The 130,410-nt window shown below is 42.8% G+C and overlaps 5 protein-coding genes and 1 pseudogene across 5 annotated transcripts; 1 reads left to right on the forward strand and 5 right to left on the reverse strand.

Annotated features, from left to right (window-relative positions):
• Window positions 1-12,049: 12,049 nt before the first annotated feature.
• Window positions 12,050-12,991, forward strand: LOC123927472 (olfactory receptor 10Z1). Its single transcript, XM_045982068.1, has one exon. The coding sequence runs from the start codon at window positions 12,050-12,052 to the stop codon at window positions 12,989-12,991; it is 942 nt and encodes a 313-aa protein (XP_045838024.1).
• A 3,946-nt stretch (window positions 12,992-16,937) lies between these two features.
• On the reverse strand, window positions 16,938-88,990 carry SPTA1 (spectrin alpha, erythrocytic 1). The gene is made up of 51 exons (XM_045982893.1): window positions 88,754-88,990; window positions 87,643-87,768; window positions 85,843-85,983; window positions 84,969-85,115; window positions 82,894-83,027; window positions 82,229-82,373; window positions 79,812-79,966; window positions 78,531-78,666; window positions 78,324-78,425; window positions 77,997-78,134; window positions 77,263-77,373; window positions 75,717-75,794; window positions 75,417-75,572; window positions 73,156-73,360; window positions 69,881-70,062; window positions 68,060-68,303; window positions 66,484-66,606; window positions 62,534-62,751; window positions 61,513-61,605; window positions 59,723-59,860; window positions 58,631-58,782; window positions 57,857-58,043; window positions 56,496-56,597; window positions 55,450-55,541; window positions 54,555-54,699; window positions 53,588-53,769; window positions 50,767-50,866; window positions 50,456-50,653; window positions 49,551-49,694; window positions 48,693-48,796; window positions 48,045-48,207; window positions 47,657-47,788; window positions 47,014-47,151; window positions 46,736-46,840; window positions 45,259-45,467; window positions 43,653-43,773; window positions 42,994-43,115; window positions 42,042-42,174; window positions 37,957-38,055; window positions 30,592-30,754; window positions 29,958-30,034; window positions 26,239-26,448; window positions 23,997-24,293; window positions 22,804-22,916; window positions 21,668-21,685; window positions 21,133-21,184; window positions 19,869-20,056; window positions 18,920-18,973; window positions 18,389-18,535; window positions 17,605-17,749; window positions 16,938-17,087 (listed from the first exon to the last, which is right to left on the reverse strand). The coding sequence occupies exons 1-51, from the start codon at window positions 88,988-88,990 to the stop codon at window positions 16,938-16,940; spliced, it is 7,251 nt and encodes a 2,416-aa protein (XP_045838849.1).
• Window positions 88,991-100,040: 11,050 nt separating this feature from the next.
• On the reverse strand, window positions 100,041-101,006 carry LOC123928357 (olfactory receptor 6K2). Its single transcript, XM_045983476.1, has one exon. It carries the CDS (start codon window positions 101,004-101,006, stop codon window positions 100,041-100,043), a length of 966 nt encoding a protein of 321 aa, XP_045839432.1.
• A 9,739-nt stretch (window positions 101,007-110,745) lies between these two features.
• Window positions 110,746-111,717, reverse strand: LOC123928335 (olfactory receptor 6K3-like). Its single transcript, XM_045983455.1, has one exon. It carries the CDS (start codon window positions 111,691-111,693, stop codon window positions 110,746-110,748), a length of 948 nt encoding a protein of 315 aa, XP_045839411.1. The 5' UTR covers window positions 111,694-111,717.
• Window positions 111,718-117,250: 5,533 nt separating this feature from the next.
• LOC123928240 lies at window positions 117,251-119,264 on the reverse strand (annotated as a pseudogene).
• Window positions 119,265-121,749: 2,485 nt separating this feature from the next.
• On the reverse strand, window positions 121,750-123,649 carry LOC123928241 (olfactory receptor 6K3-like). The gene is made up of 2 exons (XM_045983320.1): window positions 122,732-123,649; window positions 121,750-121,815 (listed from the first exon to the last, which is right to left on the reverse strand). The coding sequence occupies exons 1-2, from the start codon at window positions 123,647-123,649 to the stop codon at window positions 121,750-121,752; spliced, it is 984 nt and encodes a 327-aa protein (XP_045839276.1).
• Between the last annotated feature and the right edge of the window lie 6,761 nt (window positions 123,650-130,410).

The raw sequence follows: 130,410 nt of genomic DNA on the forward strand, positions 1-130,410 counted from the left end.
TCAAAAAGAGGGTGGAATCTATGAACAGTTTCCCTTTTGCTTTGTTATTCAGCACTGCCGAGCATGTGGAGCATACAGACAGACTGACTTCCCACTCTTAATTAGATTTGGTTCCGGCAAAGATTGAGTCCTCGGTCAGCAGCATCGAGCCTGGTCCCTGACAGTCAAAATAGGCAGTAAGGAGAATGGTCTAAGTTATAATTATACGAATTTAACAAGTACAAATAAATATAAATAAAATAAATATATAATTATAAATTTTATTATTAAAGGCTACAGAAACAACCCACGGCCCGATGGACTCTCCTTATCCATCTCCTTGCTTCTTCTGTCCTCTTAGACCTGATGAGGCTTGACTTCTTTCTTAGCCACACGAGAATCATGGGTCTAATCTTTCCCACCACGCTTTCTCCCACTTTTTCTCACTGTATCCACACCTGCTATCTGTGGGTAATGATCTCCCCAAAAGGAGTGTAGAGCAATTTTTTTTGTCTTCCTGCCTTAGGCAATTATGTTAGAAGGGGACAGTGTCTAAGCGATCCGTGGGCTTCCTTTGCATGAGGTATGTTAGGCAAGACTTAGGCCTCCTTAGCATCCAAATTTAGAATCTCCACACCCACACTTGAAGCTCGTTCTTCTATTTCCCCCTGCAAACAGCTTTCTCAAGCACTTTGGACTGTCTCAGACAACTTTGTCCTCTCCCAGAAGTACTAGGTCCTCTTCACCCTTCTGCTCACGGCTGAGCCCTTGTGAACAATTCCTGCCTAAGGAGAGCACGGACGTCTCCCAGTTCTCTCGACTCTCCATAGGAGTCCTGAAGAACAGCAATCGGATTGTGGAATGAAAATATGAATAACTAAGTACCCCGGAGTGGGGCAAGGGGGAGAAGAGATGGGCAAAACAAGTTGTTTTTCATACATGGTGTCCTCAGTGCAGAGCTCATGGCTCTTTTCTTTTCTTTCTTTCTTTCTTTCTTTCTTTCTTTCTTGCCTTCTTTCTTTCTTTCTTTCTTTTTCTTTCATTCTAATATTGCTTTATTTACTTGAAGAGAGAGAGAACGGCAGGGCTGGGGGAGCAGCGCAGGGCGAGGCAGAGGGAGAGAGAGTGTTAAGCAGTCTCCGTGAGGAGTATGGAGCCTGATGTGGGGCTTGATCTCACAACCCTGAGATCGTGACCCTGAGATCATGACCTGAGCCCAAACCAAGAGGCAAACACTTAACCGACTATGCCACCCGGTTGTCCTTCAAGCTCTTTCTAACATACCGGTTGCAGAACAGCCTGATTCCCACGATATGCCACATCCCCTTCTAAACAGCCCAGAGGGCTTGGGTTCAAATCCATGATTAAATTTAGGAGCATTTTGAAAATGCAAGGAATCAGCAGTGCATGCCCCAAGACAGATGGTCTCTTACCTAGTTCTTAGCTAATGGTGTGCTCAGCGCCTACTTGGTGCAGCTCCGGTGTGGGAGGGTGACTTTCAGAACCTCCCCGACTCTGACGTATTCTGAATGCCTGTGCGTGTAGGGGTGAGGGAATCATATGCCCCACCCTCACCTGTTTCTGAAGTTATCCCTAAATCGACCTGTGTCAAATTTAGTTTGGAATATGGATCCACTGACAGAAGAAACGCACACCCTTTCTGAAGTGCCAGAGAAATGTGATCTGAAGAAAATGCAGGGACAAGTAATTGTGGGGAAATCAGAGTCAAATCACCCGCAAGAGTCTCCTACCTCGTGTGCTTTATCAGGGCCCCAAAGCCAGCTCCGTGTTGGGCTTATCCTCTTCCACGATGGTCTTCACGTAGCTGGAAACCTGCTTTGTTCTTTTCTCAGAAGGGACAGAGATCTGCTTACTGCAAAAGTCATTGGTTGAACAGTCTACATTTTTAACCTTGTCACTGCTAGTTTAGTGACCTTGGAAGTCCGTGAACCTTCTGGGTCTAAGTTTCCCTAGCTGGGGAGTGAGGAAAGGGCTCTGATTTTGTGCAAGCTTTGGTGTCCTGTGGGCCAGAGACTCCGAAATGAGTTGTGAGGCTGGGCGGCATGACCGCTGCTCTGTTTCTACCACTCGCCGATTCCCAGTGGTTAAGAACCTTCTCTTCCACCAGTTTAGGATGGTGCCTGATCACGAGGACCCCAGGCTCCTCTGCTCTGGAGGTTTGGCTCTGGTTAGGAAACCCTCCGGGATTCCTCTCTCCTTTCATCAGAGGGAGCAAGAGAACTTTCTCACTTTGTAATTTTCGACTTTGTAATTTTCTCTCATTAGTTACAGGGCTTTGTGGAACACGTGCTAGTAAAACTCTGCTGGGAATCTCTGGGGATTTAAAACTTGCAGAGTTCATATTCTGTCCTTGTTAATTTGCAAGTTTTGTTTTGGCAGAGAGGGGAGAGAGGCCCATCCCTGATGTCTCCCCGCCCCGACGCTCTCACCCTGTCATTACCAGCCCCCGTCCTGGGCATTTGGGAAGGGCTCCCAGTGTTTGAAGATGAGTCTGAGAAGGAATGGGCTCTTCTTACAAGGAATTTGTACCTTGATGGAGGAAAGAAGATGGAGACACACTGTGTGTGCCGAGGGCTGAAAGTGCTCAGACAAGACAGGACATACTGGAGCAGAGTGGTCCCAGAAGAACCGGTGGAGGTGTGCAGGGAAGACCATAAAATAAGAAGGCTGGGATTGCAGGTCCTGGAAGAATGTCATGTGTTGTTGCAGTCCAGCACTTACAACTATGTAACGACACAAAATTGATTAAATAAATATATTTCAAAAGAATCATCTGTATGTATATGTATGTGTGTATAAATATAATGGCAATGAGTTTTTTCTAAAAGCTTATTCATTTCAGGGGCGCCTGGGTGGCTCAGTGGGTTAAAGCCTCTGCCTTTGCCTCAGGTCATGATCCCAGGGTACTGGGATCCAGCCCTGCATCTGGCTCTCTGCTCAGCAGGGAGCGGGCTTCCCCCACCCCGACACCACCCCTCTGCCTGCCTCTCTGCCTACTTATTATCTGTCAAATAAATAAATAAATAAAATCTTTTTTTAAAAAAAAGCTTATTAATCTCAGAGAGAGATATTGAACACAAGTGGGGAGGGGGCATAGAGGGAGAGGGAGAAGCAGACTCCCTGCTGAGCAGAAATCCCGATGCGGGGCATGATTCCAGGACTCTGGGATTGTGACCTGAGTTGAAGGCTTCACCAGCTTCACCAGCTTCACCAGCTGAGCCACCCAGGCGCCCCAGCAATGAGGTCTTAAAAACATTTGAAGAATATACACAGATGGGAAGTAAGCACTTGAAATGGTACTCATCATGATCACTCATTAGGAAATACAAAATAAAAGCACAATATGATTCCACAACACAACTAGGAGAATGTCTTTTTAAAAAGATTGGAGAGGCGCCTGGGTGGCTCAGTGGATTAAGGCTCTGCCTTCAGCTCAGGTCATGATCTCAGGGTCCTGGGATCGAGCCCCACTTCGGGCCCTCTGCTCAGCGGGGAGCCTGCTTCCCCCCTCTCTCTGCCTGCCTCTCTGCCTACTTGTGATCTCTCTCTCTCTGTCAAATAAATAAATAAATGAATATCTTTATTTAGAAGAGGAGGAGGAGGAGGAAGATTAGCCACGCTGGTGTCGGTGAGGATTGGAAGAAGTGTAACATGTATGCTGTTGTTGCAAATGTAAAAGCTAGAAAATAGTTCGCAATTTGGAAAGTAGTTTACGGATTCCTTAAAAGTTTGATCTATTCGAGTTCGAGGCAAACGGTCTGTATTCATGTTTCTCAGCCCTCCCCTCTAAATACACCTACAAAACCTGGAAATAACAATCCTGAGCGTGACTCGGAAAGATGAGTCAGAGACCATGGACTGGCCCAGGCAAAGACAAAATGAAAACATAAATAAATACATAAATAAATAAATAATAAATGCAAGCTAAGGCTGTTCTCTCTGGCAAAGAACCACGAAAGGGGAAACCTAGCAGGGACTTAGTAGGGAGACCTAAAACCCGTGGCAGTGGGCGCCCTGCTCTGCCTGCACCCGCAGTGTCCGCCCCTCTCCCCTCCCCCACACCATCCGCCCACAGCAGCATGGCCAGCAGAGCCTGGGGGGTAACCTGCCGTCCTCCTCACACCAGGAAAGGCCATATCCTGAGCTACAAGACAAACCACAAGAATTTTTTTTAAGTGTGTCATTCCAGTTAGCTAGCATACGGTATTCTCTAGTTCCAGGTGTCGACTGTAGTAATCGGACACTTCCAGACACTGCCCCATGGTCATCACAAGGGCACGCCTCGATCCCCATCACCTCTTCAACTGCCGGAAGTTTCAAGGGACGAGAATCCTACAGAGGACACATGGTTCTCTCACCATAATGGAGTCAAGTTAGCAGTCAAGGACAGAAAGATGGTAGGAAAGTCTATAAACACCTGGAAATTAAACAATATTAACCAGTCCATCCGCGATTACAACATACCAGTGTGTGGGATGCAGCAGAAGCATCTGACCGGAGGAGAGGCTCTAATAGTGATTTAAATTCCTATCTCAAGAACCCAGAAAAGCATAACAAAATTCATCCCCAAGTTCATATATAGGCTTGATGCAGTCCTTTCCAAATCCCAGAAAGATATATTTTTATTTTATTTTATTTTATTTATTTTTTTGTAGAGAAGGACAAACATTTTAATTTATACAGAAAGTAACAAGTTCAGGAACACCTGTAACTCTCTTGAAAAAGAAGAATCAAGTGGAAATCACGCCATCCAGTGGTAACACCTACCATAGACCTGCGTTAATCAAGACCGCGTGATATGGGGCAGAAGCTATGGAGGAGCCTGTCTCTGCTTCCTGGTTTTCTGCCAGCCGTTCAACCTTTCCTCTCCTACCTTTTCCCCTTCTGCCACACAGCTGGGCCAGCTGATGAAAAAGCCTGCTGCTCTGTCCTGGGGCGCCCCCGGGAGGTGCAAACCAGGCCCTTCTGTGAGGGGTCCCACACCGTGCATTCACTCCCTAGCCCTTAGGGAGGTGACAGGCCAGTCTCCTGCCCTTGCAGTCCGCCTGGTCAGTGCCTTTAGGCTCAGAGCTGCCTCTGCCTTTCTTTACAGGGGGAGACGGATGGATATATACACCCACATCTGTAAAACCTCCCTCTCCATAAAAATCCCATATTGCATGTATTGGTGTTTTAATGCCGCTCCGATAGTTCATTTTTTAAAATGTATTCAATGGAATTTAGATGCAACAGTAATTTGCTATCTTAGATCTTCCATTTTTTTTTAGCACAGATAACATTTATTTCTTTTTTTTTAAATAAACATATAATGTATTTTTATCCTCAGGGGATCTTCCATTTTAAAATATATTTTGTATTTTTCTCTATGAACTTCTCTGATATATGTGTACCTAAATATTTGTTGGTTTATAAGTTTTTGATGGGTCACCTTACCATACTTCTCGGTAACAAAAATGTTTATAGTTTGATTTTTTTTAAATGTTTTTATCGTCCATTCTGAATGACTGCCTTGCTGGATAAAGTAGGCTTGGCTGCATGTTCTTCTCATTTAATGCCTGAATATATCTTGCGAGACAGTGGACTCTGAGAAACAAACCAAGGCTTTCAGAGGGGAGGGGTGTGGGGATTGGGTGAGCTCAGTGATGGGGATTCAGGAGGGCATGGACTGCTTGGAGCATTGGGTGTTATACACAATGAATCATGGAGCACTACATCAAAAACTAATGATGTGCTGGATGATGACTAAAGTAATATAATTTAAAAAATCTGATTAAATGTGAAAATTAGAATTTTAATGTAAAATTATCTCTGAGTAACAGTAGTGCTTTAAAAATTACCTTATATATCAATGAATAATATTTCTTTTTGCTAAAATGAGCTCAGGATCACTTTTATTCCAAAAAAAATGTTTTTTTTTTTTTGTTTTTTTTTGTTTTTTTTTTTCTCTCTCAATTTTATTTTTTTTTCCATTTTATTTATTTTTTCAGTGTAACTTTTTTTTTGTTTTGTTTTGTTTTTGTTTTTGTTTTTTACGAAGAACAGTGCTACTCAAGCTTTTAAAATTCCTTTTAAGTTCTAGTTCATTAGGAGCCAAATGATCTATCATCAAAAGGTATTTTTAATAACGTATTTGAGAATGAATAGATCAGTTCTTTTTTCTACTTTCTCAAAAACAATGATACAGAATCTATTCCGTGGAAAGGACTTGAAAAAATATTCTTTGTCTATCATGAGCATGCAATTTTTCAATTTCTGAAAAGTTTATCGTAATAGGGTTTTCTAGTTGTTACAAAACGATTGTCAACTATGATCATTTATCTATTACTTATGAACACGTTGCTTAAGTGTATATATTCAGAAGTTTGGGGGAAATAAAAACACTCTGGATTTCAGTCACCTGGTCAGTGGATTTTCATTAAAATCCTCTTAGCCTCTTACCTGCTTTGGCTGTCTATCTTTTTATCCCTCTATTTACCTAACTCTGAAAAGGCGGGAGTTAGAGATTTCATTCCTTGGATTTACTTATTTTATTTAAATTCAGTTAGTTAACATATCACGCACCCTTAGTTTTAGAGGTAGAGCTCAATGACTCATCAGCTACAAATAACACCCAGTATCAGGACACCACTGCCCTCCTTAATGCCCATCCCCCAGTCACCCCATCCCCCCATCTCCCTTCCAGTCAGGCTCAGTTTGCCTCCTACAGTTAGGAGTCTCTCATGGTTTGTCTCCTTCTCTGATTTCGTCACATTTTTTTCAATCATTTGATTTAGGAAACTTTGTGATACAAGCTAGCTGACTATAGGACTTTCACTTCCAGATGCCAGAGTAGAAAGAACTTCCGGTGCCTCCCGCCCCCTATAACTGAAAACGCTGGGCATCATGCATCAAGCACACAGAAGTATCTGAACGCTGGGAGGAATGAGAATAACTGCAACTTTGGGGCCCAAAGAGCAGTATGGTGACCAGTTCTCCGGGTTTTCTTGTTGCCTTACACTTCCCAGTCCTGGAGCTGCTGAAGTCGACAACCTGGAAACACCAATCAGACCCCCGTCCCCCCCTCCAAAAAAGAAACAAACAAGCAATAAACACCCCTACTGCTGATTTTGTTGACCTTTTCTACTGTTTTTCTAGTCTTTATTTGTTTCTGCTCTCATCTTTGTAATTTCCTTCTTCCTGCTGTCTTTGGGTTTTGCATGTTCTCCATCTTCTAGCTCTGTCCGGTGTGAAGCTAGGTCATCTGTTCGAGATTTTTCTTTTCCCTTAGTGTGGGTTATTTATCAACTTTCCTCTCGGAAGTGCTTTTGCTGCATCTCCCAAGTTTTGCCATGTCGTCTGTGGCAAGATATGTTTTTATTTCTCTTTTGAGTTCTTTTCTGACCACTTGGTTGTTCAGGAGTGTGTTTTAAATTTGTATTTCCATAATTAGTCAAGTCTGAGTTCGAGACCTGAAACATTTCCATCATTTCAAGAAGTTCTTTTGTGCCCTTATCCAATCAGGGCCGAGGGGACCACGAGCGAGGTGATTTCCTCAAACGTTATAAAACGTTCTTGTTCTTTAAATTCATAAATGGAAACAAATTCTAAGAACTGTGTTGCTTGTGGCTTCTTTTACTCAAGGGAATGCTTTTGAGAATTTCCATGGGGTTACATGTTTATTCCTTTTTATTTCTGGGTATTGTTTAGTATTCACATGTTCATGGTCATTTGGGCTGTTTCTAAGTTTTTCATAATTACAGATTAAACAGCTAAAACATTTATCCAATTCTCCATGTGGCCGTGGACCCACTCACTCTCTGTTTAGCTTTGTACAAATTGGCTTTTCTTTCAAAGTTGGTCTGCCATTTCGCTCTGCCATCTGCTCTTTGATAAGCAGAAGTTTAATTTTTAATGGTTTGATTGATCCATTTTTTATGCCCATGCATTTTTATCTCCTGCCTAAAAAATTCTTTGCCTTCCCCCAAGGTAACGAAGATATTTTCTGTGTATGCTTTTAGTTGTTTTGTCCTTTCAGACATTCAGGTCTACACCTCGTCTGGGATAATTTATGTACATGGAATGAAGGGAGGACTACATTTTTATTTTTGTTTTGCTCTTTTTCTTACCCTGAAATTCATTCCCGTACCATCAGCTGGAAAGACTTTCCTTTCCTCGTTGATTTGCAAGGCAACCTATGGAAACTGATGTACTGGATACAGATGCGACTGTTTCTGGACTTTATATTTTTCATTGACCTTTATGCCTACCTTTTTGCCAGTAGCAGTTGTTTTCATTATTGTTACCTTATAGTAATTTTGAGTTCAGGTGTTTAATTCACCCAAATCTCTCATATGATTGTTTAGATCTTTTCATTTCCGGATGACGTCTAGATTAGCTTCCCAATTTCTACACACATCCTGTTGGAGTTTTTTTTATAGAGGTACAATGAATCTATAGATAAGTTTGGGAAATCAAAGTTACAGTATTGAATCTTTTTATCCATGAAACTTAATGTATTAAATTTACTTAGATTTATTTTAATCTTATCTCTTAATGTTTAGAATTTTATAGTATAGGGTACTTCCTCATCTTTTTTTAAATTTAATTCTAAGTGTTGATTTTAAGTATCTGTGATTGATACTATTAAAATAAAAGGTAATTTCTTGTTTTTGCAACTAATATAAAGAAAAACAATTGATTTAAGAACTTGCTAAATGTACTTATGAGGTTTGTAGACCTTCTGTAGATTTAGTAAGATTTTCTCAGTACTCCGTCATGTCATTTGCAAATGAAGGGTTTCATCATCCTTTTCAAATCATTAGATCTTTTATATATTTTTCTCACATTATTACACTGGTTTGGACCTCCAGTACAATGTTGTATAGATGGCCAGAGTGCTTATTCTAAGGAAAAGAGTTCAATATTTCATGAAGAGATATGATAGTGGCTTTAATTTTAAATAGAAACAGAGTTTTTTTTTTTTAAATATCAATGGATATTGATTTTGACAAATACTTTTTACACAAATATTGAGATGAGTAGATTACATTTCTTCACATTTGAATAATTTGGTGAATTATGTTAACATTTTCAAATAGTAAATTAGTTCTGCATTCTTGGAATAAATCCCTTGTGTTATGAAATATTATTATTATTTTTTAACATATTGCTAGAGTATAGATTTTTCATGAAATAGGCTCAAGAACATTTTGGAGATGATAGAAGAAGGGACTGATGACTTGGGAAATAGATCAATAGAAATAAGTTGATCTGAAGAAGAAGAAAGTTAAAATGAATCGATTCTGTGAGATTTTCAAGACAATATCAAGGAGTCCAATGAATCTCAGAATATCCGAAGGATATGAAAAGATAAAGAAGAAAATATTTTAAGAAATAATAGCTGGAAATTTCCCAAACATGGTGGAAGACAATAACGTACAAAGTCAAGATGTTCAACAAATCACAAGTAAGACACATACAAAAGCCTGTGTAGGGGCGCCTGGGTGGCTCAGTGGTTTAAGCCTCTGCCTTCGGCTCAGGTCATGATCCCAGGGTCCTGGGATCGAGCCCCGCATCGGGCTCTCTGCTCAAGCAGGGAGCCTGTTTCTCCCTCTCTGTCTGCCTGTCTCTCTGCCTACTTGTGACCTCTCTCTCTCTGTCAAATAAATAAAATATTAAAAAAAAAAGCTTCAAAAAAAAAAGCCTGTGTAAACACATCATCCTCAAACTGATGCAAGCCATAGGTAACGAGAAAGCATCGAAGCAGGAGGAACCCGACGCGTTATGTGGAGTAAAATGGCGACGTCGCTAATGGCAGCACGGGGATCAGAAACCAGGGAGGACAGAGACTCAGTAAGTGGCGTGAGGGAGGATGAAGAGACGCACCTGTTGGCCAGGAATTATTTATTCAGCAAAACTAAATTCCACAAATAAAGGCAAAATGAAGAAATTTTCAGGTAAAGAAACATGAAGATAGTGGCCGGCAAGCATGTGCTTTAAGAAACACTAAGGGAAGGCTGGCTGAAAATGACACCCACGGGAACTTGGATGCAGGAGAGAATGAGCTGAACGTGGTGAACGCAGGGTTAAATAGAAAAGAGTATATACACGTATACAAGTATTCTCTAAATTTCTCTTTAAAAGGCATATATGCTTGTTTGAAAATCATAACAACGTTGTCAGTGAAGTTAACGCATCTCTGTCGTTGCAACTTTCCTGTGTTTTACTGGAAATAACTCAGTATTAAGTTGAAGTAGAGTGGGTGAGGTTAACAAAGCGCGCTATGATCCTAGACCCACAGGTAAAACAGTAGTGCAAGGGAAATCGTGCTGCTGTGAGACTAACTTCCACGTCTCCGCTCCTCTTCAGACTGACGTGGGTCCCCACGAAGGGCATGGTAGTTCAGAGAAGCGGTCCTGAGTCCACATCTTCTCTCCCTCTCCCTCTGCCCCCCATGCTTGCTCTCTCTCTCCCCAAAATAAATAATCTTAAAAAAAAAATAAATACAAAGATGCGTCTGAAAGAAGTGGAGTGGACAGACGAGGATGTGGGAAGAGGGTAAGGCTGAGGAACGAGGGTGCTTTCGGGTTTGAACGTGAGTGTGTGTGTGCCTTTGAAACAGGGCACACCCTGGAAAGGGTCATCTCTGCTAGAGACAAAAGCAGGGGAAGGCGAACCCTGTGTTCTTACTGTACATCTCACGGGGAGACTTTAAAAGAATGAATCTGAGTTCTGTGATCTGGAGTGGGTCACTTAAACTCATTCAGGCTCAGTTTCCTCTTCTATAAAACGCGATTGTTAACCCTTTTTTAAACCAGGTTATTTTAAGTTTTCAAAGAGATTTAACGTGTGAAAATAGCAAATATAATATTTAGTACGTAATGGGATTATTGTTTAAATCACCATCACAGCATCTCTGTGTTCCCATTTCTTCTTCTGCTTTCCCCAAAGGAGTCCTCACAGCTAATGGCAGTTGGAAGTGCGTCCTGAAACAGCACCCCGGGGACTGGGGCCCCTCGGAGACAGAAGCTGTTTCACGGAAGCAGAGATGACGCACCTCCTGGGGCCACAGGTGCAGAGGCTGTCTTGGTACCACCTGAGAGCATCACCTTTTGCTCAGAGAAGCATCTGAGACGGGTCTCAGGGCTCTTCCCCTGCAGGCAGGGTGGTGCCAAGGCATCTGGGGCATGGCTGCTGAGAAGCAGGGCTCTCCTCCCCATGAGCCTTGTTGGCTGAGTGGAGAGCCTCCCCTTGCCCTGTCTCCCAGCCTCAGCACTGCCTCACAGCGGATCTGCGCACTGAGCAGTCCACCACTTCCCCGAGTCTGATGCTTCCGTCCGTGCTTGGCCGGGACCCACACGGAAGGGGCTCTGGGGAGGGCAGTGAGATAAGGGACTGTGACAGTGTTCATGGGTATGTGTGTCCCATGGTGTCAGAGGGTTGTCATTGTTTGGGGGCAGTAATGTTGGATTAGGAGTCAGGCACTTTTTCTCTGTCCTGTCTCTGTCCCCTGACCTAGAAAATAATATCCGACAAGCTGCCCCACGTCCTGTTCTAACCGGGTGAATCAGTGCCCATGTCTGTATTCTTACGTGGGTGTCTGTAGGATGTCGGTATGAATGGGAGTCCGGAGCACCATCTGCTTATTGATGTGCTGTCTCGGAAGGCAGGTGTTCGTAACACGCCCGACGGACTAGTGGATGATGGACACGGTCATCGGGGCAAATACGGGTGCACAGAGTTTTGGACGTGTGAACTGGGCGTGGTCGGGGATGAGTGCTTTACGTGTGTCTCTCTGTGTAGTGTGTGTGTGGGCACGTGTGTGCACACCGTGTGTCCTCGCACATGGGCACGTACCTGCACGCGAGTGGGAGTGGGTTTGTACGTCTATGTGTCTGGTGCCATCGATCCCTTCCTGAGGTCTGGTTGCTGTCTCAGTGAGAGGTTTCTTTCTGAGTTACAACAGGCACAAAGAAAGGAGAACCCGCCTCATCCTGCCTTCTAAGGAAGCAAGGCACCTGCCGGCCGGCCAGGCGGAAGGCGTCAGCACGTCGATCAGGGTCCCCTCAGGATGGGCCAGGCTAATGCAACTGCCTGGAAGGGTTTTGTGTTCCTGGGCTTCTCCAGCTTCAGGGAGCAGCAGTTCCTGCTTTTTGCCCTCTTCCTACTTCTGTATCTCGCTACTCTGACCGCCAATGTCTTCATTATCGTGGTCATCAGGCTGGACAGCCACCTGCACACCCCCATGTACCTCTTCCTCTCCTTCCTGTCTTTCTCTGAGACCTGCTACACGTTGGGCATCATTCCTCGGATGCTGGCCGGTCTGGTCATGGGGGGCCGGACCATCTCCTATGCGGGCTGTGCCGCCCAGATGTTCTTCTCTGCTTCCTGGGCCTGCACCGACTGCTTCCTTCTGGCTGTCATGGGCTTCGACAGGTATGTGGCCATCTGTGTCCCACTGCACTATGCCAGCCGCATGAACCCTTCCTTCTGCTCCCAGCTGGTCGGCACCTCCTTCCTCGGCGGGTACCTCTTCGGGCTGGGAATGACTCTAGTCATTTTCCGCCTCCCGTTCTGCGGCTCCCACGAGATCCAGCATTTTTTCTGTGACACTCCTCCGGTGCTGAGCCTGGCCTGTGGGGACACGGGCCCGAGTGAACTGGGCATCCTTACCCTCAGCCTGCTGGTCCTCCTGGTATCTTTCTCCCTCATCACCGTCTCCTACGCCCACATTCTGACGGCAATCCTGAGGATCCCGTCTGGCGAGGGCCGGAAGAAAGCCTTCTCCACCTGCGCCTCGCACCTCACGGTGGTCGTTGTCCACTATGGCTGCGCCTCCTTCATGTACTTGAGGCCCAAAGCCAGTTACTCCCTGGAGCGGGACCAGCTCATCGCGGTCACCTACACCGTGGTGACACCCCTCCTCAACCCCATCGTTTACAGTCTGAGGAATCGGGCCGTGCAGACGGCCCTGAGGAGCGCCTTCCGAGGGAGACTTCTTCATAGAGGATGAAGCCTCCCCCAGCGGCACCGCCTCTTCTGCGCTGGCTGGACTGAGACCAGGAACCCAGGAAAACAGACCAGATGCTCAGGGTCTCAGATCAAAGCTGTCCTTCCCCCCACAACTCCCTGGGAGAGTCCCATCCTGCTGCTTGCACTTCCTCAGGGCTGCTGGGGAATATGGAGCAGGGTTCCTCTCTCAGTGCTCTGTGCTTAACTCGCACTGAGCTCCATGGTACTGGCACAGAAACAGACACATAGACCAGTGGAACAGAGTGGAAAGCCCAGATATAGACCCTCAGCTCTATGGTCAAATAATCTTCGACAAAGCAGGAAAAAATTTATGGTGGAAAAAGGCAGTCTCTTCAATAAATGGTGCTGGGAAAACTGGACAGCTATGTGTAGAAGAACGAAACTTGACCATTCTCTTACACCGTACACAAAGATAAACTCGAAATGAGCTCGGAATCTGAACTCCCGCTTTCTCGCCACCACTGCGGAAGTCCAGCTCCTTAAGAACTTTCCAGCTCTGCCGAACAAGCTGAGAGCAGTTTGGCCTGCTCGAGTTCAGAGCAGCTCTGTCTGGAGTCCTATCCAGGGGTACTGTAGAGATTTTTAAATTACTGCATCATTAGACTATCCCACCTCTGATCCTCTTCCAAGATCTGAAACTCGGTAGGAATCTGTTTGAGTGATTAGCTTGAATGCTCTGTTAAATGAAAAGGTGGGCTGTTTTCTCTGCCCCGTGGGGTTCTTTCCCCTTTATTATTATTTTTGTATCACTATCCTCTGACTCATTGTCCCTTTGTGCTCTTCCTTGTCATTGGCTTTCCCAGTTGGTAGATTGTATCTCAGAGAAGACGTAGATCTCCTGTTTTCTTTGATACTCATCATTGCTCTGTGACGGCCTCATAATCTTGGGTGTTGAGGACCTCCTCCTTGACTCCCTCCCTAGCATGGATATCGTCCTGTTGGTTCTGCTGTGGACGTGTTCTCCTGCGGAGTTCACTTCCTGCCTGCAGTATACAGTGCTCGGCTCCGGCATGCTTAGGGACCAATGAAAGGGTAAAGCCCCACGGCTGTCACGGGGGAGCTTGAATACAGGTCCTGTAACTTACTGTGTGAGGTTAGGTCTCTGCCCCCACGTCCTCATTTGTAAAATGGTTGTAACCTTGCAGTTTTGCATTGCTTACTGAACAGGACCATGCATGCAAAGAATTTAGCACCAGACCAGGATCATAATGATCTTCCAATAGATATGAGCTGAGTTTACTGTTAATGTGCTAAGCAGAGTGATTTTGGCTTTTAGTTTAGGGAGAGGTTAATCGCATGGAGAAGCAGAGGCTTCGTGTCTAAGGTAGTACTTGAATGTGTTCCTAACGGGTGGGTAAGTCTTGACTGCAGTTAAGTGGGAAGAGAGTATATTCCGAAAGAGGGAACAGAGTAACTGAAGCTTTGTGACGAGAGTCAGTCTAGGCCTGTTCGAGTGTGGCGAGCTGTCCGGAGGGATTGAAACTGTGTCCCAAAAGATGCTAAGTTAGTTTGGGTGAAGACTTCTTGGCAGACAGGAGTTTTAATACCTTGCCTCAGACTTGATGCCTTCATCAGGGAGAGTAAGCCTCTGAGCAGAGAGCAGAGTGGCATCTGGGAACCGATTTCGGAAGATTAATCCAGCAGCAGAGAGGATGACAGAGCCCGGCAGAGAGGAAACAGGGGCAGGGATCAGTAAGGAATCCACTGCCGTCGTCCTAAGCAATGACATAGGGACCAGAACATGGAGAGTGGGGCTGGAAGATGAAGAAAATTACACACAGAAGAGATTTTGAAAATGCAGGATTCGAATAATTCAGCAATGAGGGAGCAGGGGGGCACGATTTGAGAGAGAGAACTTACATTAAGGGGATATTTTTCTCAAATAGGAATCCATATTTTTTCCACACCCTCAGGGAAGAATCATAGCCTCTAGTTAGAACCTCATGGAAACTAAATTTGGGAGGAAGGAAGCCAGAGTCCAGGGAAGAGAACAGGCTGGAGAGAGGTAGGAGAGTCAGTCAGATGGCAGAAAGGGCCTGGATCTCAAGCAGGAGGGATCATGAAAACACTCAGGGATGTAGCTGTAGGGTGGGGGCTTAAACACAGGCTCTAATCTATAGGTTGCAAAGGAAAAGAATTCATAAGAATAAGTCAGGGGTTCCAGTTTAAAGTAAGTGAACAGAAGGTCAAGGAAAGATGAGTACTGGGAGGAGCTTAATCGCAAATCACAAGGAACATTTGGTAAAAGTGCTGACTGTTAGGAGCTGAATATTTACAGACCCAACCAAGTTACGTGTGCTGCTTTTTTTTGCTTGCATGCCCAGGTGGTCAGGATCTGACTTCAGAAGGAGCTGTATTTGACGGCCACGGTGTCATCTTCTTATGGCGTTTCGTTGGTTCTTCAGACAAATATTATCTTCTCTGGCCTTTAAACTATTCAGTCTCTTTCATGAGATGTGAACAGCCCTTTGCCATCAAGAGCATTTCTTCACCTATCACGTGTGTAATAATGGGATTTAGGTCTTGCAGATACTTGGCGGGGGTTGGGAGGAGAGACAGCCATATTCACCTCGCCCTGGTCATTATAAGCACAAATTTGTTGGAGTCCCCATACTTCTTGGTGAGTGTGATATCAATGACCCTGATTTTTGATGTTTTTTTTTTTCAACTGCAACCATTCTTGATCATTCATAACCAAATTTTTAAAAAAGGACTTTCAATTATCATGTTCAATAGGATCCAACTGTTCAAGCAAAAAATCAGTAAAAAGCACTTATACATTATTAGCAACAGAGACAGCATTTTAGTTTTAACCAAAATTCATTTGAATGGTTCCTGAAAGAATGTGTCCCTGACTGAAGAAGGACTACCTTTTGTGCAAAGGATGAGATTGAGACAAAGTGGGAGTCAGGGGGGAATATTCATGGGCTGGTGGTGAAGGCCGTGCAGGATACCAGTAGTTCCACACAAGGCAGAGATGTGATGGAAGGATTCTCACTGGCAAACAACACTGCCGGCTTTTACAAATCCAGCCAGAATGTCGCCATTGGCTTGAACGCTCTTTGGAGACAGCACTCCCTTTTCTTGTTTGTTTGTTTTTTTCTTAATTCCTCATTTTATAAATCTAACTCTTAGTCTAATAGGAGGCAGAAGTCAACCAAAGTCTTCTTTTCATCACACTAAAATGTATGCATGAGTGTGGGGCCATGGAGGGCAAAGAAATCTCTGCCCAGCCACGGCCTTGTCATTCTGAGATTAATGGTGTCCTCTCATATGGAAGTATGGAGAAGGGGCAGATTGAGAAGAGCACAACTGCTGGTCTTCTTCCTCTTCCATAGATAAAATACTGTGGTTCTCCAGAATGTCAAATATCTTCATTTTCAAATATAAGAATTTATACGCATTCCAAACCTCAAGAGAAACCATTTGTGAGTTACAAATGTGAATCCTGGACTTTATCCATTCCGCCATGACCCTTGTTTGTGATGTGATTAGCTGTCTGCCTTTAGAGAACAATATAATTCTCAGAAATACAGATGCTCACGTGTGTCAGTAACATTTGACTTCACATTGCCCTATTAAAAGGAAATACTTTAAAAAATGAACTTTTTTTTTAAAAAAGGAAATGTTTTATTTCAAAATCAAAACAAAACAAATGTGTACAGATGTGTAGAATCCAACAAAGAAAAAATAGAGAGCTTGTCCCCAGCGCAGTGATAGGTTGCATACAAAATGAGTCTGTGATGCTTTCTCTCCTCCAGCTCTGTGAATGCCTTCTATCCCCCAAGCTGAGATTTGTCCAGGTGTTCTAATAAGTGTAATAAACACACACACACACACACACACACACACACAAGACTATCTCCCTCCTCCCCATACCTGCTGTCTCCTTCCTCCCCCAGTACTTCCCACCACACCAAGATTTGCTATGATTCAGGAAAAGCTGCTTCTCCGTTTCCAAAGAAGGAATTGGTGAAACCCACGTAGTCATAGCCGGCAAGGTGGCTTTTGCCTCGTGGGTCCACATACTGCTGCATATGTGAGGCACAGAACTGCACTTGTTCTGGAGTTAGGGCCTGAAAAAAAGCAGAAAGAGATACAGCCATAGGGATTAAAACAAGCTGGCTCCTTGGGGCTGGCAACATGCCCCGAACCTGGGACCCAGGGGGCAGAGAGATGGGGGAGCAGCAGCCCGCCCTGTTCCCATCACAGACCTTCTCAGAAGTCTGTAATTTCTAATGAGTACATCCAGTTCATCTTCTCAACTCAGCCCTTACCTGAGGAGTCCCATCTCACTTGGACTACACACTTCATCCCATTCCCTAAATTTAGGTTATTCAAGAAGTGGGAAAAGAAATAGCCTTAAAACTTGAGTTTCAGATTTGGAATTGACCCTTACGGTCATCAGAGAATGACTTTAATTTTCAAGTTGGGACAACGCAAAATGAAATGGTGAGTGAAGCAAGTGGTAACTTACGTAGGACAATGTACGAGCAACAACAACAAAAAGATGTGTGGGGGAGGGTAGTTGCCAATGGTGGGCCGCCAGTCCTGAGACAAGCTTAGTGACAGTGGACGCAACTGGAATCTGACCTGCTTCATGTCCTCTTTGGTAATATAGGCCTTGCCTTCTGCCAGGGCTTGGAAAGCATTCTCGATTTCATCGCTGGACTTGATGTTCTCAGACTCCTTGTCGATCAGGAATGAGGTGTAGTCCTCCAGGGAGACATAGCCCTTCCTGTGGGAGAAATGGGCTCCCCACTCTGAGACTGGGGGCTGCGACCTCTACTTTGACCCCACTCCTCATGCCCTTGCAGGAAAGTAAATGCTACTTCCTAAGCCCCAGCCTCTGTGCCCACATGAGCCCTCTGGCTGGACTCTCTACACATTCTGGGAGTCTCCATCAGCACCCATCCCCAGGCACTTCATGTTTTTCAAGCTTCTGTCATCCTTGGCATTAGAAAGAATTCATCCCTTACAGTGGTGGGATCTCTCCATGACTGTACTCCACCCGCACAGGCACACAACCCCACTCCTATCCGTCAGCCTCCAAATCATGCAGGTCTCCTTACAACCTTACACACACGGAAGGATTCTTCTCTCAAGGTCCATTCTCAGAACAAGGTGAGATTCATAGATCAAGCAGAAAACAGGGACTGAGCAAATGACAGAAGCTGTGCCAGAGTTGGAGTCAGTGCCATGAACTTCTGAGCTAATCCCGCAAGGCACCAAAACCTGCCCAACTTATGTAGGACAGTCTGTGTCTTCCTATTCTCGTGATGAGTCGGTACGATGTTTCATGGATCATTTTACCCTCTGTGATTGTTCCTCCAAATCCCATCCCTTATGATGGTCTGGCCCTTGGTCTTCTTCTTACCTGCCCGGGTCAACGACATCCAAGAACTTCTCAAACTTGGGCTCAGGTTCATCCTCCTCCACCATGGGCAGGTAGTAATTGAGCCCTCTCAAGCAGGACCGGAAATCTTTGTGGCTCAAGCGCCCGGTCAGATTCTCATCAAAATGTCTGAAGAACAAAAACGTTTTATCAAGTTCAATAGAGAACCAGGTTAGAACAGAAAAGAGTAGTCCTTATTGGGTCAGCTGAGGCTTTAACTCATCACAGGTCATGAGAGAATGGAGTGGGGAGCTTGCCCCTGTTTCTAAATTATTTTCAACCCAGTGAATGGAGAAAAGACAGTAAAATGTTGAGCATGGGATAAATGTATTTTCTGAAGTCCAGGAATCTCATAGACCTATTGAAAGCCATGACCTGAAGGTAATTAAGACGTCTAGGTTTTCATTTAAGATCCTGCCACACCAACACTGAGGGGAAAAATTTACTTATTTGGAGATTCATTCTGAATGGGTTGGAAAATAAAGAACTGACCGACTATGAAGTTATACTCACTTATACGTTGTGCTAAACTCCTTCAGTGTCTCCTCACTCACACCTACGGTGTCTCTGAAAGGAAAAACATGCATTAACTCAAGAAATAAAACAGCAGCAGAAGACATGCCATGTGGAACTGAGAGGGATGCTAGTGGGTATTAGGCCACTCAGTCATCTAATTCAGGGCTGGCAAACTATAGCCTATCGGCCAAATCTAGTCTGCCACTTGCTTTTGTACGGTTTAGTGAGCTATGAATGGGTTTTACCTCTTTACATGGTTGGAAATGATCAAAAGAGGAAGTGTTCCATTAAACATGAAAATTGCATGAAATTCAAATTTCAGTGTCCGTAAATAGAATTTTACTGAAACATGGACACGCTCATGAATTTGTGGGCTGTCAGTAGCCTGTTCTCTCTACAACAGCGAGTGAGTAGTCACAGCAGAGACCACAGGACTCACCACAGCTGACACATTTATGATCAGTCTCTCTATAGGAAAAGTTTGCCAATCCCCAATATAGACAATAATGCTGCCATTATTTCCAAGACCTAAAGCTGCTTTGATGTAATTAATTTATTTAGAAAAAAAAAACATGTGAATTCTGCTTTTCTGGCTCTACACCTTGAATATTTCTTGCATTCTAGACATTTGAGAGGGACTTTACAAAAGAGATGGTCTCCTGAAGGGACTGTATAAGATGGAGAAGGGACTCTGAGAACTGGGTGGTGAGTAGCTTCAGGGGGATGGGAGCATGGTTTCCTGTTTCATAATAGACTCCCAAATAAAAAGAAATCGTCATTCTGTGGGACAGAAAAGAGAGAAAAAGAATTTTGATTCTGGAGATAATGCGTGTCCTATCTCTGAAGCAGCTCTTTCATTCAGCACCATGATCTCTAGATCCTGGGGCTAAGTTCCAACACCTAATCCCACCCACACCCTGCAACCCCAGTCATGGGTCTGCAGTACTTGGCTTGGATCTGCTGTTCCAGGTTGTGCTGCATCCTCATCCCCAGCTGGTGGAGCTGGTCCCACTGCTGGGCCAGCCCGATGGTGCTGTACTTGATGTCCAGGACCAGCGCATCCTCCAGGCTGTCTCCCAGATCCTCAATCTTGGTCAGCTGGCGCTTCATGGCCTGGATCTCCTTCTGCTTCCGCTAGAAAAGCCAAGAAGGAGAGACCAGTCATGCAGGGTACTGGCTTCAAACCAAGGGATAGTAGAGAAAAAGCTGATGAGCTTGAGTTTCCTCTAGTTGTTTTCTTTCTTTTCTTTTCTTTTTTTAAAAATTATTCTCGGAACTCTTCCTGTCCTCTGTGGAAAATGAACCACTCAGGAAATCCACTTCTTTGTCCCTTGCTTATGCAATGGGGGAAGGTTAGGAGATGTGACCTCGGTCATTCTGGTCATGTGTAATATATCAATCTAAGGGTTAGTAGCTACATCTTGCAGCAGAGAGGAGGCGTACTCCCAGCACGTCTGCATGGCTGGCTCCCAGCAATCTGCACCTCGAGGTGCAGTGGGGACTGGCTGAGCTCTAGCCGGCTCCCCTGCCACCACGTGGACAGACTGCCACAGGATGTACCTGTCCTCCAGGCACATCTGATGTCAACCGCCTGCATCCAGGCCATGCTTTCTCCTGAGCAGGAGAGGAGGGAACAGGTTCTGAGGATGAGGGAGGATGGAGATGCTGAGTGTACTACACGGGGCAAAGGCTTGCGACCTTCCAGGGATCGGCCCTACCTGACAGCATCTTACTCTTCATGATTGAAGGCCTTTCATAGGGAGTAATTAGATTTAATTAATTAAATGTTCTCCTTGAGGTGGAGCAGAAATGAAAATAAGGTTAAGAAACACTGTTTTAGCCCGTTGCTTCACTCGGCTGTTGAGAGACCATCTGGATTTACTTATATTATCAAGTGATTGTCAATGATGACGGCTTCTGCACCTGTTTTCTTTCTTAATTATCACAGTGACTGTGACGCCCGTATTATGAACTCCATTGTATAGACACAGAAGTCGAGGTTACTGAGGTAAACCAAAGGCCGTGCCCATGGAGCGGCAGTAAGAGGCTAGAACACAAGCCGCTGAGAGCTCTGCAACTACACCCTGAGGCCCTGGACCTTCTGCCTGGGGATTTTACCTAAAAGTACTACGGGGGCTGCCTTTAAAGCATTTCCCTTGCACTCCTCATAATTCTGGCCATATCTCAGCTAATAAGCAAATGTTACTTACTTTATTTGCTTCCAGCTGGGATTCCAGAGTTCCTGTTTCTTTGAGCAAAGACCTAGTTATGAACCAGAGGGAAATGCCGTTCATGATATCAGAAGTCAGTATTTCACCCAGACAGACCTATTCCGACACCCTATGTTTCTCTACTTCTGTGTCTATTATACGGCTCCTCTGAAATGAATTTTCACACCAGATTTTCAGGAAACTGAACCGTTCTGCCAACTGGCAAGCTGCTAGATGGATGAGAAGAGAAGGAAGGTCTGCCCTTGTTCTTCCCTGTCTGCAAGAAGGCGCCTGTCCCTTCCTCATGGCTCTTACTCGGAACATACCCTGAACCTAATGAGGTTAAGATGCCCCCTAGTGGGATGCAGACAGTCTGATACGCTGGGTTCTCCTCTCCCCACCCCACCCTTTCAGTCAGGCACCCTCTGGGTCTGATGGTGACGGTGGTGATGATGAAGATGCCAGACGCTAAGTCCTCCTTATTATTCGTTTTACAGAATGGAACAAAACAAACATAATAACATAAGATACTCACCCGTCCAGAAAATAAGCCCTGGGCATGGAGGTCCAGACAGGAATCAAATGAGAGAAAAGAGAAATCACACATTAACACAAATTACTTCAATGATCTTCTTTCCCTAGATTCATGAAATATTCTCAACCTAATAGGAGCCTGTTTTTCACTGCTTTCCATCTTGGAGAGACTCAGAGCCTCTGTGCAGCTGCTGTCTAAGGATGTCTAAGGATGAAGAGCTCTGGTTTCAGGTGATGTGCTCAGTGCTGGGCACACGCTGCCAGGGGATGAGGGACCCAACCAGAGGGAGAGGAGGATGAGCTGTGCTTCCGCTGCCTTCTGCCCCATAGCTTTTAGCTGTGACACAGCTTTTCCTTTTGCCGCTGTCTGGTTTTTCCTTGTTGGGTTCGTAGGAACAGTGTATATCACGGATTGTCTAAACTCCCCCTTCCACTCTCAAAAGTCCCCATTTCTGACCCACCTACTGGATAGGGTCCACCAACTTTGACCTTTATTCTAATGTATTAAAACCCTCCAAGTCTCTTCTTTTCCAGGTCATTTGCCCCGGAACATATGACAAATGCTATTTTCGTGTAGAAGGTCTTCTGCCTCTAATAAAATCAATTAGCGTACAGTATCTACTGATTCTCACCACGCTTCGTGATCAGGCAGCATGACAGCTTCACAGCAGGTGCTCACAGCAGGCTCTGCCTTTCGTCATGCCCATAAATACACACGTGACCTTGAGCGAGTCCATTTGTCTACGGAACTTCTTCCCACACTTGGAGGCAGAGGTAATCACATCTGCTCTGTACACTTTTCAAGGTCGCAGGGAGAGTTAGGGAGGCCATGGATATAGAAGCACTTTGTAAAGTGCAAACATAAGGGACTATGTCATTTCAGACTTAATCACAGGCAACAGCAATAAAAAATGAGAGTATTTAGGTGAGAGTATGGGCATGTGGACAATGGGCAGTGGCATGACATTCTCGTTTCTTGGTTTTGCAAAGATTGCTTTAGAAAACCATCAGTTCCAGGCTTGAGAAGCACGCACAGGATCTGGTGAATTTAGGACCACATAGGTGCTGTTAGGACCCCCTCCCGCTCCCTTCAGGCATGTATTTCCTCCCCGCCATGATGCAGGGGTCACTGCACACCTGGTCTCCAAGATCCACTGAAGGAAGGCGCTGGCGTTCTGCTCAAACTCCTGGCGCATCTCAAAGTTCCTGACCTGTCTCTCCTCTTCCTTTTGCAGCTCCTGCTCCCGTTCCTAAAATCCCGAATCACAAATAGTGGCATGAACACTGAAGACCTTTCTTTGCAGTAAAATAGCTGGTTCCTACACGCTCCCCTCACCCCAGTCTAACACGTCTTCCGGAAGCATGTGCTATTTCCTCCCGCCCACCTCTCCTTGCAAAGGGGCAGGAGGCTCCCCTCACACCCCACAGTGGTTGCAGGTGTCACCAAGCCCAAGCCCAGTAACAAATAAGCTAGTAATAAAGGCAAATCGTCCTCTGCTCATTTTTTTTTCTAGGTGAAATCTTCACTTAAATGATCATAAACACAGCCCTAAAGGGAAAAGTACCAACAAGCTGCCGCCCCCCCACCCCCCACTTGTGGTCTCTCTCTGACAAATAAATAAATAAAATCTTTAAAAAAATAAAATAAAATTGGTGGTAGTTGGGTGACTTTTTTTCTTTGTGAAACTTTTCAATGTTTTCCATAGTTTCCATGATGAATAATATTATACACATAAAAATTATACACAAACACATAAAAAAGGCACTTGGGGGGCGCCTGGGTGGCTCAGTGGGTTAAAGCCTCTGCCTTCGGCTCAGGTCATGATCCCAAGGTCTTGGGATCGAGCCCCGCATCAGGCTCTCTGCTCAGCAGGGAGCCTACTTCCCTTCCTCTCTCTCTGGCTGCCTCTCTGCCTATCTGTGATCTCTGTCTGTCAAATAAAAACAAAAAAAAAATTAAAAAAAAAAGGCACTTGGGAGGTGGGAATAAATTAAGGTTGTGGGGAATCTATAGACTGTGAACTTATACACGAACCTCATGAACTTTCATACCCCATGTTTAGAGTCACCTTCTGGAGCCCATGTTTGCTTCCTTGAATCACTGCTCAACACCCAGAGGCATGAGAGTGTCTGAATGCTGGGGCGTAGGGTTGTACCCACCATGAGCATATTTCTGACATTTCCTTAGACAGTTCCTATTCATGACTGCTGACCCAGCATAGTTATTAACTGTGTCCTTTCTTTCTCCAAAGATCCCCCCACAACTTGTATAATACGTTGGGTTGTCATCCTCACCACAGTGAAAGAAAGCCTCTGTTGTGTGCCGTTACCTTGATGACATTAGACAGGTTCTTCCAGAACTTCTCTAGCACCTCCATCGTCAACCACGTGTAAGGGCTGGAGGGCACATTTAAGGCCTTAATCTGCTGGTCCAGCTCCAGCAGATTGTTGAAGTCAGATTGGGCCCCAGCCAAGGAGGCCAAGAAGGCCTCATGATCCTTCTGCAGCTGCCGGACCGCGTTCAGGGAGACACAGTGCACAGGCTCTGACAGGTCCTCCTCCGCATTCTCACACCAGTGGTTGAAAGCGGAAGCCTTGTGTGCAAATTCCATGAACAGCTCCTCAGCCTGCAGGGAAAAAAGTCCTCTCCATCTTTCCTGATAAAGGCCCTCAGCAAGAGAGAGGACCAAGGATTAACAAATAAAGACCATACTCAAATATTTTCAGGGTCAGCTCTCCAAGAGGACAGAACTGAAACCACTGAGGACATGAAGTCAGTGGGCGCACGGGTGCATCTGAGGCACTGCTCAGGTCCTGGTCCCCTGATATGAAACTAGTCAAGTCTTCGTCATCTACAAGTAAAGAGGCTGAAGGACTCCTAGAGTTGTTTTAGCAGCAAGAGTCCAAACGATGAAAGGTCCATTTCCGGTGATAAGTTTTAATGGTTTCTTATTCTGAAGTGTGTGCCCTAGTTCTTCCTGGCACACGGCAAACAGGCAAAAGCAGGCATTAAATGAATGAATGGGTGAATCATTCAATCTGAAATCACTGATGGGCTAGTCCAGTCTCTCCCACTCTGCTTGCTCCTTCTTTCTGTCTTCTGAAGCCAACGCCTCTCTGGTGTCTTTTGGTCTGTACCAAGTCCTTTTCTTGCTTTCCTTCTGAAATTTATTCAGGGCTCAACCCAGCTCCTATCGTCTAAACTGTACCCTTATCCCTATGTTATGGTCTGAAATTATCCAGATGTTTTAAATGACTGAACTGTCTGAATTTCTGAACAAGAGAAATAGTATGGATTGTTCCAAACAGTAGGTGACCAAAAATGGTTTTAGATTAAAATGTACCATAGGCTTAATAAGGGTCAGTAGTTTGTATTTCCCAAGAGACTTCCCTAAGGCAAATGTGAAAATGAGTTTTCATTCCCAAATATGGAGGTTAAGGAGGAGAAAATTGGTCCAAATGGAAGAGGGATGTCAAAGGTGTTAGACCATTACATCTTACCCTGTACTCACTTCAGCACTCTCTTTGTAAAATGGGCCCATACAGAGATAGCTGATATGGCCCCTACACAGGAAAGACGCAAAAACCTGTAAGGTACCTTGTATCACTTCTGTAATATTATGGATCGTCTCTGTATTTTATAAAGATTCTATAAGCAGGAAACCAAATGACAAACCTCTTTGCAGAGGTTGAAAGTTAAGCAAAATAGAATCAAAATGTAAAACGTCTTTCTATGTAGAACGCATATATGTGTGTAAAGTTGCCCATAAATTGATTTAATTTTTCACTTAGGACTTATTTCTGTAGGTACCAAGCCCTTCAATAATTAGTTAAGGGTCCAGACTGACTGATTTTTATCTGTATGTTTGTTTCCTAATTCCCTTCCCTACCTACCCTGACTTGCTGCCTGGTACAAGACTTCTTACAGTCTAGGAATGCCCGGTAATTTCACTGAGCATCTTGACTTCCTTTTATTGTTGATTATTTTTTATGATCAACATCGAACCCTACAGCCACCACTAGAGAGAACATTGTCATCACAGAAGCCTATAGAGAGCTTAGTGCCTTCGCTGCATTCTCAGGTCCATGGTCTCTTTGTAGCAGAGACCAGCAGGAGAGAGTGCTGATGTGCTCATATGTCATAAATGGAGGAATCAAGGCTCAGAGATGTGAAGTGACATACACAAGGTCTCCCAGCTCAGGACAACACAAGATGAGAACTCAAGTTTCCCTTGTTGAGTGCTCCTTTCATTTGGTTAGAGGACAATGTAAGGAAAGCCTTGCCTCCTGCCGGCCAGTGTAGTTTTTCTGTATGCTAGGACAATCCACCTTTCTGCTCTTCAGCTACGTGTGCCTGGCATCCATCCCAAGTCAGCTGGATAACTGAAAAATGGTCTAGAAAAATACCTGATTACTTCTTGTTCAATAAGAATGCCTCCTGATCCTTTCCATGCCCTCATTCAAATGTCTAGAGTTTACCCAAACAAGAGTTCCAGTAGAATCCATTTCTGGAATCCATGACTAATATACAGATTACTGAGGCCTGATTGGGACTTTTTTTTTTTTTTTTACCTGCTGTAAGGGCAGCTGCTTCTCTAGCAACTTCTCTTTGTGGGCTGCAGAGGCTTCCAACAGCTGTTCCCAGCGCCTCAGCAGAGCGTCATGGCGCTGCTCAATAGCTTTGGTCTGGCTGTTCTGAGCAGCCACCAGTTGGTCCTTTAGGTCAGTTATCTCTGACAGTCTGTCTTGCTGGAAGCTCTGCAGACTGGCATCCAGAGTGTCCTGGGAAAGACCCAAAGAGGAGCTGTGAACAGAGAAACAATGTAGGTTCCCAGGGACCATTCACACCTGGGTTCCACCAGATTTTTATCATGAACCAGATAAGGTCTAGGAAAGAATTAGAGAGAGGGACAAGAAAAAGGAAACATAACTTAGAGACCTACATGAACATTTGTGGCTGGAGTTATGTCTAAATTCTGGTGGATGCATGTTTTTTTTTTTTTTAAATATTTTATTTATTTGAGAGAGAAGGTGAGAGAGAGCATGAACGATGAGAAGGTCAGAGAGAGAAGCAGACTCCCTGTGGAGCTGGGAGCCCGATGCAGGACTCGATCCCGGCACTCTGGGATCATGACCTGAGCCGAAGGCAGTGGTCCAACCAACTGAGCCACCCAGGCGTCCCTGGATGCATGTTTTATAATCAGAGCTTAGGTTAGCTATATAATCAATAGTCAAACAATGTTGGAGCATGATATGATCTTCATTTTTGGAGTCCAAACTAAATGTTTCCCACAGCTCACACCCTTCCTCAGTCTCTTACATCCCCTGTTAGATTTTGTGTTCTGAGTAGTAGCAGTGTACTGCTAGAGATCTTGGATCACACACACTAACAACAATTCCCCTAGAGAGGCCAGTTACACATTTACTGTGGTGTTGATATCAAAACCACAAAATTCTGGACACCACACTTCCAGCTTTAACAAGGTGGCTTGTATTTAAACAATTCTCCCTTTGAGAACAACTTTAATTGTTGGATAAAAGTACAACACATTAGCTGTTTGAATGAGATCGGTACACAGCTCAGGTCACTAGACTTCAGGAATCAAAACTCTAGGAAGGTGAAATAGAAGTAAAATCAGAGTAATATTCTCTGTCACCCTTCCCTGTGACACGTGAGCAACACAGGCCAAGAGACTGAAGGAAAGCGGCTGCTCAGAGCTCTTGATCATCTCATGGGACTAAACAGTTTCTGGCGAACTGGGAAGCCAGGATTGGAGCAGTAGTAGAAAAAATTTGGTTCAATATTCTGCCTGTTTCCCCCTTGAGGCATCTATGGGTTCCTAAACTCTATAAGATAGGAATCCCAGAAGCCAAGCAGAAAACAGTCACAAAGAGTCAAAGATACTAAGTAGAGTCCTCAATGGTGTCACGGTGCTGAGCCGAGGACACTGAGGAGCAGCACCAGTAAAAGGGATTTCATTGAACCCTTAAAAGGCCCTAGAAGTAAGAGCTACCTGAAAAGGTCAAGTCCTAAGAAAAGAAAAATTATATATATATAAATTATATATATATATAAAATTAAAATTATGTAATTTATATTTAAATTATATAATTTAAATTATATAAATAATTTTATAAATTTTATAAATTTTATAAATATATAAATTATATATATAAAATATAAATTTTATAAATAAAAATTTAAATTATAAAAATTATATATATATTATATATATATATATATATATATATATATATATCTTGAATCATTTCAGTCCCTGGCCAAAAAGCAGGGGTGGGAACAGGGGAGGGGGAGGATACAAATGCTTTAAATCAAAATTCACAAGTTACATGACTTTGAATGTAAATGGACTCACTATTCCAATAAAATGATCAAAGTAGATAAACAACACTTAGCTCTGAAATTTTAGAAAGCACATCTAAAATATGAAGACACTCCACATTTCCGTGTTTACTGCAGCATCAGTCACATTAGCCACGATATGGAAACAATCTGGATGTCCATCAGCAAATAAACAGAAGAAGATGTGTTGTGTGTGTGTTAGTGTACATGTGAAATGGAATATTATTCTGCCATGAGATGGAAGGAAATCTTGCCATTTGTGACAATTTGCATGAAACTTGAGAGCATATGTTAATTGAAACAAGTCAGACAGAGAAGCACAATTGCTGTTGATATCACTCACCAGTGGAATCTAGAAAGGTCAAACGTAGAGAAACAGTAGACTGGTGGTTGCCAAGGGTTGGAAAGAGGGGGAAATGAGGAGACATCGATCAAAGAATAAAAACTTTTAACTAAAGGAATCACTAATTCTGGAGATCTAATGTACAACATGATGATTACAGCTCAGAGTCCTGTATTACATACTTGAAATTTGGTAAGAGAGTGGATTTGAAATGTTCTCACAACAAAAAAGAAGTGGTAATTACATAATGGGATACAGATGTCAGCTAATGCTACAATGGCAATCATTTTGCAGTGTATAAATGTATCAAACCAACAACAAAAATATAGGATACAAAGACATAAATGTAAAGAAAGAAAAGAAAACAACCAGAGGATGGAAGTAGATATATACTTCAGAAACAAAATAAAATAGAACAAACAAACAAAAACTGGTACTCTAGTATGTGAAGAAGACGACTTTAAATCAAGAAATATTATTAGAAGGGCGCCTGGGTGGCTCAGTGGATTAAGCCGCTGCCTTCGGCTCAGGTCATGATCTCAGGGTCCTGTGATCGAGCCCCGTATCAGGCTCTCTGCTCCACAGGGAGCCTGTTTCCTCCTCTCTCTCTGCCTGCCTCTCTGCCTACTTGTGAGCTCTCTCTCTGTCAAATAAATAAATAAAATCTTTAAAAAAAAAAGAAAGAAATATTATTAGAAAGAACATTTCATAATTAAAAGTATCAATTCATTAAGGTGCTTTATAATTTGAAATGTCAACACAACTTTGAAACTAGCTTCAAAATATATAAAAATAACAAAGTATTTAAACAACATGATTAACAACCAAAATCTGACAGGTAATATAAACCACTATTAAAATACATACATTCTTTTCAACTATACATAGTCTATTCTCCAAAAGAGGCCATTTGCTGGATGTAACTCTAGCTTCTAGAACAATATAGAATGTGTTTTTAAAATAAAGTGGAATTAAGCTAGCCATAAATATCAAAAAAGATGAGAAAATTCCCAAATGTTTGAAAATTCAGTGAAGTACACTGTGGAATAGCCAATGAGTTAAATAATTAATTATAAACAACAGAAATATTTTATTTGAGTGATTATAACAGAAGTAACATATGAAATTGTGAGGTGCAGCCAAAGCTCTGTTAGAGGGAAATTTATAACCTTACATCAAAATGCTAAAAAGGAGAATGCCTACGTATTTGATGTTCTAAATATTTACCTCAACAAATGTATTTTTTTAAATAAGTTAATCTCAAAGAAAGTGAAATAAAATGATAAAAATGTAAAATATATTCATGGAAATAATAAAAAGATATAACAAAGAAAAATTAAAAAAAACAAAGTTGGTTATTTAATAAAAATGATGTACTCTTAGCAACAGCAAGACTGGTAGGAGGGAGAGGGGGAAAAAAACTAGCAAGTTACCAATATTGGGAAAGGAAAAAGTAACAATATCTCAGATCCTACAGACAAGAAAACCACAGAATTGGGGAATGGGCTAATCCTAGTGTTTAACTTCCATGTATGTGGGCCATGGACCTGATTGGCACCTGCCCAGGAGCAGCCCTGTTCTCACCTGCTTTGCCAGGAGAGTGAGGGAGGCAGCGAGGTCTGTCCCATTGCCATTGGTCTTCAGACTTGCTTCCTTCTCAGCTAAAGAGCAAAGATGATTGATTAGAGGGGAAAGGTAGCTGCTCTAGCATCAGCCTTGGTAGGGAGAAAGGAAATATTTACTCTATGTCACAAGAGAGCCCCCTAACTCGGGAGTGGATCATTTATTGGAAGATGGGAGTAGTAGGGGCTGATGGATGGGTTATTTGGACATGTGCAGCATAGAACTGACTGAACAGAGCTAGAGCCAAGGGAACTTCTGAGTATCTTGAAAAAAAAAAAAAAAAGGAAAATTGTAGATTAAACATAAGTTGGGAGTAATCAAACACACTGCTTTTTTAAATAATGTTTTGCCACGACTCTGTCCTTTTGAATATCACAGATGAAATCACCAACTTCCCAAAAATGTGTTTTCTGGAATTCTGGGCTGCAGTCACCCATCAGCATGTTTTCTGAGGTGTGTGTGCACACACAAGCACACAAATGTGAGTGTAATTATGTCCAGAAAGTGTAAGAGTCACTTCCCATGGGAAGTGAGAATATCCCAGAACTTATCAGTGGAACTCACCAGCACATCTCCTGCCCCTTACACATCATACCTATCCAGGCCTCCACCATGTTGGCCTTCCAGTTAAACTGCTGAAAGGCGTGATCGTCTTCCAGTTGCAACTTCCAAGCTTTTATTGCCATGGACAGAGAAGGGATCTTTTCTTTCAGAGATTCTATCTTGGCAGAAATCTTCTCCTTTTGCTGACTTTTCTCCTGGGACACCAACGTGGAAGGGAGAAGGAGAGACAGATACATGGGTGGATGTCCAGAGCTAAAAGTTGGAATCCTTTACTATGATAAAAAAAGGTGTCATTTCCCCCACTCCAAATATGTAAATACTCTCTTCTGGGCATAATGCATTTATTTGATTTTTCGTGCATGCCTGGGATGGTTATTTCCACTCTAGATTTGGGAAAGCTTCCCGCGTTTGTCCACCTGAGTGTGGCATTCTTAGCTGAATGCCCTCTGTCCAAGGTTCTTTATGTAGCATGAATCAGTGAGGATTTGTAAAAACAAGCATTTAAACAAAAGAATGATTTTCAAGTCACAAGGAGGTTTCAGTCTCGTCCTCCTCCCTAGAGGTGTATGAAGAAGCTTCTTTACATTTTTTACAATACTCTATAACCAAATCGTGCCATGAGATCTTTATAAATGCATGTTCTGCACACAGTGAGTAGGAGGGTCAACAAAGGACTTAAGGAAATCTTCAGGATATACTGATAAGAACTTGAAAAAAGAATTTATTGGGGAGGAGTCAAGATGGCGGAGAAGTAGCAGCCTGAGACTACATCAGGTAGCAGGAGATCAGCTCGATAGCTTATCTAAACATTGCAAACACCTACAAATCCAACGGGAGAGCGAAGAGAAGAACAGCAACTCTAGAAACAGAAAATCAACCACTTTCTGAAAGGTAGGACTGGCGGAGAAGTGAATCTAAAACGACGGGAAGATAGACCGCGGGGGGAGGGGCCGGCTCCCGGCAAGCGGCGGAGCAACGGAGCACAAAATCAGGACTTTTAAAAGTCTGTTCCACTGAGGGACATTGCTCCAGGGGCTAAACCGGGGTGAAGCCCACGCGGGGCCAGCGTGGCCCCAGGCCCCGCAGGGTCACAGAAGGATCGGGGGTGTCGGAGTGTCGGAGAGCTCGCAGGTATTAGAACGGAGAAGCCGGCTGCAGAGACAGAGCCGAGGACTGAACTCTCAGCTCGGGGTTACCTTGAACTGGTCGCGGGCTGGGTGAGCTCGGAGCGCGGCTAGAGGCTGGGGATACGGGAGTGATTGGGTGCTGTCCTCTGGGGGCGCACTGAGGAGTGGGGCCCCAGGCTCTCGGCTCCTCCGGGCCGGAGACTGGGAGGCCGCCATTTTCATTCCCGTCCTCCAGAACTCTACGGAAAGCGTTCAGGGAACAGAAGCTCCCAAAAGCGAACCCGAGCCGATTACTTAGTCCGGCCGCCGGTAAGGGCGGTGCAATCACGCCTCGGGCAAAGACACTTGAGAGTCACTACAACAGGCCCCTCCCCCAGAAGATCAACAAAATATCCAGCCAGGACGAAGTTCATCTATCAAGGAGAAAGCAGGTTCAATTCCTAAGACAGCAGAGCAATTCCAGAGGAGGAGAAAGCAAAGCACGGAACTCATGGCTTTCTCCCCATGATTCTTTAGTCTTGCGGCTACTTCAATTTTTTTTTCTTTTTTCAATTTTTTTTTCTTTTTTCAATTTTTTTTCTTTTTTCTTTTTCTTCTTCTGCTAAATTTTTTAAAACTTTTACCCTTTTCTTTTTTAACATTTTTTGACTAGTTCATCTAAATATATATATTTTTTCTTTCTTTTTTATATTTTTTTATTTGTTTCATTTTTTAAATTTTTTTCTTTCTTTTTTTTTTCTTTTTTTTTCAGAAGCTGTTTTTATCCCCTTTCTCCCCCCCACAATTTGGGGTCTCTTCTGATTTGGTTACAGCGCATTTTTCCGGGGTGTTTGCCACCCTTTTAGTAGTTTATTTGCTCTTTCATATCCTCTTATCTGGACAAAATGACAAGGCGGAAAAAATCACCACAAACAAAAGAACAAGAGACAGTACCGAAGGCTAGGGACCTAATCAACACAGACATGGGTAATATGTCAGATCAAGAGTTCAGAATGACGATTCTGAACATTCTAGCCGGGCTCGAAAAAGGCATGGAAGATATTAGAGAAACCCTCTCTGGAGATATTAAAGCCCTTTCTGGAGAAATTAAAGAACTAAAATCTAACCAAGTTGAAATCAAAAAAGCTATTAATGAGGTGCAATAAAAAATGGAGGCTCTCACTGCTAGGATCAATGAGGCAGAAGAAAGAATTAGTGATATAGAAGACCAAATGACAGAGAATAAGGAAGCCGAGCAAAAGAGGGACAAACAGCTACTGGACCATGAGGGGAGAATTCGAGAGATAAGTGACACCATAAGACGAAACAACATTAGAATAATTGGGATTCCAGAAGAAGAAGAAACAGAGAGGGGAGCAGAAGGTCTATTGGAGAGAATCATTGGAGAGAATTTCCCTAATATGGCAAAGGGAACAAGCATCAAAATCCAGGAGATGCAGAGAACCCCCCTCAAAGTCAACAAGAATAGGTCCACACCCCGTCACCTAATAGTAAAATTGACAAGTCTTAGTGACAAAGAGAAAATCCTGAAAGCAGCCCGAGAAAAGAAGTCTGTAACATACAATGGTAAAAATATTAGATTGGCGGCAGACTTATCCACAGAGACCTGGCAGGCCAGGAAGAGCTGGCATGATATATTCAGAGCACTCAACGAGAAAAACATGCAGCCAAGAATACTCTATCCAGCTAGGCTATCATTGAAAATAGAAGGAGAGATCAAAAGCTTCAAGGACAAACAAAAACTGAAAGAATTTGCAAACACCAAACCAGCTCTACAGGAAATATTGAAAGGGGTCCTCTAAGCAAAGAGAGAGCCTAAAAGTAGTACATCAGAAAGGTACAGAGACAATATACAGGAACAGTCACCTTACAGGCTAATAATGGCACTAAATTCATATCTCTCAATAGTTACCCTGAATGTTAATGGGCTAAATGCCCCAATCAAAAGACACAGGGTATCAGAATGGATAAAAAAACAAAACCCATCAGTATGTTGCCTACAAGAAACTCATTTTAGATGCGAAGACACATCCAGATTTAAAGTGAGGGGGTGGAAAACACTTTACCATGCTAATGGGCATCAGAAGAAAGCTGGGGTGGCAATCCTTATATCAGATCAATTAGATTTTAAGCCAAAGACTATAATAAGAGATGAGGAAGGACACTATATCCTACTCAAAGGGTCTGTCCAACAAGAAGATCTAACCATTTTAAATATCTATGCCCCTAACGTGGGAGCAGCCAACTATATCAACCAATTAATAACAAAATCAAAGAAACACATCAATAATTATACAATAATAGTAGGGGACTTGAACACTCCCCTCACTGAAATGGACAGATCATCCAAGCAAAAGATCAACAAGGAAATAAAGGCCTTAAATGACACACTGGACCAGATGGACATCACAGATATATTCAGAACATTTCATCCCAAAGCAACAGAATACACATTCTTCTCTAGTGCACATGGAACCTTCTCCAGAATAGATCACATCCTGGGTCACAAATCAGGTCTCAACCGGTATCAAAAGATTAGGATTATTCCCTGCATATTTTCAGACCACAATGCTCTGAAGCTAGAACTCAATCACAAGAGGAAAGCTGGAAAGAACCCAAATACATGGAGACGAAACAGCATCCTTCTAAAGAATGAATGGGTTAACCAGGAAATTAAAGAAGAATTGACAAAATTCATGGAAACAAATGATAATGAAAACACAACAGTTCAAAATCTGTGGGACACAGCAAAGGCAGTCCTGAGAGGGAAATATATAGCGGTACAAGCCTTTCTCAAGAAACAAGAAAGGTCTCAAGTACACAACCTAACCCTACACGTAAAGGAGCTGGAGAAAGAACAAGAAAGAAACCCTAAACCCAGCAGGAGAAGAGAAATCATAAAGATCAGAGCAGAAATCAACGAAATAGAAACCAAAAAAACAATAGAAAAAATCAATGAAACTAGGAGCTGGTTCTTTGAAAGAATCAATAAGATTGATAAACCCCTGGCCAGACTCGTCAAAAAGAAAAGAGAAAGGACCCAAATAAATAAAATCATGAATGAAAGAGGAGAGATCACAACTAACACCAAAGAAATACAGACAATTATAAGAACATACTATGAGCAACTCTACGCCAACAAATTGGACAATCTGGAAGAAATGGATGCATTCCTAGAGACATATAAACTACCACAACTGAACCAGGAAGAAATAGAAAACCTGAACAGGCCCATAACCAGTAAGGAGATTGAAACAGTCATCCAAAATCTCCAAACAAACAAAAGCCCAGGGCCAGACGGCTTCCCAGGGGAATTCTACCAAACATTTAAAGAAGAACTAATTCCTATTCTCCTGAAACTGTTCCAAAAAAAAAGAAATGGAAGGAAAACTTCCAAACTCATTTTATGAGGCCAGCATCACCTTGATCCCAAAACCAGACAAGGATCCCACCAAAAAAGAGAACTACAGACCAATATCCTTGATGAACACAGACGCAAAAATTCTCGCCAAAATACTAGCTAATAGGATTCAACAGTACATTAAAAGGATTATTCACCACGATCAAGTGGGATTTATTCCAGGGCTGCAGGGTTGGTTCAACATCTGCAAATCAATCAATGTGATAGAACACATTAATAAAAGAAAGAACAAGAACCATATGATACTCTCCATAGATGCTGAAAAAGCATTTGACAAAGTACAGCATCCCTTCCTGATCAAAACTCTTCAAAGTGTAGGGATAGAGGGCACATACCTCAATATTATCAAAGCCATCTATGAAAAACCCACCGCAAATATCATTCTCAATGGAGAAAAACTGAAAGCTTTTCCGTTAAGGTCAGGAACACGGCAGGGATGTCCATTATCACTACTGCTATTCAACATAGTATTAGAAGTCCTAGCCTCAGCAATCAGACAACAAAAAGAAATTAAAGGCATCCAAATCGGCAAAGAAGAAGTCAAACTATCACTCTTCACAGATGATGTGATACTATATGTGGAAAACCCAAAGGACTCCACTCCAAAACTGCTAGAACTTGTACAGGAATTCAGTAAAGTGTCAGGATATAAAATCAATGCACAGAAATCAGTTGCATTTCTGTACACCAACAACAAGACTGAAGAAAGAGAAATTAAGGAGTCAATCCCATTTACAATTGTACCCAAAACTATAAGATACCTAGGAATAAACCTAACCAAAGAGGCTAAGAATCTATACACAGAAAATTATAAAGTACTCATGAAAGAAATTGAGGAAGACACAAACAAATGGAAAAATGTTCCATGCTCCTGGATTGGAAGAATAAATATTGTGAAAATGTCTATGCTACCTAAAGCAATCTACACATTTAATGCAATCCCTATCAAAATACCATCCATTTTTTTCAAAGAAATGGAACAAATAATCCTAAAATTTATATGGAACCAGAAAAGACCTCGAATAGCCAAAGGAATATTGAAGAACAAAGCCAAAGTTGGTGGCATCACAATTCTGGACTTCAAGCTCTATTACAAAGCTGTCATCATCAAGACAGCATGGTACTGGCACAAAAACAGACACATAGATCAGTGGAACAGAATAGAGAGCCCAGAAATCGACCCTCAACTCTATGGTCAACTAATCTTCGACAAAGCAGGAAAGAATGTCCAATGGAAAAAAGACAGCCTCTTCAATAAATGGTGCCGGGAAAATTGGACAGCCACACGCAGAAAAATGAAATTGGACCACTTCCTTACACCACACACGAAAATAGACTCCAAATGGATGAAGGACCTCAATGTGAGAAAGGAATCCATCCAAATCCTTGAGGAGAATGCAGGCAGCAACCTCTTCGACCTCAGCCATAGCAACATCTTCCTAGGAACAACGGCAAAGGCAAGGGAAGCAAGGGCAAAAATGAACTATTGGGATTTCATCAAGATCAAAAGCTTTTGCACAGCAAAGGAAACAGTTCACAAAACCAAAAGAGAACTGACAGAATGGGAGAAGATATTTGCAAACGACATATCAGATAAAGGGCTAGTATCCAAACTCTATAAGGAACTTAGCAAACTCAACACCCAAAGAACAAACAATCCAATCAAGAAATGGGCAGAGGACATGAACAGACATTTCTGCAAAGAAGACATCCAGATGGCCAACAGACACATGAAAAAGTGCTCCACGTCACTCGGCATCAGGGAAATACAAATCAAAACCACAATGAGATATCACCTCACACCAGTCAGAATGGCTAAAATTAACAAGTCAGGAAATGACAGATGCTGGCGAGGATGTGGAGAAAGGGGAACCCTCCTCCACTGTTGGTGGGAATGCAAGCTGGTGCAACCACTCTGGAAAACAGCATGGAGGTTCCTCAAAATGTTGAAAATAGAACTACCCTATGACCCAGCAATTGCACTACTGGGTATTTACCCTAAAGATACAAACATAGTGATCCGAAGGGGCACGTGTACCCGAATGTTTATAGCAGCAATGTCTACAATAGCCAGACTATGGAAAGAACCTAGATGTCCATCAACAGATGAATGGATCAAGAAGATGTGGTATATATACATAATGGAATACTATGCAGCCATCAAAAGAAATGAAATCTTGCCATTTGCGACGACGTGGATGGAACTAGAGCGTATCATGCTTAGTGAAATAAGTCAATCGGAGAAAGACAACTATCATATGATCTCCCTGATATGAGGACATGGAGAAGCAACATGGGGGGGTAGGAGATAGGAGAAGAATAAATGAAACAAGATGGGATTGGGAGGGAGACAAACCATAAATGACTCTTAATCTCACAAAACAAACTGGGGGTTGCTGCGGGGAGGTGGGATTGGGGGAGGGGGAGTGGGCTATGGTCATTGGGGAGGGGAAGCGAACCATAAGAGACTATGGACTCTGAAAAACAACCTGAGGGTTTTGAAGGGTCAGGGGTGGGAGGTTGGGGCAACCTGAGGGTTTTGAAGGGTCAGGGGTGGGAGGTTGGGGGAACAGGTGGTGGGTAATGGGGAGGGCACGTTTTGCATGGAGCACTGGGTGTTGTGCAAAAAGAATGAATACTGTTACGCTGAAAAAATAAATAAAATGAAAAAAAAAAGAATTTATTAAAAGCAGCAACCGAAGAGATAATTATTTGCTCAGAACAAAAACACGGTCGCTAGGCAGAGAGTATTAAAATTTGATATGTGAGTTTTAGTGCTGCTCATGATTCTATATTTGAAGCAATCCCTTTTGGAAACGAGCTTGTGCTGGAACCCCGAGTTGCTCACCTTATTCAAGATGTCTTCTCCTTGCGCACATATATCTTGCACTCGGGTCTCATGGACAGCAAAGTCATTTTCCAGTGTTTCATGCTTCTTTAGCAAGTTCTACATAAACGAGTCAGTGAGAATCAACACTTCCAAGCCTGGACAATCTATCCCACCCCCATTCTGACTCCCACTGATGCTCCCCACAGGGACGACTGAGCTACACGGGCAGAACAGGGGTGTGTCCACTTCTCCCATGGTGCCACTAAACACTTCTCCTGAAGCTCTTCACTTGCCAAAAGGGGCAATCTTACCAGAAAAGAAAGAGACAAAAGGACTACAGTGATATTCTTTCTAATTTCCTGTGTGAACTTCAGCTTTTCTGAACTTTGGAATGAAAGTGTGGGTCAAGGTAAAATGTAAGAATTCCACCATCTTGAAATTTATATCATTCCATGAAAGGTTGTATCTAACATATAGATAATAAGTATCATCTTATACCAAGAACGGACCTAGGAGTGCCTGGGTGGCTCAGTCGGTTAAACATCTGCCTTTGACTCAGGTTATGATCCCAAGGTCCTGGGATGGAGTCCCACACCAGGCTCCCTGCCCAGTGGGGAGTCTGAGTTTCCCTCTTCCCACTGCTCATGCTCTCTCTCCTGCTCGCTCTCTCTCTCCCTCTCACTTTCTCTCTCTCTCAAATAAATAAATAAAATCTTAAAAAAAAAGAAAAAGTAAAACTGACCTAAAGGTAGCTAAAGAAACTCTGAGCTGTTTTGAACCTCAGCATTAAACTTCTCTATGTCTACCTGCTGCTGGAAGGATGGAGAATGGAGTTAGGACAAAGCCCAGGAACAGTGTGTCTCCTCCTTCTCAGTATTCTTCTGAGTGTTATCCAGTCCAGCCTGCTCTGCCCACTGCCACTCCCATCCTGAAAGGCCTGGGCTGCCTCTGCTGCCCTTGCCTCGTCTTGTCACAAAGACACCTGTCCACTTTTCCTTCTACATTGCATACTAACCCGGGCCAAAGGAAGAAACAGATTTCATGTGACTATCATACTTTTAACCACCACATTTTGAAAATAAAAGGATTTCTGTTATATGGTATTCTTAGGCATAAAATAAGATGGTTATTTCTTTAAATACAAGACAAGCTACATGATCTTGTATGATTGTATTTTATGTCAACTTGACACTGAAGCCATACATGGAGATTGGACACCTCATCCACTGTATAAAATAGACTGATTCAGCCAAGTTTTCACATACACATAATGCATGAAACAGTCTCTTCAACACCTCCACCTTCTGTTTCCAGTGTCTTTTCTGTGCTTACCCTTGGACACCTCAGAAGCTCAGCTACCCCACATCAAACACAAATTTCCTTTAATTAAAATTGGATAGGTGTCCCTCTTTCAAATATACTCCTAAGTAGCCTCCTTAATAGTGTGTTAAAAGTTGATAAAGCCAAAGCTTAAAACATATTTTAAATATGTCTATTATGTGTCTCATGATTGCAAGAAGTTGATCAGAAACCTCTTCTCTTCTCCTGACATGTTAAACAAAAGGAGAAGATGAGATCCCTGGAAAGAAATTGAAATTCAACAGCAGGTAAGCAACTCTCTTTTCTCTTATTAGCCAGTGCATACGAGCTCAGGAAACCAAACACTCAGAAGGTCAGTTTTTCCTTCAGGAAAGATGACATAGAAGGGCTAGGTAGATAGATATCTTAAGGTAATAGGAGGATTAACAAAAAAGCTTCTTAAAATCTTTTCCTGGAATTCATACATTAGTGCAAAAACTTCTCATTAAAATGAGTTTCTGAATGTGATGGTATAAAAATTCCTATTGAAAGATCAGGATTGGCAGAATGGGTTCAAAAATTGGATCCAACCCCACGTTGTCTGCAAAACCACGCATCATCGACAGTGTTGTGGGCAGTTGTGAAAGCGGCACGTTTGCCGCAGGGGACGCTGTTGAACAAAGCACTCGACCCACTGGATGTTCCCGTGCAAAAAGATGAAGGGTGCCCTAGCTCTCATCTCCGACAACAGTGAGCTCTAAATGGATTATTAAGATTAAAATGCAAAGCTCTAAACTTTTGGAAGAAGACATAGGAAAAGATCTTCAAGATCCAGGACTAGACAAAAATTTTTTTTTAGATTTAGCACAAAGCACAGAAGATCAACAGTTAGAGCAAACAATCATTTGGACCAGAAAATGGGCAACAGAGGTGAAGAGACATTCTGCTGAAGAAAATATAGAGATGGCAAATGAGCCCATAAAAAAATCTGCCATTAAAGGAATTCACATTCAAACCACAATGAGCTACCCTGTGCTCCTAGCAGACTGCCTAAGATAAAGATGATGACGGCCTCAGATCCTGCAAGGGTGGGAAGGAAGCCAGGGTCACTCACACCAGCCAGCCAGTGTACAACATGGTACAGCCTTTCCGGAAAGATTTTTATGAATTTTTTAATTTTTTGTATTTATTATGTATTTTTATGTATTTTTTATATATGTATTCATTTTTATGTATCTATTAACTGCTTTTACAAAGCCAAACACACTGCTAATCTATGGCCCGCTGTTGGACTCCTGGACATTTATTCCCGAGAAAGCCTCGGCATGAGTATTAAAGGCAGCTCTACTCCTAACAGCTCAAACGGGGAAACCGATACCCTTCAACAGATGAGCAGATTTAACCGGTACGTCCATCCCATGAAACACCAGCCAGCAGTCACGAGGAAGACAACCGAGGTTGCACACAACTGAACCAATCAGCAGACAATCATGCTGCGTGAAAAGCCGACCCTCAAAAGGGACATATCGTGTGAGCTCATTTACACCACGTTCTCGAGATGTCAAAAATTGTGCAGGTATAGAACAGATTGGTGGTTGCCCAGGGCTAAGGATGGGGTGGGGGCTGGAGGGAAGGGGTGCTCTGTAAACGGGGAGATGATGATGTGCTGGATCCTGACTGCATCGGGGTCAGTGTCCTAGCAGATGCTGCCACTGGAGGAAGCCGGGTGGATGGTAGCATGGGACCTCCCTTTATTCTTACAACTGCATGTGTGCCCCCAATTCTCAAGACCAAAGGTTTCATTTAAAAAGGGGAAGCCTTTGGGAATATTTGAGGTGAAACCTTAAACCACTTAACTGTGTCCCATGGGTGCACATGTCCCAGAAGTCTTTTCAGAAGAAAGGGGTTGGTAGTGTGACTTGTACGCTATGCAGGTTTTAACCTTTCTCTTGCCAGGGTGAGCCTTTCCTTATGTCATCACACAAGAGCGAATTAATCTCCACAGAGAATTCTTGGTAAATCCCTAAGTTGTAAGGCTAGTAGGTGCAGATTTCAAGGTCCCAAAAGCATTATTTTCTTACGACCACTCTCAGAAGCTTTAAAAATCCATATTAACTTGCGATCATGTAGACCATCTTTATTGGAAACTCTATGCTGTATTTATAAGGATGTCTCAATTGTGGAACTGGTCCACCTGGCAGGTAGCCCTGCTAAAACTATTTTCTAGAAACCACAACCAATGCCCCGGAATAAGAATCTCTCCTATTCGGTGTAATATTAGTATTTGAAGGAATCTTTAGGAAACCTACCCCTATGAGGGAAGGTCTGTAACAACGATGACTTGAAGTCACAGAAAGACCATAAATCATGGAACTGAGCTTTGAGTCCCACCTTCACACCTGATTGATTCCACGATCTTGGGCAATTTACTTCATCATTGGACCTTGATTATTCATATTTAAAACTGGCAGGAGTATCCATATTTCCACCTTCTTTTTCTCCCACCAGGAGAGTGATTCTTTTCGTAGATGAAGTGTTGACTACTTAAGAAAAGATTCAAACAAAAGGAAGATACTGGGGGCTCCTGGGTGGCTCAGTGGGTTAAGCCTCTGCCTTCAGCTCAGGTCATGGTCTCAGAGTCCTGGGATCGAACCCCACATCAGGTTCTCTGCTCAGCGAGGAGCTTGCTTCCCTCTCTCTCTGCCTGCCTCTCTGCCTACTTGTGATCTCTCTCTCTGTCAAATAAATAAATAAAATGCCTTTTTTTTAAAAGGAAGATACTGGTCATTCAGCCTGCGGCTCACCTGGGTCATGGGCAGTGTGTCTCCAGAGCCCCCTCGGGTAACCATAGCTTCCTTCTCACTGATCCAAGCTTCCTCCTCCTCTGCATTTTGCAGGAATTCCAAGTACTCCAGGGATTCCTCCAGCCGATGCCCTCTGCAACAGGGCAGGGAGCCTCAGTGAGGACAAGAAGACAGCAGGACTCAGGGGAGCACCGCAAGTAGCATGGCCGCACGAGGCAGCTGCAGTGAGCCTGAGCCTCAGAACAGTCCCACCTGAACTCCTATGAACGGGGGAGGCCCTGGCCCCAGAAGTTCTGTTTTGTGGCATCATCTGCTCTCTGGGAATCTTTGTTGGGAGGAGGAAGACTTGTCCAAACACGAGGGCCCAGTATCAGAGGTGGAGGACAGCATCAGTGAAATAGTGTCTCTTTCCACTCAGAGCACTGTGGTTCCTCTTACACGGTGAAGGCAGCTCACAGTGCTAGAAGTTTCCTTGTATTCCCCAGAAAGACACGTCTTCCTGCCACCAGTAGTAGGCATGGAATCCTAGACAGAAACTATTCTGTTTGACTTTGTGGCTTCAAGGTTCTCAATGGCTGTGTGGCTCTCCAGGAGAAAATATATCCCCTTGGCCTTTCATTCCGAGGGGCACACAGTGCTAATCTTGGGTCAGGGGGGTGGTGTACAAAGTAAGACAGACCCAAGGGTGTGACCTGGTGTGAAGGATTGGCAGGTGAGGCCCATAATGATAAAGGACAGCTGCAAGTAAGCGTGGGAGCAGACGTGTATTGACCACCGATGCAGCAGCCTCCATGCCTCTCCCTGGGGTCGTGGGGGGGAAGCTTCGTGACAAACTGACATCCGAGCAGGGACTTTGAGGATAAATAGAGAAGGGGAGCTGGGGAGAGCAGCCAACACTAAGCCCAATACCAGCAACCCAAGAAGACAGCTTGGCCCCCTATCCCCGACTCACCGAGCGGCAGCCAACTCTTTGAGCTCCCCCCAGTGTTGAAAAAGATGAGTCAGCCGCTTCTGGATCTCCTCTTGCCCCACAGCAGTCTCCTCTCCCAGTCTGTCTGCTGCATCCAGCACACGCTGAAGGACACACACCCACGTCACCTTACCCCGCAGACCTTCCCCTCTTAGTTAGAGTGCCCTGGCAAGGGAGCCAGCTCCTCCTGACCTCTACGTCACTTATAAACTCTGTGGTACTTGGGGTGGTCATGAAAATCTGGGGAGAATGAGAACCTGCCGTCAGGTTCACCATGCTAAATATCCCCTCGTGCTACTTCAGTGTCTGTACAGGCTGCATTCCGTGACCTGCTTTCTGCATTATTCATGGTCACAGGGCAATGCACAGCTGTCTTCTTCCCCTGTGGCTCGGCTCAAGTACAACTTTGCCAGATGTCCCAGCGGGCACCAGAGTCACCAACAACTGTGCCTGCCATGCTGAAAGTGTCCCTTCCAGGGAAAAGCACGGACCCTGGGCAGAATCCTTTTGCTCACAGGAGACAAGGTGCAGAGGTGGGGAGAATGCCTGTGAGCTCTACACCTAGCTCCCTGTGGCCCTGCATGCCACCTCCCCCTCATGCAGCATCACCCCACGGATCCACAGACCTCGACCCTTCCTACCTGGATGGTGGGTTCGTGGGCAACCAGCTCCCCCTCGAGCCGCTTGTGCTTCTTCAGCAAGTTCTGAACCCCCTGAAGGTCCCTCCCATAGTCCTGGGAGCTCACACGTAGCAACTTCTCCCTGGGACCAAGGAAGGCAATGGATAGTGCTTTAGACATGCAAGGTCATGCTAGAACATGGGTCTTCTAAGAGTGGGTGTGTGGCTAGGGGCGGGGAGGCGGTAAATTCTGGAATACTCAGGTGTCCGTAACCACAAAGATAATTAGCACCAGAGGTCTTCTGCAAAACTTCTGACAATACAAATGAGAATGATATACTGTCCCCACGTCCCATGCGTTCCCTCGCCTGTCCACCTGTGCATCTTGTCTTGTTTGCTCAAAAACATACGCTAATGATTCTCTTTCCAAAAGTGTGAGAATTATACACACACATACAAACGACTCTATGTACCTGTGTGGCCTTCATGGCCTTCGCTATTTTTGTCTATTAATATCAATAATGAATTTAGGTAAAATGGGTATAAAAAACTGATACGGTAGGAGCCATGGCGGTTGAGTAGGTTCCGAGGGTAAACGTTTGACCGCCGCCACAAAGCACAGACAAGATTCTATCATCTCACTGTTTCTGAAGTTCCTAAGATGTCCTCCTTTCTGCCCTATGCACAAGGCTCCCTCTAATTCACTGATTACCAGAAAGCATCATCAGGCGTGTAGGAGGGGAACACAATAAGGCAGGAGAAATGGGAAGTCGGGGAAATAATAGGGTCTACTAAGATTTTCCCAACCCCACGTTTGACCGCAAAAGCGAAATTAGTAAGGAAACCGTGGCAGGTACTGGGTGATGTCGTCCTGCGTGCAGTTTGGTGGCCTCTCAGATTCCCAGGATGGAGCCAGATGGTGTTGTGCTGAGCAAAATAAGTCAGAGAAAGGCAAACACCATACGATTTTGCTCAGATGTGGAATTTAAGAAACAAAACAGATCAACATGGCAGAAGGGGGAAAAAAGAAAAAGAGGGAGGCAAACTCTTAAAGACAGAGACTCTTAAAGACAGAAAACACACTGTGGGTTGATGGAGGGAGGTGTGTGGGGGCTGGGCTAGGTGGGTGATGGAGATTAAGGAGGGCACCTGTTGTGATGAGCACGGGGTAGTCTATGGAAGTCAAGAATCACTGAATTCCTGAAACCAGTGTTGCACTGTATTTTTTTTTTTTTGCATGTTAACCAACTCGCATTTCAATTTTTTTTTTTAATGACAAGGATTTCATCAGTTGAGTACTTTATAAAGGCCCAGCTGTCTCATTCAGGCATTACACATTCTATGAACTGTTTAGAATAAGCAAGCATACACGGTTACTTAATTTTGTTCCCAGAATGTATGTGAATTGCTCTCCACTTCTCTAAGCCTGTCTCCTTCTGCCTGCATACAGCAAGGTAATTTGAGAAGAATAAAACCAATGTTAATGTTAGGCTAAGGCAAGCATGGTTAGAGGTAATACCAACTGTAAGAAACAATTACATATTTCATTTCAGCACCAAATGGGAACATGTTTGGCGGATCATCTGTTCTCTTTGGTTATTGGTGCAGTGTGAGTTGGCCGTACATACTCTATCCATGATTCCTCAACATCTAGGTCCTGGAAGAACTGGAACAAGGCATAGGCCTCCTTGAGCGTCTCATGGTGTGCAGCTGCCAAATCCTGGACATTCAGGAAGCGCTTGTTGACATTATCCTTTTCCTCCACAATCTGGTCAACATTGAAAGTCCCGCTGGAAAGCAGTTCAGCAGCCAACTCATTCAGGTCGTTGAGTGCATCCTAGAAATTCCAGGTGTGCTCAGTGAACAGAACAATGCAGGTATGAAACGGCCCCTGGACTTTAACCACACTGGTGCAGGTTCAAAGACTGTGTTAAATAGACTGTTTTTGAAGATAGTCAATTTGATGATATGCTCTTTTATCTCAGCTCAGATGGGGACAAGATCAGAGAGCACAATGAGTAACGTGACTGTAATACTCAACATGTCCACTCACCTTCTGACGTTCTCCCTTGCTTTTTCCTCCTCTTCCCAACTGGAAAATGAGTGTAAGTGTGTGTCTCCAAACAGGACTGTGTTCCTCACAGTACTGAGTCTGGCACAGACTGATGGATAGAAGTATTGAAGAAGACCTACTCTACCATAACATTCCTAGGCTGGCCATGTCCAGAGCACACCAGGCTCTTCTGTCTGTTTTCATTCTCAGTCTGCCCTTCTAGTGTTGTCGTGGGGACTGTCATCAAGTCCTAAAGCTCTGGAACTTAGAAAGCCTTTGACTTCGTCCTTTCTGTGTCTACCTCTACCACCACGTAAAACTGATAATATAAAATGCTCCAGGATGAAATCCATACCTGCCAACATGTTTATCCCTGCTTCCAAGACACATTTCTGCTTGATATTGGAAGGCAAATGGAACTCTCCAGAGAATTTCCAGAGTGTATGTATAGTTCAACTTCACTGTACATGACATCACACTCTGATTTTTTTTTTTTGCTCTCTATAATTATGTAAAATAAACTTTCTGTCAAAGGCCAGATCAAATATGAGCTTTGGAAGACAGTGAGTTTATACGAATGCATCACTAAGAGGTAGACAAGATAGCTTTACAACCCCCTTCCTGGATCCTCTTCTTAGAACTGTAGTTTCACGGTAATTGTTTAGCAGTGGTTAGCAGTGAGGGTTTTGAAGGGGCGGGGGGTGGGAGATTGGGGAACCAGGTGGTGGGTAATACGGAGGGCACGTATTGCATGGAGCACTGGGTGTGGTGCAAAAACAATGAATACTGTTACGCTGAAAAGAAATAAAAAAATATCTAGTAGATAAAAAGGAATATAATCTAAATTATGCTACAAAATTAAAAAAAATTGTTTATCAGTGAAATGCCACACTCTGCAGCTCATGGATTGGACCTGGTTATAATGACTGCTGGCTAAGAATGCTAAGGTCAGTTTTGCAAGAAAATATTTTCAAATGGCCTCCTAAGTTGAGAAAGGGCAGTCGGAACCATTTCCATTCTGCCCAGAGGACTGAGATTCCAATACTGCTTACCTCTCGGGCCGACATCTCCGTTTCCAACAGCTGATGTTTCTTGAGCAAGTTTCCTGCTGAAGCTAAGTCCCTGGCCTGGTCTTTCATGGCCAGCAGTGTCTCTGCCTGCAAATAAAGGAAAATGCAATGAAGCTGCCAGATGAAAACTGCCTTGAAGGAGAACATTAGCAACCATGTTTTCTTTTCCCAAGAAAGTCAAGGAAATCGTTCATGCATAATCCATTTACTGGCACGTATTTATTAAGCTCACATGCCCCCACCATTCAGGGTGCAATTACCTCTGAGAGCCAGAACTTAAAGTCTTGGATGCCCGTGTTGAACCTCTGTTGGCGACTCGCCTCTTTGAGCTTCTGTCCTTTGTCAATTGTCTTCTCAAGCAGGTTGTTCCAGTTGTTTTTCAGATCTTTCAGTTGATCCTAACCCAAAGATATTGGGGGATCACTATGGTCTTTAGGATCCTGAGTCCCGTGACAACTTCAAAGGACACTGGAGGGGGCTAGGAGCTAAGCACTAGTCAAAATCTGCCAACCCTTGAATGCCATACATTTTTAACCAGTTAGTTAGTTAGTTAGTTAGTCTGGGAAGCAATAGGAGGTGTTGGAGGAAAGGGTCCTGGGCTGCTTAGAGAGACTGGTGCCTGCTTAAGTGCCCAAACTCTTGGCAGTAGGGATAGAAAACATCAAACAATCATGACAACACTTAGGAATTAGGTGTAAAACTTTCTCAGAGTTCTAGCTACTGAGTTTGACAGAAGTGATAAGGTCTGAGCATCATGGTTTCCTGCCTTCTCTATGGGGCAGCCAGAGGGAAGATCGTTACCCAAAGAACACACTCCACATCCCCACCCACGGAAACGCTGAAGGAAGAGGAGGCTTCTCCTCATGTTCCTTTAGCCCAAACCACCCTGAGCAGAATCCCCACCTCCATGGTCTCTTCACTGGTGTCACTTGCCTCCTGGCCAATCAGCGATTCCCCCAAAGTGCAGACGGCCTCTACCTCATCAGCTCGCCCCAAGACCTCTTCTTCAAAAGCCTGGTGCTTCGTGAATTTTCTCTGAAGGGAAAGCAGAAACTAAATGAGCCTGTAATCTAAGGAAGCAAGTTAGATAAGTTCTGTTTCAAAGAAAAAGTAATGTTCTGTCATAACGAACGGGGACTTCTGAGGAACCCACCCCTTCACGTTAGACTCAAAAGTCCCTGAGGGCTGGCCGTGGTCTCAGCAGTGAGCAAGAGTTTTGTGTAGGGAGGTGACCCCTCATCCAACAATCTGGATATGCTAGAGTTTTCCAAGATTCTTATTTCGAACTTGCCTGAATGTTGGTGGGATCTTTGTAGGATTCATCGCAGGCTATGGGCAGCATCTCACTGATCCATTCCATCAGGTCCTCAAGGTCATGGTGGAATTTTTTGAGGTCAGCATAGGCACCAAGTTTTTTCAGCTCAGCAGTCAGCAGTTCTTTGAGAGCATTCCATCTGGAGGAAGATACTAGATCGCTCTCTGCCCTCGACCCGTCCAGCAAGCTTTGATGCCATATCTGCAGTCTTCTCGTTTGCCAATCTGTCCCTTCTCTCGTTCTTCACAGATTTGCATGCTATATATAACGTAGCTATATATTATTTAGCTATATACTATATATTATAGTGCACATAGAGTGTACATATACATATGATATAACATATATATTTCATCTAATATTACATATTATGCACATAGGTTTAGTTGTTGCATAGTCTCATTAATTTCAAATATAAAACACACTGGTTAAGTCTGTAATTTTTAAGTTGTATTCCCTGCCTTTCATTCTGTGAGTCTAGATCAGGAATGTTTCCAAGTGTCAAGATAGTTATAGGCATTTAGAAATGAAAAGAACTGAGAATGTGACCTCCATCCTCCATGCTAGCAAAGAGCCACTCTGCTACATCTTCCTTAGCTCACGGAACACGTGCTCAGGCCTGACCTGTCTTGCACCCGTTGGAACCGAGCAGCAATCTCCTCCTTGGCATAGTGGTCCTCCGCTATGAGCCGCTCTGCAACATCGTCTAGCTCAGTGATCTTGTTTTCCTAGGTAGAGGAAAAGAAAAAAGCCTGATGCCTGGAGGTTAAGCCTTCAGCGGAATCCCAGACTCTCTCCTAGAAAAGGACAAAGACACCCTTTGTGGCTTCACAAAGGGGAACAAAACGAGGTCCTGAGGGTAAATGCCATGAAATCGGCTTTTAACTCAACAGGAGTAGAAACATTGTAGTGACACTAAGAAGGACTCCTTTGGTAGTGGCTCTACGGCACTGAGCTCCTGTGGTACTGAGCTCCTGTGGCACTGAGCTCCTGTGGTACTGAGCTCCTGCGGCACTGAGCTCCTGTGGCACTGAGCTCCTGTGGCACTGACCTCCCTCAAGAGCAGACTCCTCCCATGACCATGGCAGAGGGTGACTCCTGCATTGGGTGGGGTGTTAGCATAAGCAGTATATAAAGTCTGTTTTATATAGAGCAGACTCTATAGAATCTGAATTCTATATAGAGAATTCAGAATTTCAATTAAGAGTTTCAATTCAGAATTTCATTCAGAATGAAATTCAGAATTTCAATTCTGAAAGTTAACTTGTAAAAGACGGGGCTGGCGGTAAGTTGGTCCGAGACCAGGAGTGACTTGAGTTCAGACTAAGCCACTATGTGAACTGCCCCTTCTACCTCAGAGTTTTCTCTAAGAAGCAAATGGGAATTAAGATACTTGTAAATCACAAAACCACAACCATGTATAGAATCTTTGTTATCATTACTAATATTTGTTATTGGAACTCTTGCATTGGTCGTTATTACCTGGGAAGCGATTGCTTTGTCCAAATCATCCCGTTTCTTCTCCAAGGCCGCCAGAGTGTCTAGGGAACTGTGGCCTTCTGACTTCAGGAAATTCTCGCGCGCCAGCATCCAGCTATCAGCCTGATCACAGTTCCCGTGGAACAACTAATGGGAAATGAAGGTAGAAGGTATATCCAATCCAGGGCACAGAGGAAATGATCTATTTTTCTCCTACAACACTAATATAAGGGATCCCATATGGACTGCTTACGTTCTTCCAAGAAACATTCACACGTTGATCTTAGCTATTCTGTACCTTTTACTCCTGCCTGAAAACACATTGTTTCTGTTTAAGCTACACTCCATTTCCTGGTGCATTTCCCATATGCTGCACCTAGCGGATGCTGGCTGGTTATTGCTTTAGGACCACCATAACCACTACCCTCAGGGCCACCAGTAATCCGCTCGTCTCTTCCATCACTGGCACTAAACACTGAGACTTCTTTAGCCTCAAAATGTTCATCATTTTGTTTTATTAATAATCACTTTCTGTTCCTGAATGGTCTGTCTACACATCTAATTTCACTACTTCAGAAAAGGGATGTTATGTTACTAATCTTTGTGTTTCCAGGACTCCACACCCAGCAGGTTCTCAACAAGAATTAATCAACCAAACTCTCAAACAATAAATACATTATAATCACCCTCTCTCCTGCCAAAAGTGGATCCCCACTTTGGTTCTTCTAACAGGGATATGAGCAGAAAACACCATGATGTTGAGAGCACAATGGCAGAGAGCCAAGAAATGCCCTTGTGTCTACAGGATGGCAAGCCCAGTGATATGAGCACCCGTAGGAACCTTGCAAATTTGCACAGAAGGAACAGACTGAACTTAGTCCTTCTTAACGGGGTCAAGTGTGCTTTACCTGCAACTCCAGACACTGATCCAATATCCTCTTACGTTGTTTCCAGGCTTTCTCCAAGTCGTCCTTCTTTAGCCTGACCGCCTCAAGCTTTTCTTCAATCTCAGGACTGGAACGGTGCCCACTGCTTATAAGTTCTGCACCGAAGTCTTCTAAGGCCTGGAAAGTGGGCGCTTCAGCCTCCATGTCAGCACGATGCTCCTGTGTTGGAAAAAGGAAGAGGCTGGTGGCACCAGGGGCATCTCAACAATGTTGCAAAGTGAGGGAAGGTTGGGAGGTCACGTGGTCAGTGGCTGTGGATTTTGTAGCCAGACCTGGTGTCGTTCCAGCAGGATCTCCGTGCCGATTAAATCTTCAGCCAGCTCCTCTGATGACACCAAGCCACCAATGTTATTGATCCAGTTTTCCAGGTCCCTAGAGAAATAGACATATTTGGATTGACAAGACATCCGTGCAGCTTGCAACAAGGCTATCCATCCTTAGCTTTTTCCTCCCTAGAAAATATTTCCGGATTCACACCTTCCATCTGGCTTTATATGCTTTACAGATCGTAGGTTTGTTGTTCACACTGGTTTTTGTTTGCTTGTTTAAAAAGCACATTTTTATTGTAAATTCATTGCACATGAATCTTCTTGTGTATACGGAATGAAAATAATCTTTAAAAATGAAATAGATAAAAATATAAAACTATAGAGATGAAGACAGACAGACACTTTCTCGAATTTGATAACAATGCCTAAGAAAAATTCCAAGTAAAAGGAAAATCTGGAAAAAGACAAGTGTGATAAAGATGATTTACTAGAAACAAATTGGAAATATTTCTTTTTTTAAATTTTGATAAGCTTTTGTTTTTTCCAAAGTTTTACATAAATTCTAGTTAGTTAATGTTAGAAGGGGTACCTGCACTCCGATGTATTCAACAGCATTATCAACAATAGCCAAACTATGGAGACAGCCCAAATGTCCACTGACTGCTAAATGGATAAAGAAGATGTGGTGTTTATATACAATGGAATATTACTCAGCCATCAAAAAGAATGAAATCTTCCCATTTGCAATGACATGACTGGTGCTAGAGTGTATTATGGTAAGCAAATAAGTCAGAGAAAAGCATATACCATATGACTTAACTCATATGTGGAATTTAAGAAAGAAAACAGATGAGCATGGAGGGGGGAGAAAGGGGAGCAAACCGTTAAAGACTTGCAACTATAAAGAACAAACTGAGGGTTGACGGAGGGAGGTGGTGGGGGATGGCTAGATGGAGGGTGGGCGATTGTGATGAGCACTGGGTGTTGTATGTCTGTGATGAATCACTGAGTTCTGTGGTTTACGCTGTTTGGCTTAATAATGGCAATCCCTTATGTTTGAAAATGTCCTCACATGTATTGTCTCTTTCTGTTCTTGTAATAATCCAGTAGAGAATTCTGGGAACTCTTCCGTCTTTAGTCTGGAGATGAAGAGGTCAGCCTAGAGAATGTGAGTGATTTATCCACGTAATAGAAGTAAAAACAGACGTCTGGGAAGAACCCGGACACTCAAATCCTCGACCAATACATATTCCATTACTCTAAATGATTCTCGTACATAAGGAGTAAATTCTTGGGTTTAAGGATCCATTCTATATGGAATCTAGGAAGGTATGTCTTTATTCTTACTTTGATTCCCAGCATGCGTGTACACACACACACACACACACACACACACACACACTCATGCATGTTCACACAAATTTATGTAAACACTCTCTCTCTCTCTCTCTCTCTCTCTCTCCATGCTGTTGATGAGACCAGGGCCCACTTCTTACTGTCAGCAGTCAAGGGGAATGACAAGGAGACCTAAGGTCCATGACCCAGAGGATAAATATCAGGTAACAATGCACTCATTTGCAATTCTGTGTTACGCCCATATTAGCATCACATACAGAGACTCCTTCCTCTTGCTGAAGAAAAAACAAACATCCACTCTAGGGCAGAAGGGTCTTTTCTTTTATAAACTCATGTGTTCACTTAAACAACTAAGTTTCACTGGGTACTTACTAAGTACCAAACATTGCAGAAGAGAAATTCACACTTTAGAGTAAAGGAAAAAAAAAAGCAAACAAAACACAAGAGGCTAAAACCTAATGTTTCAAAAACAGCCTGGAAAGCAGAGGGTCATAAGGAGATAAAATCCAGCGTCAGAGTTGCTCGGGTGGAGGGAATATTACCGCTGCCTACTGAAGAGTAGATAGTAGCGTTCATAAAAGGGAAGGAGGCAGCATCTGACTTGAGTCTGAAGTCAGAGCAGAATCTCTATGTCTAGAGAGCTGTGAGCAGGTACAATTTGGGGGGTGGCTGTGGACGCTATTTATTTATATTGTATGAAAAACTACAGCATCCCAGAGATGCCAAAGTGGGGAGGAGGTTGCCAAGAGGAACTGCAATTATTTACCAAAAGTAAATAATTTTCCCCCCAAAAGTATGCCATTGTGAGGAACTACTTCTTGGATCCTTGATTCCAAATGCTCCTCCCAGCAGACGACGGTGATGGAGAAGAACATGGAAGCTGTTCCACAGATGAAGTGTCTGTTTGCTCACTGCAATAATGTCTAGGGTCTCTAGTAAGGCAACAGAAGTTCTCAGGACTTTATCTTAACACGTCTAAGCTTATGCCCCAACTGTTGTCTTGAGCCCTCTGATAGGCAAACTTGTGCTCCGGCTGCCCCCACTTCCTGAACATACTATACCTTTCTTAACCTCGTGCCTTTCCGTGCTAGTTCCGTGCATTTGCTAGGATGCGTGTTTGGGCTGTATTGCATTCGATCGTGGGTATCTGTGCTCGTCTCTGTCTTTCCAGTAGGAAGAAAACGCCCATCATCTATAACACCCCACACAGCACCGCATGTATCGTACGTGCTCTCAGCTGCTTTGTTGGCCTCAGTCTGTCACGTTCGTTCTAACTTGGGTATTCCATGGCTTGAACTACTGGGGCTGTGCTTTCTGGGCCTCGACCAAGGTATGATCCGGATGTGGACATACCCTCCAAACCAGGAGTCAAGAGCACCCATATCCAGGCTGCTCCTACAAGGTCTGCATGGGGACAGACGTGGGCATCACCCACCCCACCTGGCGGAGCCTGCCTTTGGAGCTTTACCTGGCTTGCATAAGGAAGGTGTAGAATTTCTGGGCCTCCTTTAAGTTCTCCTTCCGCTCCTCCGAGCCCTTCAGCAGGTTTTCCCACGCCTCCTTCAGCTCTGTCCCCTGCCTTCGCAGGTCATCAGCAGCATCTGGGTGGGACTCACTGAGCCGCTCTGCTGTCTCCACCAGCATGGTCACCTGAGGAGATGCAAGAGCTCTGACAATCTTAGCATACCTAATCTTAGCAAAATACCACTTCTGAGCCCTGGCAATCCTCACTCCTCAAGCAGACGTCAGGGAGGTAAGAGAACATCTTGCCACTTCATAAAATACTGCCAACCCTTTCAGTACACATGGTAACTCCCTCAAGTAGTCAAACTCAACATTACCAAACTTCTTGTTAAGATGAGAGGGTGGTTGGGCAGATGGTTAAGTGAACCTGTTGATAAGTGGCAAGGTCAACTTTGCACCCAAGGGTCCTGATTTTTAATGTGAAGACCTTTTCAATATAGACATTTTCTGTGCCCTTTCTGCTCTGCAAGATAAGGCCAAGCTGCAGGATGCCCCTGATTTATCCCAGAGTGCATCTGGCAAGTTCCAGAGCTTTCTGGTAGGTCAAGTAGGATTAAGTTCTGTCAGTTCCTTATGAAGGAAACTGCAACATGCCTGGCCCAGGCCATCCTGGGGGTGGCCAGTCCCTCCTGGTCTGAGGCTGCAGGCCTTCTGTACGGTTTAGGCACTTGGAAGCCACTAAGGTGCTTGGACAGTAGAGGTCATTTTAGGATGTTTTCCCTCCATGTTCTGAGGTCCTGGCCATGTCCTTTGGGTGCCCTCATTTTAGGGACAGGAACAAGATCAAGTACGGAGTCAGACAAGGAGAAACGTGAGAGGAGGGACTGGGGAATAGACACACAGAGGAGGCCACGCAGAGGCGTCAATGTGAAGGGGGATGTGTTGGAACAGCCTGGGAGCGAATGTCCCACCTTTTCTCCCAGAGGCATGAAGTCTCTCTCAAATATCTCATGCTGCCGCTGAAGGGCCTGAACGCTGAACAGGTCTGAGCCGGGATCAGCCACCTGGAGGGCCTGGCGCTTCTTCTCGATCTGCTCCTTCATGTCATCTGCTTCTCTGGCTCACGAGAGTGAAGGACAGAGGGTGACAGTGTGTTCCCCAGGCGGCCCAGCTGACTGTCCAGAAGGGACATCCCTTCTACTCATCCCTGCCCCTCTTCCTGATGTGCTAGAACAAAGGCTCACTTCATCCTCCCAGCTGCGACTTGAGGCATAGATACTGTGACCACGTTCCACAAGCAAGACCAGAGCCTTAAGGAGGCTATCTGCTCAAGGTCAGACTACTACTAACTGGTGCAGCCTGTCTGGGCCCAGGAACCTGACTGCCCAGCCACCCTCTGCATCTCCAAACACCCAAAAATACATTTATACCCAGGGAAGGTGTTTGGTTACCATTTTCTTACTTGCTGGCTTGCTTAGCTATGTGTGTGCAGAACAGATTTGGAATCAGACATAAAAAAAGGTTTGAATCAACAGTTGAAACCAATGCGGTATCTGTGTCTGGCTGCTATCTATGGCTAGTTCTGAAATAAATTACATAAACCTCTTATCTCTACTCCGAGTTTCATTACCTATCATGAAAACTGCTACTTATGCATCAGGATCCAAGACCAGGCACTACAAAATTAGAGCTGGTTGTCTGGGAGGACCCTGTGTACCAAGTAAGCAATCAGCTACAGAATCACCTGACCTCCACTGATCTAGTCTCTGCATGTTCTAGTAATAGCGATGCCTCTCCTGCAGCAATCAGACTTGGACTTTCGAGCTGGTTCTAGAGTAGCACTGCCTCCCAGGGTTACCAGCTCACCTTTGAAACACCTGGACAGCGTGGGCACTGCCCAGCAGCTGGCGCTGCTCCTCTGCGAGGCTCTGCAAGGAGTTCCAGCGAGTATTCAACTCCTAGAAGAGGCAGACACAACGGGTGTTGGCTAGAAAGCTAACTCAGGTGGCTCAGTGTTGTCCGAAGACCCAATGATGTTTGAATGTTCATTGTTGTTGTGTGATCTATTTCAGAAACTTGAATAGGTTTCTTTCCTCTCTGGAGTGCTTGGCCCTCATTCATGCTGCCGACAAAGGGATGTTTCCCTCCCAAATGATGTTCTGGAAGGGAAACCCAACCCTAGAGCAGCAACCGACCTTGACTGCTATAGAGACTACATACCAACCTCCAGAAGATGGGTACAGCATGTTGCCTTGGTAGTTAGCTGCTATTATATTTATGCATCCTGAATGGACCAAACCAAGTCACCGCTTAGAGCTCAACTTTCTGCAGAGAGCACGTGCATTGTTCCTACACACATCTCTTCTCCCTCTTACTCCACCTCAACCACCTGAAAAGAGGCAGAGAACTCCTCTTCCCTGGTTTACGACAACCCACTAGACATTCCACTCATGCTCATTCGATCTTTCATGGAATGAAGGTTCCCAGTCTAAATCAGATCTCGAACGTCCCACCTCTCCTCTGTATTGACCTATTTTTCTCCTTCTTTCATCAGATTTTATCAGTGCCTGTCTCTTCTAGTCAGCTTTCCCGACCAGCCCCTTTCCACTGCTATAGCTTCTTACCTACATTTTCTTTATATTCCTGTATGCGAGCATGACTTTTCTGTGTCTGTGAAGTGAAGATGTGGGGAGGAGGGAGACACGTGCTGCAATTTATAGATTTCAGATCAGTTTAAATACATACATGAGTGGACTGTTTGAGCTATCGTCTTTGACCTTTCCTGAAGCCAGCTTTCTATCTTCCGCCTGCCCTAGCTGATCTGGGGAACATGAGGTTGAGTGTATCAAAGTGCGATGTGGCCCCCGAGCTCAGTCGGGCAGTGAGGAAACCACAGAAGGAGTTCTACTTACCTGCCGTATTTGAGCTCCTTCTGGTGTTAGAAGCTTTTCAAATAGAAGATCATCGGCCACCTTGTTGATATCCCTCAGCCGAGGCTCATTGGCCTTCAAATCCTGGGTGGGAAAATTTGTCCAAAGCAGCATAAATCCCCTTCTCAGGAATCTTCATACCTGCCATACTCTGCCCTAAATATTAATATCGCTAACCTCACATGCAGTGCACAAAAAGCTGCCCTCCAATCTGCCACTAAGAACGGGAGCTTTAAACTCCCTGACCCCAGTGGCTATTGAGAACTTGGCAAGAGAGCTGCCAAGTTCTGGAGTGTGGAGCACATCCAATATCTGAGATTTCTGAAAAATCTCTCCTGGATTACCTAAACTGCAGCCTGTGCTTTCGTACCAATACAAACTCCTCTGCCCTGTATAGAATTCCATGGACTAAGTTGTAATCTGCTTGTGTTAAGGCGTGTTATAAAAAATAGCTCTGAGGAGCTCATCATGATGCTTATGGGGTTGAGATCTCCCGTTACATTTTACAAAGGCCTCTAAATGAGCTTCCTCATGGGAGTGTCATTCATGGTGTTCTTTCATAATTTGTCCTTGCTTCCCTTTATTTCATTTTCCTCTTTCCTTATATATTCTATATGTGTATGTGAAATCCCTATTTACCTATCATCTAGCTATCTATTATCTGTCTATCCATCCATCCATCCATCCATCATCTAAGTATCTATCATCTATCTATCCACCCATCCATCTGTCCATCCATCCATCTATCCATAGATCAATCATCTATCATCTCTCTATCCATTCGTTTATCTATCTATCTATGTATCATCTGCCTATGTGCATCTTTGAATTCTATGTAGAAAACATCATAAGAAAAAGAAAGGAAGGAAGAGGTTTATATTCACTGCTAGCTAATGTATGGGATGAGTCTGTGAGAATGGAGGATGGATGGTTTTCGGTGGGTAGAAACTTAGAAACTAGCTATAAGTTCTTCCCACCTTCCCATACCAGCGTCTGCCCCATAATTAAGAGCTTCTGAAGAGTCGCATAGCCTCCCACCTCAACCTGGGATCCTAGAATGAAGCATGGTGTGGGATGAGTGCTGAAGAGCTCAGGGAAATCACCACTTCCAGGAGAATCTGGGAGTGGCAGGGACTGTAGGCTGCAGAGCCAAGGCCACTAATCCCTCTGCATTTCCCTTCCACATCTCATACCCAGAGAGAGATTTGAAACATGGGACTCTCAGCAGCTCTGGAAGGATATTTAGCAAATGTGAAGTTGAGGAACCACTTAGGAGAACGTGTGGTATAAACGGAAGCAAGGTCACAGTCCGAAGCCATCTGGAGAAGGTTGCCTATTCTCACCGTTTGGAACTCATCGAACTTCTTCTGCAGCTCCCAGACATCCTCCAGTTCCACCCCGGTGTTCTCTGCCTTCTTCTCTTGGATCCACTCTAGCATGTCACCCGCCTCATAGGCCAGCAAAAACTCGTTGTAGCATTGCAGCAGACGACGCCTGCGCTCCTCTGCCCTATCAAGGAGGGAGCGGTACCTGTGTGCAGAAACAGAGAGATTGGGGATGGTGTTGTGAAACATGGAAGAAACAGAGAAGAGTGGAAGCAGGGAGAGTAAAAGGAACAAGAAGAAGAGAGGGAAAATCAAACGAAGAATGGAGGAGAGGAAGAAATAAAGCTGGGAGGAAACAGCATTGAGAGCAGAGAGACAAACACACAGGGTTCTATGAAAAATAATGCAAATGTCAGAGTTCCAACAATGTGACTGGCATCCCACCTCCCCTATTCTATGGACGTGAGATGTTCACATGCCTGCCAACAGCTGGGCGAGAAGCTGGTGGACTAACTAAGTTCACGTGGAAGTCAGAAGACTCCGATAACCTCAGAATGCTGTGCAGGCGACTAGAAGGAGTGGCTCCATGATGTGCCTGACCTCAGACAATTGCCTTCATCATTCTCATACAAAAACTGAAGTTTTTCAAGGACCCAAAGTTGACTTTTAGCTCATAAAATCTGAGAATTTACAATGGCATCATTAATCTAACAGCAGCGTCATGAGAAGTGTCTTTGCCAGTAAGAAATACTGAGCCAAGTACTGGCCAGTTCTCCTGCTTCTAAAACGTACTGGTTCTCGATCTGCTCCTGGCGCTGGGCGATGCTGCTCGGGTCTTCTCGCTGCCGCTGTGGGGGCGTGGGCAGTTCATCCTGAGTCAGTTTCCTGACATAGACCGCAGGCACAAAGCCTTGGTGGTCACCAGATTCCACCTTCCACCAGTCCTGGAAAGAGAGAAAGATCCCCACTTCTTCTTTAGTTCTTGAAAAACCACAAATAGGAGAGGCTTCAACTCTTAGAACTAAGCCTGCAGGCACAGGCCAGACTATGGTGGGCCTCTCCTCTGCACCTCTCCCAGAGCACCTAAAAATTGTGCATGGCCTTAAAATTCGCTTGTGGATGTTTTGTGTTCCAGTATGACCCTGGGCCCCACAGAGAAATCTGGGGTGTTACTGAACTAACACTCCGGATTCGGTGTCCTCAGGGCCCTATGTGATGACAGGGAGAAGGCTGAGCAGGGAGGAAATGGGACTGGCACATAGCTTGTTTGCTCATGGACCATCCATCCTGCTTCTCAAAAATTCACTCGCCCTTGGACAACAATATCCTAGACTCTCTTCTTTTCTTCCCAACAATTTTTGGAAATTATTGGAATGAAAAAAAAACCCATCTGATCGCTTATAAAAAGAGCGGATATTTTGTCCCTATTCTCACAGGCTCTTTCACAGACCTGTTCCTCACACGTTAAAGAAAACTGAGTTAACAAAAAACTTCTCTTTTTTCCAGGTTCCTCCTCACCCTGGCCATTGTTGTTCTAGCACTGGGACCATTGGCATGAAGGAGGGACAAGCAGAGATGAAGAGAAAGGGATAAATTAGGACCACGGAATTGCTATTCATGGCCTCTATGTCTTTGGGCAACTTACTCAGGCTCCTTGAGTCTTCATTTTTTTCACTGTAGTTAACAGTATAACCCCAAAGGATCTACACAAGACCTTACAGAATACCTGGAGGGAAGATGCTACTGAATAAATGATGGTGATTTCAGAGAGACAGCCATAGAAAAATGTTCTTCGGGCAAAATATGGATATCTGGCAGGGCTGGGAGGGTGGACCGTGGAGGAGCTGTCTTGCCAATGGGAAAAAGGTTAGAAGGGAAGGTCACCTTGTTGATGGAACTGAGCAGAGTTAAGACGTCGCCTTTCTTCATGGTGACTTCTCGGTTGCTGCGGGCCTGGAAGTCGTATAAAGCCACCACCCTCTGTTCTCGAGCAGCTCCCTCCACGGGCGCGGCCTGCTGCTGCTGAACAAGAGCAGGAAGCAGATCCCGTCAGTCACCGGCTGGAAACACGTCTCTCTCCAGCCCTCGGTGGGGAGCCATGCCGGGCTGACAGGAGAGGAGAGCCTCGGGCTGGGCCGTCCCACACGGCTGCCAGCCAGAGGGAGATTGCCATGTGCCGTTCTCAGACACACGGTGCCGCCCTGACCCTTGAGGGGACAGGCGGGCTGGGAATCGTGAACCCAGAATGAGCCACTGAGTGTGCAGTTTGTCAGAAACGTAGGGAGATCTCTGAGCCTCCAGGGTATAAAGCCGGTAATAAGGTTTCTATGCCCCAACATTTCAGAAGACTCTTCGAGAAAGTGAAAAACCCACTATCTCTCATCGCCTTCTGCCTTTCCCAGGCCTTCACTGACAACCCTTCCAACCCCTTCACCTTAAATTATTACATCAGTGAAAAGTAGACTCTTTTTTTTAAGAGATGGATGACCTAGAGCACAGGAAAGTCCACAGAACTGTAAAAACCAACACCGTAAACCGGGATCAGAGATCTTGGATCTCTCTTTAGCAAGCAACCTGCTCTCCAAGGTGTAGCCTTCTCTGATTTATACTTTCTGCAAATGTCAGACCTCTGAGAGAATGAACGGAGTACAACACGCCTTTGTAAGCCATGGCGCATGCCTGCTTCCCGTCAGAGTGGAAGATGTGTGCCTCCCTTACAGACCCTCCTGATTTTACATCCTTGGAGCACCGTGTTTCCTCACCAGGCACAATGCACTCTCCCACCTGTTCCTGAGGAAGGCATGCACACAGGCTCCGAGCACACTGGGTGACCTAGCATGTCCCGCCCACGTCTGTCTACCCCAGAGTATGAACCCAGAGCCTCGCTCTTTCCTTCCGCTACCACAAGGAGGCGCCCCCGTCACTCGGTGGGTCCCAGCCTCGCTGCTGTTCAGGACAAGCTCTGAGCCTGGGCTCATTCCTGACCATCTTCACATTCTCCAGCACTCGCAGGACCCATTTCCCAAACATTCTGGGCTTTTGTGTCTTCGTGCTCATACCTTATTGACTAGAAAAGCCCTTCTCATCTACACAATAAACCATCTTAAAAAATAACCCAGATAAACTGGTTCACCTCAGCCATGGGGATCCTCCTACTTTCCAACAGTTTTATTCCTGGTGAGGGGAGCTCCTTTCCCTGAGACCTTTCCTCCCATCCATGTGTCTGTCATGTGCTCTTAACTGCCGAACTTTCTGATCTCCTAATAGACTGGAGTTTTCCCGCAGTCGGGATTATGCTTTATTCGAGGTTGTGCACGGTTGACTTCTCATAAGTTACACAAACAACCAGAAAGGGAGACGAGGAATCAGGAGGGACTGTGAGAAGGAGAGGTGTGTGTAAGGGGGCAGGAAAGAAGCAGGGACGGAAATATCAAAGGAAGGAAGGTGGAAAGCGAGAGCACATCGATGAGCATGCGTTTGTGTTCACCGAGAGCCCCTTGCGAACTACATCTGTGAACGCTACGGAGAGGCTACCGTTCCTGCTTATAAGGCCCAGAGAACTTAGGATTTCCTTTGCAGTTGCTTCCTGGGTTATTGGACGTACAAGCCGGTTAGAAAGAGAATCTTGTTTTGTCGGGTGGGGAGTGTGGCTCCTGGCATCTCCACCTTCTCACCTGGCAAGCCGCCGCCTGGTCCCGCAGGGCTTGCATGCTGTTTCCAAAGGCACTCAGGTCCACCAGGAAGGCCTCGTGCTTCTTCAGAAGAGCCTGGATTTGTTGATGAGGGACCATTAGAAGTGAGTACGGGAAGAGCCCTAAGCAGTCTTGGGGGTCATTCAACTATTATTTGGATTGTATCAATTGTCCTAATTCCTGGTAAGAGACACTCTCCATGTATAATAAAGAGGGGTTTTTGTTTGTTTGTTTGTTCGTTTAACTCTAAATTTGCACGTATTGGGAAACCAGGAGTTAAATGATTGACAATTTCAATATAGCAACTACTTTTTCTTTAATGAAAATGAAGTCATAACTGCACAAGTGTTTTATTGACCCACATCACAGCTAGAAGAGGGTGCCGCTAATGATGTTAGTTTTCGGCATGAGTTTGAGGGTGCCGCTAATGATGTTAGTTTTCGGCATGAGTTTGAGGGTGCCGCTAATGATGTCAGTTTTCGGCATGAGTTTGAGGGTGCCGCTAATGATGTTAGTTTTCGGTATGAGTTTAGACGCCCACCACAACTACTTCTAGTCCTGAAGGTTTGTTAAACATTACGTCGGCTTATCATGAGACAATGAACAAACAAGAAGCAGACATAGTGGGTAATTATGACCTTTGAGGTTCTTGTCCTAACATGTCTGCCTGATTTTATGTCAATAAAGTAATGAGACTATATATATCTTACAACCATGGTTGGTTTGTGAAAGCCCAAGGTTATTCTAGGAAATTTAGGGTGGACCAAGACAGGCATGGATCTCTGGCCATGCCCTTTGGGATTTAAATCATCCTTAGGGAATCTATAATGTAGTGTACATTTTAGGATTTGTGTCAACTCTGAGGTTATCCCAACCAAAACAAGGCCAAAGATTATCACTCTGAAAACACCCAAATAATCTCCCGGAACCTACAGCCGTCCCACAGTCTAATTTGGAACTATTTGGTGAGAACTACACACTGTCTACCTCCATGCCCCCTTACCCCAGCTGCTTCTTCATCAGCCCCATAGTTAGTGTTGTCTACGATAGGTTCCTTCTCTTGAATCCATGCTTCTGCTTCATTCAGGTCAGCCAGATACTGCTGGAACTGGACATTGGCCTCAAGATCATTCCGCCGTCTGCCTGCCCGAGCCTGGAGAGACTCCATATTGTCATTCAAACTCTTGACCCTAGAGGCCACATCTTCTGCAGCAAAGTGCCCTGTGGAGGAGTTAGAGAAAGGATGAGTATTGCCATCAGTAACATCACTTTCCTTTAGTCCTCTTGGGGACCTGGGAGAGAGAAAGGAAGGCATGAGGGTCATGTCACTGTAGCCATTCACCTAAATTCCTGGGAGTTAGAATGTTCTGAGATGGAACGTCAGTAGGTTGTCAGGGAGGACGGGTGTGTCTGTGTGGTGGTGAAGGGGAGGACGGGTGTGTCTGTGTGGTGGTGAAAGGTGTGGTATAGTCTGCAGTACATAGACCTGAAAACAGAAGACTTCATGTGGGTCCTGCCCAAGGTTCCAAAACATGTATTTTCTGGAATAAACAGAAAATCCAACTGATCGCCAGTTCTTCCCAGAAGGGATTTATCACCACACGACCAGTTCTCCCACCCCAACAACTAGAAAACAAGACAGACTGCAATATATGGCGATGTGCAGACCACAGGCAGAAGACTGTGACTCTTCAGAGAAGGGAAGGAAATGAGATGTGCCCCCACGTGCAGGGCAGTCTCTGGGCTATAGGGCTGGGGTGACGCCACACAAAAACCAGCGGTCACACTGAGCTGAGCAGGCAGAGTGAGCCGGGGCAGGCAAGACCACCCAAGCTCGAGGAGCAGGAGGCCACGGAAGGACACCACACACAGACAGAGCCCTGGAGATGTACACGGGGTCTCCTCGCATGTTTGAGATTACACATGCATGTCAGGAGACTCCTCGAGGTTAAGACCAAGGGGTGGAAAAGCAGGAGGCCCAAATCCCTAAGGCTCAACATAGGGCTGCAAGTAGTTAACATCACCTCCCACCAAAGTGGACCAGAAGAAAGACGTCTCGGTATTGGCCCCATCGTTAAATCAGTTCCAGCGTAAGAGTGCTCCCTGGAGGTTCCAGGAGCTTCAGCGATCACCAGGCTCAACAAACAAAGACAATGGCACCAAGTTATACTGTAATCAAATTTCTGAACACCAGTGATAAAATCTTAAAAGAGTAACAGGGGAAAGAGGTATATTACACAGGGAGGAGCAGAGTTAGTAGTGAGAGCGGACTCCGCATCGGAAGCCCCACAAGTCAAGAGACAAAGCAGCAGCATCCTTAATTCCAGAAAGAAACTGTCAACCAAGAATTTGTGTCAACTAAAGTATACTTCAAAATGAAGTTGTTCAGACCAACAAAAGCTTAGGGGATGTGGGGTTAGCAGACCCACACTACAAGAGCTATTTGGGAAAGCTCTCCATGTAGAAGAAAAATTATGAGATAAAAAATTAGTGTAGTCAAAGGAACAAAGAACAGAAATACATGAATGTATGTGAATACATATAGAATAAATATGAAAGGGTTTTTTACTCCATTCGTACTCTTAAAGCTGATTGACTGGTAAGGCAAAATTAGCAACAATCTACAGTGGGATTTATAACGTATGTAAAATTAAAATGTGTCACATTGATATGCAAAGGAGGAAATAGGAGAAATGGAAACGTACTGGTTACGGATCTTATTCTACGCATGAAATAGTATGCTTTTATAAAGTTAGAATGTGATGCGTTAAAGATCTGCATATTGAAATCCCAGAACAGTGGCTCTTAAATTTTTGCTCCCAGAATCCTCTTATATTTTTTTAATTCATTTCAAGCTTTTATTTAAATTCTAGTTAGTTAACATACATGGTAAAATTGGTTTCTAAAATTGGTTCTTGCGTAGAATTTAGTGGTTCATCACATATATATAACACCTAGGGCTCATCACAAGTGCCCTCCTTAATCCCCGTCATTCATCTAGCCCATCTCCTGTCCACTTCTATCCAACAACCCTTAGTTTGTTCCCTGTAGTTAAGAATCCCCTTATAATTTTAAAAATTATTGAGGACCCCTAAGAGCTTTGCAAATAGGGTGATTTCTATTAATAGTCACCATATCAGAAATTGAAACAAAAATGTTTAAAACAAAAGAATATCCAAGCATATATTCTTTTTTTTTAAGATTTTATTTATTTATTTGGCAGAAAGAGAGATCACAAGTAGGCAGAGAGGCAGGCAGAGAGAGAGGAGGAAGCAGGCTCCCTGCTGAGCAGAAAGTCCAATGTGGGGCTCGATCCCAGGACCCTGAGATCATGACCTGAGCCGAAGGCAGAGGTTTTAACCCACGGAGCCCCCCAGGTGCCCCCAAGCATATATTCTATTAGCCACTAGAGCAAAGGCATCATCAAACTTTATGTAGAACACGTCGCTGTGCACTTACAAAGAATGAATATAAAAAAGGCAAATAATGTCTTAGCATTATCAGAGCCATAACTGGAGAATCACTACTCTGGAATAAACACGTGCACATATGCACACATCTCCTATAGACATGTACCCCACAGAACTATAGCTAACAAACATGGAGATAAAATGGAATCGTAATAAGTTCATCATTAACCCAAAGAAAGTGGAAACTGACGGACAAAGAAAAATGAATAGCAAGATGTTAGATTTAAGCTTAACCGTATTAATCATTGCTTTAAAATTAAATGGTCTAAACAATCCCATAAAAGAGAGAAATTACCGGATTGCATAGCATAAAAGTGAAGCCTAACTCTATGCTTTCTGTAAGAAATCTGCTTTAAACATAAAGAAATAGACTACAATCAAAAAGATGAAGAAACGTATATTGTGCAAACATGAATCAAAGACAGCTGGTGTGACTGTACTGATGTAGCACCAAGTAGCCTCCAGGGTATGACCAGGGATAAAGAGGGCTATCTATCGTAACATGAAAGATTTTATTTCATTAAGAAGACACATCAAGCCTAAATATGTACGCATACCAAAATATAGTTTCAAAATATACGAAACAAAAACTGATAGAACTGAATGAAATAGATGAAATCCACAATCACAATTCAAGAAAAGAAATAAGGTGAGTCACTATAGTAAAATAGGAACTGCAAATAAACATTTTCAGTTTAAATCCCTCAGTTGAGATCTGAATTTTTGGTCAGCAATGTGAATTTTAAACTATACTTTTGACAGCTGGATGCTGGCTAGCAGCACTTTCCTCTTCTCCTTCTTTTCTTCCCCCTCCCCCTCGCCCTCCCCCTCCTCCTTCTTCTTTTGTTGGCAACAAATTATTCTTGAATCAAGGGAGGGATGATCCCGTGTAATCTCTGTTGCTGATGGCACAGCTGGAACCTGATGTTTTGATGTTCGGTTTCAACATCTTTAAGCAGTGGGGAGTTTTTTAAAGACAGGAAGCCAGGAGGAGGAGAGATACTGAGACTGTACACATAAGGAATTTAAAGTAATGTTACTATTAACTATCCAGACTATAACTGCCTTAAATGTAAATGATCAAAATAAATAAATGCAAATGATCTGAGACAAGTCTTCACAGATCTGGAAATTCCCATGTGGGAAAAGGACCTGATTTGTTTTCTGGAGTTTGTAACTTAAATTCTAAATTGTAAAACTTCTACAGAAGATCATATTGATTATAGCATAAAATATCTTATTTAATAACTTTGGCTTAACTGAAGAATACAAATGGTTGATTTATGAGGTAGGGAGGTTCCTGTTATCGGATTATATAAGCAGAATTGTATCATCGTGTCTGTCGGAAATGCCCAAGGGGAATTTCTGCATTAAAAGGGAAATCAGATATCTTTAAATTCCCTTAAAGCCCTAAAATTGAACAAACTTCTTCCTTTCAGTTTAGCATGTGATTATTGACCAGTTCAACCTGAACCATACATACCTTCCTCTACCATTTTGTTTCCCTTCTTTGTTATCGCTTGGATGCTTGGCTCATGACTGGCAATGTTATCCTGGATGACTTGGTGTCTGTTCAGAAGCTTCTTGGAGACAATCAGGTCCTTGCCTATGGAGAAAAATAATTCTAAGTCCAGGTATTGTTCTAGTGTATGAAATAAGAAGAGGCTATACTACTTTTTATAACTCTTGGACCTACAAGTTTTTCCCTTTGAGGCTGTAGTCTCTGTCTGGACTTCCTGAAATTTATATCATTTGTCTGAATTAACTCTGCTCACTGTTGTGCCCCTTGTCTCTGGTACTGAGAAAGTTCAATTCAATATTTTACAAAAGATAATAAATAAGTCACTATATAGGCAGAAAGGCAAGTAACTCTTCAACCAGAACTTTCAGTAGCACACAACCAATATTGTTTCAGCACATTACAGTGTAAAAAGCAGACTCTTCCACTTACTAATTCCTACGGGTGTCAGAAACTTATCAAATCCTCGAACTTAGGTGTTTCTCACCATGAAAATGACGTGTTATATGTTTCAAAGTTTTCTTTGTAAAGATTAGAAATAACATAAAAATATGCCTGCCTTGGGGCGCCTGGGTGGCTCAGTGGATTAAGCCACTGCCTTCGGCTCAGGTCATGATCTCAGGGTCCTGGGATCGACTCCCGTATCCGGCTCTCTGCTCCGCAGGGAGCCTGCTTCCTCCTCTCTCTCTGCCTATCTCTCTGCCTACTTGTGATCTCTCTCTCTGTCAAATAAATTAAAAAATAAAAATCTTAAAAAAATATGCCTGCCTTGCTGCTGGCATTAACAAGCACCCACTAAATGCTATACATTAATTTTCTCCAGTTTCTCAGCACCCAGTTCCAGATGTCAACTACCTATCTCCCATCCACACGTTCCCCTTCTTCCCTTCAAAATTCCCTTCCCTGTACTTCCCACCAAATGACTTTCCAGAAGCTCTCGTGCCTGTCCACCCTTCAGAAGGTATTCTCTCTTCTAGAAGTTTTCCCAGGCTGACCCCTCCACTGTCACCATCACATCAGCTCCTCACAGACCCTCCCACTATGGGATACGAAGCTTGCATTCCGCTTGGACCCCAGCACTGACAATGATGGACAGCTCCCAAAGGAAAGGAAGGTATGTACCTTTCCCTGCTGCCCCACCACTTTTCTCTTTCCCGTTGCTCAGGTCTTCACAGAAGGGGGGCACTGACACTATGGACAAAATTATTTGGGACCTCGAGCACCAGCCATGGTGGCTCAGCCAAAAACAGTGGCGGTAACTTAAGTTAGAGCAAGTACAAAAGTTTGTGCCCTCCAGCTCTTCTCAGAGGCCTTCAATTCATGGTATTGTTCATGTTTACTTTAGGAGGTAAACGGTTCTGTATGAATTTTAACAAAATCTTCTATGGAAGATGGAAAAATTGTTCCTGAGTGTGACAGGGAAGAGCTGAGAGCAAACTCTGCATCCCCCACAACTGTGTCTCAGGTTGTCCCAGATCTCTCTGACAGTCTGCAGACCCTGGTCTTCTATGGATCAGCCCACACATACTCAGGGACTAACCAAGGTAGGTGGAAGCCACTGAGGGTTCAGTCTCTTGGATCCAGGCCTCCTCATCCTCTGTGTCCCTGCAGATCTGGTGCAGGAGGAGATGGTCAATGAGCGTCTTTTTCCGGGTGCTCATTGGTTCCTTTAGAGCTTCAAACTGGGACACCAGGGATTCCTGCCTTGCTTTTATGTCTCCAGCATCTGGATGGTCTATTTTTTCAAAATATAACGCCAGGTCTGTGAGGGTGTCCACCTGATCCTGAGGGAGAGACAGAATAAGTGTCAGGAAATGCCATCGTTTAGTAGAAAGTGGTGGGGGTGTTCAGCATGAGGAAGCTCTGGGGAGAATCAGTTCCCCCCAGTACCATGTGATGACTTCTAACCAGATCCATGAGACAGAGTGGCAGGGGATGCTGAACCGAGGACCACATCATCACCCAAGAGCTATTTATAGGAAGGTAATTCTTAAACATTTCAGAAAAACAGAATATACAGAGAGTGCGCCAAGGAAATCGGAAACCACAGACACAGAGCCTTAACTATCAAGAGTATTAATAGGGGCGCCTGGGTGGCTCAGTGGTTAAGCCGCTGCCTTCGGCTCAGGTCATGATCTCAGGGTCCTGGGATCTAGCCCCGCATCGGGCTCTCTGCTCAGCGGGGAGCCTGCTTCCTTCCCCTCTCTCTGCCTGCCTCTCTGCCTACTTGTGATCTCTCTCTCTGTCAAATAAATAAATAAATCTTTAAAAAAAAAAAGAGTATTAATAAACCACAAGTAACTGTCAGAGAGTGTTAATAAACCATGGCCTGGAGGAAAACAGAGGGGCACTTTCTGTCCCCTTCCCCTCCCACCCTCCTCCCTTGCAAATGAGCTGCAGATGTGACTAACACAGAAACTTCCCAGGCTGAAGTTTGTAGCATCCCAGGAACAATGCCCAGGAGATGAAATGGGGTGTTTACAAAAAGAATCTCACTGTTTTGTTACCTTGTTTCCACCCTCATCAAGCCATCCCTGGAATTAGCTAAGGGCCTTGGCTTGTTTTCCTGTTTTCTATTTCCTGTAGATTATTCTGTCTTTCCCATTTAACCCAAGGAGCAGACATCATAAAAGTGGATTTTAACAAGATAGATCAGGAGGACTTTCTACGGAACAACAGAGTCATCCTTAAGTACAAGCTAGGAGCCCTTGGATGAGAAAGTGAGTCAGCTGGAAGTATGTTCTCCAAAAAAATCACACAATCTCACAACTGACTAAACTCAAGTGACAATCTTGTGGGATGTCGGGGGAATAACCCTGCACTCAGAGCCTACACATCCACATCCTAGTCCTCGCCCTGTTGCCAGTTCTCTCTGTGACCTCATGGAAGTCACTTCACAGCTATGGGCTTCAGTGTTCTTAACCAAAAAATAAAGCAAAAGGATTAAAGATATTTGCAAGCTTTGACCCATGAAATGCCAAGACAGGAAGAGGCCATGTTGTCCAAACCTTGCAGTACAGATGAGCATATAGAGATGTGAGAAGGTGAAAAGATGCATCAAAGGTCACATCAGCAGCAGGTGAGAGCTGGAATATGAAGCCCAAGTTTCTGGAGTCAGAGTGCCACACCATATACAGGGGAGCCCACAAAGCTCCCCTGGCCATGGGGTTCCGACAACCACACCCAGGACAATGGCTGTACCAGATAAGGTCTTAGGAAGGGACAGCTGACAAACTAAAATTCTGGAATTTTTGCCTTCGGTTCCTTGATCTCTTTCTCTGTCAATAGTTACTTATTATGAGTGTGCTCAGCGCATGGACGGGAGCGCTGGTCTACCATGGCCAGAGAGCTGGCAACCGACCTGATGGACGCCCACAGCAGACTCCAGGAAGCCGTGTTTCCTGAGTAGCTTCTGTACATCAGACAGGCCTTTCCCATAGTCCTTGGAGACCACCTGCTGCTCCACGTCCCCCAGCCAGCGCTCCAGGTCTTCTGCAGTGTTCTTGAACAGCAGCTCCTGGCTAGCTTCATACAGCTGGTTCCCTGGAGTGAGGCAGTAAGAATGGGACAGACACCATGACCCTTCCTCACTACGCAGTAATACACCTTCCATCAGACTTAAGGGGAAATACAATATTTCGATATCCTAATGAGAAAAAATACCCATTCCATATGTGATTATACAAAAAAAAAAAATTCTTAAATAGTGCGATTTGGATGGTATTTGTTTTTAAATATAGTTAACGTTCATTCCCAAAACAAAGAAATAATCTGTTTATTCTCTGCTGAGGAGGTACAGTCCTATTGTGTTAGATCCAACCATCTTGGGTGTTTAAGATGTCAACCGTTACTCTATCAAGACCTCCTTTTCAAAGGGATTCAAACCCAAACTCTGCATTTCCCAAGAGAAGTATAAAAATCAAGATGGGTTTCCATTTGAAATTGTGAACTACCTTTTTATAAATGTCTTTCTCAGAACATTACCAGCCCTTCCTGGTACGTGTCCTTCATCAGCAACCCTGCCTCACAATTTTCTCTTCCAGAAAATGTCTTGATTGTCCACACCATTCTCAGCTAAATTCTTTATTCTTTGAACGATCATTTATATTATTTCTGCTAAGAAGTTGCTGTATCTCCTGATGCTGGGGAGTAGCAGTACCATCTTATTGTCACTGTAAATTTGGATTTTTTTTCCCCTAAACCCAAAATTGGGTTGATATCTAAAGGAATCAGTGTGGCATATCTGTCTATAACCAGGGCAAAGTTGTGTCTATAGATGGAGTCTCTGCCTCACAAGAAGAATATCGACAGGAAGACCTCAATAATAATGATTTGTGTTAATTACCACAACTGACTGATTTTCTAGGGAGGGGAGGTTAAATGTAAGTAGAGGTTATTCAAGCAGACATGCGGGAATTTTTTCAAGATCTTACAGCAGGGCCTGAACACTTTCAGATATGCGAAAAAGGCATCATCAAACTCCATTTATAAGAATAAAATGTTTTTCAGAGTCTGAAAAACAACCTGAGGGTTTTGAAGGGTCAGGGGTGGGAGGTTGGGGGAACAGGTGGTGGGTAATAGGGAGGGTACATTTTGCATGGAGCACTGGGTGTTGTGCAAAAACAATGAATACTGTTATGCTGAAAAAAATAAATAAAATGGTAAAAAAATGTGAATGCTAACGGATAACATTAAAGTTCCATTTGACCATTAAAAAAAAAAAGAATAAAATGTTTTTTTTTTAATGGGATTGAGAGGGAGGCAAAATGTAAGAGACTCTTAATCTCACAAAACAGACTGAGGGTTGCTGGGGGTGGGGGGGCAGGGACAGGGTGGCTGGGTGATGAACACTGGGGAGGGTATGTGCTATGGTGAGTGCTGTGAAATGTGTAAGCCTGAGGATTCACAAACCTGTACCCCTGGGGCAAATAATACATTTTATGTTAATAAAAATAATTTTTAAAAAGAATAAAATATTGTAAGAACATCACATGCGGTGCTGACAATCTTGTAATGTCTACTTTAATATCCCGGGTCAAAATATCTCGTCTCATCTGTAGAACCCAAGTAGGGAAAATCTAACTCAAGAACACTAGTTTCAGGTGCATAACCAATACTGGATTCATGGCTCTGGAATATTTGTTAAGGAGACAGAAAAAAAAAAGTGGGAGCAAAGTGAAGAAAATGAAAGTAATTTCACTTAAACCTATGTGCCTGAAGAAAACAAAGTCGTGTGTATAATGTGGTAAATTCAGGTTAAGTTATAAAAACTCTGTTCAATACAGGAAGAAATGAGTGGCCTCCCTTCTTATGGAGGTCACCAGGCAAATTCAAGGTGGTAGAGATTAAAAGGCTAGGTTTCAGAACTTAGGAGGTAGACGTTCACCAAAACTTCTGCTTCTCCAAGGGCAAAAATGAACTATTGGGATTTCATCAAGATCAAAAGCTTTTGCACAGCAAAGGAAACAGTTAACAAAACCAAAAGACAACTGACAGAATGGGAGAAGATATTTGCAAACGACATATCAGATAAAGGGCTAGTATCCAAAATCTATAAGGAACTTAGCAAACTCAACATCCAAAGAACACACAATCCAATCAAGAAATGGGCAGAGGACATGAACAGACATTTCTGCAAAGAAGACATCCAGATGGCCAACAGACACATGAAAAAGTGCTCCACGTCACTCAGCATCAGGGAAATACAAATCAAAACCACAATGAGATATCACCTCACACCAGTCAGAATGGCTAAAATTAACAAGTCAGGAAATGACAGATGCTGGAGAGGATGTGGAGAAAGGGGAACCCTCCTCCACTGTTGGTGGGAATGCAAGCTGGTACAACCACTCTGGAAAACAGCATGGAGTTTCCTCAAAATGTTGAAAATAGAACTACCCTATGACCCAGCAATTGCACTACTGGGTATTTACCCTAAAGATATAAACATAGCGATCCGAAGGGGCACGTGTACCCGAATGTTTATAGCAGCAATGTCTACAATAGCCAGACTATGGAAAGAACCTAGATGTCCATCAACAGATGAATGGATACAGAAGATGTGGTATATATACACAATGGAATACTATGCAGCCATCAAAAGAAATGAAATCTTGCCATTTGCGACGACATGGATGGAACTAGAGCGTATCATGCTTAGTGAAATAAGTCAATCGGAGAAAGACAACTATCATATGATCTCCCTGATGTGAGGACATGGAGAAGCAACATGGGGGGGGGTAGGGGGATAGGAGAAGAATAAATGAAACAAGATGGGATTGGGAGGGAGACAAACCATAGATGACTCTTAATCTCACAAAACAAACTGGGGGTTGCTGGGGGGAGGTGGGATTGGGAGAGGGGGAGCGGGCTATGGACATTGGGGAGGGGAGGCGAACCATAAGAGACTATGGACTCTGAAAAACAACCTGAGGGTTTTGAAGGGTCAGGGGTGGGAGGTTGGGGCAACCTGAGGGTTTTGAAGGGTCAAGGGTGGGAGGTTGGGGGAACAGGTGGTGGGTAATGGGGAGGGCACGTTTTGCATGGAGCACTGGGTGTTGTGCAAAAAGAATGAATACTGTTACGCTGAAAAAATAAATAAAATGGAAAAAAAAAAAAAAAACTTCTGCTTCTCACCTTTCTGCTCTGTAGCTGCCAGCAGCTCCTTCCAGAGGCTGACAACCTCGTCCACACGCTCAGCCACCTTGTCTGAGGCGTAGTGATCAGCCTCAATCATCTCCTGACCAGTTTTCTCCAGTGTGTCGAGCAGGCGTTGATAATCTTCCAATTCATTTTTAAACTCCTCCTGCTTTTGAACGCGGCTCTTCAAGTTCTGTATGTCCTAAGTCCAAACGATAAAGGAAACTTATCTGAAGAATGGGAAGCAGACATTTTGAGGACAGGGGTTACTTCTCACTATAAATACAACTGCATTAAGTAGAGGAAACAAGGGAACTGTCCTAGGTCAACTACTGAGCCAGAGAACGTGAACAAACTCATGTGGCCAACCCCTCCTTCTAGCCACACATCACACATGGCTCATCAATTCGTCCAGCCTAGACATCCCCTAAAGATCATTTTGAATATGGCACCCCACGCAAGAATTAACAATCAGACATGATCAACAGTAGCCAAACGATGGGGAGAACCCAATGTCCATCGTCTGATGAATGGATAAGTAACAGGTGTATATGTAAGCAATGGAATATTACTCAGCCATCAAAAAGAATGAAATCTTGCCATTTGCAATGACATGGATGGATCTAGAGTGTATTATGCTAAAAGGAATAAATCTGTCAGAGAAAGACAAATATCATGTGATCTCACTCATATATGTGGAATTTAAGAAACAAAAACAGATACACATAGGGGAGGGAGGCAGGAAGGGGAAGGCAAACCATAAGGAGACCCTTAATGATAGAGAACAAACTGAGGGATGATGAAGGGAGGTGGGCAGGGGGATGGGCGAGATGGGGGATGGGGATAAAGGAGGGCACTTGTGATGAGCAATAGCTGTTATATGAAAGTGATGAATCACTGTACTCTACTCCTGGAACCCATTTTACCATATAGGTTAATTAATTAAAATTTAAATAAAAATTTGAAATTTAAAAAAAGAAGGAAAAACAAAAACAGAGTGCTGTCATGAAAGATGACAAATTTTTTTCCCATTTCTGTCCTGATGCATGATTTCTTCCTCTAGAAAAGTTCTGTATACCTTCTGTACCCAGGAACCACACCTCTTCCCAAGAACACAAACACATATTTCCAAGTTTAACAGGATGAAAGGTACAGATAAGGTGCTCATAGTTCTATAAAGATATGAAACAAAAGTAAATATTGTGAATAAGTATCGGCCTAGAAATTAGGAGACTCATTCTAGCCTCAACTAAGTGTGAAATTGTATGAGTATATATATGTGGGTATAATAGTTTGTAGTACATAATACTTGTGAATGAAAAATCCATGTTTTACACAACCCCAAGGTAGAGAAATCTATGGCTTAGAGAGAAGTCAAGGGTTTCCCAAAGTCACATAAATAAGACAGAACCAAGAGAATTTGAGCCCAGGTTCACCTTCTCCAGAATTCATGCTCTAACACTTAGGTTAAACCACTCTCCAAATAACTGGGTAACTCTGGGCAAGTCATTTTCCAATTCAAATCCTTGGTTTCCTCATCCAAAAAATGAGGGGTTGTTCCCTTCTAGCTACAAAACTGTGTAACTCTGCATTATGCCAAACCTTGAGGTTACCTTTGGGTTCCTAGGAGCTTTGAGTAAATTTGAACCTACAACAGGATCAGACATAATGTTTTTCTATTACAAGGTGCAGAAGGAAGCAGCAGAAGTGGTGGAGGGACAAGCAGCAGCTAAATAAGGAGCCGTACCTCCCTTCCCCCACTCCATTATGGAACATTAGAAGTTGTGCTGGAGAAGGGTGCCTGTATGCATCAGTCAGTTAAGAGTCTGTCTTCAATTAAGTCCTGATCCCAGGATCCTGGGATGGAGCCCCTGTGCCAGGCTCCCTGCTCAGTGGGGAGTCTGCTTCTCCCTCTCCCACTGCCCACCCCCTTGTTCTCTCTCTCTCTCTTCCAAATAAATAAATAAAATTTAAAAAAAAAAGAAAAGAAAAGAAAAAGAAAAGAAAAAAAAAAGGAAAGGAAAGAAAAAAGAAAAGGAAAGGAAAGGATAAAGAGAATTTGTGCCGAAGAAAAGAAATGAGAGGCAGTGGGACACAGAAATCCAGAAACCAGATTCTTTGCTTTTAACCAAGTATCATGCCTTGAGGGAGCCAGGGCCCTTCTCTGTAAAGAGGTTCACCCGTCCTTTCAGCTCTAAGACTCCGGTCCCCTGAAACAGTCCTGATGAGTGTGCCCAGGGTCCGAAAACCCTGCTTACCTTGTAATCTTCGTCGTCTGCCAACTTCTTCTTCTTATTGATCCAGTTCTTTAGGTCATCTGAGTCCTCATAGAGTTTCTGCAGAAGCCGGGAATCCTCCAGGAGTTTGCGCCGAGTGGCCGCCTTCTCACGTAGGGCATCCCGCCGGGCCAAGAGCTGCGAAACCAAGAGGAAACTCATGTCATCAAAGCCAAGTATGAATACATGAGATTCACTGCCCAGTTGGGTCCCTGGGCCCCACCTCCTCCCCGGGCCCCAGGGCACGGGGGGGCAGACACGCATCCGGGGCTTCCGACATACGCTATCCCGCAGATTAGCAATGTTCTCAGAGTCATAATGGCCACCATTGATCAGCTTCGTTGCATTGTTGTCTACGGTCTGAAAAACAAAACAACGAAAACTGGAGTGGTTTTCCCTCAGTGGCCCCTGAGTAAGTGGCCACCACTGGGCTAGATGTTGAAAGAGAAAGCATGGCAATGTGGAAGAGAATAGCTCTCAGGGTCAGACATCTGGGACCCAGTTCTGATTTCTATTACAAATTCTGTTTCAGAATGTATAGTTGATGAGTTAATTACCCTCTTGGATGCCATGATATTTTTAATATCGAGGTTATAGTAAATGAATTTTGATGTCACTCGAAGGTGAATATTTGATCTATTCTTAATTTTTTAAGGATTTTATTTATTTATTTATTTGAGAGAGTGAGAGAGAGTGAGCATGTGCTCAAGTTGGGGGAGAGAATCCCAAGCAGACTCCATGTTGAATGCAGAGCCCTGCTCAGGGCTTGATCTCACGACCAGGAGATCAAGTCCTGAGCTGAAACTTAGAGTCAAAGGCTTAACAGACTGAGCCCCCCGGGCGCTCCTGTTCTTAAGTTTTCAAGAGGAAGCACTATGGTTATAGTCCTGTTCAGTGGCCAGCCTCTCACTCTCTCACTCTCCCTCCCTCCCTTTTCTGCCCAATATATTATATGTATTTGTATCTCTAGCCTCTTAGGAAGAAGGGTTAGAAATTTTTACTCATATTCATTCATGAACTCCTCAAACTGTTGGAACTTAGGGTGGATTAAGTGATAGAGAATGGGAAGATAATCTAAAACACATGATAGCACTTTATAAACAACAACTTATTTTATATTAGTTTTTACCAATAAAAATCAACCGAGCAAGCATATGGATGGATGAGGACCATATTAATCCCCATATTGACTTGGAATTCTATTGTTATGGTTCCTGCTGTTGCCAGTGGTAGTATATTGGGTTAAAAGCCAGAACCAGCCAAGGGGACTGCCAAAGACATACAGTACATTGGACCAATAAAATCCTCCCACACTTGTCTGATCCCGGCTTATACATTGACCAGTTTCTGAGGCATCGTAGTGTAGGGTTCACAGGAAAGTTGTCACATTGGAGAAGAAACACAAAGCTGAAGATGTACAGAAACAGAATAGATTTTACTAGAGAAAACTAAATGGAGACATTACTGGAGAGGAAAAAAACCTGAAAAAGTAAATAATACACTTCAAACTTCCAAGTCATGATTCTGTGTCAGATATGGATCCAATAATATCTATTTATGCTGAAGAAAAAATAAAACAATCATCACTTCACTGGGAAAACCTAAGTGGCTAAAAAATTCCTCTTTAAAAATTTTCTAAATATGCTTTGTGGAATAAAAAATGTGATGGTAAAAATGGGTATGATTACTTTTCTGAATGTTTTCTCTTTTGAAAGGAACCCTCATGTTATGTCTGAAAATGATGAGTGGTTCTCTCTAAGGACGGGTGTTGTATGAAGTGACACAAACAAACACAGAGCCAGTGCCCACGCCAGAGCCCACGTCTCACTGTGATCTTCTTCTCCTGGGCGGTGAAGGCCTCTTCAAAATCATCATGTTTCTCAAGAAGGGCTTTCACACTGCCCAGGGAGTTCCCCAAGTCCTCATTCTCCAGGAAGGCCTGTAGAAGACAGAGGCACATCTCAGCTCTTCCTCATTGGTGAGAAACATTGCTTTTGGAGCATCTCTGAGACAAGGACTAAGGGTGGAGAGGAGACGGTGGGAGAGCAAGGTGGGATATGGTGGGATGGTGGGTAGGGACCAACCTTGAACAGCAGGAACTTCAGACTCCTCCCTAATCCTCTCACACAATTCCATCACCTTTGTTTCTGCTTCTGTCCACATAGAGTTGTCCTGGCCAATCCTGGCTCCATTCTGACTTCCCAACACTGCCTCAAGAGGACCAGTCACCTCCTCCAGGAAATCTCTGGTTGACCTTCCCTGACTCGTCACAACTTTCTATTCCTGACCCCTCAGCAATGTGATATTCATCTGGCCTTATGTTCAGTGGAGGTTAACGCTCCTCTGCTGTGTATTTAGGGACTTTTCTAGTCGTCTGTTCATGAGGGAATTGTAAGAGCCTCCAAGAAGGGGCCAATCTCATCTTCTTCTTGTAGATCACCCTCTACTTCCTAAGACAATCTCCAGCCCACAGACGTGGTTGTGAGGGTGCTGACGGTAGTCATGGGATAAATGGGGGCTGGGGGGAAATGGCTTCTGGACACTCGCTCGCCCCCCCATTACCTCTTGTCTGCTCATCCAGCTGTCCACCTGCTCGCTGTCGCGATAGAAGAGGTGCAGGTACAGGCACTGCCAGTACTGAAGCTGCCGCTGGTCCCACAGCCCCAGCAGGGCCGCCCAGCTGTTGGCAAGTGCTGTCATCTTTGGAAGGGAAGAGACAATGTGAGCACCTGCTAAGTGCGAGGCCTTTGGAAGGACGCACACATGGACAAGAAGCGGGCTTTTCTCTCACGACTTCCAGGTCTGAGTGGGTAGCATGCTTCATATTACTATGAGATTAAGTGGGGCTAAATATGTATCAAAATTCCACCCACGGTTCAACTGGGTTACCTTTTCCCGAACTTCTTCAGAGGCTTCATGACCAGCATCTAGCAGAGCCTGACCAGTCTCATCGACAGATTGGAATCGCTCTTCGTAAGAGTCAATCTCGTGCTGTGGTCACAAGACAAAATGTCTGAAAATGCAGCAAGAAACCTTCTGGCACTCCTGGTCCCTCCCTCTTCCTCCCCATGGGTGGTGGGGGCTCTTCCTGTCTACCTTGTGTTGTCGATGCCTGTCCAGCAAGGCCTCCCCACTAGCCACGTCTGTGGGCAGCTCATCAGCACTGATCAGAGCGGACTTCTCCTTCATCCAGCCGGAGAGCTCCTCATAGTCAGATAAGAACCTCTGGTACCTGCAGGAAAGGTAAGGTAAAGGACAGGAAGGAGAAACGAGGTGTAAGTGAACTTTGAGTCAAGAGTTAGGGTTGGGTTGAGCTGAGGTATGCAATCCTAATCCTACCCCTTCCTACCCCTTCTCTCCCCCTGATGGGCTTCCTGTTCCTTTAGTGGGCCATGTCGGGCAGGTTGCTGACTCCTGGGATGGGTGTGTCATTGTGTGATGAGGCATCTGCGCCTTGCTTCTCAAACATCCCAAGGTCACACCATCCCAGAGGCCCATGAAGTGAAGTAAATAGCACATGGTGTATGAATAACACCGGGCACCTGGCAGGAAAGGGGACCCGGGTTAAGGTCAGGAGCCCTCGCATGCCTTAGCTCACCCTTAACCCTATGACTAAAAACAAGACACTAAAACGTTTCCCTAGTCAAGTAATTAAATGCTCACCAGTTAAATTGGAATTGTAAAAGTAAGATAAACAAGAGCTTTCTGGTGTTTTAATGACTAACTATAAACATTAACTACTGAAATGATACCCAACATTTTGGCAAGCTAATCCACATTCAGGAAATAATTCTAGATTTATTTTTACACAGTTCAGCTTGGAAATTTCCTTCAGTTCCTGAGCTAGGGCTGGGGATTTTGATGCTTCTTCAGCTGCTTCTCCAGGTGCGTGGGCCATTTGATAGCATTCTATGGTTTCTAAGTAGAGGAAGACCAACGGGGTACAGTGCGGGGAGGAGTCGTGCTGGGTGCCATGCCCGCCAGCAGAGGGCTTCCCTTAACAAATAAAGCTTCTTTTGGGGCGCCTGGGTGGCTCAGTGGGTTGAAGCCTCTGCCTTTCGCTCGGGTCATGATCCCAGGGTCCTGGGATCGAGCCTCGCATCGGGCTCTCTGCTTGGCCGGGAGCCTGCTTCCTCCTCTCTCTCTCTCTCTCTCTCTCTGCCTGCCTCTCTCCCTGCTTGTGATCTCTGTCTGTCGAATGAATGGATAGAATCTTGAAAAGAAAAAAAAAAAAAAGCTTCTTTTGCCTCTACAACCAGTGGGCAGGAGGGCTGGGTCCCTCATGATTCGATTCTTTTCACTCTTTATTTCTGCTTTTGATGTCATATCCGAACCCTGTAGAGATAGTCAGAGCAACAGAGAGGAGGGATTTCTGACCCATAAGAAGCCTCCAGCTTCGCATATCTTTTGGTAGCCAAGGCTCGAATGGGCTCCCAGTTGGAGACTAGGTCCTCTTTCATCTGCTGGATCTGAGATGCCTCTGGAGGATGGGAAAGCATCAGCTTGTCTGCCCTGGCACATAACTCCTTCACCTTTGGGATGAAAAAGAAACCTAATGGGAAATCCAAGCACTCTGATTCATCCTGACAAAGTCTTATGGGAGGGATCTGACAAAACAATTGCTAACTATTGATAACGGTAACACACTTATTATATTAAAATAAAGATATTAAATAAAATATATAATAAATATAAAAATAACAAATAGTAAATTAAAATATTAAAATAAAATAATTTTATTTATTTTTATTGTGTTATGTTAGTCACCATGAAATATATCATTAGTTTTTGTGCAGTGTTCCAAGATTCATTGTTTATGCACCACACCCAGTGCTCCATGCAATATGTGCCCTCCTTAATACCCACCACCAGACTCACCTGATCCCCCAACCCCCTCCCCTCCAAAACCCTCAGATTGTTTCTCAGAGTCCACAGTCTCTCATGCTTCATCTCCCTCTCCAATTTCCCCTCATTCACTTTTCATTTCCTTCTCCTAATGTCCTCCATGTTATTCCTTATGCTCCACAAGTAAGTGAAACCATATGATAATTAACTTTCTCTGCTTGACTTATTTCACTCGGCATAATCTCCTCCAGTCCCGTCCATGTTGATACAAAAGTTGGGTGTTCATCCTTTCTGATGGAGGCATCATACTCCATTGTGTATATGGACCACATCTTCCTTATCCATTCATCTGTTGAAGGGCATCTTGGTTCTTTCCACTGTTTGGTGACTGTGGCCATTGCTGCTATGAACATTGGGGCCTTCTTTTCACTACATCTGTATCTTTGGAGTAAATACCCAGTAGTGCAATTGTAGGGCCATAGGGAAGCTCTATTTTTAATTATTTGAGGACTCTCCACAGTGTTTTCCAAAGATAATTTTGTATTAATATGCTAACATACTATATCAGCAATGATAACGTACTGACCACTTCTGTCTCTTATTGAGTGCTTACTGCTCAGCACTGAACATGCACTGACTTACTATCTTTTTAAAATAACACTCAGAAGCAGAAACTATTTTTATTTTCTCCTTAACATGAAAACTGAGAGGTAAGGTATTTTATTTGGTCAAGGTCATCCAGCTACTAAGTGTTAGAAGCAAGGCTGGACCTCAGAGTGTCCTTCACCACACTCTATACTGTCTCATAAATACTGTTGTGAGAATCAGAGAGACACTTTTGCCCAGGAGAATTTCTTCCAAGAATTCTAGCAATGCCAGACCATTCTGAGAATAATTCCTAAGGAGTAAGGCCACTGGGGCAAAAATGTGGGTATGGGTGACTTTCCCACGTGTTACCATTAGTGCCTACGTTGTATTTAACTGCAATCAGGTGTTGTCTAGGATTTAAAATTTCATTATCGTTATGCATCAAATCATGGGATTTTATTATTCATTATTAGGGAGGAAAGTCAAAATACAAAAATGGAGCAAGAATGAAAGAAATAGAATAATGGGATAGTTTTCGGAAACTGGCTTTAGAGACAAAGCTATGGTCGGGGGCAGCACGTGGGGACCTTCAGGGCTGACTCCACTGTACACACTCTGGAGGAGTTGGCTGAGGTTATGGGTGATGTTGTAAGGGAAAGAAGCAAGGATGGGAGTCAATCAGGAGTAGGGGCTTACTCTAAGTTCAAACCTGCCTCTGTCTCCTCCTCTAGAGATAGGGACTAGGGGCTTCCAGCTTTCAGAAGAGAACCGAAAAGTGGATCTAGTAACATGCTCTAGGTGTCTCTGAGTTTATTTGAAGGGAGAAGATAAGAAGGAAGGAAGGAAGGAAGGAAGGAAGGAAGGAAGGAAGGAAGGAAGGAAAAGGAGGAGGAGGAGGAGGAGGGGAGAAGGAAGGAAGGAAGGAGGAGGAGGGGGATGGGGAGGAGAAGGAGGAGGGTGAGAAGGTGAAGAAGAAGAAGAAATTTCTTCCCTTATCTACTGAGTGAAGGACAAAAAGAAACAGGATTCAGCTGGAACTGACAGAAATGTGGTTTGACAAAAGGAAAGATTCTCTGAGTGCAGGTCCTGAATAAGATTAGGAAACCATTCCTAGAGGTAGCTTTTTTGTTTTTAAATCATGAAGTACATTACAACACACACACACACACTTATATAAAACATGTACATATGTTTAAATAAAACTCCATGGAAAAGCTATGAACTAGAACAAGGAAGTGTATTCAGGGATAAGGAATTCCTCCTTAATCAAAATCGTGAATTTACTGTGTCTCTGGAGGCACGGTATCCACCAAATGCCTCTCCCAGGCAAGAGACCAGCCCGGCTTCCAACAGTGGCTTACCTTGTCCTCCATGACAGCGAGGTTTCTCTCAAGGCCCTTGTGACTATGAAACAGGGCCTCAGAGGTAACAAGGTCTTTGCCATAGTCCTCAGAGGTGACTTGAGGCTCCTTCTCCTTGATCCACTGGATGGCTTCAGTCACATCCCTGCCAGAGAGCCACATGAGTCCCAACAAAGACAATTGTAGGCATTCCAGGGCAAACAACGTACACGGCAAGGACCACCCTGGTTCGCTCAGCTAGCAATGACCTTGAATTCCTACTCACTAGCAAAAAGTAATGTAAGAGTTCTTGCTTATAATGGTTTCCTTTGAGATGTAGAGGCCTGAGCATTATCTGGTCCTCGGGCCTCTAGATATACTTCCCATGTCTAGGTCAGCTCTTACTGTCTTTTTTCTTCCCATTCAATCTTCCACTCCCATCCAGGTCCTGATACACATTCCTTATCTCGCAACACTTCCATCACTAATTCACCGGTGCAGGCTTTATTGCTCTGGGCTCCAGTCATCACACACACTACACTCTCCCATGCTGCCTCAGGTGCAAGCACATGATTTACTCTGGTTTGAGATTCTGGCCACTAATTGCTAACCGTAGCCAGAAGCTCGCACAAGCACAACATGGTGCTATTGCGGAGTTTCCCCTAACGTGTTGGCCAGATTCATACCTCCTGAACCTCTGGTGGTCTGCAGCACTGGACAGCGTTTCCCGCCGCTGCAGAGCCAGATTGAGGAGACGTTCCCAAGCATCGTTCACCTCATCCTGCTTTAGCTTGATCAAGGTCAGCTCCGGATGGTTCTCCTGGAAGGAAACCAGGGCTGGGGATAGGCAAAGGAGAGCCTATTCCAAAAATCACTGAACACTTCTCATTTCACACTGGTTCCTACTTTGCCAGGCATAGAGAATGACCATTAGCCAGATACTGGTCTTCACCATAGCCCTTTGCCCAACTCTACCAAAATCCAGAAGCCAACCAGCCAGATACTCTATCTTTTGCTCATGGCCCTGGGAAAGACTATTAACAGATTGCCCAGCCACGAAGTTATTTTCAGAATTCCACTTTGTTGATGCCTGCCAAGTCCTCGGAAAACCCAGGAAGAAAAAATTCCCTCTGTGAACTAGGACTTTATTTTCCAAAACTCTACTACTGTAGTTCTTAACTCCTTTGGGGTCCTGACACCTTTGAGAATCTAATGAGAGATGTTTCCCTCTTCCCAGAATTACATGCACACAGATTGAATTTTGCAGAAAATTTCATACGTTGTTGCAAACCATCTGAAGCACTAAGACGTATGAATACTAGATCAAGTTAACGGTATCAGCCTATTTGGACACTTGGCAATTTCGAGCAGTTCCTATGCATCCAAGTCTTCCTACTTCTTCTGTCCCTGTCTCTTGGAATTTCCATCCCCATTCTGAATCCTCGCCAGATGGAATTTTCTACATTCCCCTTCCTGAATGTACGGACTTTGTGTTTGTAGCTGTGTGCGGGTCCCACTCCACAAGAGCAGAGGACACGCTCTGTATGAATCAATCTGTCCTATGGTCGATTAGACAAAACGGCCATGTTATTTTGCCATAAAGGCCTCCTTGCAAGAAGGGAAGTCCATTTCCTCAGGCTTTGGGTCTGGGTTGGCCTAGGCCTGGGTTACCATAGAATGTGTCCAGAATGATATGAGCTCCTGCCCCTTAGTCTCAAGAGGCCCTTCAGCTTCTGTTCTTTCCTTTGGACCACTGACACATAAACAAAGCATGCACTCCTGGAAAGTGAGAGCCAAGACCCCAGACATGGGAGCAAGGCCATTTTAGACCCTCCACCCCAACTGTAGCCCTTAAGGTGGGATCAGGAGAATTGCCTAGCCAGGCAGCAGAATCACCAAATCGAGGAAAAGAACATGTTTGTTGTTTGAAGTTTGGGGACAGTGTGTTAGATAGCACTGAATAACTGAGAAACTTCCACAATGAGACAAAGGTGGTGGACCGAGAAAGTTTAGAGTTTGTTGGAAACGTGACCTGGAAAAAAAAAAAAGTTGAGATGCCGTTTACTTCCTCTACTCCAATACCCATTTTGCCCAAAGTCTCGGTTCTGTTACTATGGAAGGAGTGTCCCTGTATGAGAGCTGAGGCAATGAAGAAACCAAATGGACCGGCACAGAGGCCAACGGTCAGAGTTTCTAGTTTCCTTTAGCGCCTGAAATCAGACGGGCTCCCCAGTCTTCCCGCATATCCTAATATTATTTATGCTCACACCAAATTGTTTGCTCAGATGCTGAAAATCTGTTTAAACACAGTCTGAAGTGAATGAAGGTAAAACTGCCTCCCTTCTCCTTCCCCCTCTCGCAAAAACATCATGTATAATGACATCATATACATTATGAGAGCACTCTGTTATTTTATATTCTTTGCTACTTTTTTCTGGTTCTTCTTCATGAGGAAAGGGTACAGCATGAACTCGGGTGGTGGGTGTTCTGCCCAGGAGTTACCGCGCTGTGGTCTAGGACCTCCGCACACATGCGTGTGCACACACATACACTGACTCACCTGCTCACGCCTCTATTTCCATGGACGGTCAAGAGAAGGACCCGGGCAGGAGAGGAAATTGCCCCGGGCACGTTGCCACAGGGTCATGCCTCCCTGTTTTCTCACAACGTCCCACGTCCTTCTTATCCCATCTACTGATGGCTGGAAGGTTTTGGACACCAGAACCTTTCCCCTGCACTGACACTTTGCTCCCCACCTCACCTCGGCGGATTCTCTGGCGTACTGGTTTATTCCTTCCACTTTCTCCCGTCGAGCTTCCAGGTCCGCTTGGAACTCCTCAAACTTCTTATGCAGAACCTCGGTGCGCTCCCAGTCCTCACCCAGCTCCACAGACACCACTATCATCTCCTGTGGGTAAGGGCAGTCTGTTGAGTCACTAGCAAATAGTTTTTGCAGTTCAAATGCCCGAAATCATTGCACACACTCCCAGGAGAGCTCAGAAGGAGTGGCTGGTGGAGCCTGGGAGAGGCCCTTCAGGAAAGAGTCGAAGGAAGGAGTATATATCCTGAGGGAGTGTCCTGGTCCTAGGGACATTCCTCTTTGGGATAATCCTTCGGAAAGATCAGGAACATTGTTGGTCAAGGTCCCTGGAAGTGCCCTTGTGTGTTCTGGAACATGAAAAATAAATTCATCCTGATTCTACTCAATTCAACCCACGGGTATCTGCAAAATCCCTGGACTGAGCACTCACATGAGTGCATCTTCAGTCCTAACTACGGGACTATCCGTCAGGTACTCTGAAAATAGAAACCTCCCTAGTTATAGGTACTGAGAGGCAGCCCTTAGGAAAGGAGCTAAGAACACCCTCAGCTTGAACCCAGAGTGAGAGCAAAAACTTAGAAGAAGGAGCGAAGGATCGTGGGAGGGAGACAGGGACAAGCCCAGGGCCCTTTTCCCCACATACAAGGTCACTAATCTCCAGGATACCCCTAAATCTTTGCCAGAATGGCTTCTTTCAAGGAACAAAATCCAGAAACAGACACCCAGACTGCTTTCCCAGCAGCCTGCTTTAGATTGCCAGGGGGTGCCTGGGACAGGGATGGAAAGCCCTGCTGGTGTCCTGTGGGTCCCGTACCTTGTCTCCGATCCACTCCAGGATGTCAGCGCACTCCTGCAGGTACTGCTGAAACTTCAGGGCCCGCAGCAGCAGGAGGCCCCTCTCCTGAGTCAGCTCCAGCAGCCGGTCCCATAGTTTGTGCAGCTTTTCCAGTTGGTCCTTTGGGAGGAGATACAAAACTGCTCAGGCACTGTACCTGCTGAGGAGCAGCAGGACACGGAGATACGTGCAGAGAGGGCCCTGGATAAAAATTGCATTCTCTTGTGCATTAATTGCTCAACAGATATTTAAAGGAGGAAATTGATGAGCCTCGGAGTAGATGTTAAATCAAGCCACACGTGATCTGCCACATGAGAAAAAAATGTAAAAATGCTTTGAGGTTTTAGAGGATGAAGGGATCATAAATAATAAGACAGGATGGAATAAGGATTCACACAACAGTGCTCTATTTGAATTGAAGCTTGAGGAACAGATAGGATTTTGACAAGTAGGGGACAGGCAGAGGGTGTTCTAAGTACTGGCAAGTCATGGAAGAAATTTAGCATGAGCTGTTTGCCAGGAAGAGTAAGAGCTACAATGTTGCTAATTTATAATGGAAATTACGGCACCAAAGCAGTAAGAGAATTTAAGACTGTGTAATTGCAGGCTTTGATGCCAGGTTAGCTTAGAAGATCACAGATTACATAACTTATCAAATTCAAGACACTGTCTATGTCATGTCCTCAGAAATCTGGAATTTTTCAACTACTCCATTGTTTACGATAGCCGGGAGATCACATTTCTCCCGAATTCTCCAGTGCTGTGGTTTGATGGAGCTCAGTGAGTCTGATAGTTGTGAAGATGTCTCAAACATGTCTTAACTATTTTAATTAATGTAGGTGATTAGTGGCACATAAAGCTGTGAGTAATACAGAAAAAAAAATCTATTTTATATCAATACATAACTTTTGAGATCTTTATTGTTACGGACTATCCTTTTCAATAAAGTTCTCTTCTGTTAAAGTCCGTGTTCTCCGACCACATTTTGTTGACAGTGAAATGGACTAGAATGTGTATGCAAGTGTAGAAAGACCATGTCACAAAAATTCGGTGTGACAATTTCAAACAAACTTCAACAGTAAAAAAAAAAAAAAACAATCCACTCGTGCAGGAGAGATCCTGAATTGACTCTATCGACACAAATGTGTTGGAAGAGCGTGTGAATTGTCAGGAAAGAATTGATACATTAGTAATGAATTCCAAAGTGATGGTGGTCTTCAGTCCTCAGGGTTCAGGAAGGTTTTCTGAAGAGAAGGGATTTTAGAAGTTTTTCAAAATGAGCAGAAGAGTGGAGTTTGAGAACTATAGCATTAGTCACAGCATGTGGGCTGTGAAGAAAGGGAGGTATCACAGACAAGGAAGAGATATTTCAGAGAAGACTCACATGACACCATATCCCTTGTTTGGAGAGTGTGAGGGACAAGGACTCTGAGGTCAGAAGAAATCATTAGAAATGGCATTTGGGAAAACCAGTTCATCAGAGACACATGCAACTGGGTTAAAGAGGGCTTGATCTTAAGCGAAGTTGTCTTCCGGTGGCCAAGGAGGAATGCAATGCCATCCCAGGATCCGTTTTGTATCATTGCTCTCTTCTTCCTGCCCCAGGGGACATGAATACGTCCACCATCTTTCCGGCCTCACCCCAGTGGAAGATAAGAGGCAGGAACCCTGGTTCCAAACCCCCTATATCAAGCTTAAGACCTGGCATGGTAACTTAAAACTCTGCTAACATAATCAACAATTGGAAACATCTCTTACAGAGCCCTACCATACATTTACCTTGGTGTCCTCATGAGCAAAATGCCCCTCAGCAAATCGGGTTTCCCTGATTTCTTCCAGTTCAGGAATGACCCCTGATTTTGCTTGTATTTCTGCCTCGAAGGACTCATGCTTCAGATACTTGGCCTGAAGTTTAGAAATCAGAAGTTAAGGCTAATGAACCCTAGTATGCCTAGAGCATAAAGTTCCTTTTCTTACTTTGGGGCAGAACTACTTGTTTCACAACCTAGATAAAGAGATAACCCATGACCAGAGCTGGAGAAGTCACATCCTAAAAGAAAAGACCACTTCAGGCCAATCCAGGCACAAGGTTAGGGGACCCAGGAAAATGTTTTGTCCTGTTCCCATTGACTTTGGGGAGTTTCCAGTAATTACCCTGTTATTTTTAAGTCTCAATTGCCTTTGGTGAGAATGAAAAGATGTCCCATATTTGTTCCTCTTCAGAATAGAGGAAGTAAGTGCTATGGAAAGCTGAACACAATGATGAAAATGATCATTAATATAATGGCTTTTTTTTAATTGAGAGGTTTCTGCTTATCAGATGATACTCTTGTTGTTATACGTGTATCAATCCTTTTAATAGATATTACTCTGTTCTTGATCCAGGTGCTTCCTCTCCAACATCAACTACCCCTTTTAGGTAGGTAACCCTTTCTTCTGGTCATGACTCTGTCACATGCTGTGATAGAAGGAAGGAGAGGAGCCTCCTCCTGACACCTGTCACGTGGACTGAGCAAGGGCATGGATAGCCCTTGGGAGAAACCTGGGAAAAATCTCCCGGCAGAGTGGAAGCCCTGACATTTCATAACCTTGAACTATTAAAGTTGCCTGATATGTCATAACTTCTTTGAACTCTCAGTCACTGTTATGCCCATAGCATAACTTCAGGCCAACATTACTTTCATAGGGTGAGTTTCCTCTGTACATAAGACATGGGCTTAAGAAGTTAAGGACACAGGCCATTTAGTGACAGAATTATGGTCCTTAACAAGAATTCTGAACTTTCTATGACATTATGCCCTTATAGTTCAATACACACTTACATTACAAGAATGTTTCCCTCCCTAGAGATCTTAGAGTCTGCTCTGGGGAAGTCACAGGAACGGAGTACCTGTAAGTTAGTCGGGTCTTCATAGCTCTTATCCTCTGCAAACTTGAGTTTCTCCAAGATCCACTTCTCTAGGTCATCTGCATCCCGTCTGAAAACCTGGTAGTGGTAGGAATCTTCAAGCTTCTGACCCCTCTCAGCAACCAGCTCCTTGAACCTTCTGTAGCGAGTTAACACCTCCTGACGCCGTTCCTGAATATGCTCTGCTGTTTCCAGCACCTTTGGTCCACCGCTCTCCATAGCCTGAAACTTAAAAATTTTCTATCTCTTGCTGGTTCTCAAATCTCTGTGAGGTCCCTTTCTGTGTTCCAAGGTGTTTTCACAGGTTGAACTTACATTCAGATGTCTTGAAGCCTGTAAAAACCTGTTGTCACAAGACACTAGGATATTTACGTAATTTCAACCATATGCCGCTACCCTTTAGGATAGTAATTCTTTATCAGTGATTACATTTTCCCAACTTTTCACATAAATATGTGCCACCATTTATTAAGTCCTATAAATAGAATTAATTTGGATGAATGATGGAGACAAGTTTAAATTGGCAAAATCACACATCTCAGGGGGATGAAAAAGAGTTGTAATTTTATTTTCTTTACAGAGGCTAGAAAAGTGTTGACTTGTACTGATCATTCTGAATTTAATCTAATGAATAATTAAACATGGTTTGCAATAAACTTGATGAATGGCATACACAAACATTTAGAAATGTTTGTTTTTCACATAAAGTATAGTTCATATATGTTTCTCTTTTTTATTTGCTTTTTTCACAAACACTACAGATAAATAGTTCAGCAGATCCTTTAGCAATTATCATAAATTTCAAGTTCTTAACCTCTCGGTAATTGGCTTTTGCAATGTAAAATGTTATACTGTTAAACATCCAACCATTTGAGACAATAGCCGGCAAATTCTCCGTAGGGTTTACCTTCTTTCATCGGGATATGGGCGCAGTTTTCCCCAGCTTACCTCAGCCAGAACCCTGAACACCAATTTCAAATGTTTAATCTTCTTCTTCCCAAAATAAAATTGCTACTTTGTGGATGTCCTTTAGTAGTTTGGCTACAGAATCAAAAGATCCTATGGAGACCCCAATCTTTCTTGTGTATTATTTTGCTCCAAGTTACCTACTTGTTTTCTCTATGACCCCATGTAAACAGGTCTTTGCTAGATTGTGATACTCTGTAGATACGAGCTCAAGATCATTGTTTAAAGTGAGATATTCACAGAAAGAGTTAAAATGAAGTTTCTCTACTTCTTAAAAGCCAGGAAACAATTCTTACAGATTTCTATCAAACACAGTATAGAAAGTTCAAAAGAGACAACTTTCCTGATTATATTGGTGACAAATTGTACTACAAAGAATTCTGTACTCACGGTTTCCTTTGGAAAGTGTTTCACTTTTCAAGAAGGTCAAGAACCTGGAAAGATAAAAGGTATCCAAAAGAGAGAGAAAGATGGACAATTCTCAAAAAATTGTCTAGTCTTCTTCAGATAAAGAAGAAAGAAACGTTACATATGTGGCAGAGTAAAAGAAAAAAAAAAAAAAGCAACCTTGGGCCCCGAGTCCCGCCAGCTAAAGTCCACGTTATCTTCAGGAGACAGGTTCAGCTGAGGGAGCTGCTAACTCCCACCGATGCTGGGTGACTCAGCGGTTCCGAGAGACTGTGGCTCCAGAAGTTTCTCAGTAGGACTTTGTAAGACATAAATGTTTTATGAACATGAAAGTCAGGTTTCTAAGTGAAAAATTAGAAAGAAAAAATAGTTAATTGGTGTAAAATAAAAGGGCTGTGTTAAAATTTTGTTGTATTTCTTTGATGAGTCTTAGATTCCACGTAAGTCAGGATGGAATTCTGGACCATCCAATCTTTGGACTCCAGAATGACAGGAACTCAGGACATAGATAGTTTTTTTTTTTATTTTGTTTTGTTTTTTGTTTTTTTGTGGGTTGTTTTTTTCCCCCCAACATATCTCTAGGAAATACAACTCAACAACTTCATGAAAACCCAGGTGCAGATTTCTAACAGTCTTGAAATTAACAAGATAGTCTAATTCTCTCTGTAGAGTCTTTGTCAAAATAGGAAGAAAATTTTATTCCTAACTTCATAGATTGGGTTTTTAAAAATCTGATTTAGCTGTACTTTCAGTCATTTAAATGGAAGGGTTGAAGGAAGTGAAATATATGTGTGTTTACTTTTATTTTATGGAACAAAAATTAGGATACCTCATTGAACAAACTAATGAAATAAAAAAAATTTTAAATAGGTTGGAGTTCTAAAATGTGGGATAAAAGTCAACCTGTATTTTTGGCGGAGAGAAAGAGAAACAGAAATTCTTTTCCAAAGGCATACTTCTTTTTGGCAACTTTATAAAAATGAAGCAAACAGAAAGAAAATGGTAGAATGGCTTCAGACCCTTCTGCGAAGCAGGGAACTCCCTGAGCTAAATGTGCTGCCCACACTTCATTCTAGTGTGATTCCAACCGAAATATCCTAATAGCTTCATGTTCTACTGCAGTAGAGCCAGGTTCTGCACTTCTGGTTTCCCCTCTTTCCTCTCCTTCACCTGAGAGAGCTTAAAATTATCTTCTTGAAAGTCTAGTACTGTTCTACTTTTCCATATCATTTCATTATATTCAAATATATAACAGTATTAAAGGAAGAAATACAACTCAGGCAATGAATTACATCACACGCACCAAGGAATCTCTCATGGAGTTGGGTGGGGAGAAAACACTCTAAAATCTTTATCTAGGAGAGGGGCACCTGGGTGGCCCAGTTGGTTAAGCATCTGCCTTTAGCTCTGGTCATGATCCCAGAGTCCTGGGGTCAAGCTCTCTTTTCAGCAGGGAGCCTGCTTCTCCCTCTGCCCCTTTCCCTGCTTGTTCTCTCTCTGTCTCTCTCTCTCTCTCTCAAATAAATAAATAAAGACCTTAAAAAAATCTTTAAGAGATAAGAACCACCATCAGTTATCTTAATGTACATATAACTTATATGTTGACATGATTAATTCACATTACTTTCTGATCTTTAGACAATTCTGTGAAGCAGGTATTACCATCCCTATTTTTGAGAACAGAAGTAGTGTCTGAGAGGTGTCCTATCTGATGGCTTTTCGTTGTTCGTATGCAGAGTCAAGTCCCCATGAGTGTCACCATCCTGCACCCTGCTCTTCTCTGTTGTAGCTAAGCTGCTCTTCATCCATCAACATTTCTGGTTGTCCTGTTCCAGAAACTTCTCACCAATGGTGCCAACACTGTGATAAGCTTATGACCAAAGAAATAACAGAGCAGGATTGGTCACTATGAAATAATAAAATAAAAGGGGGTAGGAGCAATAGTCTTGGGACGCCTGTGTGGCTCAGTGGGTGAAGTGTCTGCCTTGGGCTCAGGTCATGATCTCAGGGTCCTGGGATGGAGTCCCGCATCGGGCTCCCTGCTCAGTGGGGAGTCTGCTTCTTTTTCTCTCTCTCAAGTAAATAAATAAAAAAAAATCTTTAAAAAATATGATTATTTAAAAAAAAAAGAACAATAGTCTTTAGAGCAGGGAGCAACGTGGAAGTGCGCAAGACTCAGGGACAGGGTTTCATGCGTCATAACCCGGTGTTCTTTGGGTTTTCAGACTTTGCAGCCAGGAAAGGCTCATGAGACAAGCTTCTCTTACTGCTCTGGCCCCTGCCTGCGAGGCTCAGCCCTGCCCCATCTTCTCAGTCTATCTAGACTGACCGAGTCGCTGTAGTCCCCTTAGCACCACCATTGTTGGGGCGAGGATCAGGGTGACTTGAGGATTAATGGAGGGACAGGATGAGAACATCTTAAATCCTGGTGGTTTAACACTTGGACCCCTGACTGTCTTGCTAGTTTTACAGTTTTCCGAGAATGCTCATTGGCTCTGAGGACATTGAGACTGATTAGAACACAGTGGAAGGTTAGAGCCCCGTACTGTCTTTCAGGTGGCATGTCGCTCTTAGGTGAATGAGTGTTAGTGGCTGCTGTGAGTAAGGAGGCTGGAGTGCATCCCAGACAGCTTCATGAGAGAGGAGTCTTACCTTCCATTTTGCAAGGGCAGGAGTAATTTGCAGGGTTCTTGTATGGCTCAAGGTTATCGGCACTAGGCAGATCTGTGCTTCCCATACCCATTTAATCAGCTCTGTCCAGCTTGCCTGTGGCCTCCCCTCAGTTATCAGATCTTTTCCTGGGCCCAGAAGCTCCAAGAGACGCTCTCTACCTCAAATTCTGGAGTACCCCCAACTTGCAGCACTAACATTCATATCACACTGACTGGGGATATTCTGGAGTCCCACTTTCTTGGCTCATATGCCAACAAGGGAAACGATGTTAATTTTAACATAAAACCATTTCTTTCCCATGGGATAAAGGTCATAATTATTTTATTATTTTAAAATTTTAAACTTTTGCTTCTCCAGAATTAGTTCTTGTTTTAAAATGTCTCCACTTTTTGCCTCTTAAGTGGGTTAGAATATTACGTAATATAATTCAAAAACATGAAGTGATCTTTTTACAGTTAAATATATTGATGTTAATTCTTAACACTTCAGGTCCTTTAAAGTTATTTGTGCCTTAACTCTATTCAGAATATATATTATTCAAGTTTGCAATCCTATCATTAAAAAATATAACTCTTTTGCTCCCTACTATAATCTTCTCTCTGTCTCTTAATTTTTTTAAGTTTTTTAATTTTTTTTAACTTTTTTAATTTAGTATCAATGCACTGAATAAGAAAAAGCAAAACCCATGATATTTACTTTATACAATGAACCAAGTGACTGAGGCAGAAGGAGAGGCGGGGATAATGGTAAGTACACTGGACTTGAAACTGAACCATCAATTTAAAGGCTTGATTCCTGCATTTAACAACCACATGAACATTAGAAATTGCTTTTAATTTTGTTAAGTATATAATGGGAGTAATAATGACCAATCTACCTATTTCATAGAATTGTTAATATGGCTCACTTTATATTTTAGTTACAAGCCATACATTTTATTCTGAGTCATTAATTTTGAAAATCAGAATGAAAAGGTCTAGGATCTGCTTTGGAATAAAAGCTCATAAAGCTAAGGTTGTATTTTTTAAAGAATGATTTGCAACGCATCATTTAAAAATCTCACATAAAATTGCTTGATGTTCCCATCCACTAATAATTTTCTTTGAGTACAGCAGTGCTGAAGGAAACTATATAAGCCTAAGTCCTCATAAACCTTATAAAAATAGCAAGTTTGGTGCCATGGCCCCACTCAGGGAAAAAAGAGTTCAACTAAAAAATATTATTTCTCATTAAAATAAAGGAAAGGAGGAGCCAAGGGCCAGGACTGAACATATTATCTCCTTCATAGCCATGATTAAACTATGAAGTTTAGTTCTTATATTTAAGGGACTAGAGTCCCACAATGTCAATGAAAGTTCTATTTAACACCTATGCCAGTCATAGAAATTTATGTGGATTATCTGTGACATGGCTTCATTCCACTGTTACAACTGGCTCTGGGTGCCACTGCGAACAGACCAGGTATTGTGCCTTTCCCATTATCTCCCTCCCCTGTCCTTCTCTGGTGATGTGGGAAAAGTCTGAGTTTTTCTACAACTTAATTTTTTATCACTCGTAATTTGTCAAGAAACGTAGACTACCTCTACTCTAAAACTTTATTCTTTCAGCAAACTATTATTGAGCATTTCTAGGGACAAAGGATTCTCAGACATTGGGAACATAGAGGTGAGCAAAGCAAGATGCCTATTCTCGAGGAGTTTACAAAATAGAGGGCCCACTTTTCGCATTACATATATGATAAGAATATGTTAATGGTCCCTGTGCTTACAGTTGGCTGCATACAAAATGTAATATATGTATAGGCATCCACACATACATATGTACACATGTACGCCTATATACACATATGTGTCCATATATATACAACAAGCAATCCGACATCAGTAACATTTGATTTTCTCATGAAAACCATGGTTTCTAACAAAAAGGTGGAGGAATGGTTTGTTATTGCAAATATAAGTCACTTGAACCAGGACTTTTATAAATCAGCCACTAAAAAACGAGACATTTTCAAGTCTACATCGAAAGCTCCGTTATATCATCTTCTCTGCTTTCCGGAAACTATAAAAGGTCACACTGTACTTTGATGAATTAGTGTTGTAGGATTCGGAGGAATTTCAGTGAAGAGAATTTCAGCACTATTTCTGAGGTGACTTTGGAGAAAATTAGTACTGCTTTACGGTCTTTCAAAAACTGTCCAGAGATGAGACTTCTCATTGCAAATGTCATGTGGGTGTACACAAGAGGAAGTGACCTGGGGCATTAGGAGAAGGGTGAGGGGAGAAGAAGCATGAGAATGTGGCCTCTGAAAAACAAGCCGAGGGTTTTGGAGGGGAGGGTGGTGAGGGGTTGGGTGAGCCTGGTGGTGGGTATTAAGGAGGGCACGTATTGCATGGAGCACTGGGTGTGGTGCATAAACAATGAATCTTAAAACACTGAAAAAATAAAAATAAAAATAAATTTAAAGAGAGAGAGAGAGAGAGAGAGAGAGAGAACGGTAAGGATAGCCAGAGTCTTCAAAACAAAATGAAATAATTTTCTGGTCATCTTATTGTATCTTACTATCAAAAGGAAAACACCCTTTAAGACCTGTGATAAATGTCTACTTCAGCGTACAAGAACTAATCCTTATATAGCAGGCAGTTTGGCTCCTGGGTGGCTCAGTCTGTTAAGCATTGGACTTTGGCTAAGGTCATGATCTTAGGATCCTGGGATCAAGTCCCACATGGGGTTTCCTGCTCAGCAGGGAACCTGCTTCTCCCTCTCCCTCTGCCCCATCCCCACTCAAGCTCTCTCTCTCTCTCTTTTAAATAAATAAACAAACAAATAAAATCTTTTAAAAGTAGATAATAGACATATGATAAATCTTTTCTAAAATAAAGAATGAATGAATGAGCAAAAATAACTTTAAATGTCAAAAGTTTAATTGCAAACAATTTTTTAAAAGATTTTATTTACTTATTCGACAGACAGAGATCACAAGTAGGCAGAGGCAGGCAGAGAGAGAGGAGGAAGCAGGCTCCCTGCTGAGCAGAGAGCCCGATGTAGGGCTCGATCCCAGGACTCGGGATCATGACCTGAGCCGAAGACAGAGGCTTTAACCCACTGAGCCACCCAGGCGCCCCTTTAATTGCAAACAATTTTTTAAAGCTCATTTAACTCAAACTACTTTCTGAATGTGTCATCTCTTGGTTTTACTTGGAATCAATACTTCCACTACATAGGAAGAAGCTTTTAGTCCTCTCAGCAAAAATTCTATCTCGCCATTATCGAGGATGAAAGAGTAAGGTATTCCTTAAAAGTGGTCTACTGCCTGTCCTTAGTTTGTGTCAAGAAATCTCCTAAATTAAATCGGGGTGGAGATCTATGGGTAAATAATCAGTGCAAACAAACAGTAAAGGTTCTTCATGTCTCAGAAGAAATATAATTTCTCTTTGAAGTTTTTCTTGACTCACCAAGAATAGATACTAAGTCTACTATGATTTCATGAGTTTTGTTATTACTTTTTGTATTGTACTTTCATAGGTTTCTCTCCAGTTCTCCAGTGGAAACTCTTTTCCAGAACCTATCAGTGCCTGATACATAGAAATTATTGGGCCACAATGTGGCAGGTTGCCTCATAATTGTGGAAGAAAAATCCACAGGTCCACAGAAGCAGCAGCCACATAATGGAACTGTGAAGCCGTGGATGTTGCCCAGGATGGGGGATGTGGCCTTCATGCCCAGTGTGGCCTATTCTGAGATTCCAAGTATTTGGGGATAAAAACACATTTTCAGGATAAATTCTACAGCATCCTTTTGTTGGTTTACAAGCTCTTCTTGAAGGTTTCCAGGTGTAATCTGAAACCAGTCTCTATATTTGGAGGGCAGTGAGAGACCCAAAAAAGGGCAGGCCACTCCAGATTGGTAGATGGCAGGTTTAATAAGCAAAGGGAACTTGCATACAAGGTTGTCTTGGGTGATCACAGGATGCCTGGGTCCTCATACCCAATCACCAGAGTCTTTTTTTTTTATATTTTATTTATTTACTGGACAGTCAGAGATCACAAGTAGGCAGAGAGGCAGGCAGAGAGAATGAGGGGAAGTAGGCTCCCCACTGAGCAGAGAGCCTAACGTGGGGCTTGATCCCAAGACCCTGGGATCATGACCTGAGCCGAAGGCAGAGGCTTAAACCCACTGAGCCACCCAGGCACCCCCCCCGATCACCAGAGTCTTAAAAGTTTATATAAGGGCATTAATGGGGTTCAGTCGTGTATACTATCCAGATTCTGTGAGCACCTCATCAACACGGGACTTGGAGCAGTCCCTGAAAGGGGGAAGTCAAGCAGGACCCACGTTCCAAGGACAAGGGCAGGGGTGTAGACCTCCCATCACCCGGATCCAGCTCATGAGTCAACTGATGTCAACTCTGCAGACTGTGAGTTTCTGCACATCAGAGAATGGGCCTTGTATCACTATCATTCCAACACTTAACACTTTCCTCTCTATATAGTGATACATTTTTAAAGTTTCTTGAAGAAATAGCTGAGCCATTTCAATAGAATTAACAAGAACCTCAGGAATGGCCTATGCTATTGCCTCTGAGAAGAGAGTCCTCCTCACCTCTCTGTTTTCTCAAGAATATCAGCACAATGTTAGGAATGTAGCATGGTGGTTAAGTGCGAGGCTTTCAGAGTAAAAGCGAATGGAGTTCGAATCACAGCCCAGCCTCTTCCTAAATGTATGGCCTCAGACAAGTCATTTAACCCTTAGAAGTCACAGTTTTCTCAATTATACAATAGGAATGATAATAATACCTGTTGCTTAGGATTGTTACCAAGTAACATATATGCAGGAGATATTTATTACAATGTCTCATATACAGTCCACCTCCAATAAGGAGAAAACTGTATTTTTGTTATTATCAATTCATATAATTGCAGTTGCGAATATAAAAATGTTATTTCATTATAAGAAGCAAAACTATGATTAATAAATGCAGCAGAGTTATTGATAAAATACATCTAAAATTAAGAAGAAGGAGTTAGGTGCTCCTGTGCTCACCAAGTCAGAGGCCACACATTTCCTTAATCCTATGCATTTACTAAGGCCAAAGTAAGAAAGTCATATATAGATGTCAACACACCATGAACTTTCTTTTCTGTTTCCTTTGCTTTTATTTTTCCTCAACTTGGAATTGTTTTTGCTCAACACACACACACACACACACACACACACACACACACACACGTTATCTAGTAAAATTCCATTCACAGAGTAGGGTAGGTTTGATCACAGGTTTTTAAGCAAAGTAACAAAGTGATCAGATCTAAGTTTTAAGAAATAATTCAGCCTCAGTTGGGAAAACAGCTTGAAGGTGGAAATGTATGGATGTAAGAGAGATAGTTTTAGCTATATGAAGTTCCAGGGACACTGATCATTTCTAGGAAAGGATTATATAATACAGAAAGTGGAGAGAAGAGATAAGAAAAGTGTGAACCCTTTCCCCTGCTGGAGGTTCATGCATATCAGTTCTGTAACGATATTACCCTTGGGGAAAGTACAGTTAAAATAACGAGTCAGTCAATCAGTGAAGTAATCCCGTTCCTCATTTCTCTGGAAGAACATGAGACATACTGCACTACTCAAATCCAGCAACACTACTGGTCTCCATTTTCCTCTCTTCCCTCATTTTCCCTTACTCTCTCCTACCAAGTATATGCTGAAGATTTCTTTGTCAGGACATTTCCACCCACAACCTATGGGTTTTCTCTCATTTACCTTCCCTTCTCTATCTAAGATTTTTATTAGATCATATTAGCTTCTTCTTATCAGCCTTTCCCCCTTACTCCTGTCTTACATCTGGTATCATAACATTTAGGAGTGAGGATGAGGGCATGGCTGTGGTACAGTCACGGGAAAATGAGGCTGACAATCACAGGACTTGTGTGGGTAGGCTAGGGAGGAGGGGAAATCTCCTAGCATTTACACTGTAGTAAAAGTAAATTTAGTAAATGTAAATTTACCCTTTATCACATCTTAATTGGGGTGTGAGCCCTGGAGAAAATCACCCTTTATGAAGCATGTATAAGAAGACTCAGCAAGAGAAAGAGCCCTCAGACAAAATAGGACAAGGAGAGTCCAGCGTCTTCAAAGCCCAGGGGAAAGGGAAGAGTCATTCAGTACTGTTGGATGCCGGCTGGAACATTCAGAATGCAGCGTGGCTGTGCTGGTTTACTCATTCAGTGGGGACTTGTTGATGTCGTCACTTAATTCACACAATATCCTTAATTGCATTGAACACAAAGATTAAGTTTTTCGACTCATTATGAAAAAAAAAAGCACTGATTCATTGATGGTTATATTACTTTATTTTTTTTAAGACCAAGTTTTAAATTTTGTTTTTGCATGTGTAGTATTATTCAGTGATCTTCCTGACCTAAGATTCGTTGCCATAGTCTTTAACTACTGCACAATTGCAGCCAACGGCCTTGTCAGGTTTCCTCCCCTGTCAATATTACAGAGGCCTACCCATGGTCCTAGCTTCTTACAGTCATCAGTAATAATGAAGTTGATTGGGTCTTGAGCAAAACGGCCTCCACTCACTTCACACATTATAGTTGTGATGGCCTTAGCTCGTTACTGATCCAGACACGGGACTCATGTTGTACAGTACTGCTAAGGTGTGAATGGAACAGGTGAGCCGTAGGAGAACCTGCTGAAACATGTCTATACAGATATTCATCAATGATGAATGCTGGGTGTTATTCACAACTGATAAGTTATCGAACACTACCTCTGAAACTAAGTATGTACTATATGCCTGCTAATTGAATTTAAATTAAAAAAACAGTGAATACTTAATTTAGGAATTAGGGTTATTTTTCAACTATATCCATCCGTGGTACCACAGAGGGAACTTTATCTTATGAAGATGAGTTTTCAATTACCATATCTGACAAACATTTTGACTATGTTAAAATTAAATATCGACCCAGATCATTTCCATAATATGAATTTATCTTGACTGAATTGAGTGGCAGGAAGTTGATTTAACAAAGTCAGATCCAACCATATGCAGGTTGGATAAAGAGTGAAAGAAACTATGACATTTAGGTTTCAGTGAATTTTGTTCTTGGTGACCTCTGGAAGACCAGTTTCAGTAAAAGCTGGTGGGAAAAGACCTCTGAGAGCTGCAAATGAGAAGTCACCAACAGCTATGTAGACTTCCAATAATTAGATCTTACTTGGGGTTCTTGGTCTCATGAAAAAAGATTTTAGCTTGACTCCAGTGTTTTTTTATAGCTTCTTTTATTTCTTTATTCCTCAGACTATAGATTATGGGATTGAAGAAGGGGGACAAAACTGCGAAGGCCAGAGCAATGACTGTATCCCAGAATAAGGAGTATGTGGTAGAGAAGCGTAGGTACATGAGGGCCACACTGCCAAAGAAGAGCAGAAAGACAGTGAGGTGGGAAACACACGTGGAAAATGCCTTGCGTCGGCCATCAGCTGACCGAATGCGTAGAATTACAGTCACAATACCAACATAGGACATGAAAATGAGCATCACAGCTATAATAATCTCCACTGCATGGACAATATCCACTACCTGAATCATGATAATGGCTTGTGGGTCTGTGCAAGCCAAACGTAGCACTGGGAGGAAGTCACAGAAGATATGCTCAAGGTGATTAGAGCCACAAAACGGCAGTGTGGAGATCCAGGCAATCTCAGGGAGGGGTGTGATAAAGCCACAAACGCAGCAACTCAAAGTCAGTTGGACGCACAGCCTGGGGGTCATGATAGTGGGATAATGGAGAGGGCTACAGATGGCCAGGTAGCGGTCAAAGGCCATAGCTGTCAAGAGACAAACCTCACTGATGCCAGTGGAGTGGAAAAAATACATCTGCAGGAGACAGCCATTCAAGGAGATGCTCTTCTTCTCACTCAGCAGGCTAGTGAGCATCTTTGGTATGGTCGATGTGGTGTACCAGATCTCCAGGAAAGAAAGGGCGCTGATGAAGAAGTACATGGGAGTGTGGAGGTGAGCGTTCAGCTGGACCACTGTGATGATGACCAGGTTTCCAAAGACAATGAAAGTGTAAATGAAGAGCAGTGGAACAAAACAGATGACAGACCCTTCCCAGGAATAAGGGAAGGCAGAGAAGATGAATTCCTGATTGGTGCTTTGATTGGGGCTCTCCATTTTCAGTTGAAAACAAGGACTTCCAACTCCCAGTGCACTCAACCTTGTAGGAGATGTCTACTATTGGCCAGAGAGTAAATATGCTTACCAAATGCCAGCTCTGTGTAGATCCCTGTCCTGGGGATGTGGAGGAAGACAAAGGAAGAAGGAAATAGTCCATACTCCATAGATGCTCACAATGAAAGTTATAGTATGGGACAATCTCCAGTCACAAAGCACAGTCAATATTTTAAACCAATGATTCCCTAATTTTCACATCTTCAGAACCATATGGAGGCATTGTTAAAACTCAAATTGCTGGTCCCTATCCTGAGAGTTTCTAATTCAGTAGATCTGGGGAAAGGCCAAACAATTTGCATGCCTAACACATTTCTAGATGATTCTAATCCTACTGGCTAAGGGAACCCCGTTTTAAAACCATGTGTTTAGACAAAGAAAGAACTAGACAAGGCAGTGAAGGAAGAGTAGGTGAGATTTTTCCCCTCATTCAAGTCTTACTGATTCCCTAACCATCTCCCCACAATGATTTCAGAATTCTTTTCTCAAGCTTCCAGTTCCTCATCTGGTTCTTGGCATGTGATTTAACTGAATATTTTAGTGGCAAAGACAAGCCATCACTGGCAAATTTCACCCTCTCCCTTCCCTGTCTCTGACATATCCTCTATCTCCATACATACATGTAATATACATAATGTGTATAAGCAATAATTATTCAGAGAATGTTCAGAGGAGACCAATGATAGCAATGTTTATGTGTTATTTTTCTTAAAAAAAAAAAAAAAAAGAATGGGCCATTCTACCTTCTCCAGTTCCTTCTCTCCACCCTCTTCTAGGAAAATGGATCTCAAATATGTTTTGTGCCCAAAGGCTTTGGTCAAATGCCATAATTTATAGGAAGTTACTCCGTGAAGCCATAAATGCAGAGCTGCTCTAGTGGGAGCTGGGGTGGAGAGAGAGGCTGGAGGCTCCATGGAATACAGTAGAAACATCACATTGCAGGATATGGTCTTATTAATTTATTTCCTTTTCAGAATCATTTATTTGATTCTTTCTTTTCTGTTATCAAATGTGCACAAATCTTATCTTAAGAAAGAAGTACTGTCTCTAAACAGATGATTTCTCTCCTCTGTACCAACATCATTTTTCCCTGACGTGTGAATGTGTATTTATTGTCTTCATTCCCTCCTGAATCCCTTTGAATCAATGATCTGCTCTCAATGCTCCATATGACTTTTCTTAAAGTATATCAGTGGCTTTCCGATTAAAATTTCAATGGCCTCCCTCTGTCCTCATTGCCGCTAATCTCCAAAGCACAATCACCTGATCCTTAAAAGTCCTTCCCTTTCTGCCTTTTGACACCACAGTACCCTGGTTCCCCTCATTGGCTTTTCTGTATTCCACTTCCCAAATTTCTTTCTTTGTTCTTTGTTTCTAACTCCGTATTTTTTTACGAAAAGATCTTATTTATTCAAGACTGTTTATCAGCTTCTATAAGCCTCCTACTCTCATTAACTAATGTGACTCCAGAATTCTTATTTTGCATCTCTTTCTTGAGCCCCACATTTTCTTCAGAACCCTCCCACTTAGAGGTCTCACCTTTACCCAAAAGTGCTGTCTCCACCTGTTACAAGCTGAATTCTGTCCTCCCAAAGTTCACATGTTGAGGTTCTAACCCCTGGGACCTCAGAATGTGACTCTGCTTGGAGAAAGGGTCCTTAAGGAGATAATGAAATCAAAATGAGGACACTAGTATGGACCTTAATTGGATATGACCAGTGGACATCTAAGGAGAGGAAATGTGGACACAGCTTCAGAGGGAGGACCTTAGGAAGACTCAGGGAGAAGGCAGTCACATACAAACCATGGAGAAAGGCCTCAGAAGAAAGCAATTCTGTCCAAACATGGATCGCAGATGCCTAGCTCCTAGAATCGAAAGAAAATAAATTCCTGTCGTTGAAGCTGAAGACTCAGGCGGTGATACTTTTTTATTGTGCCTCCGTCCTCATACACAGCATGCCACCAGAGCCCCTTAGTGAATTTCTTACTTTTGTTCATCTGGATACCAGCATTAGTCATTTTATATTCATCATGGCCTCACTTCTCAAACCCAATGAACCATCCAGTTATGCTTAACTTACCTTTTTTCTTACTCTATCATCAATATCTTTTATCCCCATTGCCTTCACCGAATTTGATGCCTACTCATAAGCCTTACACCACTGTAACAAGTTTCCAAAGATCTTACTTTTTGATACAAGCTTCCATTCCCTCAAAGTCTGTCTTGCTAGATCATCAGTTTACACACGTGACCTCCTTCCATCCTCTACGTGAGTTTCACATTCTCTCCATTCTCTTCTTCTGGGGAGTCTCTGCTTTAAAAACGTAACAGCTCAAGTCCTCTAGGAGGACACTCTTTTAATCACTGGAACAGGAAGTCGTAAATCCCCTTTGTTGTCTGTCATTCATTAGGGTCTAGCCTTGTGTATGAATTAGAAAAGGGCATTTTATTACAGTTTCTTATTTAAACTAACTACAGATGTGTTTGTCCACTGATTATGTAATTAAGACCCATCCAATTCCTACACCATCAACTACATCATCTTCCTTTAAGGTACAGAAATTTTTTTGTTACTTATACCAAAAAAAGCACCTTATCTCCTGTTGTTATGGCAAATTATTAATCACCAACCCCCAGTTCAGTAAACCTGTAATTATTCCAAACACGTCAGTTTCATTTTCTGGTCTCCGAACATTACCTTAAAGTAAATCTCTCTTACCTGAAACATCCTCATCTTCCTTCAAACCTCTAACTTTTTTTTAAACCTTACTAATTTCTACGTTTGTCTTTTCTAGTTTCAACAAGTTAATCCCACATGTCTTGAATCACTCTCTTCCTATTCCCTGTGAGCTAGATCTACTTATCATCTACCATCTATCTATCCATCTATTATCAATAACTATGTCTAACTATCTACCTACTATCGATTTATCTCTCTCTATTCATGACTATTGATCATCTATCTATCATCTATATCTACCATATATATGCCTATTCCTTTTAAAACATTGTTTTAGGTTCCCTTGATTTTTTCATATGCATATCTGATCTTGATCTCCCCAGTGGTAGTTACCACATCTTCTAACTATGGCTCTCAGGGAAGGGTTTTACAAATTGAACCAAGCTACTAGATGAATAAGATGCCTCCCAGCCCACCCAGACCTAATTCCCTAATCTCCCGAAAAGAGGTCAAAAAAGGGATAAGGGATATCTAAACCTGAAAGAAAAACCATTAGACTTTTCCGACTGAACTCTCCTCTATCTAAAACTTAGTAATTGTAAATCTAGTGCAAACATTAGTGATGTTTATGTCAAACAGCTAACTGGAAATCTCACTTGATTCCTCAAACACTGATTCCTAAAACATTTCAGAAATCGATTACAAGGCTCGTTTGTGGTTTTAAAGCAATCATTGGAGCCTTGGCCCCATTTCCTGGGAAACCGTAATATTTAAAACATTTGTGCTTTGTACTACCTTGTCCTACAGTATTATTTTTCCTAACTCCTCTTTGTTCAGAATCTCATCAATAGTTATTCGTGGTATCTGCATGCACACTGGGTTATCTACTTAAACGCAGGTGGATCGCTGTTCCTTCAAATATCTCCAGTTCCCCAAAATTAGTTAATTCACTGACCTTGCTGCTGTTGGCTTCCCAAGCTGGACAAATCTAGATGAAGACTCTAACTTTCCCTGCCCTGATGTGGCCAACCAGCCACTTCCTTCGCTCTTGTGCTGTGTCCCTACCCCGAGTCCCCCATCTAAACTGTATCTCCTTCACCAGGCAATGACATATAGATCTGACATTCCCTGTAGAGCTCTCTCCCTCCCTCCCATATGTGTGTATCTTTTTCTGAGCAGAACTTCAATAAGAAGATAGACTCTCCTGGGAATTTTACATAAACTAATTAAGACAAGAAAACAGTCATTCCCGTAATGGCTCTAATTGGGTAAAACAGTTCAGCCTGGCAATTAGGAGAACCCCCGTTCTGGAGAACTTCAATCCAGGACCAATGAGACAGTCGGGGAGCCTGAGGCATTGGGATAAATTATTTTTAGAAACTTCCTTTTTCTGTGGTGCTTCTGGAGAGATTGGCTTTTAATTGAATCAAAATGCTGAAAATCCAAGACTCAGATTTGAAGGAAGCTGACACAGCAAAGGGAAAGAGACTGGTGGAAAACAAAAAGCAAGATCTGAACTTACATCCTGATTACTTATTTCTAGGACAGTAAGCCAAATTTAGGAAAACGCAACCTTGCTTTTAGGCCTTATGATATTCCATTCTCTCTCTGAATTTCTCCTTCCCTGTTTTATGGAATAAGCAGCTCTTCTTTAAAAAGTTCTAGTTTTGGGGCGCCTGGGTGGCTCAGGGGATTAAAGACTCTGCCTTTGGCTTGGGTCATGATCCCAGGGTCCTGGGATCGAGCCTGCCATCGGGCTCTATGCTCAGTGGGGGGCCTGCTTCCCTTCCTCTCTCTCTGCTGGCCTCTCTGCCTACTTGTGATCTCTGCCTGTCAAATAAATAAATAAAATCTTTTTAAAAAAATAAAAAGTTCTAGTTTTGTTCTTGTAGACAGCTATTAGAATCCCAAATCTGAATTTTTCGGAAATTACATTTTTTGTTTGTTTTAGTATATTTTACATGGGAATTGTATTTTCCTAAAAAGTGCATGGTTACACTGACAAGTTCAACTTGATGCTAACATTGTACTTCAAAAGATGACTGCTTATTGATTCTTATTTCATAATTAAATGATAACTTATACTTGTTGTCAGTTAGGAATGTTCCTTTCTTATTTGATCCCAAATTGACAAGTCATTCTCTCAGACTTTTCCTTATGGTTGCAAAGTAGATCTCTAAGTACCAGGCATCCTTTGTCCCGCATCAGGGCAGAACATTGTGGCCTGGGCGTCCATCAGCAAAAGCTCTCCCAGAAATCCTAGCAAACTTGCCAATATCTCTATGGTGAGACCCCTCTTATCAGAGGTGGGCGAAGAATAATAGGTTTCGCGCAACTGACCCAATCGTGTCTCTTCTGACTTCAAAATATTACTCTGAAAATTAATTTGGAATTTAAAATCCTATGTGATTTTAAGTATTGCATTTATTTTATGAGACTCCATGAAAGACATTGACTATTACAAAGAAACACATTTACTTAGAAACCCACAATGACATTTAATTCTGTACCATCATTCTAAATTCAGATAATGGTTGCCTTCAGATAGTATATGAAGCCATGTCTAAAAAACTGATATAGTTCCAGCCATCTTAGATTTACTGAACAAAAATCACTGTTTTCATAAATTATATGAAATTATAATACGAAAGTTTTTAAAATTTTCTAAAACAAAAGTCTCCATAGAAAAATGTCAACACATAATAATTAGGAATTAAAGAGGCAATAGAAAAGAGCTGCTCTGCTTATTAAATATTAATAAATTGTTAAATAAATTATTCTGGTGACTTTCAAATAAATGTATGTCTGCATTTATTTCATTTTGTTTTGTCTCCTTATGCTGGCAAAGAATACAACAAGCAATATACATTGGACAGGGTAATGTGTTGAAATAGAAGCCCTCAGTGTTGCAGGTTATACAGATTTTTACAGTATTTAGGATGGTGATTTGGCATTATCTATTTCATTTTTTAATCCTGAATACTATTGAATATTGCAGTTATATTTCCAGAATTAATCTTACAACAATATTGCAATGTGCAAACTTATGTGTGATTTCATACTATGGCCTTGTTTATGATTAAAAGTGATTAAAATAAACTCAAATTTACAGCAATAGGGAGTAAATGAGTAAGAGAAGGGACAACCATGATACAAAATATTATGTTGTAGTTATTTTATGTGGAAATCTTAGATCTCTGTGCTGTGACTCGGAGAGACATAAACAAATGTATTGTTAACTCAGAAAACTTAACTCAGAAAATGTAACACTAATGACTGTGATCCATTTTGTTAAAAAAGAAGGATTACATCTAAATGTATATTGAACTTTAGTATTATTTATTTTCCTTTATTTTCATTCTTCCTCTTGTTTTCTCCCTATACAGCTATTTTGATTTATTTTAACTTTAATTTTAAGATATGTTCTGTATGTATGTTTTCTTGCAAAAGACACATTTCTATTTTATCTACGTGTACTTTCTCTTTACATTGATTGTATTGAATTGATTTCATTGCATTGTTGTTTTTTTTCAGTCAGCATTATTTTTCAGTTATTTATGTTTCTTTGTGTTCATTAAGTTTATGGTATCTAACACCTCTATGACCCTCTGAAGACTTCATTCATCATATTTTAGGTAACCCTTTTAGGCATAATAGATCACAGATTGCTTCCAACTTTCCAATACCCAAACAACATCTTCACACGTGTGGGCTTATTAACAAGTGTGGAATGTCTTTGGGACACACTCTTAGTGGGAGGATTACTAAGACAGGATACACTTCAGTGTAATTTAAGTTCTACCAGATTTTTCTGCAGAATGTCTGCACCGGTTTATATTCGCAGCTGGGTATGTGTGTTTCTTTGTGCCCACACCCTCTCCAACACAGAGACTTAATAAAGAGTTCAAGCATCTCTTTATGTATTTATGAGCCTGACAATATGAGCCTTATCTTCTCTTAAATTACTTACCTAGATCAGTTGTTGCTGTTTTCTTTTTTCTTGTTTTTTTTTAAGAAATCTTTTCCCTTAAATATAGTGATTTTCTCGCCCAAAATAAGCAATAAGGAATGGTATTATGGCTTCAGACATACCGATTTACTGAACACAGCAGTTTCTAGCTAGAGACTATCACAGAGAATTCATATGAATTTTATGCTATGTTTGGACTAACACAAAACATTTTGCTTCTTTACACCCAGCAAGCAATAAGAATCAAAAAGGAGAATCTCTACAATATTTCACTATGTTGCACATTTCTTATTTTCACATGAGATTTTGTATTGAACTTGGGGCGCCGGGGTGGCTCAGTGAGTTAGGGCCTCTGCCTTCGGCTCAGGTCATGATCACAGGGTCCTGGGATTGAGCCCTGCATTGAGCTCTGTGCTCGGCGGGGAGCCTGCTTCCTCCTCTCTCTCTGCCTGCCTCTCTGCCTACTTGTGATCTCTTTCTCTGTCAAATAAATAAATGAAATCTTAAAAAAAAAAGACTTTGTATTGAACTTTTAGTTCAATTTAGTAAAATTTACTTTTACTTCCTTAAAAGATTTTTAACGCTATGAGTTTAACTTCATTCGTTGTTCAAAGTACAGGATGACTATACGCCACAAAATGGTGAAGACAATGGTATAGGAAAGATGGGGAACTTCCAAAGAGCGACTCTCCTAAATCTCTTTACCCCACCCCCTGCCCTCACAGGTTCACGTCTTTAGCACCTGCTCTGTTTCTAAATGATCAAAAATCCCTTTAATGTGTAAAATTTCTTTAACACACACACACACACACACACACACACAACCAGGCACCACGGTTAAGTAACTACACATTTGATGCAAGTAATCTTTCTGAAAATAATAGAATTATTTTTTTTAATTAGCCATACAATTCTAAAATACTTAAGACCTAAAAGAACATCTTAAGATTCGATAATATGCACTAGTTATTAAATTTCTTCCATCCCAGGCTGGTGCTATGTCAGACAAAGCCCACACACATCAGATACTAAAACAATAATCATTTAGACTCATACTTGTGAGTCTGCTCATCAGTTGCAACAAGGAGAGTTAGGCTGGACTCCTGGCTCTGGGCTCTGATTCTGGGCTCCAGACACCAGGCTTGGGCAGGTTGGGTTCAGGTCAGCTCCACATGTCTTGGCTGGACTCCTGGCTCTGGGCTCTGGTTCTGGGCTCCAGACACCAGGCTTGGGTAGGTTGAGTTCAGGTCAGCTCCACGTGTCTCGTATTCTCTGAACCAAGGATTCTCAGGCACATGAACTCATGGATCCAATGCTGCAAGGGAAGCAGCTTCTGGGAGCAAACCCAACCCAAAGGGCATAGATTTGACCTCAGGAATGCCCATGGACATCCCAATCATCCAATAATTAAAAAGGCTTATCCAAAGTTGTGGGGCAGGGAAGTATACACCACTCACCATGAATCCACTCATTGCAGATTTGTGAAGTTATTCTTCTGTTCCAGGTATGTGAAGAACCAGGACTAATAACTCAATTTACCACTGAAATCTATCACTCTATTATAGTCCTACTGCAATTCTAACTTGTCAGTGATAGAAAGGACAGCTCCACAGAATAACCAGACTTCTTCTTTAATCGTATCAGTTGCCAGTAAAGTTGTACCAGAAGGATCACATTCATGCATTACTAGTGCAACCTTTGCGGAAACAATACCTTTACCCACAGCTAGAAACACATCTGCACATTTTACTTTAACAGGTCAGTTTCTTGAAATCCATCTTGAAACAGAAGTTTTTTAAAATGGAGATAATTTTATGCAAAAAAGTGATATTTGCCACATTTATAAAAATGGTGATAGTGAGAAAACAATATAGAGGTTCAAAATAGAGAAATAATTTTTATACCCAATCCGTGAAATGTTTTGCCAAATTTAACTGAATTGGTATAAATACTTTGTGGAAACATCAACAGATTTTAGCATATAATTTTGAGTCCTAAAATATTTATTACCAAGTCACATAGTATCATATTAAAACTGCTACACAAGTTATATATCTTAGCACTGATATGGTAGGGAAAATAGACAATTTCTTAGAGAGGTTAATTAAATAATCAACACATGTCATTGGCTATAGATGTAAATGTAGGCATTTATTATGTCTTAACATTCTCACATTGATCCTACATAAGGTGGTAAGTTCTCAGGGGCAGGCATCTGATTTACTCAACTTCTCTTCATAGTAGTTAACATAATACCAAATACAGTCTGTGATGCCTGGGTTCATGACATCATCATATGCCGAGAACGCCAGCACATAGATCTCAAAATACCAGCAAGTCTGACTAGAAAGGAAAAAAGATAGGGGATGGGGTCTATGCTCTGGATACCAGGAACTCTTGCTTCTGCTTAATGTCCAGTGACTTCTTGAAAGAAGTAGGACTAGTCACCTTAGTGTCATGGGGAGTGAGTTACATGGGTTCCATCAAGTCATGGGGAGCTTGGTAAAGAGAAAGTATCATAAAAGTCAAGATCTGGATTATCAATATTTATATAATCAATCATTTTAAAGTAAAAGAGTAAATTAAAATCAAACAAACATGGCGTGCCCCAAGCGGTTCAGTCAGTTAAGTGTCTGACTCTTGGTTTCAGATGGGGCCATGATCTTGGGGTGGTGAGATCAAGGCAAGCATGGAGCTCTGCACTCCACGGGGAGTCTACTTCACTCCCTCTCTGTCCCCTCTGTTCTTCCCCCTGTACTCTCTCTTTCTTTAAATAAATAATAATTTAAAAATCCTTTAAGTCAAACAAAATGGGAGATACAGCAAAGAAAACAGTCCGCTGATCCTAAAAATCAAGGAGTGGAATTGGTATGCTGATCTTCTCTGTAAGTCCTCAGAGAACTTCATCAGTCTACTCACCAGCGTGTGGAGAAGAAATTTGGACTAACTGCATAATGATTTTAAGTTCTAGCATTTGTGGGGTCTGTATCCTGTGAGGAAGCTCCGTTTATACAGAGCAACCCCACCTAAATCACTTACCAAGTAAATTAAACACCTTGTGAGGGCAGAGCAGCTTCTTAATAGCCTCTTTCATATCCTTATTCCTCAGGCTGTATATTATGGGATTGAAAAAGGGAGCAAGGACAGAGAAGGTCAGAGCGATGGCAGTATCCCAGAACGGCATATACACGGCTGAAAATCTAAGATACATGAGGGCCACACTGCCAAAAAACAGCAGGAAGACAGCAATATGGGCAGCACAGGTGGAGAAGGCCTTTCTACGGCCCTCCCCTGAGGGGATCCCCAGGATCACAACGACAATTCTGATGTACGAAAGAGAAATAACCAGGCCTGTTATCAGAATGGCCAGAGCATGAATCACATCTTGCACTAAGATCACCGAGGCGTCCGTACAGGCTAAATGTAATAATGGTGTGAAATCACAGAAGATCTGGTGAATTTGGTTGGGGCCACAGAAAGGCAGGGTAGAAATCCACACAATCTCAGGCAGAAGGATGAGGAAGCCAAAGACACAAGAGCCCGCAGAGAGCTGTGCGCACAGTCGGGGGGTCATGATGGTCAGGTAGCGCAGGGGGCTGCAGATGGCGAGGTACCTGTCAATGGCCATGACAGTCAGCAAGGCTCCCTCAGTGTTCCCCAGTGAATGGAAGAAATACATCTGCAAGAGGCAACCGATAAAAGAGATGGTCTTTTGACGGCTGACCAGGTTGGAGAGCATCTTAGGGATGGTGGCTGTGGTGTACCAGATCTCCAGGAATGAGAAAATGCTGATGAAATTGTACATGGGATTGTGGAGACGGGTGTCCAGCCTCACAGCAAAGACAATCAATAGGTTCCCAATGACAATAAAGGTGTAGATGAAAAGTAGAGGGAAAAAGTACAGAAGGCCACCATCTTGGAGCTGGGAGAACCCAGTGAAGATAAATTCAGTCACTGTGGATAGATTTGCACTTTCCATATGCCCTGGAGAGCTACCTGTGAATGAGGGAGAGGTTATACCCAACCAATGGAGAAGAAAATCAAGGCAGTGTGAACATAAATATTACTTTGTTCCTTGGTATTTTGTGTTTTGACATTTCCCAGGTTCAAAATAACAAGTGACTTGCCTGTACCTGTAATCTTTTTATTTGGGAGACAGTATAGCATTAATATTAATAGCATGGGTTCCAATCAAACATACTGAACCTGAATTCTCAACCTGCCCCCTTTTATTTGGAAGATAATGGGCTTGTTGCATAATATCTCTGAGACTCAGCAACTTCTTCTGTAGTTGAAAATATGTTGGTGTGGGGCACCTGGGTGGCTCAGTGTGTTAAAGCCTCTGCCTTCATCCCAGGTCATGATCCCAGGGTCCTGGGATCAAGGCCCGCGTCGGGTTCTCTGCTCAGCGGGGAGGCTGCTTCCCTTCCTCTCTGTCTGCCTGCCTCTCTGCCTATTTGTGATCTATGTCTGTCAAGTAAAAAGATAAAATCTTTAAAAAAAATATGTTGGTGTGATCAGAGTTGTAAATGAATTAATGTCTCAATGTCCCTGGCATCCCTCACTATCCGTTATCCGTGAGATAACGTGAGATCTCCGTGAGATCTCACGGAGAAATCCGTGAGATTTCTTTCCTAGATCAGCTTTCCAAGAGTAATATTAACATCTTGTTCAGATCTTGTTCACTCCTCAACTATTTGCTGTGTGAATCCTTTCTTTACTGCAATGTACAGAAACCATTCTGTCCTACATGTCAGTGACATGGTAACTGCAAACAATGGAAAGTTTCAGTTGTTCTATTATGACCATACTTTTGCAACAGGAACTCCTGATCACTACTACTGGAAGATTTTCTCCCTTGACTTTCCTAAAAACCCACTCCTGGTTTGCCTGTTCCTATATGGAAGCTTCCCCCCAGGTGTGTGTTTTGTCCTTATTTCCTTATTTTACATGTTATGGACCCATCTTCTCTACCCATTTGGTACATGGCTACATAGAGAAAGTTCCTGTGGTGGTTCCTAACATCATGTCCTTCTGCATTGTCTGTTCATGAGCAACACATAGTCATCAAACATCTGTCTCCAGCACAGGAATGTTTCCTGAAATTTGGACCCAAAGATCCATAATCCCCACCTGCCACTCTCTCCTGCTGCACTACGGCAGATTTCAGAGCTCAGCACCATTTCCCTGGGATGGCTTTGTGAATATCAACCCCTGTCTTGGACGGCCTTTGGACTCACTCTTCTTCACTGGAATACTCCCGGACTTCCTTCGGGTTTCGGCTCAGCCACTTCATCTTGTCAGAAGCCCCACAAAGTTGCTGTGTTCTCATCTCCTTCCCAACATTCACACACATGTGCACATGCACACACATGCATACATGTCCACACACATGCACACACACATCTCAGTTATTCTCATCCATGTGTTCTCCACAGGTCCTTCGATCAGGGCAGGATCATCTTTTTGTCTTTCATACCCCCTGGCATGTCTTAAACACTTGAAAGCAGCTTCTTTTACCATGAATAGGTTTGGAGCAGACTTGCAAACATCATTAAAGCCAGAAAAATCCAGAAGCAAGGAAGGTGGGAAGGAAAGTATAACCATTCATAATGTAGACCATCACGTGGTCTAGATGATCGGGTATAATGTCTGATTGAAAAAATGCAGAGCCCAGAGCTCCAAAGATGGAAGTTTCTCAGAAGCCCTAGGGCAGTGCCCAAATTCAAGCCTCCTCAAATCTTCACTGAGTCTTTACGTTGTGTTTCATCCCACATGTAGGAAATGGATGCTTTCTCCCCAGACCTCAGTGACCATAAACTCACCTCTGCCAAATGCGGGAGGACTCTTCCTTTTCCCTGGGTCTCTGCATTTGCAAATGTCCTTTCACCCTCCCAGGTAGGGTTATTATAGTCATCCTACAGAACACACTAGAGGGGAAATGAGCTCCAGTGAGGCTTTATCCCCTGCTAATAAGTAGGAAGAAATCTTTTTCCTCATGAGGTCAATTATCAGAGCCCCTCTGCACTTTCTTTTCATTAGATCTCCAGGTCAAAGGGAAGTCAGCACTACAAGGAAGACTCACCGATTCTGGTGACGATCGTCACTGCCTTGTCCTTTTATCGTTATGATTCAACCAGTCTCCATCTTGGTATGGAATTGGGAGGGGTCCACGCAAAGAACATCTTGGTAGGACCCCATCCTTACAAACAAACACAAGAAATAAAACAGTGTTGAAGGTCTTTTTTTGGCATGTTAAATATTGTGAATAAATTAATGAAGACAAAATAGAACAATTTCTGTGAAAACACGTCACTTGGAAAAATGAACCAGTACTAAGGAAAAGATGAAAGAACATCCACTTTCTGCTTGCAACAACATACATGGTTCTCCTTCAAATTATCCCCAATGATTCTGATGAACTCTTTAAATATCTTATTTTTCTCCACAAAATATATGAACGATCGGTCTCTAATTCTTGTATACCATTTTATTTACAGTGTGCTACAAACATTGTACAGTAAAACATTTATATTAACTTCTTTCTCCTCATCATTCTTATAGAAAATATCTTAGAAGTTTTTTGATACAATAACATAACAATAGGGTTGCATCCTTCATGTGAAAGTGATTAGTGAGAGTGGCTCAAGGATGTGCAGTGTTAGGAAGAAGGAAGTTGGTGACTTAGAATACTTCATAAAAATAAATTCATATTAACTACCATTGCATAAGATACATTTTTTCTTAAGCACTGAAAAGAATCAGAGAAGATCTTTTTCCTTCATGTTTCTCTCTCAAGTGTAGTACTACTACAGAAATTTACTGCTAAGAAATATTATATACGCTCCTTTGAATATGCAATTTCGTCTAGATTATCTACTAAAAACTCATCTGTTTTTAGTATCAGCAACATTTGGCAAATCTACTTTTCAGATATAATCTGTGGTTCATCTGGTCACTGTTTCTAGAAATAAAATTATTTCTATGAGAAAATGCATAAATTAACAAGAAAAGAGAGTGACTTAATTTGCTTTAAAAAAAATAAATGCTTCCTTAATCTGTATTTGTCCCCATCCAGGTGTCAGGAAATCTAGAATTCAAAAGGGTTGAATGACAATAGTGCCCCCTCTTTAACCTCACAGCTGTGGGCGTGAATCCTAGCGTTGCCCCCGAGTAACTCAAGGGAGTGTCTGATTGGCAGATGGGCACCCGGGGCAGCAATATAGAAGGACATATTTGTACAGGCTCTTTATTCTCTAATCCCAGTTAGTTTGTTGCTTTCAGAAGCAAGAAAAAATGTCTTCTCCCCACTCTTGTTTTTAAAGCACCACAAGAAAAGTATAAACAGTTGAGCTATATCAAACCTTTCCTGACACTTGGAGAAATCAGTACCCTTTTAGATTAACAGAATCATTTCTAAATCTTTTGGTTTGTTTTCCTTCAGTATGAGAAGTTATATAATACTTAACTGACAATAGCTAGTGTTTGGACGGGGGCGCATAGCTCGAATGCATTATGCGTATACCACGGTCTTTCTGTGGATTCTCCTGCTCCCGTGGTACATTTGTCTTTCCAACACCTGCTGCTGCAGACTTAAGAATGCTGACAGAAGACGTGAATTCTGGTTGCCCATGGAGCAAGAACCCACATTTTCTTTTTTTAAAAATATTGTATCTATTTATTTGACAGACAGAGATCACAAGTAGGCAGAGAGGCAGGCAGGGGAGGGGAGGAGGAAGCAGGCTCCCCGCCGAGCAGAGAGCCTGATGCAGGGCTCAATCCCAGAACCTAGGATCATGTGAAGGCAGAGGCTTTAACCCACTGAGCCACCCAGGCACCCCAAGAATCCACATTTTCTGATGAGGGTACCATGAAGCCTTCAGTGTGGTGTCAGACTTAGTCAGTTAGAGGTTTTGTTGGATAATTTTTTGTTTCCTTATCTACTTTTGTTTATTTTCTTTATTTTTGATGACTATTACTCATGTTCAAAATCACTGGGTAGAGCTTGGGATGCTGTGTAGGACCAAAGTTTGTTCACTGTATCCAACGCCACCTCTCCACTCCTGAGGGCCTGTAACAGTGGCCCTTTCATTTTAATGGTTTCCTTGGTAGGACTCAGAACTCTAATTCTTATGGCAGATGTAACTGTAGACCAAATCTTTTGCAGGTAGTCACTAATGGGCCCTTTTCTTTGTTGACTGTGGCATCCTAAACTCAGACTTTTGAGGCAAAGATGTCCCAACTTTACTTAATATACCATCCACCAAAGAACAGGGACAAGGTTTTAAACCCACCATTTGATGAAGAGAAACATCGATACCCATTAATGAACCTGTACCTACAAACTCCAACTTATATCCATCAAAATCCAAGTTCTGTTTGGAATTTCCAACACTTTTATCAAAAAGACTACTTCAAAATATTTCCCGACTAAGCCTTCTCTTGCCTGTATTGAACTCCCTTAAATTTTGTTTCATGACTTTACATTTTGTCTATTGAAGTCACCTTTCCTTGTTTCCACAGTTTTTTGTTTGTTTGGTTGGTTGGTTTGGTTTGTTCTGTTTTTTGAGAGATGAGTGTGATGTCTGCTGGGAAGTATGGTTTTGTGTTCTGTGTGTCTTTTGGGTTTAGGGTATCTAAAGAAATTAGTATGAACTTGGTTTTTGTCATTATGTTGGACAGCTGAAGAAGAAAATTTTAACATGGAGGATAAAATTACTATTTTCATACCAAAATTTTTACTTGCATTTTATAAAGATAATTAAAATGATTGTACATAAATGATGATAGAAACTTAGGGCAATAGTATTGGATATAGCAAGGAGAGGAAAGTTTTCAGAGCTTTCGGTTAAGAAGTCAAATGAATCATATTTTAATTAAAGCTGCCATTTTATGGATGCACAGAAGACTTTTCTGCTAAAGAAAATAAAGGTGCTTCACCCTGGGGGGCAAGCAATGACTAAGATCCTTGTCTGTGTGTATCTGTGTGCACTGAAGTGTGTTGATGTAAATAGTGCCCTACACTGTGCTTTCTTTACGAACTGGTCTAGCAATAGTAATAATTTAGTCTTACTAAATGTATATACTTATTATTCTAACGAAGATCAAAATACATAACTAAAAATAAAAGTATAATTTACCTCCTTAAGTATCATTTTTGCTTTTTTTAAGATATCTGCTTCCGACAAACCTTATCACATAATCCATGATCCATAATGAAATAGAAAAGTTCCCTGAGATCTATTACCTGAAGCACACGGCCAGCTTCTGAAGTGGTGAGTGAGTTTGCCTTTAATGAAAACACTTCAGAAGAAACAAGCAAAGCCTTAAGCCCCATAATAAAAAAAAAAAAATCTTGACTATATATACATCAGGTTTTATAGCTATGGCAGAGTAAAAATGTGTTTTCCTAGTTAGAAGAGAAAGTAATCAGAACAGACCGAAAGCTCAGTGACAAAGATATAGGTATAGAGTAGTTTTAGTTTTCGATCTGTTAGAGACACAGAGAACAGTGGAAGGGGACCTGCAGCTCAGAATTAACCTCTAGATGTGCTCAATGTTTTCCAGAGATGCGAGAGTCTTCAAATTGCATTCTTCATGTACCTGTTTCTTGGACTATAAATGATAGGATTGAAGAATGGGCAAGAAGAATAGACATCGGTGCAATGGCTTTGTCCAAGCTGGGGGATGGGTGCTGTTGAAGTCCAAGTACATGAGGGACACGGTGACAAAGAAAATCAGGAAGACAGCAAGATGGCCCACACAGGTCGAAAAGACCTTTGTCGACCCTCAGTGGAGGGGATTCTCAAGATCACGGTGATGATTCTAATACAGGACAGGACAATGATTAGGACGGTGGTATGATGGCCACAGCATGGATCATATCCTCAACCAGAATCATGGACATGTCAGGACAAACCAGCCTAAGTCAGCATGGGGACCAGGTCGAGAAGGTTTGACAGATCTGGTTGGGCAGTGTGGAAACCCACACAATCTCAGGAAGTAGGATGAGGGAGCTGAACATGCAGGAGCTTGCAGAGAGCTGGGCACAGAGCCAGGGGGTCATGATCACCTGGTAAGAGAGGGTTGCACATGGCAATGTACCTGTCAATGGCCATAGTGGTCAACAAGATGCCCTCCAAATTTCCAAATGAATGGAAGAAGTACATCTGCAAGAGGCAGCCAGTAATTCAGATGGTCTTCTTCTCACTGATGGTGGCTGCGGTGTACCAGACCTTCAGGAAGGAGAAGATGCTGATGAGATCGTACATGGGATCATGGAGATGGGTGTCCAGCCTCACAGCAAAGAAGATCAATAGGATTACAATAAAGGTGTAGATGAAGAGCAAGGGAAAGGAGAACAGGAGGCCATCATCCTGGAGTTGGGGGAAGCCAGTGAAGATAAATTCTGCCTCTGCTGACAGGTCTGCACTCTCTGTATCCCCAGCAGAGCTCCCTGTGAATGAAGGAGAGGGCACACACCAGCTCCCGGGGAGGTGGAGAAGAAAGGGGGGAGGGGTGTACAGCTAGATAACTCCAATGAATAACAAGAAATTACTTGAAGGTTTTATTGTCTCCTAATGTCACACTCTTGTGCATTTGTATTTGACATGCTTTCTCACTGCTTCAGAGGCACAAGCGTGGAAACAGGTGTCTTCAAATGCGTTTAATGGTGCAATTATGTTCAGCTTAACCTGTAATACAACTATTTGCATTTATAAGCTGCACACACTTACTATTAAATTCAGATTTAATAATTGTATATATATATAAATTTTAGAAGTAAGAGGCACAAAAAAAGCAAACGAAACAAAAAAATACAACTAGAAGTTGTATTATATTTTTTTCTTTCCACCCCATTGGATCATCTTGCATATTCCTCGGTGGAGATTTCTGATCTAGGGGATTAGAACGTAGGCCTGGGGTCTGCTCTGAAACCCCGACTGAGTCTCTTACTATCTACATGTCTTTTGGCAAATTGCTTAATCTTTCAGGCTCAAGTACTCTTTTGCAAAAATGAGGTTAAAAATAGTACCTATCTAACAGGGAACCTGAAGATTAAGTAAATATCTGCACAGGACATAAGCAACTTCTTGAAAGGGTGGTAAAACCCAGCTCCCCACGACTCTCATGTTCCCACAACACTGCTGGGAGCTTCTGTCCTGAAGGTCTTCCCTCCAAGCTTAGCGATGCCCTGTCTGCCCATGGTAATGGGGACTCTGCAGTCCTCTAGCCCTGGCACCGTCCATCGCTGCTACCCGAGGCTTTCCTCCTGCACTGCTGTGATTCCATCCCTAAGAGTAAGGGCGTGCATAAAAGCAAATGTTACAGGGCTGCAGTCCATATGCAGTGGTTATCAGAGGTGGTTCTGGTCTGGGCCTTTTCTTTCGTTCCATTAGTTGTATTCATTCCGTCATCCTGACTCTTACTTCTGCTCGTCTCTCTCCTATTAACACGGCCACTTTTCTTCTCCTTTCCCTCACGCTCTCTGCTCTCCGTAATTGCGTTTGCTCCCGCCGTGATCTCGTCCACATACAAGACCTCAACCATTACTACTTCAGGTGTTTCTCCGCAGTGGGTCCATGAGCTCCAGACCCACACATCTGACTCGGAACTCACCTCAGCTCCTCCTCTTGCATGCCCAGTGCTCTTCGGTCATGCACACCGCTTTGCGGGGTCACCACAGTCTCCTGAGTCTATCACGTCCTCTGACTGTGAGGTAGCCGCCGCTCCACCGCTCCTCACCCTGGCCCTCTCCTGGCACAAAAGCAGTGCATAATACCGGTCAAAAGTCTGCATATTAGAAATAGGTGTTCTCCACTGCTGACAATCCCCTGACCTATCTCAAGTCATTTAGCCTTTCTATGCTTTAATTCTTCTTCTGTACGAAGCAGAAAATACTAACACTGACACACAAGGCTTCAGGAATAGGTAGACACTTTTAATAGCGGTAACCGCACTGCGTAGTGTGGTGGGGTATGGAGTCACGTTCTGTGGCAAGCGCTGCCCCAAGCGCAAGCTGTATTTCTTACTGAGGCTCTAGCAAAGTAAGATTATCCTCATTTTACAGAAGAAACACTGCCCAGTGGGTCTCAGCCGAAGTCAGAATACAAACTCATGCACTCATTCTCCAGTGACTCCAGCCCAGACACTCGACTGCCCGCACCAATATGTGTAAACGTATTTTCAGTGCTTTAGAGTCGTGCCAGGAATCTAGAAAGCACCCCAGAATGCTGGGCACCAGTACTCTGGGGTTTCGGGACTGTATGTGTCATGTGTCACAATAATCATCAACGGCTTGTTTTTCCTTCTCTAGACCAGGCTCCTCCTTCAGGGCAGTAAACTAGAATAGGGTCGACATGTAAAAAATGGCTGGTGTCAAATAAATTAACTTGGAGCAAGTGACTGGGTGAAATTATAAGTTAGCCCACAAGACAGCTGTGGGGACATGTGAACAAAGATAATTAGGGACTGTCTGAAAAGGAAGTATGACAATTTACTTTGAGTGACAATCCTCATCAAGTCTGGAAAAAATGACCTCTTGAAAGATGGCATCGTAATGGAGTATCTTGTTTCATATATACCTGTGCCCAGCACAGACCCCTACACTCGCCCTCCACCAGCATTCGAAGCTTCTGAGTCTTCAGGTTATGACGTTCTTATTCTTACGCATGCTAAGTGAATTCTTTCTCAAGACATCCATCTGCACTCACCTCTACCAAAGACCACAGGGACTTCTCTGTCTGTCTGGGTCTCTGGATCCTGGATATTCCTCCAGATATTATATATCTCATACAAATAATGTAATATAATATAATATAATACAATATAATATAATACAATATAAATATTTTATAACATACACATAATGTAATATAATACATTTTATAACACACACACATTTATTTATTTATTTATTTTTAAACAGGCATCCCAGGGAAGAGTGGGAAGGGGATGACAGTGTCATAGGGGATTCCTGCCCTGCACCACAGTGGAGAGCATCACTTTCCCTCGTGGCGTTAATTAGCAGAAAGATCCCCTCTGTACTCTTGTCTCATTAGATTTTAAGATCAAAGTTGTCGCCAAGTATTTTTCCCTGACTGTACTCATCACTCTGAACATGGCGAACTACTTTGTCCAGGTACATGTGTCTATCAGGGTGTCATGCAAAGAGCATGTTTGTGTTGGTCCTGCTCTTCTCACATGAACAAACAGGTGCGAAAGTCTTGAAGGAAATATACCAACATCAGAAAAAAAGCTTGAAAGAATATTTAATAGAAAATAAGATCATTTCATAACAGGCATGTCATTGGGGTCTGTGCCAATATTGACGTGAGGGGGAAATGTCATTTTTTTTCTCCTGCCACAAATGTATGTGGATCTCTCTGACCCTGAACAATTTACGTTGGTCCCGCTCACCTCTCTGTTGAAATGTCTCACCTTTTTTCATCGGATTATTCTGTGCTCCATGTGCTCAATCCACTGCTCTGTGCTCCGTTGAAGACTCAAAGTTCTTCCCCCCTCCTCATCTTCCTCCTCCTCCTCCTCCTCCTCCTCCCTCTTCCCCTCTCTTTCTCGCCCTCCCCCTTCCTCCTTCTTCTTCTCTACAATCTGTTAGCTTTTATTATGTAATCTGCTTGGAAATATGTATGGGATTTTTGATGAGAAGACATGCTTTCTTTCTCTTTTAAGTTTTGTCTAACATTTCTTCCTGTGAATTGGGGGCCTATTTTCCTTGTCTAACTTCTTATAATATTTTTCCTAGAAATTAAAAAATAACAATAAGCCATGGGAATAAAAGGCACAGTATAGGGAACATAGTGATGTTGTGATACTGTTGTATAGTGACAGATGGTATGGAGAGCATGCCATATAGAGAAGTAGAATCACTATATTGTATACCTGAAACTAATGTAACATTGTGTGCCAACGCTACTCAAGTTAAAGATAGAAAAAAATCACATGAGGGATCTGAAAAAATTTAACTGGCAAAATTGTATTTCTGATGATATAGCATAGTGTGAACTGGTCTATTTCATTTGAACAACTTTATTGAGATATAATTTGTATCCAGAGACCATATGTAATGTATACAGTGTGATTAATGTGAACACACAAACACCATACATAATCACCACAGTAAGGTAACAGATGTATCCAGCACCTCCCAGAGTGGTTCATGTTTCAGGTCACAATGCTTGTATGTAGTGAAGAACCTTCACCTCCTCTACAGATCTTACACTCTTAACCATTCGATTTTGTAATCTGTAGTTGTTACTAATGCCTTTGGAATAATAGTAATAATAGTAATAATAATAATAATAATAATACTTACATAGTAACAATAAAATAAATGTCTCAAAATCTATTTTAATGGCTTAAACATCGTATTTCCTTTCTCTTATCTATCAATCTTTGTGAATCTGATACATTAAATGTGCATAAATAGAATAAATGTGTGAAATGAAATAAATGGAAGCTATCAGTGTGTCAATGGATGAATTATATGTTAGGTTTTTTTTTTAAGATTGTATTTATTTGACAGAGAGAGAAATCACAGAGAAGCAGAGAGGTGGGGTGAAACAGGATCCCTGCTGAGCAAAGAGCCTGATTTGGGGCTTGATCCCAGGACTCTGAGATCATGACCTGAGCCAAGGCAAAGGCTTAACCCACGAGCCACCCAGGCACCCCTATATGTTAGTTTTATGGTTTGGTATGTCAGGGTAACATTCTAAGTGAGAGGGGCTAAGAGCTAGTTAGCATCAACTTGCAGATGCATTGAACACTTTCTGAAGGCAGAGAAGCTTCTTTTTTTAAAAAAAAAAGATATTATATATTTATTTGAGAAAAAGAGAGAGTAGCAAGAGAGAGAGCATGAGTGGGATGTGCAGAGGGAGAGGAAAAAGCATACTTCCCACTGAGCAGGAAACCTGATTTGGAGCTTGACCCAGGACCTGGGATCATGACCTGAGCCAAAGGCAGATGTTTAACCGACTGAGCCACCCAGGTGATCCAGGACAGAGAAGTTTCTTGATTGCAACCTTCATATCCTTGTTTCTCAAGCTGTAAATGATAGGGTTGAAAAAGGGTGCAAGAACGGCAAACATCAGTGCAATAACTGTGTCCAAAATAGGGGGGAAAGTGGCAGTAAATCGCAGGTACATGAGGGACACGCTGCCATAGAACATCAGAAAGACACCAAGGTGAGAAGCACAGGTGGAAAAGGCCTTTTGGCGGCCTTCAACAGAAGGGATCTTCAGGATCACAGTGATGATTCTGATATAAGAGAGAGCAATAATCAGGACAGAGAAGATGATGGCCACAGCATGGATCACATCTTCAATCAGAATCACTGACGTGTCTGTACAGGCCAAGTGCAGCACAGGCTCAAAGTCACAGAATATCTGACGGATCTGGTTGGGTCCACAGAAGGGCAGTGTGGAAATCCACACAATCTCTGGGAGCAACACAAGAAAGCCAAAGATGCAAGAGCCTGCAGAGAGCTGAGCACAGAGCTGGGGGGTCATAATGGTCGGGTAACGGAGAGGGTTGCAGATGGTTACATACCTGTCAATGGCCATGGTGGTCAACAAGATGCCCTCTGAGTTTCCAAGCGAATGGAAGAAGTACATCTGCAAGAGGCAGCCAGTAATGGAGATGGTCTTCTTCTCACTGATGAGGTTGGAGAGCATCTTGGGAATGGTGGCTGTGGTATACCAGATCTCCAGAAATGAGAAGACGCTGATGAAATTGTACATGGGGTTGTGGAGACGGGTGTCCATCCTGACTGCAAAAAATACAGTGAGATTCCCGATAACAATAAATGTGTAGATGATGAACAGAGGAATGAAGAGGAGGAGGCTACCATCTTCAAACTGGGGGAATCCAGAGAAGAGAAACTCTGTCACTGTCGAGGTTCGGTTAGTTCTTACCATGATCTCGGCGGTTTTAATTGTCATAGGTAGAAAGACAGAGCTCCCTCCCTAGATAAAATATAAAGAGTTAGATCTCTTGGCTCATATAAGAGTCAAAGGAAGAAATGCTTTAGGTAGATGATCTATCTCCATCATTCTTGGATTAACTAAGCAGATATCCATTTAGTCTCTATTACATGCCAAATAAAACTGTACACTTGTATTTCAATTTGGTAGTGAAGAAAGCACTCCATATTCGTGGAGCTGATGTTCCGATGTAGGAGGCAAATAATAATAAATAAGATATAAACAATGTCATGTTTATAAGCTACACTAACTAAAATAAAGTAGAAATTAGGGATACTAATAGTAATTGCCTTTTATAAGAATTACACTAAATTATTGTGAATCACACTAGTTAAATTCTCTAATGTTTCCTGACTATGGATTAGACATTGCAAATTTATATTCTGAACTTTCTGAAAAATCCCGTTTTCACTAGTCTGCTCCTTTTTCAGACCACAGTGTGGTTAGAGAAGAGGGAAAGCTTTTTAGGCAAATATATCGAGGTAAAGCTATGGTAGGAAATTATTTCCAGCAACAGAAAAGATAAAGCTCGTGGAGACTGGCCAGCACCAAGGGAAGAGCTGGGAGGAACCGAGCTTTAGGCTTCCGGAAGAACAAAGAAGGCTCAGTGGGTGAACGTGGAGTTCCCTCTTTAGAACTCCCTTTTTGAAATCTTTCAGACTTCTAGATGTCAGTCCATCAAAGACATTGAAAAGAAACAGTGTCTTACGGAGATAGCTAAGTCTCCCCACACAGATCATTTATACCTTAACAAAGACCATCAAAAAATGAGAAAGTGAGGGCCAAAACGTGAGAGTCCAGGACAATTTACATCTCTTGAAAGTGTCAGGAAGCATGAAGAGGTGTCTAAAGTCAATACAAGGAAACTCATCAGGTGTACCTGGGACTCTTCCTCCCCTGGCAATTCAGAAACCTGGTCTATCAGAGAGACAAAATCAGTCGAAGAGAAATGTTGAGAATACCAAGGAAGTTGAAAGATAAGTTCTCTTTTGAGATAATGTAAAGCCATTTAAAAATGAGCTCCTCATATGATTAAATTAGAACACTTGATCATGATATATGCCAATATTCCCTGGGAAGACAGCCAAATAGTTCCCCCGAGCTGATACTATTTGAAAAATTACCTACAAGCAGAATCAATGTAAAGCTTACAACTTTACTGAAGAGTGGCATTTGCAATTCCAAATTAACATGAGGCATTTGAAACATAGATGGACCCAAAGGAAAAAATATTTGGCTCATTCTGAGATGTTTTTCAGAGATCTCATTACAAAACTGAATATATATTTTTGAAAAAGATCTTTTAAGAACTGCTTTATATAGAACTGAATTTGACAAATATCAGTTGCAGCTTCTAGAAAACCAAGTGCCACAGAAAATTAGGAAATGTTGCTTACACGTATACGTGTGAATCCCTCAGGTTTTCATAAAATATTATTTTAAGTGTTTTTCTATAGTTTTCAATTGTCATTAATTTTTCTGCTGGTTATAGAACGTCTGGTACATGAATATGCATATATAAGAATGGATACATTGCATATAATATATGGATTCATTCAATGCAATCTCACTTAAAATCCAAGTAGAGTGCTTTTTATAGATATTAAGAAGTTAATTCTAAAATATATATGAAAAGACAAAGGACTAGGGAAAACATCTTGAAAAAAGAGAACAAATCTGGAGGACAAAACTGCTGATAACATTTCCAGATTCACTATAATGCTAAAAAAATCAAGATAGTGTAGTATTGTTGAAAGAATGGACACAATGATCAATGGAACTAAATAGAGTATAAAAATAGACATCCATACAAATGGCCAAGCCAGAGAGAAAAAAAGCATTTTTGGCAAATTGTACTGGGAAAACTGGAAACAAATGTGCTAAAAATTTTTTTGTATCATATACAAGAATTAACACAAAATGGATCGTAGAACTAAATGTAAAACCAAAAACCATAAAATATCTCCCAGAAACTAGAAGAGAACATCTTTATGACCTTTGGTTCAACAAAAATGTATATGCCAGAACATCAAAAGCACAGTATGTAAAAGAAAAAAAAACTGACAAATTGAGTTTCACCAAAATTGATGGCTCTGCAAACCACACTATTAAGGGAATGAAAAGAAAAGCCATTCTGGGAGGAAGCGTTTGTGAGACATGTATCCAACCGAAGACATATCCAGAAAACATGAAAACTCAAAAACTCTTAAAGCCACAGTGAGACACAGCACCATAACACAACTATAAGAACAATGACATTTTTTAAAAGCGAAACAGCTGGTGATGTCAAAGGCTAGGGGAAGTATAGAGCGACTAGATCTCTCCTATAGCGCGGGTAGGAATGCAAAGTGGTGTGGCCATGAGGTTGATTTCGGCAGTTTCCTGTGAAGTCAAACATACATTCAACATGTCACCCGGCAACTCCACTCCTAAGTATTAACCCAAAAGAAATGAAAGCTTGTTTATATCACTAAATTCTACACTTGAAACCTATTTTAGCATACATGTTAGCTAATTAGAATTTAAATAGAAGCTTGGGAAAAAAATGGAAGTTTATGATCACACCAGCACTTGTAAGCAAATATTTATAGAAGCTTTATTTATGAAACTGTAAACAACCCAGGGGTGCCTGGGTGGCTCAGTGGGTTAAAGCCTCTGCCTTCAGCTCAGGTCATGATCTCAGGGTCCTGGGGTCAAGCCCCGCATCGGGCTCTCTGCTCAGCAGGGAGCCTGCTTCCTCCTCTCTCTCTGCCTGCCTCTCTGCCTACTTGTGATCTCTCTCTGTCAAATAAATAAACAAAATCTAAAAAAAAAAAAACCTGTAAACAACTCAAATGGTCTCTAACTGGTAAAGGGACACACGAACTTGGCACATCTATGCAATGAACTACCCCTTAGCAATGAAAACGAGTAACACGCACACAACGCAGATTAATCTCAAATGCATGGTGATGAGAGGAAAAAGCTGAAGTCTGCATATTGCATGATTCCATTTATATGACTATTGTGGACTGAATGTTTTTAGCCCCTGCCCCTCTCATTCCTGTGTTGAAACCTCACTTCCCAAAGTGATAGTACTAGGAGATGGGGCTTTGGGAAGCTAATAACAACTAATGAGCTCATGAGTGGCCGTCGTTCCCTTCTAAGAGTCTGGAGAGAACATCTTCTATCAGCTGTCTGCAGGTGTAGATACGGAGAGAAGCAGTTATCTACAAAGCAGACAGCAAGTCTTCCTGACCTGGGCCTCAGAGTTCCGGGCTGCAGAGGAGCTACAACATATAACTGTGTCTTGTGTAAGCCACCCCATCTCTGGTACTTCTGTTACAGCAGCCTGAACCACTTCAGACAGAAATTGATACCAAGAAGGAGGGATACTACTCTAATGACTACCTAAAAATGTGGAAGCAGCCTTGGGACTGAGCAAAAGGCAGAGGCCAGAAGCGTTTAAGAAAAGTATTTTGTGCCCGAGAAAACGTCAGTCCCAGGTGGACGGAATGTGGTAGTAACCTACATCTGTAGGGAGATCATTAGTGGTAACTTTGACTCATCACTCTGCTCTTGCCAAACCCAACTCCAAGCAGATCAGGAGAGCAGTGTGGGCCCGTGGGAGTCCACTGGAACAGATTTGCCCTTCCTGGTCTTCTGGACTCTGCAAAGCTTAGAACAGTTGAATGGAGGGGCTTGGAGAAACACAGGAAATGGTGGAAGACCAGGGCTGACCTAAAATCTGCAGAAATGTTAGGCTGACCCAAGCCCCAGGTGGATAGAATCAACTTGTGAATGACAAAGGGAAGGTATTTAAGTTATGCAAACGTTTTTGAATAAAGGACTTGAGGGTCCAAGGCACGGGAATAAAATAATGCGGGAACAGGAGATCTCGCCTACTCTACCCTCAAAAATGTACATGCGCTGAGGAGCCTAGGTGAACCCTGTGTGATTTTCAGACCTGACTGCGGGTGATTACAAAGGCTGTCCCACGCAGGCTCCCAGGGAAAGCCACCCCCCGGCACCTGGCTGCAGCCCATGCACCATAACCTCTAAGAATTGCAGCTAGGACTGGGGTCCTCTGGCCGCTTGTACCCCTTGCATGTCACCATTTACCCCAGCAATTACACCCCTACAGCTCTGTCTGCAGCCTTGGATCAAGGTCCTCTTCAGGCAACGCTTCCCAGGCTTCTTTAGGGGACGAGAGAGAGAAACCCTGGGGTCACTGTGTATCCTCCTCTCCATCCCAGAGTCCATAAAACTGCTGGAGCCTTTTGTTCAGGCTCTGCTAACAGTGTAATGATGCTCATGTTTGCACTGATACCCCGACCCTTGGTCCGTGCTCGTTTTCTCAGGGAATATGACAGGGACCAGAGGAGGCACTTTCTCTGCTTTCTGCCTTTTGCTCATACTATGGATCTAAAGCTTCATGGTTACTTTTATTTGGGCTCAGTGTTGTTTGAATCCCCTACTCTGACACTTGCCGGTTCAATTCTCTCTTAGCTCAGCGGAACCCCTGACACACACAACGAGATTCAGGGAAGGGGCAGGGCAGGTTTGTATAATCTCCATCTGCAAATCAGTGTGAAGATATCTACAACTATTGCCTTAGAACTGAGGTATTTTGGACCCCAAAGGCAGTCAGAGTTATTGTCTTACCGTGTTTCTGGCACCTCTATTTCCCCTAAGTGAGTGATGTTATTCTTTTAATAGAATCTGGGATGCTTATGTTTAAGCAAAATCAATGTCCTGCTCTACAGAAATTAATGTGTCAATTCAAAATTTACCCACTGGAGACTGGAAGGAGAGAAATGAGCTGACCCAGTCCCACTTGGAGAAAGGAAGGTGAATATAAAAATAAGTCTGGGGAGGGGGTAGAGACCATGCTCAATTTGACTCAATTCCTTGGAATAAGATTTTCAAGAATAGGCTCTTCAGATGTATCTGACCTCTTTACCCATGACCCTATTTGGTTTATATCCAAATGACTAGGAACAGAAACCAGTATGTAAAATGGTGTCCTCCTGGATCAGAATTAATTTAGAGAAACTCTGAGGCTGTGAAAGCAGAGGAAGAGTATGATTATTAGGGGGAAAGTCTTCTGATTCCATCATCACACCCCAGAAAAAAAAAAAAAAAACAAACGTCATCGCCGATTTTTAATCCCACAAGTGTCTCTCCTCCTCCTGAGCCTAATTCCACTCAGCCACTCACGCAATCTCAAACATGTCCACAGATACTGTCATTTAAGTCAGTAGAAGGAGCCCAAGCTGAGTGTCCTTTACTTCTACACAGGACAAGCTTACATCTTGGGCTCACGAGTCTTCTCCTCTTACCTCCCGCCGAGACCAAGGGGATCCTTTCCCTGGGTTTATGCTGCTGAAGCCCCTTCAGTTCATCAGGTGGACCACTGTGTCTGTTTCTAAAGCCTTCTTGGGAAGATTTCTCTACTGGAGATTTCCCTAATGACCAGAGAGAAATATCAGTTCCATTTCCCTACAGATTAATTAATAGAAGCTTCTCTGATCTTTCCTCATTAGCCCTCCTTAGTGAGAGGAACTCCAAGAGTCCTTTTAAAGTATGAGCCCCCTTTGGAAGATTTGCTCAGAATAAATAGATTAAATAAATGCATATTATTATTTTTCAAGTTTTGAGGAAAAAATGACATACATACATATATAGACATACATATATATACATATACATATATACATATGTACATATACATATATATACATACATACACATATAGACATACAGGATGATGGTTTGATTTGCATTTATTGTGAAATGATTATAATAGGTTCAGCTAACATCCACCTTCCCATGTTGATATAATGCAAAGAAAAAAGGAAAAAATTTCCCATTGTGATGAGAAGTCTTATATTTTTTTCTCTTAACAACTTTCCTATATACCATACAACAGCATTAGCTCTGGTCATTATGTCGTTATATCTCTAGGACTTATTTACGTTATAACTGAAAGTTTGTACATTTCGACCACCTTCCTTCAGCTCCCCCTGCCCTCCCCACCACCTCTACTGGAGTCAGACCTTTTTCTATGAGTTTTGCTTTTTAAAATTCCACGTATAAGTGAAATCATATAGTATTTGTCATTCTCTGTTTGACTTATTTCACTTAGAATAATGTCCTCAAGGTCCTTCCGTGTTGTGGCAAATGGCAGAAATTCCTTTTTTATGGCTGAGTAATATTCCACTAGATATAAAGCTCTAGACTTAGTCCTCTAGGTCTAGTTCTGGTGGACTATTACACATACAGGCATATATGTACATGTATATATGTACATATACAGTAGAATGTTGTATACATATACAGTGGAGTATTTTATACATATTACATTTTCCTTCTTCATGCTTCCATTGATGGACCCAACCCATGGGTTGGCTATTGTAAATAATGCGGCTGTGAACATGGAAGTTGTGAACATGGGAGTGAAGATATATTTTCGAGTTGGTGTTTTCATTTTCTTTGGATATATTCTCAGAAGTGGAATTGCTGAATCATGTGGTGTTTCTATTTTTAATATTTTTGAGGAACCTCCATACTGTTTTGCACAGTGGCTGCACCAATTTACATTCCCACTAACAGGGCACAAAGTTCTCTTTTTTTCCAAACCTTGCTAACACTTGTTGTCTCTTGTCTTTTTGATCAGGAATGTTCTAACAGGTGTGAGATTATAGCTCACTGTG

Source organism: Meles meles, chromosome 17, assembly GCF_922984935.1.
Source record: "Meles meles chromosome 17, mMelMel3.1 paternal haplotype, whole genome shotgun sequence".
Lineage (NCBI taxonomy): Eukaryota > Metazoa > Chordata > Mammalia > Carnivora > Mustelidae > Meles > Meles meles.

Coding starts and splice junctions, on each gene's coding strand:
- LOC123928357 (XM_045983476.1), bottom strand. CDS start 101,006: ATGGAGAGCCCCAATCAAAGCACCAATCAGGAATTCATCTTCTCTGCC.
- SPTA1 (XM_045982893.1), bottom strand. CDS start 88,990: ATGGAGAGCGGTGGACCAAAGGTGCTGGAAACAGCAGAGCATATTCAG. Junction 48,208..48,692: donor TTCCAACGGGTGCAAGACAG/GTCAGGCCTGAG, acceptor ATCTTCCTCCAG/ATGGAATGCTCTCAAAGAAC. Junction 43,774..45,258: donor GTTGAGGAATCATGGATAGA/GTATGTACGGCC, acceptor CCTTGGTCCCAG/GGAGAAGTTGCTACGTGTGA.
- LOC123928241 (XM_045983320.1), bottom strand. CDS start 123,649: ATGGTAAGAACTAACCGAACCTCGACAGTGACAGAGTTTCTCTTCTCT. Junction 121,816..122,731: donor CAATCAAGAAACTTCTCTGT/CCTGGATCACCT, acceptor TGTTCACATTAA/TCACACTGTATACATTACAT.
- LOC123928335 (XM_045983455.1), bottom strand. CDS start 111,693: ATGGAAAGTGCAAATCTATCCACAGTGACTGAATTTATCTTCACTGGG.
- LOC123927472 (XM_045982068.1), top strand. CDS start 12,050: ATGGGCCAGGCTAATGCAACTGCCTGGAAGGGTTTTGTGTTCCTGGGC.